Genomic DNA, 121,138 nt, shown 5'->3' with positions numbered 1-121,138 from the left:
GCCACTCAGGAGGTTTGAGGCAACAAAAGGCTTTTCATTAGTGAACTATAGACATGGGACAACTGGAAATGAAGAGGTCTAGCTGTGGCGCAGAGTTCACAGGAGACAATCCAGACAGACACCATCAGCACCACACACTACTGACAAACACACTATTCTTGTTTTTCCACTTGTCCTCAAAAAGGTTGTGTCCAACTACACTTGTTCTTTTTTGAAAGGAAAATAAAGATAAAAAACTTTTCGAGCCTTTCTGACAGCAGTCATCTCTAACAGTCTATAATTTGACTTCCTGCTTTCTTTTCTGTCACTTTTCTATTCTTATATCCACCTTATCTTTTCACCTTTCACCCTTTGCCATCACCCCTTCTACCTTTGCCTCTTTTCACTCTCTAAATATGACATCTTCTTGCTTTCCATTTCCACTCAAGACAGCTGCCCCCAACATGTTAATGTTACCATCTAGTCTGACAAATCAGACATCATTATAAATGCCAAAAGCTGTTTTACATTACAGCCAGATGCTTCAACCAGATGGTTAAAGCCTGAACAATACAACTTCTTCATCCACACACAGCAGTCATCTGCTCTTTTTCCTTCAATCGATGTGTCTCTATTACTGTTACTAAATGTTGCCTGCCCTCCATCTCTACATCTCTCTCCTTTCATCTCCTGTGTTTCTTATCTCCTCTTTCGCCCTTATTATAGCCTTTCCACCAGCCTTCCTTCTCCGTGAATCTTAGCTTGTTAAGTGCTGGTTACTAGGGCAGAAGATGTAAGGATATATATGCACTGATGGCAACTGGCAGGCTTTTTTACAGGTATTCTCACTCTCTGCTATACATGTATGCAGTCATACACAAAATATTCGGATAAATGCTGCACAAAGATATAAAATGTAACATTTCTCCCTTAAAATGTAGACAAATGACTAGCTGTCTGTTATATATTTGTTATGTTATATGGTTTGTATTTGCATTCTCCCAAATGTTTCTAACAGTGTTGAAACCCTGAGAAATCTGTAATTTTATTCAAGGTAATGGTGCGTTTAATTTAGTCTCCTGTCACTATAACTTCCAGGAAGGAAGCAGAGAGTGAGAAAGGAAAATAGCGAACAAGACCAAATGTGATGTAGGCTTAGGCCAATGAAGGCTTAATACCAGACCGGACCAGTAATACTGAATTTACCACTAGCTGTCGCATGTGGCCGGTCCCAAGAGGTACATAATGTCAGTGTGAGCTTCAGTTGTTTTATTATAAGTTTTCTTCTTCTTCTCAAGTTTAACATCAAAATGATAATTAAAATAAGACTTCAGCTGAGTGAAACTGAAGAACAGATTACAGAAGCGACAGTTCAAGTAGTCAAGTACATGAATCTTGCAAATCAATAACTTTTTAACAAAACGTTTCTGCAGATGCTTCACAATAAAAGCCTCATTAAGAAATCAAATGAGTCATGTAGATTCAGATTAGATTAGATTTAGATTTTCACTGATAATAGTGGTTGTTCAACAATGAAGACAAACATGCTGGTTACACATTTAGTTTGTTTTGACTGAGAGACTGTAGCGGCAGAAATTACAAACTGTGTCATACAAAGATTCAACTAGGTACCATACACTTCCTGTACTCGTCTTGTGTTTTCTTGAACGTTGCTCACATCAAGCCACTCATTTACTTAACAATCTTTCTTTTCACATGATGAACAATGGAGAAATCACAAACCATCTTGTTATAAATCTTTGTGAACACACAGTATTTGCACAAAAGTCATAGAAACAGATGCTCAATTACCACACAGAACATGTAAAACCCACCAAAGCACACAACAGATGCAGAATTACAGAGCTTCCAGCCAAATATTTTTTCCTTGCACCAAACCGGAGCCAAGAGCATGACACATTTTTGAAACAGAAAATGTGTGTGTATACCTGTCTGTGCAAATGAAGATGACTTAAGACGTAATGGTTTTTGGTCAGTCATCACTTCCTATGTGCGTCTGTGCTCAGGTGTGTGAGAAAGTTTGAAAAATTGTTGTGTGGAAACTCATAAACACACTGTGCTCTCATCCTTTCCTGCTACATACTCCCTCCACCTGCAGTGTCAGAACCAGACAAACCTTTATCACTTTCTCATCAGACGAATTCTGTAACATGAATCCCTACTAGTCACAGGTTCGATTTCACAGATAGTTGCGATACTCAGCCTGATAATCATTCGACTAGATTATACACAGAGGACTGAAAATAAGAGGCTTGGAAGCAGTTGGCCCTCGCTATTTTGGACTTCAGACGACATTTTTTTTACTTTTAATGTCTGAAAGCTCACCATCTGCTCTGTGTTCTCTGCATCCACAGCTCCAAATCTGAACAGACAAAAACTGTGTAAATCCATTTTCTTAGATGAGTGACTTTAGCTGCAGCATAACACTTATCCTCCTCTGTGTGTGTGTGTGTGTGTGTGTGTGTGTGTGTGTGTGTGTGTGTGTGTGTGAGATATGACTGACCTGAGAGTAGTAATTAGTCATAGTGGTTGTTTCAATGTCTTTCTTTCCCAGTATTTCCATTTTGACTGGAGCTGAGGGGAACTTGGTTGAGAAGTAGTCCAAGAAGTCAGGTAGGTAGCCAGCTTCCCCGTGGATAATCCCCATGACGTAGTGTGCTGCCTAGAAGACAATTGAAATAAAAATCAAATATTGGAATTAAAGAGGGACAGTTCACCTTAAAATCCAAAGTACATATTTTTCTGCTTACCTGTGGTTCTATTTGTTAATCTAGTTTTTTTTAGAATTCAAAAGAAGCAATTATAGAATCTGATCAAAATCTATGTTGTACCTGGGATGAGTCCTCCCTGAAAGCCAAGGTGACAAACTCCTGGGCAAATCTCTGCTTCTGGCCCGCGGAGAGAGACGAAAGCTGGGACGCGTAGGCGTGGGCCACCAGGGCCCCTCCGTTCGGCTGGTTCTCTATGTGGATGTAAGGGGCAAACTCTAGGCCCGCCATGCCAGGGTAGCTGCAATGCTGGTGTTTGATCGAAGGGGATTGTTGGATGGAGTTGTGGATAGAGGTGTTAAAGAGAGGTTTGGAGGCAATGGTAGGGGAAGAAGGCATGAGGTGTGCAGTTTTGTTGTTAGGCGGTGGGTAAACTGGTAGAGGGGACTTAAATGGAGACAGGGAGGAGTTGTGAAGGGGATTGGAGGGTGGAGAAGATGGAGGAAGGAGAAGGAGGCCAGCACATATAGTTTGGCAGGAGCGATGGTACATCTTCACTCGTTTGTGCTTCTCGCCCTCTTTGTGTTTCTTCTTCTTTTTCTTCTTCACTTTTTTGATTTGCAGCTCCTCCAAGCTGATCTTAGCTTTCTCTTTTTCATCTGGACGGAGTGACAGGGAAAGAGAGAGAAAGACAGAGAGCAAGAGGGGGAAGCGTCTTATTACTCAGAAGGAAGACATGTTTCATGGGACAAGATGTGCATAAAAGAGCCCCGCTAAAGTATGAGAAAAAATCGAATTTTGATGCTTGAAGCTAGCAGGGAGACACATCATTCATGTGAGCTTTGGAAGAAAGAAAAATCTATTCAAGTCTGCTGTCTGATGTGTGATGGATCAACAAACCAATCCTCAGCCTTTTTTCATTTCCCTGCTGTAAGAAGACACTTTTCACTTTACAGTGAATCAGCTACTCTCGCAAAAACGAAAGCTCAGAAAAACCCCCTAGTGATGTACGGTGACGAGAAAAATGCAGGGAAAAACACTTGATAGTCTGTCAAATTAGTAAAAAGGGTAGAGGAATATATCCAATAAGTTTTTCACCCAGATTGTTTATTTTAATCATCAAAACAATCTGATACCTGATTAATTTCCTATTTAAAAAACAATAAAACTGAAAACTAATCAGTGCTAACTAATTTAAGTGTAGACGGATGACTCATCTGCGTTTCCCAGATGGTGTGCATCTCCCGGGGTGCAAACATAAAATAAATTGAAGGGGCCTGAATTGGAATCCCTTGAGAGAAGCAGATATGACTAAGCCAGGAAACAAGCTCTCGAGTAGCATATCTGAACATAGATAATACTGTACATGGTAGACTTTCTCTTGAGAGCCTGAGGCGGGACAAAGTGGCACATGCAAATTTATGCACAGTGGTACTGTATGTATTTGTGTCTGAGTGTGGGCCTGTGTGTTTGTGCGTGTGTGTCTGAGCAGTTCACATCTATCCGCGAATGTGTTGCTGGCTGCTTCATTCCTTCCCAGCAGATGTGCCTGAAACTGGACACGTATGTACGTTCACTGTGCATGTGTGAGTTACTCTGATAAGAGGGTTGTCATCTCAGCATAATTCTAATACCAGCTGCCATCACATTCACACACATGTAAACCGTCAAACTCTCAGTCCAGTATGTACCCCACACGTTCAACAAGAGATAAGGCGGGAATGAGACAGAATGACAAACAGCGGAGTGAGAGAGAGCGTAACATAATGTGTGTGTGAGAGCAACAGCAAGAAGGTATTTGCAGTACAATACCCAAGCTACTAATCCAAAAGCTCTTTAACCAGCAAGCCACCCCTCCCCTAATTCTCTCTGCACACAGACACACATGTTTACTCACAACCCCTAACCTTCATCAATCCATGGAAGAGCAGCGATGCGGAGCAAATATGTCAAGTGTGACATATTTCTGTGTCAGATATTGTAATGGTGATATGAAATGTAATACACATACCTAAGGAGGTAATTTCTCTGTGTCATGCTTTTGCAAACTGCAAATAGAAATATTCAACTTTTTTTTTTTATATTAAAAGATAATTTCAAACTTAAAATATTCTGTTCTGGATTAAAAAGCACCACTAATGTGCAAATACAGATTCAGACAAAATACAAATAATCACTTAGTGTGTATTTCAAATATTTGTGAGTGTTTGGTGTGCCTGCAGCTTCATAATCATTTCCAGCAATGGCTCCTTCCTCCACGGTTTACTGTGGCCAGGCTCAAGTTTGCTGTCAAAACCACACATTTTATTATCCGTTCATGTGCTCCATTTGACTACAAGACAAAATTAACCCAAGGACAAAAAAAGTTAAGCACTCCTTTAAACTTCAGGAGCACTCTAAGTATTACTTATATGACTCATTGCATGGTTGGAATATAGTTGTAATTTAAAAAAAGAAAAAGACAAAAAAATGAAAAAAGCGAATGTCTTTCAAAAAAAAATCTCTTTCATTCTTTATATATTTTCTTTATTTATATTTTGGAGGGAAAGCAACAAATCCTGACAGTTGTAAACCAGCCTTTTTTTTTTTGGCATTCTTACTTTAGAAGTGATTCAAATGACCAATAGATTAACAAAATGTTTTGTGGATTGATTAAAGAATTAAAATTAAAATTTCGCAATTTATCCATCTTGCTTGGAGAAATAAATTAAGTTTGTCAAGATGATGATACCAGAACTTTCAACTTTACAAGTATTCAAAAACTATACTTGATACTTTGTGATTATCAAAGCAAAATGATGCTCCTTTTAGCGCTCCTTAATGAAATTTGCAGGGGCATCGGCATAAAATTTCGTAATACTACTTAAATTATCATGCAACGCAACACTTACATTTTTTTTCCATATGAACTCTACCCTTTGGTTTCCAAGTCAAGTTCCTTACTGCTGCCCCTAACTGACAAATTGACTCATTATTTCTGCTCTGATCAGGAGCCATATGACCTGCTGTAGCACCCCTTGCAGTTAATCCATAGCATATCACTCACTGTCAGCTTCTCTAAAAAAAAAAAAAAAAAGGAAGAAGAAATTTTTTAACACAAAGATTTGCTCCATCACGGTTCTTCTTATTGAAAAACTGTCCAAAAATATGGATGTTATTCCTATGACATTTCAAGACCTCAACCTCTTTTTTTTACACACAAACACACACACTCATAAAGGAGGAGCCGGGTTAGACGGTCACGATCAGTTTAAGGTTAGATAAGTTCCCAGTCAAATAATAAACACACATACACACACACCAGGACACACATACACACACACACACACACACACACACACACACAAACAAATAGCATCAGTGGTAGTAAAGCAGCCTTACTGTCAGACTAGCTGTTTGCTGCTTATTGATTTCCTATAAATGCTTCCTCTGGCTGGCCCTCTCTCTCTCTCTGTCGCCCTTTTCAATTGTAAACTTATCACTCTCTCATTGATTAAATTTCTAACTTCCCCCTCTGTCACTCCCAACATTTGCAAACTTAACACTCGCTGATTAAATACTATTACCGACAACCTACTCTCTAGTGGGCTGAGCCTCCTCCTCATTTCTCTCTCTGCTCAGATTCAGTTAGCACCCTGTGTCCCGGCGTGTCTCTATTATCGTAAACACACATGAGTAAATACCAGACTCTCCTAGCACTGCAGACTGGAGACTCTTTATCAGCCTGTCCCTCTCTCTCTCTCTCTCTCTCTCTCTCTCTCTTTTCACCTTTACAACTCTTGCTAACGCTACACTCATGCTAAGAAGATGAACCAACATGACGGAGGCATCCATTCCACACACAGCAAAAAGATTAAAAGGTTGAGCTAAATTATCCATCTGTGATTTTCAGCTGCAGCCGCTGGCTATGGTATGTGGCCAAAGCCTCGCTGAGACCTTCAAATGTCACAGTGTGGTCGTGGCATACCAGCACGGAGACACTGCGCGTCTGACCACAGCTTTAGGGCAAATCAATCAGAATAAAAGTCTGTCTAAAAAAGGTCGCGTCAAGAGCACAGAAAGAGACGGACATTACGTCACTGCACTCTGCAAATAATTCAGTCAAAAGGTTAACAATGAAACTCGCCCTCGCATTCATGAAGTGAACACAGACTGATACAGCTCTGGGCCATCAGCAGTTTTATGTGTATTTATTTGTGTTGGTGTAAAAGTTGGCAGTTCTCGAAGGTAAAGTGTACTGCTTTGCCTTTTTTGTATGTTTGTGACGGAATTCAGGGTTTAAAATTCTTGTATTTATTCTAGTTACTATTTAACTTACAATGGAGTTTACTATTCTAAATGTACCATTATGTTATACAGTACTGTTATGTTAAATTGTAAATATCCTGCCTATACATCCTGCATGTTTGTCACAATCCTTTAATACAGTTGAAGAGGTTCATTGCCAAAAATATCCATTTAAGCCTCATATCGTTTTTTAAGATGATATTGATCTCTTAGTCATACAGCAGAAATATAAAAGACTACCATTCTTAAGGCTGTGAGTAAGAGTCGTTTTAAGAATGTGTTGTTTATCTTCTTGATGATTATACATATTTATCCATTTAGTATATTTAATGCCAGAAAAATGTGAAAAAAAGCCTGTTGCAATTTCTCAGACCCAAAGGTGATGTCATAGAGAAAGAGAGAGAGAAACTAGACACATGGCAAAGCTACTTTGCCCTGGCTCGTCTCTCAGCTTCTCCTGTTACGATCCAAGCTACTTCAGGTCAGACTAAAAAAACCCTAAGAACAAAATGTACATGTGAGGAGCAACTAAGTGCAAAGGTCAACCTAATGCCAGGGAGCAGCCACAACCACTGTGGCATGGTGCTATATAGAACCTTTTGTGATTACTCCACAGTATAAGCATTTATTCACCACCTACTGGGGTGCGACTGAGTGTGTCTCCTGCTTATATGTTACAAACATAATGATGACTTTCTGTACAGCACCAGCTGAAAGTGGTGCCAAATGCTGGGGAAGTTCCAATGTGGACTAATATCTGGTTTCTGAGAGATGTGACTCACTTGCATTCTACTGAACACATTTTATTATTTAGTACTGTATTCATGGCATTGTTTTCTTTCTTTTACTGTCATAAAACAAAACAAGAAGCACATTGGCCTTTCATGAGTCGAGTTTCGTGGTTACTGTACCTTGTCCTTGTAACAGTGCATTACATGAACCTGACGGAAAGGACTGAACACCCCTCTGCACAAACAACCAACTGTCACAATTCCACTTTTAGTTTAAAGATGTGAGACGCGGATATAAAAACATTTTACAGATGATATTTTTTCTAATGGCAGAAAAGGGAAAATACTCAAGATTATTGTGAATGAAACTTAAGACTTAAGACAGTCAGGAATTTATTTGCTTCACTGCTTCTCATGACTGTGTGTGGAACACTTCTTTGAACAACTTGTTTTGAGCCTTTGAGCTATACTGGCCACAGACTAGTTCTGTTTGGCTACAGCCATGTCTCCGTCCCTCCCCTGGAAACAATGCCACCTAAGCGTTACATGGTTATTAGGCCCTTATATTTTGCTTAGGCTCCACTAAACATTTACAACACTCCTCTTGATCCGACTGAAATTTCATTCAAATTGGACCATATCAAATCTCATATGATATGCAACACATGAGCAATTCAATAGAGGAAGTCAGTGATATATAATCAAGAGCTTTGGAAACAACAAGTCAGTGAACTTTAGATTCCTTTGTCAAGCTGCTGTTTCTAAGATCAAGACTAAATAATCAAATTAAACTTTCATGTCTGTTTTGTGGCAAAAAGCCAAATATCTACTGGTTTTAGCTTTTCACATGTAAGAATGTGCATTTTATAAATGTAAGTTTCATCTTAATGGAGATTGGTTTGGGCTGTTTTGTTAGGCAAAAAAGTGACTCAATAATACATTCACACTTTAATGAATCACTTAGTCTGCATGTATGAGTGTGTGTTTCCACCAACCTTTAATTGGCGGCTTGACGTCGCCGTTCTCTCTCTTAATCTCATTCACCACTTTGTGCTTCTTTTTCTCCTTTTCCCTCTCTCTGTCTTTGACCTTCTTCTTCTCCCTCTCCTCTCTCTCTTTTGCCTTGTCCTTGTTGGAGTGCTCTGTGGAAGCAGAGAGGAGGGTTTTAAGTCTTGACGGTACAGAACACATTATTATGAGCACTCGGATTTACTCACACACACATTTCTCTCTCACACACACACACACACACACACACATTTTTTTTCCAACGCCTTAACTGAACTCTTGCCAAGTGCTTCACCCTAACAGTCACCCTTAACTTTTCTTTTATCTTTTTCGTCCTCCTCCTACAAAATGTAGGGTTTCTACTTCTCTGCTGCGGCAGTTTCATCTCTCCACCAAACCTCTACCCTTATCGCTCATGTTTCCTCAGCAAAGTAATTACCTTCGATTCCTTAGGCTGCACCAGCCGCTCTGCAACTTCGATCATAACCCGAAAGCTACATCTCATCATGATATAACTCATATTTCTTCGCCCAAACCCAGCATCTACTAGCTTCAACATGATCTCAAAACTCCTAAAATCCTCCACCGAGTTAGTATTTAATTTCCTCTTCCAGCACCTCTTCTTCTGACAGAACCACATATGTTTTCAGGTAATATTACAGATCGAGGAATTGGAGCACACTCATTGAAACTGCTCTGGATGAGAGGAACAGTTTAACATGTAAATAGTACAACCATTACACACACCTCTGTAGTTGTGAGGAGTGTGTTTAGAAAGGCAAAGCATGTCTAAGTGCGGATGGGTGTAAATTAGCATCCCTCACCTTCAGACGAGCTTATGGAGAACTGAAACTGCCAAAGTTAAAAAATAAAAGAATAAATAAATGGCAAGATAGATACATTATATACTGTTGAAAGCACCGAAAATATTACTAAAAATAAATGTGGGCATTAATCAATTTATAAAATGTGACATAAATTGAGTTTTCTGTTTGAACTTTGTGTAGCCTATATTCCCGAAATGTAATTACTTTCCCAATTTAATTTTCTATTTGATTTATTCATTTTCAAGTTGTTTTTCCTTAAGATTTTGTGAGACAATACAGAAATAAATACATAAAATGATCAGAAAATACATACATTCAGGAATTACTACAAAAGGTACATAAAAAAAGAAAGATTAGATTCTTTCTTTATTTTTGATTTTGGTAGTTTCCGTCCTCCGTAAGAGCTAAGAAAACCTCACCTTTCTTAAAATAATTTCGTTTTATCAAACCTTTTATACCACTCCTCCTTTGATTCTTTATTTCCTTTCATAAAGAAATAAGAAGAAAAAAAAACAAAACACATGACCTCCTTTATTTTTTTCACTTTTCGTTTGCAGATTCTTTCTTTTCCTTCGCAAGGAACTTTTTTTCTTTGAACTCAGTCAGATCCGTCTTTAAAAGGAAGCGGTGTTTTCAAACTGTTCACTCTCCTGTGGACGTGGGGAGTGGGAAAGTGAACACAGTGGGGTTTGACTCACTGTTTGTGGGATCAAAGAAGAAAAATGCTTTGAAAGTAAAAAAGGCTTAAAGGAGCAGGAGGAGAATTAGAGGTACATCGATACACTCCTTTTTAATGATTGTTTTAAATAAATACTATGGCATCTTTCAAGTTCAGTGGGTCGTTGTTCTTTGTTACTCAACATGCAGGTAGTCGTACCCCTTATAGCCTGTGGTTAATAGGAGGAATGCCAAGAATGTTAACAAACCATTTTAAGACAATGAATGCTGTAAAATTATCTGACACTGTAAGAAAGCCCCAGCACATTTCAAAACATCAATTTAGCTCCACAGGAAGCTGCCTACAAAGGGAGGTCTCACTCATACCTACTGCCAGATGTATAAAAACAAGTCAGACCATGCCAGAGCAATAACATTTGAAAAACTTTAAGTTTACAGGCAACGAGAGATAAACTGGCTCGGGTGGCTGACAGGGCCTTTAACACACTGGAAAGTTTGAGAGAAGGGGCTTCCTCTTCAAATGAAGAGAGGGTCATCAAGTTCAAGCAGGCTCATAACTCAAATGCTGAACAATGTTTATCAGGAACACAGCACAAAACCTTAGGTGTAAATAAATAAGAAATTAATTAGATCCATCAAACTGAAACTTCTTATCCGCTTTTTTTTCTTGTTTTGTTTTCGGACTGTCTTGCAGCAGACAGTTTTGAAGGCGAACGCGGCAGGTGGTTCTCACTGTTTGGATGATCACAGGAGATACAGCGCTTTGAAAGATAGAAAGCCAGAAGCAGCTGTTTGTAACTATTGCTACACTGATACCCACGATCTAACTGTATGGAGTTGGAGAGCAGAATCATGAATTCAGAGAGTCAATGGGGTATCCCCATTGACGTTTTTTTGTCAAATGTAAATTACAGGGTTCTTCCATTACCTGTCCTTAAAATGAACTTTAATGTACAACTTTTAACTTGTATTAACCTGCAGCAGTGTTTAATATTGTAGCTCGCCCAGGTATGAATGTGTGTTAGCACTGCTTTTAGATTTGCTGCTGGACCAGGATCGGGCTCCAACAATTGATCAGCTTCATAATTATAATAAATTATAATTTATTTTCTAGATGAATCGATTAAATGTATGGTCTATAAACTGTCATAAAATAGTGGAAAATGTCTGTCCCAGTTTCTCTAAGTCCAAGGTCATGTCTTTAAATGTCTTGTTTACTTCTATTTAATGTTCATTTTTGCATCAAGAGAATCTGATATTTTATTTCCGACGATTTTTTCTTCCTGTATCTGGACATCTTTCTATTATGATTTCTTTAAACCTAAGAAACTGAAACGTCCAGTTGCCTACGATATAGCACTTAGAATTACCATGACCTGGATGATTGAGAACATTAATCAACATTAAACTGAAGCTGATAAGGAATGAAAAATGGAGCTGGCCACACATGAGCACATGATATTTTCTGGATCAGCATTGCTGGACCGTAAAAGTACAAGTAAACCTGCCCTCCAGGAAAATCCTGTCCCATCCAGATGGTCAGTCTAACCCTGCTGCTGTGGCAAATCCATGCGTCACCATTCAAGCACATCTCAAAATAATTTAGCAATAATCTTCAGACAGTCATTCATTATATTTAATTGCTATTGAACGTGCAGAGTTTAGTGTCTTGTAATTTTGGGGACTGAACAAATGACCCAGCCGACAGTAACTTAATTGGGTGCTGATTGCAGTTAAGCTTCATTTTGTCTCCCCTCGCTGTACGTGGCCACACACGAGTCGTCCTAGGCATGGTTAGAGATTCAGTCAGCACAGTGTATTTACACACATACACACACACACAAAAAAACCTAATTACTGCAAAATCAGACATTTACATGATTCACAACAAGCAGACTTCCCCAATAACACAGGTTTACATGACTGAAATAATCAGGAAAAGATGGATTTCATTGGTGCTCGCTGGTTTGCCTTCAAGAAAGATCCAATAACTTGTAATGTGAGTTATAAACACAGAAGGTTTGAAAGCAGAAATCAGAAAACCCACCACTACCCATATTACTCTTTTTCAAAAACAGGTTGTTTCGCTCCAGCATTAATCTGTGACTGTATTTCATCATTTTTACCCAGTTGGGATTTGTCTGATTTAACCTAAATGTGAGAATAATCTTCAGGCAAACTGCATTTGGTTAGAGTTATCATATCAGACTGCGTGTAAATGCACTGGGTGTCAACAACAGGTCACACCGCTGAATACTACAGCTGGTCTCCATGAGGATTAACTGACCTTTGAGTTAAACAACGATTTGTTTGCACTAGATCAGCCTGACCGATGCAGCTTAGTTTCCTCCTGTTTGCTGCTCTTAGTCAGAATCATGTCTCTTATTTAAATACCAAATGTAACCAGGAGTCACTGCTCCCTGGCACTTGTCTTCAGTTCTCTCTCCAACAGCAAACCCACCACTAATAACATTACTGTGATGATGTGTTACTCTTTTGATCCCTGTAAGAAGATTCTTCCCTTCCAGGAAGGTCAGGGTGCAGTCGGCCTCAGAGCGGCGCTCCTGAAGCTGGCAAAACTCGCTCTTTGGCTTGAGGACTCAGGCCCTGTCCTCATGCTCACACAAATTTCTCAAAACAAAGCTTTTTCCTTATTTTTTTGCCTTTCATCCTCACGTAAACAGCATTGTAGGACAATGCTTTCCAGGGTGAAGATATTAAGATACTCTGTTTTTAAGTGTTTATGTCTTGACAGGCAGAAGTTTTTGGGAAACGATGACACAAACACCCAGGTTCACCAGAGGTCTTATCAGTGATTGCAGCAACATTGGAAAATACGAACCCAGTGTATGTGATATGATGCTGTGTAGAGTATTTGAGTTTGTACATTGCCTGAATGGATGTAATACAGTCTATATTTAGAAAGACATAAGAATAAAAATAGTGTTATCTGGGAGGATTCTACGAAGAGCAGTCCCATTTTTCCTGTCTTATCATGTTTGTCCTGTTTTCAAGAAAAATTACCTGTTGGCTCAGTAGCAGCTAGACTTGGGCCGATTATATTGTGCGATATTTTTCACAATATTGCATACTGAACAGCTGTAACTGCATCTTAGGGCTTATGTTTTGAAAAGAAAATGCATGTGGTGCTGTTTCTATAATTAAATTTGCATGCACACAGCGCTTCAACGTACATACATGGAGGACTAAGAAAACCACTAGCTGGAGAACATGGTGAGCCTAGCAAATTGAATTAGGCTATGTTTCGTCTCTGCTGTAGGCAGATGTTGACTAAACAGGGCAACACCGCAGGTTTGCTGTCTCACATCACACAGAGCACTTCTCTTGGCTGGAGTGGCCAAGCGAGTAAGCAACATTAATACCATCTATCAAGATATTTGTGTGGGACAATATGTTCGTCCCACACAAAAGTGAATTTTGGATATCGCTGAAGCCCATAACTAGCCCTGGTACCTGTGACAGATAACAGAAACTACAAGTAAAATTAAGTAAGTAGTAAGAGTAAGTAAAAGTAATAACTTTCATAATATTTTTCACAACTAAGTAACCAACCACAGTGTAGACAATCTGCTTCCTATTCACACTGCTACACACATGCTCAGTGTATGTCAATGGTCATGTGAGATGAAACGGTGCGAAAATGCTCATCTGACCAGGTATCTTTTTAAGAAATACCAGTGTACAAGAGAACTATACCTCAATCTCCCATCCTCACTTTGACCAACGGACTGTCAAACCACCGAACAGGCACTACACTCAGCAGATATTCGAAAAATATGGTTCAAAATGTGTTATTTCAGTGCCATCTTAAGAGCGCGCCGACTGCAGCTGTGTCATAGAGTCGAGGGAGAAGGCTGACACACTATTACCAGTTTTTACAGGAAGGTGCAGCTCAGAACGGAGCATTTTAATCCCTGAAACGTTTTGCTGAGGATTAATGTTTTCCAGCAACACTCTGCTTCGCTTTCATACCCTACCTCGTCTACAAGTTTGAAGCTACTCAAAATAATTACAGTCCTCTACAGCTGGCCACTGACCAGCTCACTACAGCAAGAAGAAGTAAAATGCTTTGCTCAAGAGTACCTCAGTGAGATTGTTGAAGGAGTATTATTATTTATGGCTGCATTTAAATTTTCCCTCTCAGGTCCAGAGATGAAAATGTTGTAGCCAGAATAAGAAGCACTGCAGTGTTTGCATGGCTGCATACAGCATTAAGATTAACATATAAAACTGTACCCCCTACACTACTTATAAAACTACACTAATTGACTTAATGATTGCTCAGTGTTCATTATGGAGTAATCCCTCTTTTGTGTTCTGATCCATGTAATCACAAACACCAGCCTCTATCTCTTCTGAAATAAAGCATGTGAAAACATTCACCACAGCTTGTTTACAAGACTGTGTTTCTGTGAGGGCTACAGGCCGACACTACGTCTCGTCCTGGTATTCACACTGACTGCAGTGGCTGTTCAGAGCATGTCATGACCTCTTAAACTACCCAACTGGAAAGGGGTGACATCATACACTGACATGCACACTTGCATGTGTCCACTCAGTCCTCGCACTGGTGTCTAAACACTCGCACTCAAATAACATTTACACGCACTGGAACACACAAATGCAGGCATGAGGGGATTTTGAGACGCTCTGATGTGACAATGACAAAACACCAAGAAAAAATTCTGTGGATTCTGCACTGTTACCCTATCAGTCCCTGCCAAGGTACAAATAAATCTATAAAAAAATAAAAACAATAATGGGAATTCCTAGAACATATTTGTTATTTTATGAATCAATTAGCTGATATCAATTTTGTCTATGAGGGAAAATTGCAATAATACTGAGCAACATGAATGTTGATCATATACAGCATTCAAAATGTTAAGGCTTATTATAACAAAATTCTATTTCAAGTGTATATCAAGTTTCAGACATGTCAAAACAAATATTTTGTAAAATTGAATACGGATACGGATAACAACAATTATATTTATTGTATAATACCATATACCAACTGTGAAAATCTCATCCAATCTGTTGATGGTGTTATTGTTATAAAGTGATTTTTAATCAAACCATTGATAAATGTCATTGTCTATTGTTATTTATTCTGGCCTTAAAGGGTACATTACAGCAAACTGACATCAATTGCTCATAATTTATTTGACCGACTCTTCTTCTCCAGTAAAATTACTCTGGATTTTCCCCTCCATTATGCAACACCTGTAGTCACACTCAAAACTAAATATATTAACTAAATATGTTCTAAAACATATACCCCATATCCCATAAACTGGGAAAACATGATGAAATTTGCAGATATATTACATATTGTAAAACATCATGTAGAAAACATACTTATGGGCAGTAAGCATTTTCCCATTAAGTAGCAAGTGCCTGGAATACCATATCTACAGAACTGATGAATATCACATCTCTTAACTCTTTCTCCAAATCTATAAAACAGTGGTTATTAGAAAATTAAATATGTTGTCATAAATGGGATAATGTGGTTATGCCTTTGTCTTGACTAATGTCCTGTGTCCACGTGCTTTTGTCTGCACTTACGCTGTTCTGTCTGCGCTAATGTGCTTGGTGCTTTTGTCTGTGTTCAAATGCGTATGTGTTTTAACGTGCTGAAGTGCTGATGTGCTTTGTTTGTGCTTATATGCTATGTGATAAATTGCTCTCATATGTGTGTTATGTTTTCATATGCCTTCCAGGGACAGCTGTCATGGTCTGGAGTAGTGGTTGTCTTATTTTACTTGATTGTGCTTATGTGTTGTGTTTCATGTCTGATGTGTTTTTTAATACCATCATCCTGCCAGGGACTGCAGTTTAAAAGTAGCCTATATGGCTAAATCTGGCACATTTATATGATAGACTTGGGTGCTGCTGTTAATGAATGTGCATTGTCCCTTCTCTAGATAAAAAGTTAAAAAAAAAAAAAATATATATATATATATATATATATATATATATATATATATATATATATATAGCGTCATTAATGTATAGCTACTTGTCACTAGGGTGCAAGTATTTATATTATGTCAATGCAATAATAAGGTTTCCGTCGCAAAACAGGTGAACTGAGTGGTGGAATGAATGCATCGTGCTCTGCTTATACAACTGTAGAATATGGAGTAACAACAAGCTGTGGAGCTGTGAGTCTGTTTCCCATACAGCCCGAGGTTACAGAGGGGGGCGTGGTGCTCCACCAAAACAACACTTACCCTATAATGGCGGGCGGCTGTCATATTGTTATGACAGCAGCGTGTAGTTTTATATACACGAATCCCTCCAAACAAATAAATAATATTTAACGCGAGTTGTTGTTACAGAAGACCTAACAATTCATATTAATCTTTACGCGGATGAGGAGGAGATTGCAGCGCGTTTACAACATCTCCAACCGTCTCCACTGTGCGACTGCTTAACGTAAATAAAACACGTTTATTCTGTAAATACGACGTAAGTGCGTAACAATTCCGCAGCAGCACGAGAGCAGCTGGCTACGATGTAACGACCAGGTCGCGCGACCGCTGCCCCGGAGCGCCGCTGTGGAGCTGGGGGGTTCACGAGCGGGTGAACAACACGAGCGACGAAAGCTGGCAGCCATAGCCCGCAGGAACATCGGCCGACCATGGGCTTCACGGCCACTCAACTCGGATGTAAACACATTTTCACAACGTTCAGTTGTAAATATGTCGAGTGGTCTGCGGGCTCCTGTGCGACGTTCAGCGGCGCCGCTCGGTCCGAAAACGGGACCGTCCAGACAAATTAGGAGGCGGACAACTGCACACCTCGGGCCACATGTAACGTTACACGTCCCGAGTGGCTGAACCAAGTCACTGTAAAAAAGGACAGAACTCCAGCCTACTTTTAATAAACACGAGTAAAACTTCACTAAATCGCTCCATGTAGAATTTAACCAGATGAAAATACACATTTTGATGGCCTACCTTTGGGCAGCAACATGACCTCCCCGTTTTCTCTCTTCGCCGCAGAAGAGTTATTAAAGCTGCTGATATCGTTGTTGTTATTGTTGCTAACAGCACTCCCGGGTCCGGACGAGGTCACCGACAGTTTATGTTTCTTTTTCTCCTCTCCGCCTCCTTTCCCCTTCTCCCGCTGTTTATCTTTATTCGGTTTCTTGGGTCTGGAGCAGGAAGGCGCTTTGTGGAGGAAGAAGTCGCTCTGTTTGAAGACTTTGTGTGTGTTTGTCGGTGGTTGGGCTCCACCGGTAGCAGGCACCGGAGGGTTGCTGCCGCTCGTCTTGGCCGGGCTGAGGCTCCACAGAGCCGCGCTGCTGCCATAACTCTGCTGCTTCGTCGGCTGCTGGAGTTTCTCTTTGCCGCTAACGTTGCCTCCCACTCCCCCTTCCCTGCTGAGTTTCTTGGGTTTAACGCTCCTCTCCTCGGCTCGGACCTTCTTGGGCGGCGGCGGCGGGTTGAAATCCCGGGAAGACTGAGAGCGGTTGTCGGGAGCTCCCTTCGCCTCGCTCGGCCTGACGAGCGGGCTTTTGACGGAGGCGACCGCCGGGGCTACCGTAGAAGCAGCAGCAGCGGCGGCAGCTCCGGTGAGGTGAGCGGAGCCCAGCGAGTCAGCCATCTTGAGGCTTCTCCCTCTATTTACTCTCTTTCCCCAACGGCCGCCGCTGCTGTTTTTTTGCGCGACGTGCAGGCAGGCAGTGAAGGGGCGGGGCAGTGATGTGATTGACAGGCAGGCCGGAGGGGGCGGGCTCAATGCTTGATTGACAGGCAGCGAGGGACAAGCTAGAGGCGGGGCTTAGCTTCTGTGTACTGTTCATGCATCATTATGTGAAAATAATAATAAAGAGCAAAGTTACTGACAAACCATCCACTAGTCACTTATTAATACCATCCAGTACAGATGCTGCCCTGAAGATCTAGTGCGCAGGATTTAGAGGCAGAAATGGAAGATAAATATGTTTCCTTTAGTGTATAGCCACCTAAAACTAAGACATTGTGAAAGAAGCGGGTGTAAAACGGTGGAGAAATTCTTTCTGGGACGAGAGGTGTTCAGTTGGTTAGAGTCTGCATCTTCCCCGCTAGATGCCACTAAATCATTCACACTGGTCCTTCTTTCATAATGCAACTAAATATTATTTTTAATATCTATGAATGTGTAATAACATTCTCAAACTCAACATACGAAACAGATTAATTGAGTTTATGACTTTGTGTCTGAGTATTTACCTAGGCATGTCAATTAATCATAGTCATCTGCATGTCTACTCTAGGACTGAATTAAAAACATAAAACTTAGGATAAAACCTGTAAAAAAAAAAAAGCACATCATTTATTTATTTATTTATTTAGTAATGTATAACAAATCTTTGTGATTTGCCAACATCATTTTTCGAATTTGAGCTGATGACACCCACAGTAATAGTGGTTTCTATCCTATTACAAAATACTGAAGAAATTAGGCAGTTTTACATCTGAGACTTGACACCCGTGCTGTGCAGTCCAAAGAGTGCCTGCAGGGCTTCAGATGAGGCTGCAAATGGTCTTGAAGTGCATTAACCTCACATGGTGAGAGGTGGTGTACAGGGGTGGACATCACACATTAGTTCTCGTCCTCCCCACTGCTGTTTTCCTCCAGGGTGTCCAGTCTAAAGGGACATCCACTTTCACCTGTTTCTTTGATCTGCTCTGGCATTTCTCCCTCCAGAACACGACACCTAAGCAACAGCACGCTGCCCTCAACTGATTGATAGAACGTGTGGAGAAAGGAGGTGATGTGTGTAAGTGTGTTTGTTCAAATGTAAACGTTCTCATCAAAGGGAATAAACTTGCCCTCTCTCGTCTAATCTCCACAACTAGATGAGTTTATCACTCACTGAACACATCATTATAGAGTGCCGTGGATCCTCCGGCGCTGTTTACACTTTGATTTATTGAGATGAAAACATTTTCTTCACTCAGGCTGATTGGCGGGGCTCACAGTGCGAGACCTGTCAGCCTGTGACAGCCAAGCGTGAATACTAAACATGATTAGTGGCTGCACGAGGCGGGTTGTAAAGTTACAACTGGCCATAAACACTGCGAGAAGATTATCGCATGATGCAAGGCAGAAGCACAAATCTGAAGTTTGTGTGTGGCCTACTGTGGAGGATCGAAACTGCCAAAACCAAAAATACATAAATAAATTTATTTATGTATTAATATACATATATAAATTTATGTATTAATATACATATATGTATTTATTTATGTATTAATATACATATATGTATTTATTTATGTATTAATATACATATATGTATTTTCTTCCCATTGCATCTTCCCTAAATTCATTTATTTCCTCTTTTTTTTTCATTCTTGTTTCTTGTAAATTCTTGCCCATTTCTGCTTCATGCAGTTGAACAGGCTGTTATTAAAAGCGTGGTATGAGTCAACTTTTTCCCCTGTTGGTTGATCGACACCAAAATGCGCAGACCAACTATTGCTCCCACACCGGTGGCATCGACGAGAGCCTCAGGACTACAAGAAAAAAAACCATAAATAAATATGCTTAAAATTTAAGAAGTAAAATGGAAAAATGTGACAGTAAAATAAAGGAATTGACACAAATGTAAATGAATGCAGAAGAAAATTAAAACATCAATTTATATTGTTTTTTCACATCTCTTTTTAACGACTCATTGATGTATTTATTGATTGATTTTGGCACTTTCGTTGCTCCATACAAACAGCCCACCATGAGGCGAGCGTGAGCAAGCCAAGTTCTTCCAGCTGCTACTGTATGTGACTAACGTGCCTAAAAATAATCAGGTCGAATACATTATGCCGCACATACTCCAGGCCTTTAAAACAGCGCCGACACAGTTTTCACTTTCTTCAGACGGCAGCACTGCCTGCTGCTACCGCTCACATACACTGAACACTGATTGGCTGTATTTATAAGCCATTACGTAACATGTTTAACTGCTCCATGGGAAAACTGAGGTGACCCAGTTAAGATAGCAACCTGGCTTAATTTATACAACAGAGAGAGAGGGAGTGTGTGTGAAATTATCAGGTGGGAAAGTCAGAAAAGGCAAGGAGTAACATAAAGACGAGGCAGCGCTGACGGCCTGTGTGATGAATGTACTGGATCCTGCCTTATGATGCAATATATGTATTTTTAGTGACAGTTATTTATATTCATTATTTTTTTTTATACGAGTATTATAAAGCAGACTTGCAGAGTATTTTGGGCCTTCTGTTTTTAGCCCTCGCTGCAGCGGCCCAGGGCCTGGTTGAGAGGATGAAACCTCTTCCTTCTTTGACCGATATAAAAGTTGACTGTCGCCTCTTGCCTCATTCACCACTTCTTGTAACAACGTTTAGTCCTGTAACCCTGAAATAATTTAAAAAGATCTACTTGCTGACAACATTTTCCTAAAAGAAATCCATGGAAATTTTAATGTGCTATTCCATCAAGGCTCCAAGTGACCTTTCCTCCCTCTTAGGATAATCTAACAATCAGAGCATGAGATTTCTGCAACAGGTGCTTATATCGGTTACTTTTACAGATATATCATACTGTGATGAGCTGTATAATTAATCTGAAATGAGCTTTGGCTACATGTGAGCAGAAGCAAATAATCACAGTATGTCTTCCCACCTGCTGCGCCTGTGTGTGTGTGGTGAATACAAATGTGAAACCCTCAAGGTCTCCGTGTAAGGCAGCGAGTGCCTGTGTTTATACCACCTGCTGCGATTAATTAATTGCCATATTAGTGCGTGTGTGTGCGTACATTCGTCTCAGGCAGATCTTCCAGGTGTGAGAGGGGATCTCCTGCTGTCTCACACAATTACACGCACGCACGCACACACACACACACACACACACAGGATGACTGACATGATTGGATTATATGTGCAGAGCTGGTAGGAGACCCAATTAAATTATTGTATTTTTTGAGACAAGTCAAAGTGATTTATTAACCACTTAACTGCTCCGTAGCGCAAGTTAAAGCATCAAACACAACCCGCACACACTGTTTCTCATGACATCATCTTAAAGGAATAAAAACAACGAGTCGCGTCTTTACTTAATGTTCATTTTTACTGATTGATTTCTGCAACATACAAACATTTTGGGCTGTGTGTGTGTGTGTGTGTGTGTGTCTGTGTGTGTGTGTTTACGGTCGGTGACGAGGGGGAGGCGCTGAACGAGAGGCCCACAGGAGGCAATGAGCAAGCAGCAGCGAATCACATCGCTTACGCTCACGCCGCTAATGATGATTGGAGGAGAAAGAGGGGGGAGGGAGGCAGGGGGAGGGCGGGCTCTCACTTAAAGGCACAGGTGGGCTCGTTTTCTGAGATCGAGGCTTGTGTGCACGTGAAGGGGGGATAGGCAAGTAGATGTGCTGGAGAAAGAGAAAGAAAATTGACAACAAAGTTTAAAGGACTGCTTCTGAACACGTCCAAGAGTCCGAATTTTGCTGCTCTAAACCGTCGACAAGTTCAAGATGCTTCGCTGAAGTGATCCGCTCTGCTGTCAGACAGACGTGTTGAGAAGGAAAGGCTTTTTTTAAAAAAAGGCAGAGGCGAGGGAAGGAGGGTGGCAGGGAGGGAGGGGGATAAAAGAGAGAAAAACAGCAGGGGAAGTACGGAGGAAGCAAGAGAAGAGAAAAATAATGAGATGCTCCTTGTCCAGAGCAGGAGATCCATCTCTGCTGCATGTTTTACATTACAAGGAGCGAGCTGAGAGACGGGAAGAAATCTAAAAGTGTAAAGAAGAATGGATGAAAAGAGGAGAGAGAAGTGGGGGAGCAGTGGACTTGTGACGCAACAAACAACCGCGTATACAAAAATAACTTTAAAATACCATTTACAAAAAAAAAAAAATTATTATTATCATCATCATTAATATTATTATTACAATCTTATTTCGAAGCCCGTTGTAGCTATCTGCAAGGGGGGGGGGACTTGGTTTGATCGATCCGTTTCCTCTGCTGATCAATTAAAACAAAACAAAAAGCGAAAAATCTTTTTAAGCATATAATTCCAACATAAAAATAAAAACCCTGAAATATTTGCCCGAAGCAAAAACAAAAGGGCAGCAGAATAATTTACAGTTTGTAGGGGAAACATGGTGAAGGGGGAGGAATCATCATCGTCATCATCATCATCATCATCACATCATGCACTGACTTTCTTACATCTTCTGTTAATAAGAATATTTAAGAGATAACAAAAAGAAAAAAATCTGAAATACTATATACCTAAACTGCCCTGTACAGTTCTTTATCTTTATAAAACAATGCATATACTGTATAGTTATGGCTAATGGAGGAGGAGTTAGCAGAGAACGATACAAATCAGGAGAAAAACAGTAGTCCTGGGTCCCTAGCTGCTGTGGTCTTATTGGATCTTTGTCTCACACAAACAGAGGCAGGTGATTGCTAAACACGGCCGTCAGATGAGAAACAATGCAAGTCTGAACTGCAGAGAGAGGGGGGGTGTTGTAATCTGTGAAATCCTGTAAGAGTTTCAGAGTTTCAGGTGATGCGTAACACTGAGGTTCATTGTGAGTAAATCGACTTGCATGGTCGGTCATCTCAGGGCCTCAGAAGGAGGAGAATGACAACAGAAAACAACAACAGAAAAAAATACAAAAGAAATCAGAAATAAACAGTGGATTTGAGTCCCAAGTAAAAATCAAGAGAAGCCAAATACACACAGAGAGAACGAGAGAGAGAGAGAAAGAAATGAACTGAAGAGAGAAGCCAGATTATGGAGGACTGTCATTGGCTGTCTTCTCTGAGAGGCAGACTAAGGCAGACTCATGGTCCCAGCAGTGAGAGCCACCAGAGTCACAGAGATGATCAGTTTGGTCATTACTGACAGACTGATGTGTTTTCAGGTCATTTAACCCATCTGGCTTTAAACATTGTATGATATAGGTGTCAGACAAAATGTCTGCTTTTATTCTCTTTGCTTTTACTGCGAATCACTTGAGAGGGGAACATCGCTCTTTGGGCAAATCACAGACAACTGTGCAAAGTCACAATAGCTTATCTTTCGGGATTGTGTTTTAAGCGGCTTTGTCTCCGAACCAAAAAGGTCAAAAAGTGAATGATTTTAACTATCTTTGCATTCAGCTTTACTTTCAATCGCCACACTAAGATGTCAGGATGACTATTTAATGTCCACGGCCACAGAATGACCCGATATTCATATGAATACTTTGCCATTTTGGGAAATAAGCGTGTTTGTTTTCTTGCTGAGAGTTTTGTCGGAAAATTGATACCACTCTGTACAGCAAATGTGATGATACTGCGTGCAGTGCATTTAGCTTAGCTTAGCATAAAGACTGGAACCAGAGGGAAACAGCTTGCCCAGCTAATAAAGTCCACCTTCCCACATCTCTACAACTGGCTAATTAGCAATTTACATCTCATTTGTTTGATCGGTCCATAAACAGAAGTGTACAAAAAAAAATTAAAAAATATGCGTGGAGATATGTGCCAATCTATTTCTGGAGGTAGTAACTGCACCCCCTCAAGAAATAGTCCAGCAGTCCGATGTCAAACCAAAACTTGCCGTAGTTACTCTTTCAGTAGTTGTGCAGTTTAAATAAATACGATCAAACTAGCATTAGATGTGCTCTGGAGCAATTCTGTTACCAGTCTGTTTCAAGTCCTTATGCTGAACTAAGATAAAGCCTTGGTCACACTGCGTGACTTTCAAAGTTTGTCAGATCGCTTCAGAATAACTCACAAGTCTGGTCTGGTCTCGCAACCACATTTAAATGATGAGATATGATTTTTTTTCTTCCATAACATATGTCAACAGAAACGAGCGGTTGTTTGATGATGTCTTGCTGGGAAAATACAAGGAAGAGAAAGAAAAGAATATGGACTCCTTTGTCTCTCCTTCTTAACTCCCCTATCCCAGCTCATGTGTGATTTCACTGGTCCCGACACAACAAGATATTTAGCCTGACTGATATTCTTTAGGACGCGGTCGAGGCATCGGCAAGCTCTCGGATCACATCTTTGAACAGTTAAAACACAGCGATGGGGAGCCAATTTGCCTCAGCGCTACAATCTTGTAGTATGAACCTGGCATTAGCGGCTTCTGGCTCTAGCTACATATTTATGGCACAGACATTGAAGTGATATTAACCTTCTCATCTAACTGTCAGCAAGAAAGTTGATAAGCTCATCTCCAAAAAAGTCAAACAATATGCTCTCTATCGTCTACAGAGCAGGACTCTCCCTGACCACTGCAATGACCAAACTATACAAACCTATGACTCTGGTGAACAGGGAGATCAGCGTAGAAACACGGAGCACTAGAGCTGACGATACTGCAGCTAACAGTCAGCTCGAGTCCTTCTGTTACTACATTGATCCTTTGTAATGTAGCACCAGCACATAGAAAGAGGAAAAGAGAGAGAGAGAGTGACAGAGAAACAGAGAGAGAGAGCACCCTGGCAACCTGTACATACCCAACAGAAAAGGTTGCATCATGGGTAACAGATTATCTAGCTTTGAAGATTGTTGTTCATTCAGTAGGAGGAAGCGGGAAACCTTCTGGGAGTTGAGTTAAACCTCAGGAAGCAGCTTCCCACAGTAGCTTTTTTTTTTTTTGATTAAAGATAATTCCTGATTTGTGACGAAAAACTTTATCATTTGGTTTAAAAGAAAACTTCCTGTTAATTTAACACTTTTTTTATTAACATGTACACCTACATCCCTCTTTGTTTAATCTTAGAATGGACAAATATCCATGATGTGTCTACAGCTCTGAGAGAAAAACTCTCAAGTCACTAACAAGAGGAGAAAAAACAGGAATTATCCTTTAACCATGAACAGGAAAACAACCACACTGATCCCGGGTCAGCGTCTAGAGAAGTCAAAACCTCCGACATCAGCAAGCTGAGCAGGAAAAATGTGGGCTTTGTTCTAAAATGGACAAGCCACTTGACGGGCGAGTGTTCGTCTGCTTTTGCACAGTGGCACTTTGAACGAAGGACTGAGGAGCAGGAGGAGGAGGAGGATGAGGAGGGGCTCAGTCTGGAGAAGGTGTTGGCACAGAATTACACAGAAGGTGTTTCTATGTAAAATTGTGCTGTTGTCAGTCTGTGTAGCATCTATCAACTTGTGTGTGGTTTTTTTTTTTGTTTTGTTTTTGGACCAGTCAGGTGAAATCGGTAGAGTCCATCTCCTGGCATCACTGTTGGTGGAATGGCAGACGGACCATTCCATTATGTCCACTCCAGGGGGGGTTCCCGGGGGCCTTTGGGCTGAATGCAGCGGTTACCGAACCCTGGCAGAAGAGGAGGAAAAAGAAGCTCTTAGCTGCTTTGGTTTAAAACACAGCGAGAAATGTCTTCCACCTGGAAGAAGACCTGCTTTCAATTCTTGCCCGTTTCGAAACCATCCAACATTTTCTGCTCATGTAGCCCAAAGCTAGGTTTCCAATCAGCAAAAGCACTGCCACACACTTCACAAAAATGATGACATTAATAGAAACCGTGTTTGTCAGCAAAGTTTTTTGCAAACACCCCCCAAAAAAAAGAAAGAACGAAAGAAAAATCATTACTCATGTGAATAGTATTTGTTGTCTGGTTGAAGCCGGACAGACAACCTCCAGCCACAGAAACATGTTTGAGAGTGAGGACGGCAGCAGACTTACCCACCCAGGTCTGCCTTGCTGTCTGTTGCCGTGGTGCCAGCAGATGCAGGGTCAGCTGGAGATGTCTTCTTAACGCACTCTGACACATCTACACACAGGCAAACACACACAAAGATTAATGGGGTGGAAGCGTCGTGTGGATATCAGTGGTGTTGTATAACGGTTTCAGTGATGTAAGACCTTTGTAAACTGCAGTAGGTTTACTCAAGGGAGTTAAAAATTGTAATTATTACCAGAAATGTATAATTGGTATTTCACTTCAATCTAGTTTATACTAATAATACCAAATACTAAGGCTGGGCAATATATTATTATTGTATCGTTATCATGATATCAGACTGTATGATCTTTACAACATGTTATGGCTTAAGTGTCGTCTTTTCCCAGTTTTAAAGGCTGCACTGCAGTAAAGTCATGTCATTTTCTGAACTAACCAGTCCTAGCAAATATGAAGTGATTCTCGAATTCAGATTTAAAACACAGACATATATATTGTGTCTAATAAATGCAAGATCAAATATTTATATTTGTCCCAGAATATGCTGCAATTTAATGATACATACGGTATAAAGACTGTTGCCATATTGTACAGTACAGTTCTGTCATACAACACTGTGAATATATAATATAAATATTGCATTGACACAATAATTGTATTAGAACAGATACAGTGCACATTTGTATGCCCAATGAGCTGAAATTGGGCTAAACTCACAACTGAGCTTCCATTAGTAAGACTGTAAACTTCTGCGCCTGAAGGCCTTTTTATACTCTGACCGTTTGTCTTTTTGTGCGAAAACAGCCGAATTACATTAAAAGTTTTGCCCTCTGGAGTATTGTTTATGATACGTGGGCTTCTAGTCGTCAGACTTGTGTGCGTAGTTTCAGTTTTTTCGTTTAGGCAATTGAGAAAAACTATAACGCATGTAGCCCCCAGGCTATACCAGCCTCATGACACCTACATGTAAGAGGAATATACACATTAATATGTGTGAACTCTTGCCAAGAAACTTTCACTTGCATGTTCATCGTTCATGACATTTAAAGGCCGTCTATCAGCAGGAACTTAAATAAAACCCCAGCCTTTTCACTCCTTGTAAAGCTCCTGTTGAGTTATATTCATAACAAGCGAAAAAAATCATTAAAGAATTCAGGCTAAACAGCTATTCCCCTTCGATTCTCTGTCACACACACACACACACACACACACACACACACACACACACACACACACACAGAAACTGCTGAAGCATTAAATTGGCAGAAACCATCATCACTCAGCACGGATCAGCACACGCTCACATTTTTCATTTCACCTCTCCACAGACACGTTTTTATCTATTTTCTCCCCTTTCTCCCTCTGTCTGTATCTCTTTCTTTCTCGTTATTACTCGCTCTCCAAGCTGCCCTTTTGACAAATGCTGTCAGTCTTATCGTGCGCGGGCTAATTTGTAAAACACTGAAGGTCTGTTTCCTGCTCTGCTCTGCTGACTAACGACTGTGAGGAGCCATAAACACAGACACACGGGGAAATTTAAAAAAACAAACAGAGACTCCTCTGCAGGCTGATAAACAGAAACAGGCCGTCAGGATGTGTGTGTGTTCATACCTTTATGTGAACCACTCCACTCAGCTGAGGCCGGCGATTTCACCTCCAGAGGGTCTGACGGAGAGAGAGAGTGGGCAAAAGTGAGCTGACGAAAGAAGCGACGACTGATTGTAAATCAAGAAAATCCTTCAGACATTCAGCACAAATCCACTCACATTCACACACTTACAAACTCATTATCCTTCACAATATCCCTCCATTTTTCTTCCTCAGGCACTCACCTTCATCAAACTACCCTTTCCCTCCGTACCTCAGCCTCACAGTGGAGACACTCGGGGCAAAAGGTGCACTAAGGCCTTCTGCTCACCTCACGAGTGAGAGCTAGATCCTTCTTTGATCATGAGCAGCAGATGCTGACAATGAAAAACCTCAAGACACCACTCTCACTTCCTGCTGTGTCGCCGCGCCCTTAATACATTTCACGATCTGTGTGCATCAGTTTCTAAACCACTACAAGAGCAAAAACCAATCCAGTGTCCCAATTCCACACTACACACCAACTGTGAAACTATGAAATGATGCAATTCATGCAACGTTGGATGTCAAACAACGACTTTAGACTCTCACTTTCACCGACAACACAGGAAAAACACTAGAGCTTCAACTAACGGTTGTTTTCATTGTCGAGTAATCTGTCGAATAGTTTCACAGTTAATCAATTCATTTCTTAATCTGTGTAAGATGTCATAACATTTTGAAAAATGCCTGAAGAGCCTTATCATTAATGTCAAAGAATAGCAACAAATCCAAGTGACGTCTTCCAACTGCTTGTTCTTTGCAACCAACAGTCCAAAACTCACAACTCTTTATTCATTATCATAAAAAACAAAGAAAAGCAGCAAATCCTAAAGGCAGGAACACACCAGCCCAACCGTTGGACGTCTGAAGCGTTTGGAGAGGCTCGGACGAGGTCGGGAACTAATATGTTTGGTGTGTTCGGCTCTGTCGGAAGCTTTCAGAGCCGCGCGGACGTTGTCGGATCCGACTGTGCATGCGAAGTCTGAGGAGGAGGGCCGTCGGACGTCTGAGCCATTGGATCCTCTGATTGGTTGTGTGCGAGCTGAATGGCCGTTCTGATTGGCGGTGTGCTGGCGAATCAGCGCGGTGTGTGGGAGGGACGGAATACTGTGTGCGCTGTGTGTTTTTCTATGCACTCCGTTCCGTCATTCCCCGTTTTCATGTTTTGCAGTAGTGGCACCAGACTAGTTGTTACGTCCGTTCAGGACGAATTGATTTGTGTAAGTTTGGTAATGCCTCGCTGCATGTTTAGTATGCAGCTGTTTTTTTATCGGAAATAGTTAAGTTTCGTTTTGATCGAAAGTAAAGAGAGTTGCGTGCATAAGGTTCTCGTTTACAACTCACAACACAAGCGCCACCCGCTTATTGCATCTCGCGCAAGCGCAGAACGTACACGCTACTGTGGCGTAGGCAGCACGTCGAAGCGGTGTGTTCAATGCCACTTTTCTGCCGAACGGGTCAGACAAGAGGCAACGGAGTGGTCGGAGAGTGGTCGGATAAGGCAGTTGGACGTCTGGGCGGTGTGTGGGGGCCTTTACATTTACGAGGTTGAAACAGCAAATATTAACATTGCCGCAGCTTGAAAAATTTGTTTCTGAGGTTTTTTTTTTTTTTTGCTGCGAGCAGCTCAGTTCCCTGGCTGTGGGATCCATCATCTGTGGCTCTTTTTTCCAGAGGTTTCTTCCTTTTTTTTTCTTTGCCCGAACAGCGGGTCATAGGACAGAGGATGTCATTTAATGTACAGACTGTTAAGCCCGCTGTGGCAATGTGATTTGTGATTTTGTGCTTTATACATAAAGCTGATGTGACTTGTGACTTCTGTGAATTGTGGGAGAATAGTGTCCATCAATAAAACACTGAAATGGAGCTGTTGCTTTGGGCTTGCATAATGGTTGTTTTTATTTTATTTTGTGGATTCTATGTGTGTAGTATGGTGTGGGACACGGCTTGTGGCTGACCCTCCTTTTTTTCAAAGAGCACTGCATCTCTGATATACTGTCAACGGTGCCCCCTAGTGTTGTAGCGCTGATAAAGCCTCTCCTGACAGAACACCGAACGTGCTTTTCCTCTTCATAGCGTGTGCTCTAATTTAGTCTATTTTAAAGCACTCCTCCTCTTATATCAGGGCGCTGCACAGGAAGAAAGGGAAGCGGCAGAAGGCGGCAGGGTGGCCAAGTTGTTTCAGAGACCATCCTGTGAAAAGAGGCCCGATACCTGCAATATGCAAGTCCATCTGTCTGTTTGAAGTGAGGATGAGAGACTGAGGCCCTACCTGTTCATACAATGTAAGGTACCAGATAAAATGGGAGCAGAAAATCCTATTCCTCCCTTTTCAGCTCATATCAGAGACTGTGAGTGTAGCAAACAGCTGCTGCTGTTGGTCTCAATCACACAACTACCCGTTACCCATCGCTCATATTCACTGATCCATCCACCTTCTTGACCAGCCATAAAAAACACACCAGAGGATGTATCCCGGAGGTGATCCAGCAACTGGAAACACACCTGTGAATCTTGACCAATGCAAACGCACCTGTGGCCAGTATGAAGGACTCGGGGGTTCTCGCAGGGAGGGGGGGAGGGGAGTCATCGCTGTCCCAGCAGTCTGGGTTAAAAAGGTCAGAGGTCAGATGAGAAGCAACGTTAACAACTGGAGAGATATCTGACTGTAGTCTGTCGTCTACAATGACTTTATATTAGGATGCATCCAGGTAAAGAGCACATCATTAACTGGATTAGCCAATGCATGGTGGTACTAATTGGAGTACTTACTTAATGTCTTTTATACATCTATTAGTAGTAAATAATTAAAGAGTATGTTGTATTCTCATGTCTTCATTCTAAAAATATACAGGGTTCGTACACGTTTTTCAAGGTCAAATTCAAGCACTTTTCAAGCACTTTTAAGGATCATTTTTAAGATTTTCCAGCACCTTATTGCTGGGGTAAAATACGTATCTAAAAGGAGTATATATACACTTATGTAGTATATACACTTATGTAGTATATATACTTTATCACAATTATGTAAATTGTATTATGCTGTAAATATCTAAAATTATATTTCATAATAGCAAAAACTTCAGAAATTAATTATCAAGTCTAATCCCAATTTTGTGAGAGACACAGAGTTATAATGTCAAGCACTTTCAAGCACTTAAACTAAAATCCAAGCACTTTTCAGACCTTGAAAACACAACATTGAAATTCAAGCACTTTCCAGGATTTCAAGCACCCGTACAAACCCTGAATATATTAACCAGTATCTATTTACTTGTTTCTTTGTTGCATTCTTCTTATTACTACTATTGTTGTTATTTTTGTGGTTAAACAATTTTAGGACAGTCATATACTATGATATTTAGCCTCTTTTTATCCCTTAATAATGTTCTGAATATATCCCAAGCTAAGGTGAGTATTCATTGCTATGGCAGCCCTTTGAGTCTGAATTTTACAAGCACTCATCTATAAGGCACCTTTTAATTGATTGTGCGCGGAGACGCAGACACAGTATGTGTTTTCACAGTGGACAAAGTTCATTGCACGCTCGTAACCACATGTACTTAAAATATTGGGCATGGTGTCTGTAACCGACGCTAATGCTGATGCCACAAATCGCAGTGGTTTACGTCGGTTGGTTTCAGGACTATTTCTGACATGTTATCGCTGTGAGAGGAAATCGCCATAAATAGTCATTCACTTTGGGCAGCATTGCCTCACACGCTCCCCAAGCAGTGCTAATACAAATTTGGCGTTGTTTTCTGGAGTTTGGAGATAAATGGCAGGCTGTCATTACAGTTAAGTTGCAGCTTAAAATCAGTGACATGCTCTGGAGTTGTCGTGATTATATTTCCTTGCGTTCTCTTGATCTTACCCTCTTCAAACTGAGCATTATCTAAATAATCTCAGACTATGATTATGCAACGGGAATATGAGGAAATGGACTAATTCACCTGAAAGGATTCAATGACTGCTTTCATTTATCTCTGCCCGACACAGCACTGACATCAGAATCTTGACGGCGCCTGATCTCCCTGATAAAAAGCTACTTATCGTCCAACTAAAAAAAATATGTCTCTTTTTAATTCAAGGACAATATCCAAGAAGTCGTTCTGTATGAAGAACCTTATTATAGAGCAGTCTCCTTAGATTTTTGTTTTGGTTTGTTTGTTTTGCATATGTCTTTAATATAAACTATTAGCCTTGTTTGACAGAGATACACTATTGATTGACCCTAATTGATTTTATAATCTCCTTTCAGTCATTCTAGCTGTGATGGTTGTATCAAATTCGGTGATATAAATACTACAGAATACTTAAATTCAGCTGCCTGTTTATTAGCTACACCTCGCTACAACTAAGTCTACAACTAATCCCACCATTCACAAGGTTATAATGGTCAGTTTATGGTGCTTTACACAGAGCAGTGTTTGTGTTATGTTACCGCCATTCAGTGATATAAATGAGGTCACACAGCACCCCAAACAGCAGCCTAAAGTGATAATTAATGTTGAATAAATACCTCTTAAAAGGTTTCAATAAAAACGGAACATTATGGTCTTCGTGAACATACAATTTATTGCAGGACTGTTGTATTAGAATGCACTAGCTTGGTGAAGTGTACCTAATAAACTGGCAACAGATTGTATATCATCAATGTTTGACTTGGCTTCATCTTACCATCACTGTGTCTAGCTTATTACCGTTGATCTTTTTCTATTACTCAAAATTGTTTTCACATGTCAGTTTTTTTATACAAGACTATGGACTATTCACCTTTTCTTTTAGTGACTTTAATTCATGGTGTCTTGTTTGCCAGTCTATGTGTGCCGCCAGTTGTGTCTTAGAAGAGTGATAAATGAAGAACTTGAACTTGTTTTATGGTTTTCACTGAACTGCCAGCTCATATTTCTAAAGATTTAGACATTTTCTTCCGCTCTGGCTGCCCCCTTTTTAATAAAACCATTTTTAACTCCATGACTAAAGAAGACTGCTGGGAATTAATCATTTGAAGCTGAGAGTACTTCCTGCTGCATTTAAGACTGCCCAAGGAAAAGCCCATAAATCAGCCCAGATTAGTGTAAAATTAGTCCTAATGAAGGCCAGAGTTAGACCATGGCTCATCTAGCTTTGCACCATTTTTAGGAGGACATTAGGTGATTGTACGGGAGGTTAATGTCACCGTAAGCGATGAGAGCAGGAGCCAATGAGGACGACTTGACTGCCTTTCCTCATTTAAATTGAGTGCTGTTAACAGTGCAATTACAAACTCTAGCTTCAAAGACAAAGATAACAGAATAAGATCATCACTTAGTGCTGCTGCTACCAACAGAGGGAATCAGTAACTGTTGAAATAGAGTTCACCTTCTTTTATTAGAATTTTATTGAATACTGAATATTAAAATATGAATTACACTGACGGCTAACTCTATCCTTTAAATGACAATTTCAGTGTCTATTTGATTGTTGTGTTTATTTTGTATTCTTACCTTCTCATTATCAAATTTGCAGATTTCAGCTTCAAATTTTACTTGCAATCTTTGTATATTTAAAATGTTTTACATACCCTTTCCATGCATTGGTTACCCATTCTAACTCTTTTTATTGCTTAAACCTATATGAAATGTACAATAAATATAAAGTTTGACTGATTCGTCGGAGAGAAAAAAAAGCAGCCACCAGCTTCCTCGTAACCAACCAAAGAAGCAGCAATTTGCTCAGTGAAAGTTGTCAACAAGCAGTCGTTAGATTCTTGCAACCAATCAAACAGCAGCCATCAGCGTTTTATATCTGATCACAAAGCGCTACCGCAGCCCAAATTAATAACAATGAGCCAGAAAGCCAAGCAGACCATAAACAGTCCACTTCAGGACTGTGAGGCAAATATCTCTGCATTTAGTTTTAAATATTGGAAATACGTGAGGAGTGCATGATGCATGATACCTGACATCCGAATGGCACCAAAACATTTGGATTTATTTGGGTTATATAGCAGAAGCATGTTTTGTTAATGTGAAACAGTTTTTCAACTGTAAAGGAGTTTTTCTCATTATCAGGTTCATGATTTTATTTTGGGTGACTACCAGAACAGGTTGAGATGTTATAATGCTAAAACAACACAACAGTTATCTCTGCCTTCAGCACTGTATTCCCCCTCTGTCTGAAGTGCTCTGGTTTAGCTCTGGTCTCTTTTGATTGATGTTATGCACCCTCACAGGTAATTTCCAAATATTCAATAAAAATGCAGTTCAGTCTTATTTAAATCAAGCTTTGAACCCATTCAAGATCAAACCATTCCAAACCAACGTCCACGCCAAACCATTCCACATTCCATGTCAGCGCCAATCAGAGCAAGAATCAGATTTCAGAATCTCATGATTTTGAAATCAACGCGGAAAAAGGAGCGATCTCGGTCCCCAGAAGAATCAAACCACATCTAAATCGCTGCAGTCATGACAGTGAGGCCATACCGATGCACAGACAGTGTGACACTGCTCTCTTCAACCCAACGTGCACACAGAGTTGGTGAATGTGTATTTATCAGCAACATGCAGTGTGGATCCTTCACCATCCATCATGCACACATAGTTCTCTGCACACACACACATAAAAACACACAAAAATATATTTTGCTCTCCCTCCCAGTTCGTGAATTCACTCACTTATACAAACACACACAAGCTGTAAGAAAAAAAGAGTGGAGTTGTTTTGACAGATGTTTGCCTGTTAACATTTGCAGCATTCCTCGCAAACCAACCAATTAGTCATACAGCCATGCTTCAAATGAGACTGGAGCTATCTCACTCTGTCTGGTTTCTTCTTGTTCTTCCTTTCTTTCTTTGTGTCCTGTTTTTCCCTCTCTCTGCCTCTGTCTTTACAGCAGTAAAAACAGTACAGCACAGTGTGTGTGTGTGTGTGTGTGTGTGTTGGTGGGTGGGTGACGGATACAATATGTCATTAGCATGTGGTCTGACTGTCCTAGACCTGTCTCCTTTCTGACCCTGAAAATGACTCGACTGACTCGACCCTGAGCAAATATGTGATTAGATCATAAAGACAGGCTGTCAGAGTTAGTCTCTGCGTTTACATGCGTTTCAGTGAGAAGAAATTAAATTTCCCATGAAAACTGCTGGCAGACTGCTGTTTGATTCTGTATATTTGTGTTTTTCCTATAAAAACAGGCAGCTAGGAAGGGAATGTTGCAAATACTGACTGGCAAGTTAGGGCAACAACTATTGATTATCTTTTCGGATTAGTTGATTAGTTGTTTGCATCATAAAATGTCAGAATTTTTTTTCATTTCATTAAACAAAAAACAACCTCCAACTGCTTAGTCAATTCTCAAAATAGTTGGCAATTATTTAAATAGTTGATTAGTTAGTTGATCATTAGTTGATCCATTGATTAATCCTTGCAGATTTAATCAAGTTTCAACCAAATCTGTGGATAAAGTTAGTTTCTGTGTGTACAAGAAAACATTCCACTCCAGTGCCATCATAAAAAGTGTTTCATTGGATGCAAAAGCATTTCGTCTAAGTGTCCAATCAATCATCCACATTTTTTCCAGGACATAACAAACTGTAAAATACTTACAAAACAACCTTTTGTCATTGTTAGGCCAGATACTGGCATATAGCAAATGATCATGTGTGATAAAAAGCTTGAAAATCTGTTTTGATTTCATGGGAACTTTAACTCCTCAGAAATGAACTGAATGGACCCTGAGTGTTTAATCGAGTCATTTAAGTAACGTCTGACCTGACTCCTTATCTCATCCAGATGTCTATTTATCCGACTTCCTTAATTGTTGTTAATTGCTTGTGTCAGGAGAGCAGCCAGTTAGTTAAAAGGAATTAGATTCACTCACTAAATAAAAGCAGCTGATTGACATACTTGCTGTGTTTGCAGAGGGTGACGGAGAGCTCCGCCCTGCGATCGACATGGGCAACACCTTCCTGACCGGCTGCTGGTCTCCATGCTGAGGGGATGCAGTTACCATGGCCGTCGCCGTGGAAACATTAGTGCGACAACCCTCCCTTCCTCCGGACATCTCTCCGTCCCCCTCCTCGTCCGAGTTGTCGGAGTGCAGGGGGTTTGTGAAACTCAGGGCAGTCCTAACGGGAGTGGACGATGAGGAGGACGAGGAGGAGGAGAGGTGGGAGGAGGAGGAGGAGGAAGGTGCGACACGCTCTGAGGAGGAAGAGGAGGAGGAGGTTTTGGGGAACTGTTTATCTGGGCTGTTGCAGGCCTGAGCCCACGCTGCGTGACCAGCCTTCATCTCCGCTTTCTCCCCTCCCAGTGTCTCTCCCTTCTCGCTCTTCACAGGGAGGTGGTTCGGTCTGGTGAGAACTCCGCCTCCGTCTGCTGGACTCTCCCCACATCCGCCTGCTCCTCCTCCTCCTTCAGTGCCCGAGTCCTCTGACAGCGAGGAGCTAGATGTCAGCAGGGATTGGCCAGCTCTGGCTTTGAAGGCGTGGCTTCTTTGCAGCACTCCTGCGCTATTGGCTGAACTGCTGCTGACTGCGCCTGCTACTCCCATGGAGGTGGAAGTGTCAAAACTACGAGGTCCTTCCTGTAGCGGCACCTTTTTTATCTCAATGCTCAGCTTCCTCTCGATCCGAGGAACACCAGAACATTCAACAGAAGGGGAGAGGGGCGACGACGGAGTCTGGCTTTGGCCTGATTCTGACTTTGTCGACGTTGAAGACAATTTGTTGTTGTAGTTCTCGTTGAGATCCAGGTTTGACACCTGAGTCTGCTGTTTTTGACTTTGTAGATCTTGGTCTTTATGCTCTGAGGGACTCGTCTGCTTGTTTGGACTGGGTTCTGACTTGTTCTGATGCTTGTCCGCGTCTTTATTCTGACAGGAAAAGGCAAAGAAAATATAAAGAGTCAAACAGGAGAAATCATCCATCTGTTTCTTTAAAACATATAAACGCTAAAATTAATAGAATTTAGCCTCATACAAAACATTTTCACACAATATTTTCAGTCTTTGTTCACAAATAAAGGGGAAAAAAAATATTTGAATGGTGTCCCTGACAGAAGATTTATGTTACTCACCTGCGCCTGTGTATTCGCCATTACATGTATGACAGGTCTGGGGTGGTAGCGGTCGTTGTCCTGCCGTACGTTGGTGACGGTGGGGAAGGCTGAAGGGGGAGACGGGGTCAGAATGGGAGGTACAGGGTGAGGCTCTGGGGGCTGAAGTATCTCCTCCTTTACATCACCTTCTGCCTGGGAACTAAAGACAGACAGAGACAGAGAGAGAGAAAGTGAGGTCAGCTAACAGCAAGAAGGAGCCATCTTGATATCACACATTGAGAGACGGAATCTTTAATGTTCTTTAATAAGACATCTCTGTCCCAGAGAGACCAAAATGTTACAGAGACGCTATAATTAAAATACCAAACTCAAAGCCAGATACATACAGTGAGAGACTGACTGTTAGGGAATCTTCTCATTCACACGCGAACATATCTGGCTTCTACGCTATAATACGAGTTGCTTGAAGTACAAAACTATTCACATTAAATAAAAAAGGAGTGCCTTTAAAGTTTGGTTTAATGATGAAAAGGCAAGAATTGCATCACATCGGGCAGACAACTTCCAGACATTAGGACATCCATGTTTAAATTATTCTCTGTCTTAGAAGTAAGAACTGATGAGAGTGAGATGATGAAACTGACTTATACTAAATTTATACCGTACTTGGGCAAAACTAAAAGGGAGTCTCTGTTCATGTTGTGTAGCTCAGAATTTTACCACTAGGTGGCAGAATTTTAAAGAGATCTAATGATACGCTGATAGTATGAGACAAATTACATGCGCTCAGAAGTAACTGTCTGACAGCTGCGGCCCATAGTTTGCGGATTTTGAGGTGGACATGATGTGTTGATGTTAAACTGAAAACAGAATGAATCACCACTGAGTACACGACGAATTTCCCAAGGTGATATTTAAGTATCATACTCCTTTCTCTTCTACTGTATCTATTCTTTCCTGTGCGGCCGCTTACATACATGGTCCATAGCAAAAAGGAAGTGTATCAAAAAAAAAAGACATATTCAATTCTCCTTTTATACAAGACCTCATCTTACCGCCACTGACTTCTACTGTACCGTTACTATTTTGCCCCAATGTAGAGAACTGTGTGCTAGTAATGTGCGTCTTATTAAGGCACTTATAGATAAACACAGCGTAGGTGTGTGAATAATATACAGGATGCTGAGGTTGTGGCAAAGCGAGGCCACACAGCAATGGAAAGTATAACTATTATGATTTTGTTCCACCCTACAGAATATATAATTTACATATGCATACAAATATATACACAGCAAGAACAGTGAAAGGATGTGGTGACATGCTAAATGAAGAGCACATGACTGAAGCAAGAGCTGACATAGGACCGCACATGATGCTGTGAGGACACAAAGAGAAGCTGCAGGCTAGAGGAACAGGGGATTTCCTTCTCTTCATCAACTTCTGAGTTGCAGTCGAACAATAAAAGGCTTCCTCGTAACGCCTCAGCGTTGCGATCATCGGCTGACGATGTAAAATTGTCTCTTCTGGGTAAGATAATGGTCATATTTGCCTCCACGAACACCATTATTCCTATGGAGCTTCCTTTAATGAAAACATAAATTATCTTTTTGAGATTTTTCTCCTTCTATATTATCTTCGTTGCCTGAGCGAGCATAAAAAATACTGTTTTTAATAATTACACGGATGACGATTCCCACTGGTGGCGACTGTCTCCCTCTAAGATGAGATAAATGATCCCTGAGGGGGAGCAGAGCTATTACAGGAAAACAAATAAGTAGAAGCAACGGGATGGATGAAATCGAGGACATCCGTGAAAAATGGGAGTATGAATCGAAATATTATGTGGGTTTACATCAAATGGATAAAAGAAGCAGTCGAGCTTTGGTTTACATCAAAATAAATCTGTTTATCTGTAGAAAAATTAGGAAACTTCAGTGAATGTTGTGCGGATGATCCGTAAAATCAGGTTTTCTACATATGTGCATCAGACAAACATCATTTACATTCAACCTTCTTTTAATTTTACTACAAAACGTCAGCAACCCTGCAACACAACCGCTGTACCAAGAACTGGATCTTCATAGTCGATCTTCGTTTATAACTACCTTTTCCTTGTTTTCCATCTAGTTGAATAATGTTAGTGTGGCTTTCACCTCTTCAACAAGGTAACCCGCCTCGTTAGAATCATGTTGACGTTTTGGAACGGATTCCCTTGACTTGTAATGCGTGAACAGATGTTCTAAAAAAATAAATAAATGTTTTAGTCACATCTATTTTAGAGCTGTAAATGTTTTATTTATTGCTTCGCCGGAGGTGAAATTTTTTCTTTCTGCAGTTTCTGCTGTAGTTGTAGGCAGATGTTTTTGTTTATTAATGTGTTTGTAAACAACTTTAACAAGTCCTGTGGGCTCCAGTAGTGGAGGCTGCTGTATAAACACTAAAGGAATATCAATATAGAGAACAACCGTTGAAATAATAATAACAATGTCATTATAGGAAACATTTTGCATCTTGAAAAATACTATACATTGATGAACACTACCTGTCTATGAATATATCAGTCATAGGGATGCAACTGACAGTAACTGACAGTGCTGATTAACTGCAGATTCATCAGTTATTTTTTTCAATTTGCTTCTTTTGTCCAACCAACAGTCCAAAAACCAAAAAATCGCTATCCTAAATGACACAAAATACAACAAATTCTTACATTTAAGAAGCTGGAAGCAGCAAAAGTTGGACGTTTTTGCTTGAAAAACCAAAATGGTTTTAACAAATTTTCTTTCAATCACGAACATCAGCTAATCACTGCAGCTCTACTATAGATAAAGATAGATGGATGTATAAACAAAGTTACCCAATATTTCTGCTGTTTCAGATTTATTCTGAAATCCGTGAAAAGCTTCTGCAGAATCTCTGCAACTACTCTGAGACTCTTCAACAAGCTTCAAAAGGCATCATGCACAGCTAACCATGCGCTGCGAATTCTTCCACGTTTGCCCTGAGGCATAAAAACACTATAATCATCCATACTGCTTTGGCATTCTGGGGACAGCGTAAAGAGCTAACCTCGGCCGCACAAACATCATGTACATACACACACGAATGCACACAGATGCACGTTCCTCACAAGAACTTGAGATTTATGCGCCAACACCACCCACACTCGCATGCATGCACAAACACAGACGCACAGCGAGAGCACTGTGCCCTCCGCACGTCTGTACTCCAGAGGGAAGATGCTGCATTTTTAATCAGAGTGTTGGTTCACAGCGGCGGGATGTGCCAGAAAGTGATAAAGCTTGAAGAGGCACTTCCTGTTTCAGGTTGTTCAGAGGAGAGATGCATACAGGCGATCAGGAAAAGTCGCTAACCACACACACACACACAGAGACACACACTCAGACCACAGAGATTTAGATCACCGATTAAAAACAAATGTGTGTGTCAGCGTCCCGGATTAGACGATCATCAATTTGACTGTTTGCAAGTGATAAGAACTAGCGACCTGAAATGCTAACAAGCAAAGGAGACATGTGCCACTTCCAAGTCCTGAGGTGACTCTTTTGGAGAGTTTAATCTCCTCAGCACAGAATCCCTCAAAATAAACTGTGAAATAGGAATTTATGAATAAGAGGAATAATCAAACATCAGTAAAAGACATTTGGTAGGATTACAGAGGTTATGGACATCTACTGCATTGGGTTAGTATAGAATGACTTATTGTTAGCACAACCTGTCACAGACAATTGTAAGGATACTGTAATTTTAGTAGTTTTCATTGTGATGTTTGAATGGTTCCTTTTTCAAACATTTCCAACATGTTATTATTGTTGAATTTCTTGTTAAGTGTTGCAAGCGTGGTTTTCTTTTTTGCGTGTATTTATTTCACTCATGTTCCATAATACATGTTGGTTGATTAAGATGGGAGCGCTCTAACTTCCATGATTTTTTTGTTTTAGAAGAATAAAATCAACCTTGGTTTTTCTACATCAGGATGGATTTGCCTGAATTGGTGCCGTAGAAGAAGACAGGCCTTGATATCCTTGATTAGCATATGTTGGAGGGTAGAGAAAGGTGTGTCTGTACCAGAATTTGTGCCAACATGACCCTAGATCTTCTTATCAGATAACGAAGAAATAGTGTTTAAAACCTTAGTGTGAGAAATAAAAACATTTTCCTACAAAAAAAGGGGATGAAATGTGAAGAAATATCAGTTTATATGAGCTAACCAGCTAGCCGCAGCCCTTCTTGTCTCATAATAAGTTTACCCAGATGATTTGCTGCCTCGTATTTGTTTGAGGTATGAATTCAACAGATGGCCACTTCTCACATACTGCACCTTTAACCCAACATGTCATGGATTATAGATCTCAGTGGGCCTGAATATCAACATCAAAACAAAGTGTTTAATTCAAGGTAAAATAAATAATTCGATTCGATAAACAAATAACTACACAAGACTAAAAATCTAACGATTAAATGCCACTTTTTGGTGCTACTGATGGATATGAGTCTTCCAGGGCGTGGCTGTGAATACCGGTGTATGTACGGTATTTAAAAGCCATGACTCAGTATGTGGGACCTTGATGACAGCCTCAGAGTTCCTGCAGTATTTTTCTCTTTCTAACGCAAACACACACACACACATTTGACAAAAATTTCCCATACACACACTGGCACTCCTGAAGTGACCCAGGGGGAGTGTGGCCGGCAGAATGTGGACTATGTTGGTAAAAATAGCTTCCACCATCGCTAGAATACTCTCAAGCTTAAACTAGACCTCGACATTTTTACATCAGGAAACTGAGGGATGACACAAAGAGAGAGAGACACATACCGAGTGTAAGATTTAGGAGTCAAGCAGACAGAGAAGCACACATATTCCTGACAGCCGCGCTCTGTGCCACTTGCAGGAAAGCTTCCTATTCTGGCATTTGATCAAATTTGGATGTTTTACTTAAGAGGAGGAAAGAAACTTTTCAGTAAACAGATCATTTGCAGCTACATCCCAAAATTAGGCACTCTGAAAAATGTTTGCTTTCCCATCAAACCAGCTGGTGCAGTCGTCAATTTAAGCACAGCAAGAAGAGCATGATAATTTGAGCAGTGAGAGAACAAAACAAAGGTCACGCTGGATTTTCTTTCCGGTGATAAGAATATGAAGATGGGTTCAGAGTGAAGAATTAAAATGTTCAAATTAAATCACACGGATTAGCACAGAGCAAATGATTTACACAGACGCACAGAATGCTGTTAAACGGGATGTTATTAGACAATGCTTCTAGCAACAGGTAATTAAGTGAAACAGTCTCCTGGCAACAAGACGTCCTCTGTGACATTAAAGCAACAGCTACGAGGCAACTCTCCGCGCCTCTATGTTGTTGGCTTGTTTAAAAAGTTGTATGTATCGCCGCGCTAACAGCCTTCTGTGGATAAATCAGAAGACGAGGGACTGAAGACAAACTGGCTGGGAGAAAGTGGAACACAACCCCTGCTGGGCAGCAAACTCAAAAATGAGAGGAGAGGGAGCAGAGGGAAGAAGATGAGGGTTGAGAACAGAATGAAAAATTGCCCAAGACGAGGAAAAGCGAGGGTGTACTTACAGTATGCACATGACAAATACAGTGCCGTGTGTGCTGTTTGAAACCAAACGCCTGCAAGTGCGAAAAAGCCGGTATTTGTTCTCAAAGAAGGCGGAGATGAAAGATATAGCTGTTCTACTTAAACTCGCCCTAGGGTTGTGGCACATGCAACACGGCGTAGTGTTGCAGAGTACTGGTAAGTGTTGCAAAATGATCTATAAATACAGCCCCTCCTCAGGCCATGACAGTTGTTAACAGCCAAACAGAAGTTAACTTCAGCAAAGTGGAGGCCGGGCGCATCTGTGGGCCGACGGGGAGCTAATGTGTCAGAGCGCTGCAGTTTGTTCGAGGTGAAAGCGACGCCTGCTGCTCCTGTTTGGTCAGTTTAATATGTTTTCATTGTGCGCTTCACACAAACTGTTGTGCTGGGATTTCAAAAAAATAAATAATAATTCTGGCGTCCCTCCTACAAAACACAACACCCACTGTGTTCAGTGATGGGCCACTTCACACCTACTGCTCACTTCTGCGTGAGCATGTTCATTCATCCATGTGGAGGTTGGCTTTTTTTAAATTTTTTTTTTAAATCCAGCCACATTCACATTGCGAGCATTTGGCGAACCTTAATTAAAGCGGCTGTGAACAGATGATAAAATAAATAAATAAAAAAATCTGAAAAAGGTCCAAGTATCCAAACACAAAACATGTCTTACCTGCGTATGCGGGGAGGTTTTGGAGGTGGTGTGTCCCATCTCTCATCATCTGACTGGTGGCCTGCTTTATCTGGACTTCTCTCATCCTGCACAGTTAACACACACAAACCACACAAGAAAAACAAGTTGTTGTTTTTTTATTTAGTGAGAAATGTTCTATTACAAAACTTGATTCTACATATTCCAGAAGGTGTTTCCATCATTAAAGTTACATTTAATATAATTCACAGGAGAATAAATGATACTGTACAACAAATAACAAAATGCAGGGAAACAACTAGAAACAAGAGTGAATTTGATGTGAAATGTCTAAATAATAAATATAATAGGCTTTGCCAATTTCTAATTTTTTAGTTTTAAATCATTATCTTTGTTAAGTTATATCTGCTTAGAAATAGGAATTCCACGGGGCTCCGTTGAACTTCTGTGCTGTGCTGGAAGTATGTTAGCGGACTCCATATTAGCTTCTGTTGCTCACTGTCAGCAGATGAGACCCTGAGAAGAGGTACTAGTATTGCACAAAACAATACTTACTACTTAATTCGATGGTTTTTTTCCTGTCATTTTAAGGATTTTTAATTTAGCCAGCTCCTACTCAGCCATAGAACCACGTCCATTAAGCACAGATATCTTAAACGAAGACACCTCTGCTGGAGTGAGTTTACTGCTACTTTCAGCCAGACAGCTTTTCAAATGTGATTTTTTTTTCATATACTGCCTGCACAGAAATCACACCTTATGCATCTCTATTTAAATCACTTCTCTGTACATATTTAGTTCGGCTAGATTGTTTCATGAGACTGCATTACACTCAAGCCGATTTCAGCACTCCTCCTAACAGCAGCTTTTATAATTACTGTAGAAATGTAAAACACCTTGCTCCTTTCTAACTACCCTCCACTTACTCTCTTCTCTCCTACATGTTTCTGTAACAGAGGTAGAAAGTTGCTATAAAATTGCCTCACTGAAGGATCAAAACCATTTCTGAAAGGAGCTCTCCTCCTCCCGACTACTGTCTCCGTCTTCCTCTCAGCTCATGTCTTCCTGCTCCTCTCCTCTCTTCCCCCGTGACTCATTAACTTGACTCCCTCTCAACTCTGATAACGAGAAGATGACGGGACGAATTCAGTCGCCATAAACTCAATGACGGGGGGGGGGGGGGGGGGGGGGGCGGCAAATCAGGTCACTTCGGCCCTGAACTTCAGCGCATTAGATGTTCACACAGCGAAGCCACAGGTTTTTCCAATTTCGTCTCGTTTGGGCTGCATACGTGTGTTCATGTGTGCTGCGAGAATCAGCTGAGTAGAAATACTTCCTGCTCACAATGGCGCCTGCGTGCGAGCAGAAAAACGTGTGTGGGATGTGTGCATGTGTAGGCTTATTGTTCGTCCTGCCATTGAGAGCACCTATGTGGGTGTTTTAGTCACTAACAATGGCTGACTGGACATGAGTCAATGTGTGTATGGACTGAGTCAGTACAGCACACTGATAATGTTTCGCTGACAAGTGTGTCAGTATGAGTGCAGCGCACTCTTGGACTTGTAACTTTAGCAGATAATCAGTAGCAACAAACTTGTGCTGGAGTTGTTGTCTTCCTCCGTGAACGCCACGCCTACGCTTAACAAATGATTAATGGCACAGAGTTTCTTAAAGTGGCGTAAAGTAAAGTAACGTACAGTTGACTAGAGTGTTCCCATTCAGATACTGGATATTAGGGGTTCGCGTTAACAGTTTAGAAAGTGTGTCAGTCTTTTCCAGTATAAACATGGTTGCGTGTGTTCGAGTGACCGCCTCTTGCAAGGGTCTCCCTTTCCCAACGGATGTCTATTCTGAGCCTCAAAGTACATTATGGGAGAGGGGGTGATGTCACCAGAGCTTCCTCAGCAGGAAGTCAACTCCTGGATCGCTGCCAAAGCACTCTCTCATCGTCTCTCTGTGTCCTCTGTGTCTTTAGGTCTTGTCAGTGTTGCACACTGTCTCATTGATCCCTGTTTTTTTCTGACATTATTTCTTTTTGTCTTCACATATCCACATAACAGCTGTGGGGAGTAAGTTCTAGGTCTGTACGGAATAGTTTGAAGCTTCATCAATAACGTTGACATTCGAATTGTAAATCAACATTCAAATCAAATGCTGCACAGCTGTTTCTGTTCAAACCTGGTATTTCTTCAGAGTTACAGATACAGATTAGGCTACACTGATGTTATTAATATTATACAATGTGTAGAATTAGATTCCAGTTGTGGCTGGGAAGGGGTGCTTCTCGCTCGGGCTGCGTGATATGGTAAAAAAAAATCTTATTGTGGTTATGTTGCAGATACTGTGATTTCGATATGATTCACGGTTAGTGTGAAAAATCCTTTTTGCATCATGATTTTAATTTCCCACTGAAACCATAATGGTTTGACATTTGCAGACAGTCCTAGCAACTTTCTGAAACTATATTTTCCAGTTGGAGCGCATTATAAAAGTTCCTTTTTTAAATCAAGTAACATTTCCAGTAGAAACTGATTTATTTGTTTCCTAAGTAACCAGGTATTGGAAACAAATGCTTCACTGTGCTATTTTATTTGTTCTTCAGGATTAAAAAGTGATGATTTTACTGACATTTTGCTCAGAGTAGCTCCTCTAAGACTGCTACATAATTGATTGATTCTCCAATTATGTCTTAATCCTGACACAAAAATAATGATGTGGAATGCAAAAATAACATAAATCATTACATGTGTTCGCCCAGGGAAGCACAGTACTCACTTTTTTTTCCTTAAACTTTTTGGTTTGGTTGAACTTCTAGTTCATTGGAAGGAGGAACAGAGACAATTAAGGACGCCTCATGGTGCGTTTGTTGGTGTGTGAGTGTTTGGGGGCAATGGAGGACAGCGTGGAGTAAATAAGAATGAGGACAGCGGTGACTGACAGAGTAAAGCCTTTTTTCTAGCCCTCTTAAATAGGTCTAACTGTGTGCAGTCCTCTGAGACGACCCTGTAGACAAGAGATCTCCCTCTTTTTGGCTCAATCTCTGTAACTGTCGGTGTAAAGAGCAGCGTTCTCTGAAGGCCTCTCTTCCCCTCTCCTCTATTCCTACCAACTCCCTCCCCTGTGACTAATTATTTGGTTTTTTTCCCCACTGTGTTACTCAGCGACATCCTGTCTTTCTTTAACACCAGACTGCATGCGTAATGTGTATATGTGTGTGTGTGTGTGTGTGTGTGTGTGTGAGCGACATACCATGCCATCATGTATCTGCGCGTTAGTGGGGCTCTCCAGTAGCTGTAGTTGTTTCTCAAAGAGCTGAGCGATTGCTTTATGAACCAACTCATACTGCTCCTACAGAGAGGGACACAAAGACAGGGAGGTGAGAAAAGCAAAATACTCTCATTTCTTTACTCAAAAACATCCATTTACAATCTGTTGGAAGAAAATAAAAGAACCGTGACCAATGCACACTAATTTGTACTCTTTGCCTTCCCGGTAAGGCAGCAAATGTGTTGCACCACATTTTCAGAAACGACATTACAGTTACTCGCTTCCAGCAGAAATCTGAAGTGAGACGTTAAATTCTAACCTGTGTCCGTTTGGATCAAGGCTCTGTTATAGTTTATTTAACGCCCTGAATGCCAAGATATGTGTATGGGAAAGAACACAGTGAATAAGGTGCAAAATGACGCAGCACGCCGGGTGCCTTAGAATGCTTTCGTTATATTGAATCTATGCCACTTAAAGAAACATCTTTTGTTGTCATATCCAGCTGTGAATCCTCTGCACAGCTGGATACTCCACAAAGAACTCCACAAAAACCATGCAAGCACACACCCATCACAAAACTGTGGCAAAAAAACCTCAACCACGGGAATGTGTCAACCTCTGCTAAACAGGTTGCGATTCATTTTCAAACCAGGTGTGTGGAAAGAAAGAGAGAAGAGAATGAGGAGGCTGCGCAGGAGACAAAACGCTGCTGCGACAGAATAACTCTCAACAAATTCTGAATTAAAACCTTACAGGGTTACCTTTTTTCCCAAGCAACCTCACCTGCTCATTCACAGCCAAAAAGCAGGTAAATCACTAAGGGCTGCTTTCACACCTGACTTGATTGGTTTGGGTACACTACATCATTTGGACCAAATCAACCTGAACTACAGGTGTCACAACGGTACACAGGATAGTCCAAAACACCCTGAATGTTTTTAAAAGCTGTGAATGACTGAAATGTTAGATGACTTGTTCTGCACAATGCAGCTACTTGCAAAAATGCCTTCCATGCGTTTGCATGAAATGTCCCTCCAGCTATGGTCATTGCTTAAACCTACTTACTTAATTTCCCAAACCAGATCTGCAACCTCTGGGGGAGGAACGTATTGCTCTTTTTTTCTTTTTCTTACCATTTTGAAAAAAAAACAAACAGTTGAGACACTTCCAGCTTGTGAAAGTCTTTTCATCCGACAACCAGACAAATGTATATCTATGTTGACCTCAGCTCCGAAGTTCCTTGTGATGACTGATTAGCAATTTTCCTATCATCTGTATATTAGTCCAGAAGCTTTGTTTTAAATGTTCTATTTCAGTAAGCTTAAATAGACCTAAGAGTAGTGGGCAGTGCAGATGTTAAAATTAAAACTGAAAACAAACCTTGGTCTGAACGGCAGAGTGTCGTTGCGTCCTCATCTCTTGGATCAACCGAAAAACATTAAAATCTTCTGGTATTTTCTTTAAAAGCAACAAAACACAACACAGGTGTTAACTCTCAGTTAAATCTTGACATTCAGTGTATAAAAAGTGTGCGTATTAGCACAGGTGCGTTTCAGGCATGTGTGGGAGTGTGTGTGTTCACATACCCCAGCTTTGAGGAGGTTCCATGTGTAGTCGATAGCACAGATAGCACCCGTCCTCCCACAGCCTGCACTGTACGGTCACAGTCACACAGATTCGATTCAACAGGAGCACGCACGTTTAAAACAAGCACATTTCATCACAAACAAAAAACACACACCTCACGAGTAACAATTCTTGAGAGGGCGAACATTCGTTCACCTCCTCCAGACAGGATGGAGACAGTAGCTGCACATACGCTGAGATTATGTGGCATCACGTCTGACGCATCAAATCATAAAACTTTGTCTCATGCTGTCTCAGAGCCTCTGCTGCTCTAACAAGCACAGTTCCCCCGCACACATACAGCACAGTGCACACAACCCACACAAGGCATCCTTACAGATGCAGAGACGCAGCTTTAAGTCCTGCTGTGTAACAGAGGAACCAGGAAATGTCCTCCGGCTGCTCATTATACTTGATTACACACACATGGAGACAGCGTGTGTGTGTGTTGTTTGTATACCCACGCATGTGTACAGCAGAGGAACTGAATCTAAAGCCTCATGAATCAGTGCGTTGTTTGTTTTTTTTGGTTAACTACTTCTGAATTTTAAGCCTTATTTCTTCGAGGAAAGGGTGCAGTCATCTCTGAGACAAATGCGTTTTAGATTGTCAGCCTGTGGCAATCTTATCTAACCACTACAGCTGTAATAACGTGTGTTATGTATACAGAGTGCTACAGGAATCCTAAAACCGAGAATTGAGTAGAATTTTTGCACTTCTGGTTCAGTGTTTTTTAAGTCAGTTGTTTTTTTAAACTGCTTTCAATTAGAAGTCTGAAATAAGGTGTGTGGTTAACACAGAATACAGAGGTTGTAAGGGACATCAAACTACATCGCTACAATAAATACAGAGACTCATCTACTCACTTTACTTGCAACTACTGTAACTCATCCCCTTTGAATTGCAGATTTATCAATTTAGAGTTAAGTGTGTATGGTATGCGTGGGACATGTCACAATTATCTTAATATACATCAAATTATTCTTAAAACTTTCAAATGAAAACTACAATTGCACTCAAACTAACGACAATTAATTTAACCGTTCATTTTGTGAGGAAACAAATATTTGTATTGCACCACAGCGAGGACAAAAAGAATCAATCAGGAAATCTTAAATAAATAATCATAAATCTTTAGGTCTTGCTGCACAAATAAAGAATGAATACATGTTGGTAACCTCGTCTCACTGCTAGTTTTTACTTTGGAATCTGTAGGATTTACACACATTGTTTGTTTTTCATTGCGATCTGCTTTAAAATCTTTATGTGTACTATCCCAATTTTACAGTATTGTGTAGTAGTAACCTTTGTCGTCATCCGACCATAGTGTAGTTCTTTTGTAGCCAACCATTAGCTTTTTCTTCTGGTGATCGAATTTACACTCAAAAAATCATTACACTGGTGTTCATTTGTCAACATTGTCATAAACTTTTGCTTGCTGCAGAGATTATTTTCAGTAAGAATCCAAATTCAATAGAAAAATCCCATTTCCTTTTTGTGGCGATGCTAACTTTTGGTTTGACCTACAAAAATGTGTCACTTCTGCAGTACTCTGTTATACTGAGGCTCTGTCTTAGTCTGTTAATGTCTGATTGGTGGTGGTGGTGGTGTTAAAGAAAAAATGTTCATGCTACAGACGTGGCAGGCTCACATGACCATGTCTTAAGTGGTTAATTATCCTGTTTTATCATTTTTCTTGTCAAGTGAAACGAGGAAATGCCATATAAAAGACATCTACAGTTTATAGAAGATGGATTTAAAACAAAAACAAAAAATCGAGTTTATACCAAGAATAGTTATGCATGTATATGTTTAGCCACTGCTGCAACATTTCCCTGTGGTGTTGAAACTTGATTTCAAAACACACAAACCCATGCTGGCCACCTGTTGCACATTCTTACTGCCTCCTCACAGAAAACCACTGGCAGTTACATGTCTCTTTCGAGAGCTAACTAAAAAAGATCTGATTCATATGCATGAACTGTCTATACGCTCTCATGACCTCATCTTCTTGTCTTCAACCTTTTTTTAAGTGTTGCCTTGGTTACTGTATGTGCATACGCAGGCGGTTTTGTATTGGTATCTGTGCAAAGTCTCTACACTGTACCTACCTGCAGTGCACACATATGGGGACGTCGTCATTCTCTTGGTACTCTCTCATTAGTCCGATCATATCCAGTATGGAGTCAAACGATGAGGGCACGTCGTGATCCGGCCAGTTCATGTAATGGAACTGTGTTATCCTCCGAGTTTCCTGCAGGGAGACACATGGTGGAAAAGCCATTGCATGAGATCTATCGATATCGGAAAAATACCGCTACTAATTTTGCATTGTTGATTTGTGATGCATAGATAATCGTATTAAGACAAACATATGAACACTGCTTTTCTCGTTAAAATAAATAGGAGAACTTACATTCTCGTACTCCACTGTCAAAGCCCTGATAAAGTAGTCCGTTCTGGCCTGCTCGGATTCCTAGAAAACAAGACACAGGCAGAACATTTACACTATCCTTGACTAAAACGGTCATTAGAACAGAATGTGAGAAACGCAGGAGTCCGAAAAACAAGACCCCCCCTACACACACACACACGCACACACACACACACACACACACACACACACACACACACTCCTTACGCACACACACTCCTTACACACACACAGCTGTGGTATTAGAGATTTGTCTACTTACACAGGAGATTCTGAAAGGGCCAAAACTCATGGGATCCTCCCCAAGCAGCGGGAAATACCGCTCACACTTTTTCTACGCAGAGAAGAAGAGGAGTTAGCTTTGGCTGAGAACAAAATACCAGACAAATACCACAGCTTCCTGCACACAGACACACACACACATAGACACACACATACACACTTTCTGGCTTAAAATTTTGACAACAGGTTCCTTTAGTTTCAAATAGCAAAAAAATTTCTGGTTTAAATAATCAATTGCGTAGGTGGAACCCCAGATTATGTTGAAAAGCCTCATGAAGCTGCTAGCATGGCTGAGGACTCTTTGCATTGTTGTCGCATAACCACTGTCCACTGTCTGCACAGACAGAGTTTGAGAACAAGCGAAGGTCACATCACCTTTCTGGGCATGAACTACACATCCAACGTTTATCTATTCCATTTTTTTAGTCATGCAAGTCATGAAAGGCGCAGTTTGTTAAATAGATTAAATTATCATTTAGTTTTGTGTGGACTACATCTAAAAACCTTGAAAACATTATTTTAACATAAAATTGGAAACAAATTATTTACTTCTACTCTTTTAGTTGACAGACCTAAAGAGATAAAGCCACACGAGCAGGCCGATGGGCCTGAGAACAAGCTGGAGCCTTGGTGGGGATAATACAACACAGATGTGTGAACATACACACATGTACACTGGCACGCATTCACTGCAACGGACACACACATTTATAATAGGGGATTAAATATCTTGGCCTTACCCTTCCCATCTCAAACTCTCGACAAGCCATTACAATAACCTGCAAAGACACAAACAGGAAGGATTACAATCAATATTTACACTCACGGCTAAATCCAAAATTCTAAATAGATTAATTCCTATATGTTCTATTTATGTAACACTTCAGTTACCAAAGTGAGGTCTGGAGACTCAGCAGACTACCAAAAACCTGAGCTGAGAATAGCTCAGATAATTTGTGCTAACACATTTCAGTCTTGCATCGATACCTCACATCATTCTCTGAGATCCTACAGGAGTAATAATCAAATCCGCAACCCCCAGCTTTTCAGAGTGCTAGTTAAACCTAATCGCAGCTCCGACTCTCCCCCTCTCTCATATCTGTCCATCTGGTTCAAGCATAAGCACTCCCCATCTGCCTTGTAATTCATCAAAACCATGTTAAATATTTATTACAATTACGTTAATTATTGCCTCCACTTTCGTACAAAAAAACACGCAATAAGTACCAGCTCTCTGTTAATATTCAGTAAACATCCAAGTTGACACAAAGGGAAGCTGCAGTCTATCTCTTTTACTCCCCTCCCTCTATCCATCAATCTCTCCTTACTTTACAACATCCAACGAGCTGTTGGTACTCACAGCTACGTTGTACTCCCAGTTCATCCTCCAGAAGTCCATGACAGTGTTCGGCAGTGGGCCCTGAGTTGCAATATAGGCCTCCGGGCCATCCATACCCTGAAAAAAGAGATTGGGTAGAAAGAAAGATAAAGCAATATTACAATTCCACATCCAAATATATGTTCTGTAAAGGCACTTCCAAGGTTATCTCGAGGTTTCAACAAATTCAATTTTCAGACGTTTTAACCATTTTTAGAGTGTTTTAAGACTTATTTAAAATTAACACTGGCAAAGTACATGACAGAAAACTAGACTTTTGTCGAACACCAACACAAAGAGTGTCATTTACTTATGAGATGAGGTTTCTCTTAATGAAATCTAACATTCCGAATTTGATAAATGTCGCAAATACATAAAGATGTTGTACGAGGGTCACTTATCAAAGCAAATGTAATCAAACCACATAATGTCAGTGAACAAAACGAAGGGAATTTCAGCGGCTTTCTACCTTAATGAAGTTAGCATTGACGTAGTCTGTGTCCTGATTGGTCGTTTTTAAAGCCAGCTTCACCCTGGTGTGATCAACTGGGGAGAAACAAGGGAGAGTTAAATATTTACTTTGATGCATTCGAAATATTTTCATATTTTCAAATATAAATGGAGGAAGACAAAAGGAACAGAGTGGATGGAAAGACAATGAGAGGGCAAGCGAGGACAAACTACGGGGAAATGGCATGTAAAGAGGTTAATGGACACACAGCTGTATCCTCCTCCTGTAGTACGTGTGTGTGTGTGTGTGTGTGTGTGTATGTGCACATCTGTTACGGATGAAAAGGTTCCTCCTTTGCCTTATCAGCAGCTCATTCACTAAAAGCCTTAATGAATGAATGAATGCATGGGTGGACGGAAGAGAAAAAGAGGATAAAGGTATAAAAAAACAAGTAGGACAGATGTTGGGTCATGGAAGCTCCCCTGGAGGTCATTAAGTGCAGCGAGAGTGTGTGTGTGTGTATATGTGAGACAGAAACCATTACATGTCCTTTCACAATGTACTGGGTACCTGTATTTGTTCTAAGTGTGTGTGTGCATACTTTATGTCCATCTCTACCAAACATCCTCCTTTTTTAAGCTCCTCTTTTTCCATTTTTCTTCATATAACCCTGTTGTCTAAAGGAATTCTGGGTATAACTGAGTATGTGCAATGATGACGACGGTGCAGCCCTCACTAAAGTTACTGGATACAGCTGTGTTTGGCTGATCAAAATGTCTGCTATGAGGAAACAGTGCACCTGTGCAATGTGACTGTACATGTGTGCGTGCCAGAAGGACTTACATGGCAGTATATCTTTATATCTGTTCTTCTTGACATTCTCCTCCCTCTCTCCTACGTTGGTGGGGTAGATCTTCTCCGTCCGGTATTTCGTTGATAACCGCCGTAACCTCTGGAATAAACAACAAGACAGCAGAAGGTTTTATAAATATAAATGGAACTACTACCAGGGTAAAAGCAACATGGGTACCATTCATTATGGTTTTTTTTAAAAAATTTCAGCAGCTGGACACAGGACAGATAATCATAATCAACCTTGTTATCATCAAATTTTTTCAAAAGGGACTTGCGTACACACAGATAACAGTGATGTCAACTCTTGTGTCAGGGCCCACATTACCCATGCTCGGAAATTCACACCACTATGCCCTACCCGCTGACTGTTCCTCTGTGCGTGACAGTGCAAGAAGTTAAGATTGGCTAAATCTAATAGCAGCTGACACTGATGAACACACATTCAGTTAATGGGAAGGGAACAATTACGTCTCGTCTTGTTTGATAGCAGGCTAACGTTAACTCAGTTAGCAGTCCTCAGACACTTTGGCCCAGAAAGGAAGTACTTTTACACACACTACTAAAAAATGTACCAGGAAACAGAAACATTCCCATCAAATGTTAGAGTGAGCTCTGTTTGACATCAGTTACAGGACTCAATGACTGTTATCTAAACGTGAGAGTTTAAGGAGTGATTTCTAGAGTTCAGCAACTCCTTTTCCTTTAGATTTTTGTTTGTGTTCATATTGTGTTTATGGAAGAATTTGAACAGTTGTTTGTGTGCTTGAGATTTCTGTTGCATTTGCTTTCAGTTGGGTTCATATTATTCAATGGAAATCATTGGTTTCATTTCAACTTCACAAGCATCTGTCAGCTACAGCCACTGATCACAGCTTTGTCGTCAAATACCGTTTACAGTATATACAACTGAATGTTACCTTTATGATTTAAAAAAGGCTGTGCAGCAGAACACCTGCGTCTTCTAAATCGTAGGACCCTGGCCATGACATTTTTTGTAATGGAAAAACGTACTTTTGCTTAGAGACCAGTGTCAGGAAAAATTGATAAATGTTGGAAAGTATGACTGAGTTTATCCACTCATATAAACCAGATTTCAAGTAAACGAGCATCAGTAAGAACCCCTGGTTCTCTGCTACACACTCCTATAGGCTTCTTGTGTGTTTGGTTTTAAAAACAAAAATGTGAGATGTAAAATCGACAAATAAAAGACACTGATTGGTGTCAGAGTAGGAGGGCAACTACAAAAAAAATTCAGGGGCTTTCTGAAACTTCCTGTGAATTTCATCCTTTTCGTTCTCGACTTGACTGTGGCCTTGAGAGTCACAGCGAAACTTTTGAGGAAACTTCAAAAGCACAGTCAGACTTTTGTACCATAAAAAAACTCCTGCTGCTCGACTCTGATAGCACTCACATGATATCGCTCTCGAGGGCCTCTTTTTTTTTTTATTCTCTCAGTTGGTTCAATCACTTTCCTCTCTCTTACCGAGACTGTGAGGAAATTAGGCATCACTCCACTTTTTCTGCCTCTCCTCACTCACTCCCCCCTTTCTCTCTCTCTCTCTCTCTCTGACTCTGAGAAAGTCAGCGTGGGCGTTCGGGCTGCTGGAGCCTCGTTTGAAAAATGGTCCCACCTCTTCTCTCTGGCACTGACTGCAGGCTTTCCTCGTGCTGCTGTGACAAGGACACATACTGTACATCCTGATTTCCTGGGACGCTCAAACCTCCAGACTTTTCTTCCTGTACCTGTTCCTCTTTTCACTCTTGTCATAACATAACTTCTGCGCTACTGTGGCGACATTTACAACGACCGAAAGGTTTCTATTTGATGCAGGCCTCCGGTAGTTTAACAAACCGATGAGCTGCCAGCTGTACACTACTGAATAGACAACGGACGCGCACACATAAACAGTTTAGACTAGCTCACAGATGCACCCTAAAAGACATAATGGTTTTTTTCACCTTTCATTTTGCATCACTGATCTTTGTAAACCACAACGAGACAGAAACCGGGGGAGAGGAAACAAGGGAGAAAAAAAGGAGGTACATGCAGAGACTGTGGGCGGCAACACAGCTGTGCTTGTGTGTGTTCATTTGTGTCTGTCTGTGTGTGCGTGTGGTAATAGCATTAGAGCTCCTCTGGCCTCATGTGAATTACATTTCCAACAGAGGTCTGCTTCTGTGCTGGGCCCGAGCCCAGGAAGACAAACACACATACACACAAACACAAACACATATGCACACACACAATGAGCAGAGGAGGCAGGGAATAGTGATTTGTGATGGTTTGCGATTCCCCCAACCCACAAAACACATTATGTGGAGACAAACATGCACACAACTGTGCCCTCTAACACTGTAATGAGGATACGTTTTGTCTATCCGTATCCCATTTCAGCTCATTTACAGCAAACTGGGGAAGTAAGGACTTTCAGATTCTTCCAATAAAGCCTATGCATTTTGTAGCACCTAATCAATTATTTGTTTCGTCCCTCTATCACTGGTTTGAAGCTACAAAAGATAGACCATGTCAGCTGCCTGTTAGGGAAAGATTTAACATTTTTTCAAGAGCACAGCTTGTATAATTATCAGGTTAATTTGCAAGAGATTAGCTGCAGAAAAAAAACTATAAAAAATAAGTCTCGCTCGAAGACAATTCCCCTCTGTCTCAATTCAAACGCATTGCAGAGGTAAAGGTGTAATTTGTATTAATAAACAAATATTTCCTTTCTTGACATTTTGTGTGTTTATTTTGTTTACTTATATACTAAGTAGCAAACTTGTCACTTTAACATCTCACAGCTCAGTATATTTTACCTATTTTACACATTGACTCTTTAAACAAAACCATTTTGCTCATATAAAATTCATAACAGTCCAAATGAACAACAGATGTGGAGTACAATGGCTGATCAAAAACAAGAATTGTGAAAATCTTGGTGTGTTTTATACTTGCATATGTACCTCAGCAAAAATGCATATTAATTAGCTGACAACAGATTAGTGTCAATAAATGCAGCAGTACAACCCCCGGCTTAGAGTAAAGTTTAAAAGCTACGCTGTCGTTCTATTTTCAAATGATCGATTTCCATCCAAGTGAGCTGTGTGCAAACATTTTAAGCATTCCATTTCAAGCACTGGCTACTTAAATGGGGATTGGGTGTATGTTTCCCTCACTGAGGCTGAATTTAGGTCGTGAGGTCTGTCATACTCTGCAATAGTAGAAATGTGGATGTAACATTTCTGAGAGGCTGCGGTGAACAGATGTTTTACAGACAGCAGTTTAAAATGTCCATAAACACTCCTGACCTACCATTTATAGTCGCATTCAATCACTCAACAGGCTGATAAAAATACAACACAAGCTGTTATTGTATTCAAAATTCCAGTTTTTATAGTTTGACACCTCGTTACAAATACGAAAAATCTTGGATGGAGACCGAGCTACTGTCTGTGTCGCCCCTTTTTCGCTTTACTTTCCATTGTTCCAGAGACAGACCCTGTTTCTAATTACTCTTACTTCCCCTGTTACGTAAAACACACAAAGACACACACGCACAAAGAAGCATACAAGCATGTGTCTGCACTCTCACAAACGCCGGGTTGAGCCTGGAGGATGCAAAAGCAAGAAAGCAGAGGGAGAGAGTCCTCGCCTGCTCTACTAAACAAACCATCGGGAGCGGTGCAGTGTAAAGAGAAAACAAGAAAAAAGAGGAGGAAGACAGGAGATGTGGGTGTTTGGAGAAAGAGGGGAAAAAAGCAAAAGGGGAGGTGAACAGGGGGGAGAGGGAGAGAAAAGGGGGGAGTTCAGGAAAGAGGGAGAGCCAAGGCTTTTAAGAGGCTCTTGGTAACTAAGCTAATGGGTTCTTTTATTCCTTGTTTCTGTCGTTCATTCACACGCTCCTTTTACACACTCTGTCGCTTCGCACTAGCTTCTGTCCTTAATGGAGGTGGAAAGAGGGCAAAGAAAAGCAAACATGCTTGTTTCTATCACCGCTCGAGTGTATATTCCTCTATTCAATTCTTAATTGGTACACAACAGTCAGTGGTGTATCAATATCTAAGTGGATGAATCATTTTCATGCTAATTCAGCGTTTAAGTCACATTTTCCAAGCAAAACTGATAATATTCTGTGATTTATTGATACGTAACTTTGATATTTTTTCTTCATCATGTGTGACAATAAACTGACTATCTTTGAATTTGAGATAGTTTGTTGCATATAACAAGCTATTTAAATACATAACCTTAAGCACCAGAAGATTGACAGGGATTATTATAAATATTTTCAGCCAATTAAATTGCACTACAATGAAAAAAGTGGTTTCTTTCAGTCCCTGAAACATTTTAACAACTAATCAGGTCATCTGTTTTGTCATCCCTTTCATTTGTACCTTTCGAAGTATGTTACACGAAGAAGTTCAGGTACAGAACACCACAGGAAACACTCCTCTTCACAGGAAAGGGAAGTGACTACAACACTAGAAAACTCTCTGAAGGTTTTCTTTGGGTTTTCACACATTTGAAGACAAGAACTCACTGAAACCACCTACGCAGCACTGTTGTGGTCACGTCTGCAAAATGTGTCAAGCACAGGATGGGAATCGAGACGAGAACCGGTTCCAAGCGGTCCGATTCTTCAAAATCGCGTTTCTCTAAACTTATCAATACATTCTATCAATGGCAACGTATTTTTCTGTCAGTAGCGCATGACATTAAACTAGAACCTTACGATAAGAACGAGCCATGGTAGAGAGGAAGAAACAGTCCAAAGCCTAATTTCTTGAAGAAAGATGACCACAGTGGTAGTTGTAATGGTTGTAAAATGATACTTTCAAGTGCGGGTGCAAACACCAGCAGCATGCTAAAACATCTGTCTCCAAAACACGGGCTAACATTTCAGGAATGCCATGTATTTGATACTCAACGCGAACAACTGTTAGTTGATGATGCTCACTTGAACTTCTGTCAAAGGGTCAACTAGTTTCAACTTTTCGGACAGATTTAGTTGGAGTGTTTTCATGCACCAAACTTGGACATCGACCCACACTGGTTTTTATTGATTTAACTGGGTTTTATCTATTGTTGATGTTTTACAAATGCCACTTTACAGTTCCACACTCTAGTGCTTTTAACTGTCTTTTGCCCTCAGAATCGCATGCACAAATAATTACTGCTCCCACTCCTTCCATTCTCTTTCAACCTCTGTATTCCCTTCGGTTTCTTACTTCCTATCAGTCAGGAGAGTAAAACAGCATGACTGAGCTGGCCAGTTTCCTGTGAACGCTCGACTTCCACTGCCACACACACACACACACACACACACACACACACACACACACAGGGCGTTGCCCCCAAAAAGCCCAGTGCCGACTTCACAGACCCCCTTCAGGGTGCGACCGAGTCATGTGCGCTCCCAGACACATTTCTTCACAATGACTTGACTTGGCCTAAAATGTCTCGAGGATGCCAGGGCAGTTACTGGGCAGAGGGAGAGAGAGACAGATGGAGAGACAATGAAAAAGATTAGAAAGGGAGAAGAAAAGAGATTAAAAATGCCAGCAGAGGTAGAAAAAGCTCCGGAGAGGTAGATGTGGGTAGAGAGAGATGTAGTTGTTAGTGGGTCTAACCTACTTTCTGTCTCCTGGCTGAATAAGTCAGCATCGCTGTACTTCCCTGGCACGCTAAATAATTCACACACAAACACACACACATAGAGAGAGAAACACATTCTCTGTCTTGAACTCAACAGTGAGAAGTGATTGGCAATAAATATGCTCTTCCTGCAGAAGTGGTGGGGGAATAAAGGTTAACGTGTGTGTGGCCAGGAAGTGTGATGGGTGTCGAGAGCTAGTGGCAGAGAGGCTGTGCTGACGGTCACCTTCCATGCAGACACACACAAGCTAAAATAGGTCACCTAGTACAATGCTCTCAGAAAAAATCCATGTCCCGCGTTGTGAGCATGCGGGGAGAAAAGATGCGCTGCTACAGCGCAGCGACTAAAAGGGTCTGGGGGAGTGTGTTGCTTTGCCTCTGATTTTCGATTCAATAAGCCTGATTGATGTTCTCGCCGCCTTCATTTCTCTCTGTGTGGCATTCGAGTCCCAAATCAGAAAAAAAAAAGCTGCAAAGTCATATTTTCTTCTAGCACCAAGCATTTTGAATGCATTATTGATTAATTGAATGAAGAACTGTGAAGCTGTGAATGGAAGAGCTTATGATATAAACAGCAGAATAAAATTCTTTTTTTTAAAAAGTTTGTTTAATGTACTTATTCGCCTTCTTCGAAAGATTTGAATGAGGACATTGATACCGCTTTCATGTCTATGCCCATAATATTTTGGTGAAGCCAACTTGCCGATCGGCTTAGTTTAGCATAAAGACTAAACCAACAGAGACTACAGGAAGTTGGCAGGAAACAGTCTGGCAGTTGACCAACCGGACAACTAGGATTGACGTTTTTATGCTTCCTTTTGTAAAAATCAAACAAACGAGATTTGCTCAGCAGCTTCTGGCATTAGCTTCATATTTACTGTACACAAATGTAGGGCCGGGTGTCCAACTGTGACATATTTATTGCACCAACCAAACTGCCTCGATACCATTTAGTATCTAAAAATGTCTCGGTGTTACCAAGTTTCAATACTTAAGGACTAAATCTCATCAGTGTCAGTGAGCCAATAAGCATGCAGTATGTTTGCTGTGCCAAGATCTAATAGTGCTCATGATTGGCTGTTTTCGAAGCATGCAGGAAAAAAACACTAGATCACACCCAAGTCGTTCAGGAACTCTTATCAAAGTTATAGCATAAATATTGACATTTTTTTTTAGCGATGCCCAACCCTTACAGACATGATCTCCACATTTAACCCTCTACAAGAGCACAAATAAGCATAATTGACAAAATGACATACTTTTTCATTGATTGTTTCGCTGAGAAAAAATATCGGCATTTTTCGGGAAATGCATCAGCATGTCAGGTGTATCCTGTTAATGAAGCTAGCTAATGAAGCATGGTCGCTAAGGAAATTATGTGAAACCACACCCTGACTGCTAGCATGAGTCAGGGGTCCTGACTGGTGTGTGTGCATGTGTGTGTCACCTCCTCATTAGCTCAAGATCCTGACAAAGATAATGTCCGACCATCAGCATCAGTCGCCCGGCTGTATACGCTAATGCAAACATGTACACACTCATGCATTGTGCAGTCATTTCCACTTTATGGCTACTGGCTAATATAGGTCAGTGGAGCACTGATAGCATGAGTGGCATGAACACTCACTCACTACACACATGTAGGGGTGTACCAGCGCATCATTCACTGGCACAAAGCAGAATGTGCTTTCCTGTTACCAGCCATCAGGCCTCTCTTTGTCTGTCTGTCACTCTTTCATTGTCTGTCCTCAAACCATCTGAAACACTTATTCTGTTACGCAAGTCACACATGCAAGCAGTTCAAAGCAGAACGTGATGTTAAAAATAGGAATCCCCGAAAGAAACTAAAACGACCTAATAATGAACAATGACGCACCAGAATCCTAGAGAGATTGTAGTAGATCATGTGTTTGTGGCTTGCACACGCATCTATTTGTGTATATGGTGGCCGATGCGGTCACACTGACCCCAGGAAACACCTGGCCTGGGCTGAGAGCACCCGCTTCAACCAGCCGCTTTAAACCACCGTCACTTCTGGGTTCCCACTTCCTTTGTCACCCAAAAAAATAAAAAAATAATTCAGCCTTGCATGTACACTAAACAGAGCCATACCGTATGCTGACACACAAAGAAGAAGCTACTCATGCAGCTTCCTTTAACAGTGAGTCAGTGATTGCCCTTTTACAGCAGACAAAACAAAGCGGACAGAGAAAAATAAAAGCAGGAGAGAGGATGTAGCGGGGAAAGAGTTTGGGGGATAGTAAGAGAAGACAGATGAGCGTTGAGTCGAACTCTGAGATGTGGACAAAAATAGACCATTACCAGAGGACCGCTTTCAGCCTTATATCTGCATTTCCTCTACTGTTTCATAATGTAAATCTGAGTTGAAACTTCTGACCTGCACGCCACATTTTTAGATGAGAAACTGGCAAATATTTAGTTGATGATATTTGACTTTTTTCAGAAGGCATTATATTAAGAAAACAAAACAGTATATTACATTGTATGATATCTAAAATGCATGACACAATTACATAAATAGACCCTAAAAACGCAGTGGTCTGTCTAAAGCAGTGGTGTCAAAGTGATCCAGTAAAGGGCCGTGTGGCTGCAGGCCACTGGTCTAAAGGGACCAGGCAGTCAGAAAAGAAGAGCTTGTGAAGACTAAAAGACTGTCCCACAAAATGTGCGAGAACGAAACAAGGTACGAAGACACAATTACAGTATATTGAGCCATTTGTTGTTTAACTTTCACTCAGGGTATGACACCTTCGTAGTTAAGGTTTCCTTGAGGCACTGAACCTCAGTGGTGCTATTCTGCAGCTGACCACAATGTGACTCTCCCTGTGAAGACCGAAATGACATCATTTTCACAGCATGACTTCGCCTCTTTCGTGTCTATCATTTGCGTCACTGAAATAAGCTTCAAATAATAAACACCCTCTTGAATTTACTGCATAAGCTGAAAAAAATCTATGTTCATCGTCAATAGGGAAATTGTTACCAAAAGCAGTGAGAGTCGGGCGCATTTCTGGAGCCCAGAGCCCAGGGCTGAAGAACTTCGACATGTTTAAATTTCAGTTAAAATTGTTGACTTCGCTGCAGTACTAAGCAAACATAGTTAACATTTACTGGTATTTGCCTGGTGGTAATTTCCCGCTCTGGATGGAGGCCTGCTGCAGGAAACAGATGTGGACAATAACGGCATATAATTCCAATCACCGGGGACAGGAGCTCAGTGTGTGTTTAGCAGTAGTGTGCGTCTGAAAACTAATAACTTCCCTGCTCAGATATTCAGAGCTTGTATGTAGGGTCAAACCGGTGACCTATGTGGTGTTATACACTCTTACTCGACCCCTAGTATGACATTTTTGTGTTTGTTTACTAATATAATAATTGAACACACTACAGGTGTCCACCTCAAGGACACTTCAGCGGGGTGGATGCTGTGTGTGTGTGTTTGTGTTGATGCAAGCGTTAGCCGCCAAGGCCAAGATAGCTCCTCCATGTAGCCTTTCGTCTCATCTAAGTCATGTATTACACACACAGGGGCATTACTGCACAATTTCCTGAGTGTTTGAACGTGTGGTCTCCTTATCTTGATCAATAAAGTTATTCAGCCTTGTTGGTATGTCAACTAGCTTTCATCATTTCAAGTCTATACACACACACCCACACACGGACACACACACACACACACATAGTAACTTCAGAGCGGAAATATTATGTTGCTTCTCTTCTGAGAAACACCCAGCTTAGGGGCAGGAGGCTGCTTTCTGGGTTAAGCCGTGGGAGGGGGGCGGGTGAAAAAGAAGGAGGCCTGTGACACCAAAAGAAATTGGGAAGTCTCGTTATAGTAACATGAGACGGGCGCACAGTGGTTGCCACACACACACTCGCAAAAAACAGCAGCCGACCCCTGCCGTGTACCCCCCCCTGCACCCACGAACACAAACAAGCTAATAAAAGCACACAGCCGCACAAACACACATCAGGCCTCTCGTTTTTCTTTGGCCAGTGATGGAAGATGGCGGACAAGGAAACCATTGAAGCAGATCTGTCATCTGCCATCATCTACCATCTATCAACTCGACGAGTGGTACTGCTGGTACCTACTGCTGCATGTTTAAATCAAAAGCATTCAGCCTCTGAAACACATGTTGGTGGTTATCATGAAATAGTGATCGGAAGTACCATGTGTTTGTGAGTGAGCACTTGCCAAAATTATTCCTTAAAAATGTGTCTACAGAAAATTGGGGCGCCCACCAGCTCAGTTGGTAGAGCAGGACAGAGGCCTTATAATAATAACAATAATGATAATAATAATACATTTTATTTGTTTGATGGCGCTTTTCCAGTCATCCAAGGTCACCTTACATAGGATAAACGCATAAAATAACAACACCACAGAATATTAAAACCAATACTACAGCGGCACAGGAGTCAGGAGAGTAATGGAGCCAGTAGGAGCAACCTCTGTTAAGCTGTTACATGAGCAGATACAGGCGACAGGCTGCACACCTCCAACTTCTCTGGTAAAGTGACCACCTCCCACTCCCCCTCATTAACATTAACACGTTCTCTACTAAGTAAGTGATGCCAGATTTTGGGGCTGATAGTGATATTTTGCAGTAAAGAAATTCAGATTTTGACATATCAGGAAGGATATGAATTACATTTAGCCTGTTTTACTTCATTTTGTTCTGTAAAAAGCAGTTTTCATATCTGCAATTATCGGATAATAATATCTGTTAACTCATTTTGTATATCGGTCAGACTATATTAACAGTGTTTGGATTAAATCCGAAACATTGCCAAATAGGCTGTTTTTCCTTTTTGCTTTGACCACAAATCAATCGTCTTGTCGGTCAGCTCTTCATTATTGGAATATAAAGCGTCCTTCATAGCGTCCGTCGTCCAAAAAGGTTTTGATTTTTTAAAGAAAAAACAGGCAAAATGGCAGTTGGGGCAGGTAATGTAATCATGTTTGCCCAACACTGTGTAACATCAGTAATACCAACTACCACAGCAAGGCTAACAGCCAGTATGTGTCACTAGTTTGGTCCAGTGACAACACAAAAAAGGACAGACTGTACGAATCACTCCCCTCTGTTGATGCTCAAATGATTAAGTGCATCATTTTCTTAGATACATTTCCTGAAACCTAAAGCCCTAGACTTCAGAGCCTGCCAAATAAGTGGTCTGGGCTGAGCTTCTCCGAGCCCCTCAAGCTTTTCTCCAACACACTGACTGACTGATGGTGAGTTGTAAAAAAAAAATAAAAATGTAATGAGAGATAACATGAAGTGCTCACTTCCACACTGATCACCAGAGAGGGAATCTTTAATCGTTTTTCAAAACAAATTTTAACAATGTGGCATCACTGGCTGTTCAGATAATACACCTCGCTCTGTGTACATCAGTATACTCTGTCTTAAAACTTGGACTGTCCTTTCATCATTTTTACAATTATGCACATAATTTATCTGGTCACAATTTCCCCGCCCTTAAGTCATTGTGACTGTCTCAGCCGAATTAATCTGAGACAGCTCAAAACAATTTCTGACAAGTCCAACCTCCTCTTATAAACACACTATGTGCCAGCACTAGCCTGTCATGCTGTGAGGCAGAAATGGGGTCCCTGCATCCGTGACCAGTGAGGTGTTTGTGTGTGTGTGTGTGTGTGTGTGTGTGTGTGTGTGTGTGTGTGTGTGTGTGTGTGTGTGTGTGTGTGTGCTTGTAATACGTGGGGCATAAAGGCTTCCAGATCATGCGCTGCAGGCTCGGATGTGTGTGTGCAGGCACTGACAACATGCACACATAGACACACAAAAAACTCAGAAAGGAGAAGGGGAAGCCCCCTGGTGTCAGTGGAAATTGTTACTACAAACAAACACAAACTCACAAGAACACAAATATGCACACACACACACACACACACACACACACACACACACACACACACACAAGCATGTTGGCCATTGTCACATCTCATTTTCTTGCCTCCCCGTGAGTGTTTTATGTCTGCCCGACAGGACACATGTTTCGAGAAGCGTATGTTTGCACTTTTTCGCTCTCTTTGATGTGCAGTTCGGGAGTAATCTGCTTGCAAAGGTGGGGCAGGAGCTCGCTCACACAGACACACATATCACACACAGACACACACATCACACACACACACACACACACACACACACACACACACACACACACACACACACACACACACACACACACACACACACACACACACACACACACAGAAGCTGATCTCCCATGTCTAAACCCTGTCTAGACTACAATGCTGAGCCCGGTGTTCCCAAAAGCAGGTAGGGAAAACGGTTTGAAGGTTGGTGTGATGACACAGGTAATGTAACTGATCACACGGATCTTTCTTCTTGTTTCCAGCCGTGTGGCATATTTCCTGTCTTCACACCGTGCTTTTTTTACACCTCCCCTAATTTCTAGCTCAAAATACTTTGTAGCTAAATTTTGCTGAACCTGTGAAATGATTTTTACACCTCTATAAAACACACCTTAAGTGTCTTGTCCTATCTCATACATGGTCCGAAATATATCCAGGCATCTGTTCGTATACAGACGTCTGTTAATTTGCCATATTGGGGCTCCTGGCATGTTAACAGACGCCGAAATTGCAATGTGGTTGAAGAAATCTGTTCCCAGTTCCAACAAGTTAGATTGTGCATAAGTTAAATTCACATGTGTATAACACTATGAGGCATTTTGGGTTTAGGTCTTCTGTAATAGCATGTTTCTACCAAGCTGTACAGCACAGTAGCTACAGAAGGTTTCTTGTTACGCAGAGGTCATAAGATCAATCCCCGAAGCTTGTATGTCTATCAACAGCTGTGTGTTCAATCAACCTGACCTTGAGCTAAACTCAACACCTTGCTCAATTTACACCGAGTACAACTGTCATCCAAATACTACCAAAGTATAAGCTTTGTATGTAAAAATGTACAAGTCCTAATCAAATGAAGAAGGTGAGTCAGCCCAAAGGCTAAGTGTCTCCCTACAAACTCTGCACTCTTCGCTCTCTTTGCCCAAATGAAAGTCTTTGTCGAACACAGACACTGTCTCTGCCCACAGGAAGTGACACATCACATCTGAAGTGCCAAATACTGTCACGGTCCAAGACAGCAGGCAGTCAGTGCTCCGCCCATAAACTGCAATGCCAGATTTGTGAGTCAGCAGATTAACTTTGGATAGGTCTGGTCAAAATCCCCCCAAAAAATGATGACAGCAAGTATTTGCACCTCGTCCAGTTATTTTGAATATAATTGTCAAGATCAGACAATTCAATTATGGCAGGAAATGACACCCACGCTGAGCTTCTACCTCTAGCTCAACTTGACGAACTTCATGCGCGCAAATTCACACTGTCACACTGTAGAATCGAATATGAAAGAAGCTATCCCTTCAGCTGATTTCTTTTCTAACAGTAGACAGTGGCTTGCTGGGTGGTTTGTAGTCAGTTATGATGCAGGACTCTACAAATGTCACTGTGGGGTCTTAAACGTGCTTTTTTTTGGTCAATATGTCAATCCATATTATAGTGTTCACACAACTTTTCAAAGGAAAAAATGTCATCACTTTCATTGTACCTATACGAACAATTTCCTGATCTTGAAATCTATATTATTACTTACCAGAGTTCTTTGATGCCCACACCAATCAAAGTAAATTGTCACTTTATTTTACAAGCTGTCCTTATCTAACTTTGATTGTATGTTTTGATTTTGATGATTTAATTCTTGCTCATTTTGAGAAAAAAAAAACAATATGGCGACAGGATTGTTGTAGTTGATATATTTAAATGTTTTTTGTTAACATCACACCACATTTAGTTGAGAATCATGCATTTCTGGTATATATATTCTAGTTTGGTCTTATACCATTTCTTTTTATCTATCATTGAGAACAGACACTTAGATGATCAAATTTTACCCAAATGTTTTGTCTTCTTTGATATCTTCTCTGGATGTGTTCATAATGTCGCCTCTGTAACTGGCTATTTGTTAAAAAACCCTGACTCTCTTACATAAGCACTCTAATAGCTGGTTTGGAAAGTCGTGGGTTGACAGAGCCAGTTGATAACCACCCTTGTGAAACAAGTAAGATTGCCATTGTTTGTTTTTTTGTGGAACCAGTGACTGCACAGATGCCCCAATTTTGCAGATCCTGCGTCATATGGCAGACCCAAGGAAACAACAGGACATATTTTACCTTTCATCCCAATTGCATCCATCTGAATTAAGCTATTAACACACCAGATTGATCATACTGTGCACATTTCACTGATGATCTTCAGAGTTCTCACTGCTGTTTGGATCTACCAAGATGCAAAGCTGTTAAATTCAACTCTTAAACATACTCTTTCATATATGAAGGCGGTGAGTCAAGAAACAAATTACAGGCATATACTGGCTAAAAATCTGTGTGTTGTAGGAGTATATAGCAGCATGTAATCTAGCTCTCAGATTACTATAGCACCGAGATTATAATAAAAAATGCTCCCAATTTACACGTTTAACTCCAGACTGGGGGACTGTTTGGTCTGTCTCCTTGCAGTTCATGGAAGACCGTGATGTACTCACTCCATATGCACCAGCTTGTGCCATGTAATTGGATCAGTTGTAGTTGTGTTTCCATACGAATGGCGCTAAATGAAATGATCAATGCCTTTTACTTATTCTGACAGCTAAAAGAGTCACAGAATTTTGTTTCTGAAGGGTCCAGACCTGACAAGAACAAGACATTTCTCACATGTGGTATTATTTCAGATGCTCCCGTTCCATCAAAAAGCTGAAAAGTAGAACTAAACAAAGCATATAATCGCTGACTCGTTGCCCTGCCAGAGCACTGTAATTATGCTTATGAAACACATTCTATATATAAACAACAATAGGCAGTTAAAGTGGGGGTTATGTCAGGGTGTCCTGGTGACTCAGAGCGCAAAGGAGCACACCCCATGCGTTTGTGGTTTGACTCCAGCAATTGAAAGCTTCATGAGAGGAACCGGTGTGACTGAAGACCAGCAGCAACCAGCTGAAGCATTTACTTATGTTAGCTGTGGCTGATGAGTCTTAATTGTGCTCGGTTGGTACACTGGCACACAGCCCACCTGTGCTCAATCTGAACAAGTTTTCTGGTCTGCAAGCTGGTGTGTCTGCTGAATAATTTAGATGAAAGTCTTAATTCGCTGTCTGGATGTTGCCAGCAAATTTAGCTTGACGCCTCATTTACATGAATGCCACAAAGCAGATATTCAGCAAGTCTGCGTGATTATTTTGAGTAACCGGGTTTAAGAAATTAAACGCAAGAACTGACACTTATGTGAGCTGGTTAATAGTCAAGTTACTGTTTGGAGAGAGGCATGATTGCCAAAAGGCTAACAGGAAATGTATTCCACAGTAGAGACAAGTTAGTGTCTTTCATGCCAATTAAGTTAATTTGACACATGAAGAATCAAGTATTCATGCACAATGAGCAAGAAGTAGAGTCCTGTAAGTTTGAAGAGGGGACACACTTTGAGACCAGCTCGCCTACAGATCCTCCCAATGAGAAGCAGCAGTGGACAGTGGTTGTAGTAGGCAGTTTAACAAGGCGTGGACATGTGTAAAGTTATGAATGAGAAGTGTGGTGGTGCTAAAAGAAGAACCTATATTTAGTCTACTCTACATAGAGAATCTAAGGTTAGGAGGAACAGAAGCTCTTAAATATATATTTTTTTAAATGCAGAGATAATACTTAACAGTAAGTCTGACACTTTTTTTCTGATCACATGCATTATGAAATGAATGGCCTATTAATATGACAAAAACAGACTCGTCCTGGCTCCTTTGGCTCTCTCATCCATAAAGCACTTCCTAAATGCCTCTAACACAGCCCAACGCCCCTTGTAGACTGGATTTTGCGCAATATCCGCTGCCTCCTTGTTTTCTGAAACACACACTCGAAGGACAGGACAGGCCAGGTCGTCAACACACAAGTGGACACATACACAGAGTTGTCCTTAATTGAGAATTTGTTATTCCATCGAGGGAGGCCTTTCAAATTGTGAAGCTTTTATCCAAAGTATGCCCAGGAGTTGATAAAGCTGCAGCTTTAAAGCCAGGACAAAATGTTATGAAATGGGCCAGAAAGAATGTTGCAAGCTCCAGCAAGCAGCTTGCATGAAGTAGGGAAGTAAGGAGACAGAAGTGTGTGTGTGTGTGTGTGTGTATGTGTGTGTTTGTAACTGTGGGCAAAAGGAGAAAAAGTTAACCGCTCTGATGCCGATTAGCCTCTGTACAATTAGACAAAACACTTAACTTCACTGAAACATAATGTGAATCATAAAGGAAACCCGAACCAAGCTTCTGCTGCTACAACAAGTCAAACCCTAACAAACGCCCATTTCCTCCGGATCATTTAAGTGGCTTCACTCATACATTACATTAAATTAAACTTACAAATGAAATGTGTATGTATACTCCAGTTGGCGCTGCATTTCTCAGTGCATCTTAATCACAGCTATTAAACTAAAATGACCACATAATGACACAAGCGTTATTAAAGAAGTGCCATTCCTGCTGTGGCTATTTCAGCTATTTCACAAGCCTGGGACACGTCCTATTTTGAGTCCAGAGTTGCAACACAATAACATCCAGTGATGCAGTGTGGGCAAACCTAAGACTACAGGGCGGCGGTAATCATATGGGAAACAAAATACGTTGCTTTGACAAAAAAATGTCTTCCTTTTTTTTCTACAACTCCCTTTCATGGAAGAGTCAAAATGCTGTAAAACCGGTCACCCGTTTATTAGGCACACATAACATTGTTTAAACTGTTTAGATTCCACTTAATGATAATTATGAATGCTGTAGTTTGTGGTCCTGTTGAATGTCACTGCATCATGCTGTCTCTCTAATTAAAGACAAGCCGCTAAATAACTTGGCCGATCCCAGATATATTGGTATCAACGTATATGTTCTCCCATATCAACGTTAATGGTAGCTTTATTTTTTAGAGATTATTATGCAGGAAAACGTTGCCTGGGGCGTCGTTACCTGGGGCGTCGTTACCTGGTGTAATTTTCGACAGTAAAGTTTATTGTGAAATTGTTGAATATCCTGCCTCTGCCACATATCTTCGTCATGACTGATCGCAGTGCGTAACGTTCGAGATATTGATCAGAATTTCTTACTCCCTAATATCGATCAGTATGGGTTAGGCTTTATCTGTATTATTTTGTCCACCCTATTAATATCAATAGGGTTGAAAAATCCTGAGTTTTGTTAGAAAACTGTTATTCGTAAATAAAGGTAATAAAGTTTAACTGTCTTTAGGTGGATTTAACATCCACTACAGAATACATCCTCCCCTAGACTTTTAGTAAATAAGTAACTACAGTCATCCTATAAATATTTCATTGAGATTTCTAACAATAGACTATAACAACACCATGCAAATCACATGAAATATTACACACAATTAAGCTAATTCCCATTGGTGGGTATCCACAGCTTACTGAGTATCAGAGAGGACAATGAATCATAGCACTGTATCCTCACAATCAGGCATGGTTACCAGACAGTGAGCCACCATAACACTGCACTTTAGCCCAGCCTTTACCTACAAGCTAAGCTATCCCAGCAGCGCCATGTAAGAAAAAAAAATAGCCGAAGGCTGGAAAAGTGACGTGAATGTGTCTTGTTTTATTGTTGTGTCATCTTAATTTTAAAGAAGCAGGAGCACGGTGGTGTTTCTGCTGGTTTGGGAGACAATGCTAGGCCGCCATGTAAAGCCTGGAAATGGGAGGAAAAGGAAGAGGGCAGTGTGGCCGCCCCTGCCTCACCTCCTGGGGGATACAGGGAAGCAAGAGACGGGTAGGGAAGGAGGGAAGGAGGGGGGTGGGAATATGGAGGGTCAGTACGGAGGGAAAGGTGGACATTACGAAGGGGAAGAGACAGATGTGAGGCAAAGGAGGCTAGGTAAATGTCTGACCCACCATAAAGTCGCTGCCGAAGTTGTCCTCTCCCCTCTCCTCGTCCCCCTCGCTCATGGCCTTCACCCCCTGGATAAACTTTCTCAGGATGCCGGCTTGGTCCATCTTCCAGTCCTCTAGTAACGTATCCCGTTGTCTTTTCCTTATTAAAAAAAAAACAAAAACAACAACCTCCCAAAGTAGCAAGGAGGGTAGAAAAATTTAGAAATAAAACCCCCCAAAAAGGGACACACGGGAAAGGGAAGAGGGGGGAATAAATAAAAAAATAAATAAGCTTCACGGATCCTCCCAGAGAGTCATCGTCGGTTCACAACACCTTCTTTTTTTTATTATCGCCCCATGTTGTTTCTCCCTTTCCTTCTTTCTTCTGGGCTGTTTTCACAACGATAACGGTTAGTCCCAAAGAAAAGCAGCGGCGGCCGGGTTTTTCTGCGCTACAAACAAGTTCACCACCGGGGCGGAACATAGACTGTAAACACTTGGTTCTGTAAGAAAATAAAAATAAAGACAAAAGACAAAAAAAGCCTAGTCTGGTCAGTCTATCTACCCCTCCCTGTCTACCTCGGTTGCCACATTCACACACTGCTGCTCGTTATTCGCTACTGGGGAACATCCGGACTGGGCTAAGCCAAGGGACAGAACGGCCCTCCCCTTCCACGACATAGCTGCCTATGATTGGATGGCTGAAGCAAGATACTGGAATCTTATTGGATAACGCGCATGTCGCTCTGCCAAAGAGCCAGCTCTGATTGGATTGAATGTGTGTCCGTCGTTTTGACGCGGTCAGTCATCGCTGGTATCATCATGAATGACCAACTTGCTGTAAAAAGTAAAATAAATAAATAAAACTATGTAGTTTATGATTCTTTCACATTTATGGCTGTGGTTTAATTGTAAGTTGTTTATCAAACCATGTTATTACCAAAAAAGTATATTACCGTTTAATTAGATATTTCTATACTTTAATATTAACAGTAATCTCTTTCTACAGGTGTTTTTCTTACATTTTGTGATTTTAAGTGTATAGGTTGAGCATATGTATCGTCAGTCTTGTTGTTATTATATGTATATTTAATGTTTTTTACATAATCAACTGCACATAGCCCAAAAAACAGTATTCCATCTTTACTAATCCAATTAACTGATTTAGATTTATGAATAAAACGTGCATGTACCCTCCAGTTAGCGCTACATTCTGTCAGTGTATCAAGCATTAAACCAAAATGACCACTTAATGACACAAGTGGTAGGCTTTGATAATAAAAGCGCAATTCTGTTATCTTTTGTGAATGTGCATGGTTTCATAAATGGCGGGGATCACCTACCTCTCACTGGACTGGACTGCATCTTGCTGCATTGTTTGTCAGGAAATGAGTTTGAAATGTTGCATATGCTTCAGTGTGAGACATACAGCTGTATTTCCTCAAATATTTGAGTGAAATATGATACATGTTTATGGCTAAGATTCTAGATATTTTGGCATCATTCATACAAATGTACCAATCTTTTAGCATATCATTGTGGACAATAATTCAAAATGAATGCCTGTGAGTTTGAGTTGCGCTTGGGCTGAGTGGGCTTAATAATGGTGGTCCCTTTGAGCTAAATCACTGATGCACTCATATTTCTGTTATGTAAGAGGTCCAGGTGGCGTGCTTTGTCTAATTCCTCCAACTGTTTTCATGGTCGTGGCATACATACAATCCCTTGAGGAGGCCGGTGACCTTCTCTACTATCTACCAACGTGCGTGTCCACGGTGTGCACATATGAGGGGATACAGGAGAGAACAGGTTACAGTAATCTTCTCGATGGTTCAAAATCAGAGTGAATAGCTGTAATAATCCCATCATGTGGTCATAACGCCAGAGTTTAATCTAGATAGATAGATAGATAGATAGATAGAGAGAGAGAGAGAGAGAGAGAGAGAGAGAGAGAGAGAGAGAGAGAGAAGAGCTGTGAAACCCAGAGTGAAGAAGCATCTAACAGCCAACAGATTAATGGGTCAGATACATAATCTGGATTAGGACGCAACCAGGAATAGAAACAAACAAATTCACTGTGAAACGTCCCCACTCGACACATTCTGCATCCATGCTAGAAACAGCATTAGAGCTTCTAGCAGGACTGGCTGGAATAAACGAGTGTTACACCATTTTTGTTAAATAATGCTCTTTTCCAGCACCCAGTTCATTTAAATTTAATGTAGCAGACAATCTGGTGTGACGGAGATAGAGGGGTAAAGGAAATGGAGGGAAAGAACAAATGGTAAATTGGTATGCTGGAGCGAGTTGGCGGGGGACTCAATAGACACTTATGCATGATTAACTGTCTTCTGATAAGCACACACACGGAGAGAAAGGGGAATCGAGTGACTTTGTTTTCCTTTCGTTCTACCAGAGACAACAAACAAGCCCGTCCATTCAGCGTCAGGCGGAGGGAGAAGGAGCAGGGACGCTGTCAACGGGCCAACAAGCGCTCACACACACACACACAAACTGCTTTTTGTTGCTCCAGTCTTTAAACTTATTTGCTTGTTATCCTCAGTAAATATTAAATGTTATCTCTGCTTTCCTTCCCCCCCTTCTCTCTCTGCTTTTGGTCCTCGCCTTTATGTAGTAGACATGAGAGACACAGTTGATTTTCATGTCTGATAACGGAGCCCTGCATATGTCATTGTTTTTCTCCTCTCCTCTCCTCTCCTCTCCTCTCCTCTCCTCTCCTCTCTTTCAAAATAAAGTGCAACATGCGGTCTGTCAACAAGCCCTTTAACTGTGTCCTGAATGGGATGTAGGCTTGTTTGTGTGCAGCACATTAGGGCTGCAACTCACTTTAACCACGATGTCCATATCATCCATTCATCTGTTTATTTTCTCGACTAACAGAGACATTATTTGGACTATTAAATGTCCTTAAAATGGTCATCACAATTTCAGTCCAAGTTGACATCTAGCACATCCTCTTATTGTCAACATGTGTTATCTCTTATCATTCATCTTTATTGTTAAGAATTTTTTACGCCACTCATTTTTTCATTGTTTGTTTTATCGCCTCTATCCATATGTTTTAATCCCATTTCCTTGAAATTACCCCCAAAATAACACAATAATTACCTAAAAATGTTTGGAAATTTACCCCAACACTATTTAATTATGATATTCTGCCTTTTTTTTATTTTCCAAAAAGCAGTGAAGCTTAAATACATTTCCATTAAACTAGTAAGTGAGTTGTTGCAGCACGTTGAGGGAATAATCTTGATAATAAAGTCATAATTTCTAAGAAATGTAAAATATTTTCTTGGTTATTACCACTAACTTATTGAGAACATTTCCAGACCTGTAAAATGATGTGTTATGAACTTCTACATGGAGATCGTGTGAGGTTTAAGTGTTTATTATTCAAGTTTGATACACAGAAGTTATGCATTTTCAGTTGCTTGTTCTGTCTCCTGTAATAAAACACACATCTAGCTAGTTCATTTATTCACATGGCTGAGCATCGCATTTAATGTGACCCTTTACGTTAGTGTTGCATAAGAGAATTAGATGAAATTCAACATGTAATTAAAATACTTAAGGTCAGTTCAGACAGATCATGGACATGATGTTAATATTTTCCGCTTTAATTAACTGATTACCACAATAACGAGCTCCTGTTGGCTGTGCGGCGGCCGTGCCTGTGCAGAGGGGTGTAATCATGTGGCTGAATCATTATGCGTGTCTGTGTTTGTGGTGGAGGTTTGTTTCTTTTCTTCCACAGTTCAGTGGAAACAGGTCAAGCAGACTGAAGAGATGAACACACACCAAAGAGTAGTCCACTTCAGTCTGTGTATTTGTGTGTGTGTGTGTGTGTGTGTGTGTGTGTGTGTGTGTGTGTGTGTGTGTGTGTGTGTGTGTGTGTGTGTGTGTTATGGCTGTATGGGGAATAATATTTTGAGAGCGGCCTTTCCACCCCCATCTTTCCGTCACTTCCTTTTCTCAGCGCTGGTTCTGGTTTCTCTGTACTGTATCTGACCCTGACCTTTGACCTCTCTGTGGAGAAGACAGGGAGGTCCACTGAACACCACAGGGATCAGTTACACATCTTATTAATATTCCCCTTTTCACCATAACAACCCGCCCCGTCCGTCCTCTACTGTCCCCCCTATTGTCCTCTTTGCCTCCGCTCCTGCCTGCCCTGCTCTCTGTCTCCCTCCCTGACTCCCTCACTTTTCTCCTTCCCCTTTTATCTCCCTCTCCTCTTCTCTCCAACCTTCAGCTCACTCTCTTTTCTCTTTCTGTCCCTCTCTTTCTGGAATGTGCTGCTCAGAAGCAGCTGAGTGGAGGAATGTTGCTGTAACAAGCCCATACACAACCCCAAGGGAGGGAGGCTCCCTACACACACACACACACACACACACACACACACATACACACACACACACACACTCGATGCATACACACTATCATTCTACTCATGACGTTGTTTGCTGACTTTCCTCCTCACTGCTAAACTCCCTCCTTCCTCTCCTTCATGTTCTGACTCTCACACGTGTGCGCCTGCAGTGGAGGGGAGAGCATGAAGCTGCATGTTTGAGAACATAGCAGGATGAGTCCACGCACACACACACACACACACACACGCACACACAGATAGAACATGAGCCTGCCTGTTGCAGTAATGAAGCAGGGTGAAAATGTCTGCCCTCAGGCTAGAGGAATGACTAAGTGGTATGTTACACAACCCCGCCATGCCTCCCTCGGTTATAAGCTTCAGAATTCAGTCATTAACTCAGAGGAAGAGGAGAATAAAGGAGTGGTATAACCAATCTGTGTGACATTAGCGTCCCATCATGCTCTGTGACATGTGACAACCCCCATCCTGAGACCAGTAAAGGGTCATTGATCAGGTATCTACCTAATTGGACTCCTATGGGAGATTTGCGAGACCCTAATGAGAGAGATGAGTCTCCCACCACCACCTTCAAAACACCTAATAAGGGAATATCTTTAGAAAGAATGGCATTCCTCCCTCCAGCAGGCTTGGTGAAGTACTGTTGTGTCTTCTTACAACAATTTTTGTGGTGTGTTCCTTTAATGTGTCACCTGTACTGTATGTATCTAGAACTAGATGAGAAATATCACCGGGCGATGTTTCAGTCTGGAGCTCAGGAAGAGTTGACGTCAACTCAGGTGGTGGAAAGCAACTGAGCACAATTACCAAAGCCCTGTATTTAAAGGGTAACTTAAAGTAAAACGTGATACAAAAGCCTCTTGTGGCTCCAGAGGAGGCTGCAGGTCCGACAAACTGCCTCCAGCTATGTTCTTCAGTGGCTAAGTTGCACTGTCAGCAATGTAGGTGCCAGGTTCTGAAAAGCGGTCCACTCCTCTAACACTGTTGGATCAGAGATATAGCCTTTGTTTTCAACACATCCTATCCCTAACCCTTCCTTTTCAAAACCTAGCAACTACAGTAGATTACCAACAATGCAATCCAGCCACTGAGTGACATCCCTGGAGGCAATTTATCAGATACCTGCAGCTTCCTCTGGAGCCACAAAAGGCTTTATACTACTATACGTTTTTCACATATGCAGTCGTACTCCCAGAGACCTGTAAACACACATTAATGTGTAGAGTTGGCAGAGTTGAATGCAGTTTTGAAGCATATTTCCATTTTCTGCAACTTTAAACTACTCCACCACAAGTTAGAAGCAAATATTGTATTTTTTACTACATTTATTTAAGTGACTTTAAAGATTAAGATTAGTAATAGAAAAAGGCATCAACAAATAATGAAGATGTAATAATTCAGATTAAGATAAAACATTATTGATCCTGGGGGGAAAACAAAAGCTAACCCAGCATATAAACTATAAAGCATTCAAACCATCTATCAGCTTCAACCTGAAAGTGACAAACACATTAATGCACTTATAATTATAGTCATAATTATAATCATTCTGAAATGTGCCAATTTGCATAATAACAACGTTTACTTTTGTGCACACGTAAAAAATATATATACACCCCAGAGTATTTCTACCTTATGGTTTGCTGCTTACTTAAAGCCTCTACAAGGAACTTTCAATTGTGTTGATTCTGGCGCCCCCTGTGGTCAAAAGTTGAACAAAGAAAACTATGTTCGAGCCCTGAAGCATACCACCAGACTAAAGAGCAGCTTCTTTCCTCAGGCCGTTAGACAAAAAAATAGTTTTAATTTTATGACTTTGTCAAACTGGATAAGTCAGAATCTGATATGGTGACAGGCCTTAAGAACGACTATAATAACTATTTAGAAACAGGCAGTCTTCTCACTGATGGTTTCATGTAGGTCATATAAACGCATCAGTGTTAAACTGAGACTCTTTTGTAACCAGCTGAAAGTTACATGTAGTAAGTTTAAGTACAGGATCTGAATATGTCCTCCACCTCTGATCAGGTCTAACATCCAATTAACTACATTACTGAAAGTAAATGTACATCTTTTTCAGAAAATGAATGTAGTGAAGTAGAACTATACACAATCATATACAAACATCTCAAAAATTGCAGGTGTGTAAATAGCAACACACCAACATCATCTACCAACCTTAGTCAGCATCATTTGTTAAATGGTGTGTCTTCTTTCTTGTTTTTTTTTTCATTTTTTCTTTAGACAGCCCTTCATTTCATAATGTTAGCAAAACATACAAGCAAAAGAGTCGACATAACTGGAGTTACATTAACTGTATCAGAGAAGCTCAGCCTTATCATGCCGTGATATGATATAGAGTGTATGCGCGTCTAAAGTGGACTGAGTGGTGAGGTGGGTGATGTGGCACTGCTCGGCCTTCCTGTGTGTGACTTCTTGAGTGCAGCAACACCCTTGCTAACCCTTCCCTCAACAGATTCCAGCCAGCCTGTCTCTGTCTTCACCAATGTCACACACACACACACACACACACACACACACACACACACACACTGGCAGGCAGCCAGACATTGGCGGTTGGACGCTCTGTCAGATTTAGACACATAATTACTGTCCTAGCTTGTGAGAGCCGTGTATGTGTGTGACTCTGTGTCCGTCTATTTAGGCGCTCTATATGTGTGTGTTTTACATGGAGTGTGTTTATGTCAGTGACACTGCTGCAGTTTCCCTGCGTGCATATTGACGCATTACAGCAAATGGAAAACAGGATCTGATGCACAGCCTGAGGAGACTGTTCACAACCTCCAGAGTGACAAAACTTTTCACTACACAGGAGCAGTTTTTTAAAAGTATTCAATCATTCAACACACATTCATTCAAGAGTGCCTCTTTCTAAAATTAGGACTTCAGGCAGACCATCATAGTCACTGTGGAGTGACTGATTATCCACTGGCGCCACCAAGTGGGCAACATTTGCAAGTCCCAATGCAAACGTGACTAATCAGTCAGGTCAGTGAGTCAATTGTTGTATTTGAATGTCCTAAAATATAGCTTGCACCAAGAAATGTTCACATTGCTGTTCTTTGCTGCTGATTTTGCAAATTGAATACAAGCAAATTTAACACAAAACCTAACACCAAAAATAAGCAACAGCCTCCACCATTTGCAGGGAAAGTGTGATTGTTCCTAGGATAATATCAGCATACCATACAAATGTAATACATAAGATGAGCTGAGACATGATTGGTTGAACTTAAATCATGAACTCTTGTGAAATCTCTGTTTTTACAACGTTAAAGAAATATGCAGCATTGAAACAACAAGGCAGGTTAACTTAACATTAAAGGGTAAAGTTGGATGCATTATCTATGGCCAGCACTACTAACATTGTTTCTATTCTTTCGTATTTTATCACTGGGTTGACTGACATGCACTGGCGCTTTCTACAGCCGATGTGACAGGCTTCCGTTCAGCTGGTATGGTGTTGGGACACCAGCTGTGTGTGTTGATGTACCAGTGTGCAAAAAGTGTCCCCACAACTTTTTAACATGGATCAGTGGCCCTAGCTTGATCCCATTTAAGGGTCAAGCTTACTTGTATTTAAAGGGTTTTTTTAAAGGTGTTTTTGGTTTAAATAATGCCTAAAAACACTGAACACATATCAGCAAACTGCCTACGGATCTTTGTACTTTGTGAAACACTTGTACCTCAACTATTTCAGCTAAGTAAAGAAAAGTCGGACTGAAAACATGAGGTAAGGTAAGAAAGGTCTTAACAACCCTTGTTTATGACAGTAACACAAGTGAACTTTTCTGAACTCCCTCGCTGGGGAACTGCCTAAAACTGCAGGAGAACAGGAGAGGGGAGGGGAGGGAACTGATTTAAACCTCGTTCAAACAGGAGACGTCCATGACCTCCTGCCATCACATCTGTCCAAGCCTGTGGCAAACGGATGCACCCTGCCAGACACGGTCCCGGCTGATGAAACCAGAATGTAGGGAACGTAATAGTAAGCCTGCAAAAACAAATCCATAATTTAAAAATTAAAGAGTTAGAATGTCTCTCTCCCTGACAACCCCCACTGCTTTTCTTTCTCCCTTTTTCCACTATATATCACATCAGTACCCAAGCAGCAGCAAAATGGCCTCAACCCACCTCCACGCAACACCCATGAAAGGTGTTGCCAAGCAGCATGTCAAGAAGTTGAGCCTCAGCCTCTGGGCATGGCTTTGAGGAATGTCCGTACGTCTGACCCCAGCTTAAAATATGACCAGGTCGAGCTCCAGCAGCTCCAGCGGGCTGCCACAAATTTCCTGACAAACCATGAACTCGACATAAAGCACAAGAAATGATTTGAGCATTTATGACATCAAACTTGTTCAAATCGTCGCCTTTGAACTTTGTCACATCAGCACCAAACATCACTGTGAACGCCAGCATATTTTATAACCCACTGGCTAATGTTGGCGTTTAACCACTACATGTATCAGATGGTAACGTTTGCAAGGAAGCTGTAGAATGCTAATGTTAGCGGTTGTATTAAGTATTAAGTATTTTGATGGTGACTGTTAATTTTTCATGCTATTTCACAGTCTGTTTTGTAAATTATTTTGTGCATTTGAAGATTAAAAAAAACAGGCCAAAAGTAAAATGTAATGAGATTTAAGTGATAAAGCACTCTAGCGGCTCAAATAATTACGACTGTCGACTGTCAGGAGCCAAAGAGGAAGAAGTGTAATGTTGTAAAAGAGCCGCAAAGAGGGTGGGGAGGTGGAGATCTATACCGACACACATACTGCACATCTTTTAGTGTATAGGAAAAGTCTCAATTACTTTTTTTCATGGGTACAAGCAGCGTTATTAAAGTAGGAAGAGAGCTTTTTTTTGGCATCATTTTTCCTCCATACAAACAGAGGCGGAGTCTCGGCAATAAGAACGGTCTGTTTCCTCCTCCTCTCTGCTCTCACGACCAAAAACATCTGTCAAGGGTCAGTCTCTGGTCCTTTTCCCCCATGAAGATGGAGAAGAGGAACTGTGAAGAAGTGGTGGTGCCACATGTTTATAAGGCCGAGTTCCCATGAACTGGAACATGATCAGTGATCACATGTGCGGTTGGTATTTATATTTGCTTTGCATTTTAGCATCTTTATCAGTCTAGTGATGATGAATTGAATGTACCTACATTGTAATAATGCTACTTCTGTGTGGTTAAAAGAAACAAACAGTGTCCATCTCAGAGAAATAAATGTCATCAGCTAAAATTCAACTCTAACGTATAGCACACATTTGAGTGCACACACCCCAATTAGTCCTGCGCTTGTAATGAAATGCACTTTTGTTACTTTGCACCACCTTTGATCTTAATAAAGACTCAAGTTTCCGAGCCCTGGACGCATGAGCAGCAAGGAGGTGGAACTTTACAGGATGTTATTTCAGCTGGCAGATTTGTTGTATGCATATTTGACGATCATGACATTATGCATTGTGTACTTTACAGTGTAAAACGATGGCAACAGTTACATTTTGTCTTGGTAGTGGCCGAGAGAGCAACATTTGACCATATGAGGACGCACATAAAGAGTCACATGTCCCTGAATTCATGGAGGACCCAGTTTGCTCGAAAAAAAAAAAAAATTCTTCACCTCAATCCAAGAAAATAAGTAACCAGTGAAATGATGCCTCCTACTGAGTCCAACTGGATGAGATTGGATAAAAATGTGTCATCTGGAAAATGAATCTGGAAAGCGAGTCTGGTAGAAATGAAGCAGTAGTGGAATAATAATAATGTTCATTTTCTGTATAAAAACGTGGGTTATATTGATTGTTTAGCAATGAATATAAGTGCATTCATACAATCAGTCAGAAGCGGTTGTTCAGAAATTCAAAGCTCCAGTTTGAGAGCGCCCAGAGCATCCTCTATATGGAGGATATGACGTGACCTAAATACTGTACGTTTCCCTCGTAACATAAAGGTTTCACTGCCTCTCTCCCTCCGATTTGTGTCTCTCCATAGCTACTGGGTTTTGATGGTCTTGATTATGTGTCTAACTTTTTAATATTTCATGAAAAAAGAGGCTCAGGTGGGCAAATACTCCCTCTCCTGTGTAGCTGAATGTTCATTCTTGACATTGGAAACAGCTGATCAGCAGCCTTGGTCAGTTGATGGAGTTCCTTATATTCCTTTGTCCCTTTTGCCTCTAGGACATAGAAGAGTTTGGGAGGCACTACAACACTGCTGATTTTCTACAGTACACTGGGAGACATACAAAACCAGTTGACTGAACCAACGTGTGATGTACTCAGCAATGTGTATCACTGGCAGGCCGAGGTAAGACAGAAAAAGACTGAACATGTGTACAGTCTTGGTATTTTGCTGTAATTGACTGTTTACGTTAAAAGTGCGATAAGTAAGAATCTTGTCAAACAGTCACGTAACTGCACGGCACTAGTTGGTGATGGAGGTATAAGACAATATATTGTTCATTGGATGTTTTTTTTGTAACAATCACAGAAAGTTGACCCCTCTGTTTCAGGTTGGAGTTGGAAACAGGTCAGTGTATGAAAAGGTAAAATACACCCGAGACCAAATAAAAAACATTTCTTTCCCTCAGTGGTGCTTTACTAAAGGCCCTGAAAACTTATTTTCTCAACCAGATTCTTACTATAAGTCACCATTAGTCCTGTAACAACACAAACACTTCTGCCAAACACTCAGAGATCCTCAGTTACGGTATCCATAACACAGAGACCCTGATCTATAACATGATACACAATATATAACTCAGTATTTTGACATCATAAGCACCTTACACATGCTACGACTGGCCTACAAAATCTAATATCACACTATTGTTGACCAAATGCCTCTTTATCAATATTGCAACAACATTGTAGGGATGTCTCTTCCACAAAAATATGGGCACATTCAGATTTTGTTGATAAATAATCATCAGCCATGCGGATATAAGGGTTAAAAACAAGTATTAGAACAGATAGAAAAGTCTGCAAAGTTCAAAAGATGATATCACTTTACTGAAGTACAACATTCAAAGGTGTAATTTGTAAGAAAAGTCGATTCTTTTAGTCTCATTCCCAACAAGCTTTGGGAATGGCGGCCCATCCGTCCTTTAATTTGTTCTACTTCATTTTTTGACGAGTTAAAAAATCAACTTTTCTTACAAATTGCACCTTTAAAAACCAGGACAGGAGAACACGATGTAACATAATCCAGTATCTAAGAAGATATGTAGTCTCATATCACTATAATAATATCAGTATATTCCCCAGTCGTATATATACCAGCGGTGAGTGAGACATTTTTCTATTTTATTTTATCAGTGTTAAACTGTTGTACGTAGTGGTCAGTATATCGGTGTGTGTTTTTTTTCGTAAGTACAATGACGTGTTGGTGGAATGTCATTCACTGTCAAATACGAACTTAATGCGTTTAAAGAAAACCGACCAACAACAATGTTTTCCTTGTGCTTTCAGATTTCCTCTACTTTCAGAGGAGAGGAAATGGTTCCAGTGGTGTTCGTCAGAAAGAACAACCACAACCAAAAAGAGGAAGAAAAACAGGAAAGACGAGGAAGAAGTAGTAGAAGTCGGAGAAGTCTTACAAGTAAAAGGCGGTAAAAGCGCGGAGGGTGAGGAAGGAGAAGTAGCGCTGTTATGGTCGAGGCCAAGAAAAACCAGCAGAATGTGTGTGTGGGGAGAGGGACACCACGTTTTCATCGTCGAGAATCTTGTTTTGCCAAGAGAGAGAGAGACCAGGACGACCCTGCACCATATTGTTCTGACATTTTTGGGAGAAAGTCTTTTAATTTGGCGTGATCGAAAAATTTAAGTGGCTATCGACTGCTTTCCGCGCTTTTACACCAAGCGCAGATTCCTAGCGCAGTGGCTGTAGCGATGGCAATGTCCGTCTGTCAGTCAGCGAATATGGAGAGAAATCAGGGGGTTTATTTTTGTATCTAGTTCCAGTATCAGGTGTTTGATTTGACCAATATTTTTTATGTTAATGATAAAATACATGCAAAACTAATGACTTTCCAATCAAACTCCAAATGTTAGCATGCTAACACAGCAAACTTAAAATGGTGATCATGCTAACCGTTACCTTGCAAACATCGGACATGGTGACTTTGTCACTGTGAGCATGTAAAGGCCCTGACACGCCAGGCCGACTTCAGCTCATTGGACATTATCCATGAGTGTCTCTAGTCGGTGAGTGTCTCTAGACAGTGAGTGTCTCTAGTCGGTGTGTCCCCCACCATTTCACTGGACTAGACAGCTTTTGTCGGTAGCTTTTTGTTTGACTGAGCGTGTAGAAATCCCTCTGATTTACTTGTTCAGGTAGGCTGATCGGTGCAGGACCACAAGCCTTCATCCTCTGTCTGTACTATCAAATTTCAAAGTGGTTGGGAAGACGAAGAAACACTTCCAGTCCCGTCGAGACTCTCTGCACAGACGGGACGTTTCTCTTGTTTTTCCAGCTCAGCTCCGCCCTCCCCGCGCCGAGACCGTGAAGCCATAAATGTGATGAAAAGCTTTTACCTCGCCCCTTCAGTGCCTAATACAGTATCAGAATGATGATGGGGCCCTCGTGCTTCAACAAAATGAATAACACTGCCATGGCCAATACACCGCCTTGTGACTGGAAACCCCTGGTGTGTTCAGAGGCCGTTTCCGAGCAGTCGCCGTTTGGTTTCCACTGATCACACTTCGGCTAATGTAATACAGGCAGGGCAGGATCCTCTGGCCGACTGCAGTTATTGTAAACAGCAGTAAACCATCTTGCCTGTGTGGGTGAAAGACGGAGATAGTGTGTCTATTACTGCCCGTAAGTGAGGAGATTTATCTTGACCAGAGCATCTCTGTATGTGCGTACTTCCTCCACACTTGTCACATTCGAAGAGTTTCTCAGATTCCTACTCAAAGCAGCTGTACTGTTATTATATTGTACCACACTACCTGCTCAGTACCAAACAGCTGATACAGAGAAAAATAGAGATTAGCTACTGCACACTGTGGAGCATTTCGCAGCTCAGGAGTTGGTGGAGACCAAAAACAGAGCTAAAAAAAAAAAGAATATTTGTCTTAAAGCAACAGTTCACCCAAGAATGAAAATTCAGTCATTGCCGTCATCTGTCATCTGCTGCTACAATCTCACTTAGCTTCTTGTCGCTAATGTTAGCTAATGTTAGCAAAGTCGAGGTCGATATTAGATATTAGAGTCAATTTGCTGTTTTCATGGCTTTATACTGTATTATCCTACTATTTTGGCATCAGTTGCTTCTGTTTAGCTAAAGGTGTCTCCAGAATCAATGTATAATCAATATTACCTCATAGATATTCAATATCCTTATTTTTTGCAGATTTGCAGGCTCAACTGTCTTGCCGGGATGATCATGTGGCACATTTGTCTGCTTCTGTGGTCTCGAACACAACTGAATGTACTGATCTTTGTAGTGAACTGTTGTATGGACGCTTTATTTCTATCGCTCTGAATGTGTTATTTTCTTTTACTGGTATTTGATTTTATTGTGGCTTTAGTGTACACTTCGCAGTCTTGAACACTATTCAGGCAAGTTCGTAAATAAATAAACACAGCAAACCAAATTAATTCTGAATCGCACATATCAAGTTTCTTTTAATGGGTGTGACAAGTCCTCAGCATCTTTGTGGGGGAAAAAAAATGTGCTTTTAAAATGTTTAAAGCAAATGGTTAAATACACGTGTAAACAATAAATTAAATAAATAGAATTCTGGACAAGATCCAATCATTCAGTGTAAAAAATAAGAATAAACTTTTTCAGTAGAACGTTCACAACTCAGATTTCAAACGTCTCAAACGAGCACACAACCAGAAAGCTTTAACAAGCGAGAGTTAAGACGAAAAAAAGCAAACGTGTGCTGTGGTTACAGTAATAGAGGCCTTGTGTGTATTTGTTCTTTTTTGCATGTGCTTTGAATCACTCTGTTTTAGTTCAAGTAGAAAATAATTAAATACACGTTAAAAAAAAAACATGTTTTCTGGAGGAGAACAGCGTTTTGTGCGACTCCCACCAGGTCAAGATCAGAGATCCATGTTTGTCCCTCGGGCCCTGAGCGTCCTGGTTTTTAGTCTCATGGCTCTATTGTAAATAATCACAAAGACACTCTGGTGGAGGGATGAAACACACACATACATACACACACACACCCCCACACACATACACACACACACACACACACACACACCACTACAGCCGCCAGTTCGGTCTGTGTATATGAAGAATGTAGAAGTATTTGAAGTATATACAGAGGCAAAGATTTGAGCGAGCCAGGAGAGGTCCTCTTCTGTCAGCTGTAAGTTACTGCGCACCACCGCCGCTAATGTAACAGTTTCATTAGCTTGTGGACGTTCCTCCATCAGTCTGCTGCTGCTGTGTCCTCGTGACTTCACTCTGGAGATGATGGACAGTTTCAGGTCTCTGAATCAGAAAAAGGATATTTTTTTTTATGAAACTGTGAAAATAACTTACACATATGATTGAAAAGGAATGTAAGTGAGTCGGTTTGGCAGCTGGTTAGCTCTATCAAAAGTAACGAAATCCGCCGAACAACATCTCCTAAGCTCACTAACTCACAAAATAAATATTGTTTGTTTAATCTGTGCTGGACAGAGTCAGCCCACTGTTTCCCACAGTTTATAGTCTTTATGCTATACAGAAAAAAATAGTATTCTGTCGATTCTGTCTTATTTCCCAGAATGTCAACCTTGTTGCTGCGCTAGCGCCAATGTTTGTAAAGATTTACAAGACACAGTTTACAGACATGAATATACTAGAAATACTGTATATAAAAAAACCCTCTTTGATGCGTCTTTGATACGACTTCTAACTTGCCACTTGTGAAGCAGGAATTAGATTGGAGATAATGGATACATCTTGAAAAAAACTATAAGCAAAAGAGTAAATCGTCATCATCAGTCATAAATCAATCATCATCCAGTTGATGAAGCTAACATGACTGACCAAAGTGCTACTTCTTACCTACGCCATCGGCTACATCGTCAGCCAGGGGGTCCGAGTTTATCACATACTTGCTGCCAAATATCTGCACCAACTGGTCGAAGAACTTGCATTCCTGTTTGTCTCCTCTGGAAACAGGAAACAGAATATCAGAGCTTGTTTTTAGAGAGATGACATGCTGTGATAATAGAGCTGTGGATGTTAGGACCTACAGCCCGATCATTCCCTTAACGTAAACAGAGGTATTTACTTTCTGCCCTCGAGGAAGTGTCGGAAGTTGGCCCTCAGCCTCTTTATCCTGGTCTGACACTGTTCAGGAGTGCGCAGGTAGCCCTGGTTGGCCATGACCTCAGAGATCTGGATGTAGATGTGTCTGTTCTTGGTGCAGCTCTTTAAGTTCTCCTGGATCTCCTCGCTCCCCCATATGGCCAAGAGAGCCTCTGTCTCCCCGTCGCCCCAGGTCTGCTTAGTGCTGTCAGCCGCCCACTGCGTACCTGAAGCAACTAATGGAGTGGACATTTTAGATTAGGTCATATGATTGCATAATTCCAATAGTCACTTCTCATTTAAAAAAAGAAAATAGCCAAGATTTGTAAATTTAAGTGTGAAGTTTCACCTTTGTTTTGAGCACTAGGCACTAGTGTGTAGTCATCTGGCTCATCAACCGACGTGTCCGAGGCAGGTTTGTCCGCTTTCAGCTCCTTCCTGAAGATTTCATCCATCTCGCTGTAGAATTTAAAATCCTCCCTGAATTCAAAGGAGAAGAAATAACAAGTTACCTCCACACAGGTATCCACACGTGCAGCCTGTAATTAGCTGGAAATACTAATCCCATTTAAATAATTTTTCACAGTAATAAAAGGTCAACACTACTGAAAGTCTTTTTGACAAAAATGGCCTCATGATGATAAATTAGAAATGCCATTTAGAAGAAAAAAAAAGAGTCATAGCTCCATCACTGACTTTTCATGGAGGAAGCCGTATTTAAGGCGCTTGATGCGGGAGTAGCACTGCTCCGTGGTCCTAATGAACCCTTGGTCATTCATCTTCTCAGAGATGTACTCAAACACGTGGCGGTTCTTCAGGCAGCCCCTCAGGTTGAGCTGGACGCTGTCCTCCCCCCAGATCCCCAGCAGGGTGCGAGTCTCCTGGTCCGACCAGGGCATCTTCCTGCTCATTTCGGCCAGGAGGTGGCTGGCTGACGGTTGCTCGTCTGCGCGGAGGAACAACAAACGTATTATTGGGTTGTAAATCTTAGGAATTTACTTGATATCAGCACAACAACAACTGCATACAATTATATCAATACACTCAAACCTACACATGTCAGGATCATTGCCCATGAGAGGTTGCACGGTGGCGTCTGCAGCACTAATGTCCACATCAGGGTACACAGAATTGTCACCGAGCACCGGAGCCAGGAGGTCGAAGTATCTGTACGCCGCGGCCCGCCCTCCGCTTCTGGAAAATGTAAATCAAAGGCATGTTGGGAAATGTGTCTGCTGAGGGTGGAAAGTTTCAACATTTGCAAATTAATTACTCAACCATGTTATTCACCTCCGGTTGTTGCAGTAACGCCTGTAAGTCTTCTTCAATCTTTTGATCCGGTTGTGGCACTGCTCCGCCGTCCTCAGGTATCCAATGGAGGCCATCTTCTCCGATATCTCGGCGAATATGTGGCTGTTGCGGATGCAGGTTTTCAGGCTGTGCTGCACGTCGTCTGCCGCCCACACCTCAACGAGAGCCACCGTCTCCAGCTCCGTCCATGCTGTGTTCACGCCCTCTGCACCTACTTCAGATGGATGAATACGCTGTAAAGACTGCTGAATGTATTTCTTTTACCGCTGTGTGAATGGATAAAAAAAAAAAAAAAAAAAGGCCGTACCTGGATCTGGGTCTGCTTGTTCGTCTTTTTCATCATACTCATCAACAGAAACTGCCTCATGTCCAAGTATTTGTTCCAGCTGCTTGTAGAATCTATAATCTACTCTTCTCCCACATCTAGAGGGCGTGAAAAGTCGTAGATTAAAACATCACCATCACCCAAACAAATAACAGACAGACTGATACCAAGCCTGATCTCACTTCTTCTTGTCGTAGCACTGTCGAAAGTTGTTCCTCAGCGACTTGACCTTCCAGCGGCACTGCTCCGAGGTTTTCGAGTAGCCGAGGTCTTGCATTCTCTCTGAAATCTCTGCGTAAACGTGTCCGTTGTGGACGAAACCCCTCAGCGCCCTCTGGACGTCTTCGTCGCCCCAGATCTCGATGAGCGCAAAGGTCTCCTCATCTGACCATGAGCTCGGTCCCGTTTTTTCTGTCGACATGCCGACTTCTCCGTCTAACAGCAGACACACAACACCTGTCACTGTCAATATTGGTTTTGGTTTGAATGCAAAATTTCACCACTTAATGCCAAAATTGTCCAGGATTAATCCACCACTTGTTCCATCTTGACAGGGAATGCTTTCTTAGTTTTTGCTGCTCATTAAACTAATTTCAAACACTGCCTGTCAATGTCAACAATGTAAAACCGCATGACTGTAACTACAATCGGTAAACTGAGGTGACGTTTACCTGTTTCAGGCACTGATTCACCATTGGAGTCTTCCGATATCTCGATGGAGTCCGTCACCACAGTGGAGGATGTTGACGGCTGCTTGTCCAGGATTTGTTCCAGCAGGTCGTAGAATTTAAAGTCCACTCTGTCAGTCCCGGAGGAGCTACAGACAGTAAAGGCATCTGTCTTATCACACACACCCTGCCAACAGCACAGTATACAAACTGAATATTCATGAGCGGCTTCTACCTCATGTTTTCCTGACACTGCCGATAGCTGGCTTTCAGCCGTTTGATCCTGGTGTGGCACTGATCGGGGCTGCGGGAGAAGCCGTTGGCGCTGAGCTTTTCTGATATTTCTGTGAAAATGTGACCGTTGTGTGGGTAACGCCTCATACCATGCTGGACCTAAACGCAGCAGAAATGCTTAGTAAAAATAAACAGTGTATATTTGAATTGTCTTTAAACAATCAGACTGACGATGACATCATTCCTACATTTGAAATATTCCTGATCTGAACATGTCGATGGAGGTTCTCAGTCATCCATCATGGTAATTCTAAGTGCTGTATAGTAGGCAACTGGACACGTTTCAGTTCTTGAAGATGTTTCACCTCTCATCCAAGAGGATTCTTCAGTTCTGACTAACTGAAGGGTAGTCGCTGGCTTTTAAACCCTGTGTGGGAGTGTCCTTACAGAGTCATTAAGGGACACGTGTGAGCTCTGGGTTTCAGAGTGTGTGTCGCTGATCCAATCGGCCTTCGTGTGGGTTGTTAGGGCCATGTGAGCCCAGATGTGAATGGTCGTTTGGCTGTCTGGGGAAGGAACTCAGAACAGCATTGACTCCCACAGAGTTCAAAAGCCTGCAACTCCTGTCTAGTTAGTTAGAATTGAAGAAGCCTCTTGGATTGGCATTTTGGATAACATAAATACACAAAGTTATAAATATGTTTATACATTTTAAATGTTACATATCATATCTTTAAAGGCCTTCACCTGCGGGTCTCCCCAGATCTCCAGGAGGATGATGGTCTCTTTGTCCGACCAGGGGACTTTCTTCCTCTCCTCCTGAACGCCCACAGCAGACTCTGAAGAGATACAAATAGAGAAGAGAACACTTCAATAAATAGATGATGCCATAATCAGCGCGGTATAGCTGACAAATGATCATTTTACTGTGGATGATATTAGATTTGATTTTTTTTTTTCGGTGTAAGAAGACTACATGCAACTGCTTTTGACAGGCACATTTTTGGGTGCTATAGCGCCTCCTTGAGAGTAAAAGCACAGGTCCACATTTCACATTTCTTTATTAGCTGCATCCAAGGCTCCTAAATCAAAACACCAGTGGTTTAAACCCACTGAATCACTGTCTAAAACCAGCCATTTCATTAAGGGCTCCAACTATATCTTTTGTTTGTTCTATATATTTCCATTTGATGTTTAGACAATGATTAGGTGTCAGGGTACCCATGTCCTGATGGGAGAAGGAGGTGCAGTCGTTGTCTTCAGGCTCTCCTGGTGGTTCATCCAGCTGTGACACTGAAGGGAAGTCCTTCACCAGAATTCTTCCCAGTTCATTGTAAAACTTGCACTCAACTTGCTCCAGTCCCTTCATGCTAGTAAGAAGACAGCAGACAAACACTGTAAATACACACCATCCTGAACTCTCCCATTAACCTTTTTCCTCGCTGTAAGCGTACGTACTTGTTCTCGTAGCATTGCCTGAAACTCGATTTCACCCTTTTCAGCCTCGTTTGGCACTGCTCTGGTGTTCGGGAGAAGCCCTGGGCGGCCATCTTGCTGGATATGCTGGAGAAAACGTGTCCGGTTCTGTGCACGCCTCTTAGCTCATGATTCATCTTGTCTTCTCCCCACGTGTTGATGAGGGCCAGCGTCTCAAAGTCTGTCCATGGAACACTTTTAGTGCCTTAAATGAAAATATGAAGACATTGTTTGGTTTATTTGGATGTACGACACCAATTTCTAAAACACCTCAATTGCAGAACACTACAAGACATTGTACCGGTTTCTAGTCGGCTCGTTTGGCCAACAAACTGCAAGTCCTCGTCTCCGTCTCGGGACTCGTCCTCATCGATGATCTCTTCAACATCATAGGTGATGTCAGGAAGGACTGAGGAAGCCGAGGAGCCGAGTACTCGCTGCAGCTGCTCGAAGAACTTACACTCCATCCTGGAGTTCCCTCTGGTGTCAGACGGGGAAAAGGAAACAGGTATTTTGTTTCAATTCCTTTATTTCCCTACAGCTATGACATCATCAGTCTGACGGAAATACTAGTTATCAGACAGATTGCAGATTTAGACAGAAAGACGAGCAGAAAGGACATCATTTGATACCCACCTGATATTCTGGCGGAAGCATTTCTTCAGTCGTTTGATCCTGGTCTGGCACTGTTCCACTGTTCTCATGTAGCCTCTCTCTGCCATCTTCTGTGCGATCTGCGTGAATATGTGACGGTTCTTCAAGCAGCCCTTCAAAGCCCGCTGCACCGAGTCCTTCCCCCATATGTCGAGCAGATTGAGTGTCTCCTCGTCCGACCAGGGAACTTTTGTGTCCGTTACAGCTGGGAAAGAGCGTTCCTGAGAGTCTGAAATAAACCGGAAGAGTTATTAAAGAGTTATTCAAAGCTTTGACTGATACACCCAAGTATCAAGTGATCTGCAAGTGAACTGTACAAACCTGTATATTCTCCCCATATCGAGATTAGAGGAGATTCACCTGAATTCTCACCGTCCGCCGATGAATCCCTACAAAGGTGAAAAAACTCCCAATGAATAAAACAGATATGCTCACACACCTTTTACGTAGCAAAATCACATTTTTCTATTACTGTTTGTTACTGTTAACTGTGTCCGCCATGTTTCCACAGCAGCCCCAGAATAGAAACACCAATGACTGACTCTAGAGAGGGTAGAAGCCACCACATGGGGAAGGTGAGATGATGGGTTTTGTACTAAATATTAAATCCTACACACCTTCCCTTTTATTTTAACTTGATGATGGGTCAAATGACAAGTTAAGGGAGCACTTATGTCATCAATCAACAGTTCATCTTGAAGGGACGTGAATGTGGGTACGAATTTCATGACAGTCCATCAAACAGCTATCAAGACATTTCAGTCAGAACCAGAGATGTTAGCCTCACGGTAGCTCCAGAGTTAACCCAACACATCAGGTTTAATTGCCCAGGAACGATGAACGTCTGTACAAAAGTTTGTGCAAATCCATCAAGACTGAGGTGGTGAACCGAAAGACTGACAGTAACATCTCAAAGACCTCGCTGCTAATATGGATAAAAAGCAAATGGACCATTAGTGATAGATTTCTGGAGATCTTACAAGAAAGCTGTGGCCTCCGCAGGCTGTTTAGAGGGAACGTCCACACCTCCGCTCAGCTTCCTCTTCCTGAGAACCCGCCCTCCAATCACACTTTGGCTGTTGTCATCAGCTGTTGAATCTGTGTCCGCAGTCTCATTAGATGCAGTGAGGTCTATGGTTTCATCACATGGCCGTGCACTAATTGCACTTGGTGCTTTCCTCTCCTGAGAAATGTTCCCACTTCTAACCTGCAGCTGCCAAGAGTCCCTAGCCTCCTTCGGTCTTTGTCTCGCTGTCTCTGAACTCATCCTACTTGTGTTGAAGGAGACGTCGAGGCGTTCACCTGCAGGTGAGCAGGAGGTGGTGTTCATGACGGGTTTGGTGCCAGGAGGTAGAGACAGGGAGGAGAGGATGCAGTCATCCATTGGTAATAATCGAGGATCTACAGATGAGAAAAAAGATGTTTAATTAGACACTGGCTTATCTAGTTAATTAGTACTTAAATTAAGTGAACTGTAAAGACAAAAAAGTGTCTCTCTCTTTGAAACGTTGTACCAGAAAAAGCTTTTTTATTCACCTGTTCTGTGTGATGAAATAACTTACTTATATATAACCTGTTTCTAAAGTTATATATATATATATATATATATATATATATATATATATATATATATATATATATATATTACCTATTTATTTATTTATTTATGTATTCATAAGAAAGATTAATGGAGAAGAGATGGGATTAGGTCAATGTTCCCACTCCTTTTCTTTTGCTTGTTTGTTTATGAAAAAAGAAGAAATAAAGATTTCAATCAACTAATCAATCTTTCATTTGAAAAAATGGGAATTCAAGGGGAAAAGACAAAACACAAAGGCTATACATACCTAAATATTTGCCTGTATGCTAGTGTACCTTTCTCCTCAAAGTGTCCGAGGTTTCTGTGGTGTTCAAGTACGGCCTTCATGTCCTCCGGGGGGAAAAATGATTGTAAACAGTCGTCCAGGAATGACGGAGCGTCTCCGAGCAAAGCTGCCAACTATGAAGAGAGATCAGGTTACTGGCTTTAGTGAGTGAATTCAAATGACAAGTAAGCCAATTTGATGAGGGGTCGTGCTCATGACTCTTTGTTACTGCCATTAAATATGAGCGGCGAGTGGTCAGGCTCACTGACCCCCAAGCGTGAAACTACAGCTGCACATGAAAATGAAATCTTTCTGTCCTCATGAACATTTTTCATTTTTATACTACATGATAATCTGATTTGGTTTTTATGCCACAGCTTGGTGCAGAAAAGAGGGGGAAGAGGAGGCAGCCCACTGGGACACTGGGACTGTGTTGCACCTGTGCCCAGTTAACCCTCCTCCATATCTGCCCCTGGGTCAGTAGCACAGACAGATGAGCCCCTGCACTGAGCCTATGGTCCAAAGTCAGCCAGGAAAAAGTGAATCATTTTGGAATAACGCCACAGCTATCTCCCGGCAATACACTTGTCTGTGTTGCATTTGGTGTACGCTGATGGTGAGATACAAGGCAGATGCAAAACAAGTAGTTCAGACCTCCCACAGGGCCTGTTAACCTCCCCAGGAGGCAGTTTCAGTTCACATCAACACTACAGTGGGTAGGTAACAAAATAAGGAAAGAACAGTGGCCAGAATATGACCTGTTACATAAGCATGGCTGTGAGCAGCAGTGTGGCTGTCATTTGAGAATGCCTTGAGAGCAACAGCAGCAGCAGAGAAAGCTCACAGGGTCACCGATATGAGTTGTGGGTTTAAATAAACACAACTTAATTCAGGCCCATTCAGCCGACAGCTTATCAGAGATGTTGATGACCTTTAAACACATAAACAGGTATTATGTAAAAAGATGAAGAAAAGAAGAGGAGGAAGAAGAATAAGCAGAGGAAGAAGGGACAAGGAGGACGAGGAGGAAGAAGAAGACCAATAAGATGAAGATGAGGAAGAAGAATAAGAAGACAACGAGGAGGAGGAGGAGGAGGAGGAAGAAGAAGACCAAGAAGAAGAAAAAGAAGAGGACAGCTGAAACATTCCCTTCCTCTACTTATCTTTGAGTGGAAACAGCTGATCACTCATGCGAGTTAAATGTTCATTATGTCTGAACTTATCTTGAAAAGGGAAGGAGTAAAACACCTCAGTCGAGCATGAAAACGTTTATGTGAAATTTCCATCAATCTTTTCTCATGCGATACTTGCAATCAGTGTGTTGATGGAAACACATCTATTGTCAGACCAACGCATTCCGGCCTCCATGAGCCTGCTGAACGCCACAAGCCAGAGTTGTTCTCTACACTGTCAGTGCTGCTAAAGTTTCGACCTCTTCAGACTTCTTCCTTTTCTCTGTGCACCTTGGGAGCAGGTGATGCTGTGCCAGAAATCCCATCACTGCCAAGGCTAGAGTTCAAAGAAACATGGCACCTGTGTGAAGTCTGGAACTGGCAGCAGCTCCTCCAGCCTTGATATGAACTCCCACACCAGCATCTCAAGCGCTGCATCGTACTTTGAGCCAAAGTATACAGGGAAGATTTCCTGCAAATGGGAGAGAGAGGGAGAGACAGACAGACAGATTAAGAGATGTACCAGTATGTGTCTCAGATGTTGTGTTTGGCACAAACGCTTCAAAAACATTGAACTTCGGAAATGGTCCAACCGCCTGAGGATGTTTGTTACTGCGGCTGTAATTCTGTCACACCTGCATTCCATTAAACCACTATCTCTTTTGCGAAAGGTATAATGGTTAAGAGCGACAGGCCTGTTCAGTTGCAGTCATCCCTGTTAGAATTATAAATACACCAATTACTCAGAATAATGTTTTTGCACTTTGTCCTCTATTTGAACATCAGCCCCTGTGTCAGACAGAGAACACCCGACCAAAGTCAGATCATGAAAACTGGCTTCACCCGGAGAGATAATCAGATCAGGGAAGTCTTTTCGGACGAACACTGAAATGTCCTGAGCCCTTCTGTACTGATGCTACAATATATGATAGAGTTTATGTTGCAGGCAAGTCAGTCTGAGCACTGATGGATTTAAACAGATATAAAAATGTAATGGCATTAGAGTGCCTCCACATGATATTCGAGTGACCTCTTGTGATCGGATCTCACTTCCCCGCTTTATAAATGAATAAACATGTACATCACTCAAACAAATGGGGCTTTTTACACAAAGAAAGAAGTAACTTATTGTATAAGATTTATTGCCGAAAACACAAGAAGGTGCAAGTAATTGGGAATGTGGCCTAGACATCACTTCACAAAGTTTATTAAGTTTCTCCGAACTCAGCAACTTACAAAATTGCATGATTTTTAAAGGGAGTCTGGTCCGGTGTAAAATTTGGCGTATACCGTCAATGAAATGTTTTTCTTCATTCAAAGATGCTGTGTAATTGCTCAGATCAGTTGAAACAGTGGATTCAACCAACTGCTACGAATATTAGCAGGTTAGATGCACTTCAGACATGGAGTGGCCGACGGGCTGGTATGATATAACGATGCTTGTCAGACATGGAAAGAAACAACTTTATGTGCTGCAATTACTGCCGAGTTTACAAAAAGGCTCAAATGATTAAGAATATGCCATGGCCGTTTTGCAAAGTAATTCAAGTTTTTCCTTTTTCAACAGCTCAACAAAATTGCTGGATTTTTCTAAGGGAGTCTGGGGAATATTGCAGTCACTAGCTCAGATATAAAATCAGTTAAAACAGACTGTGCTTTCACAAACATCTGCTGCTTATCTAGGCAGGCAAGAGAGGCCAAACGCAGTATTTGCATTACAGTGAACCACATGGACATTAGACAGTGTGTAATCAGTTCCGTCTCTATTTGTGGTTTTGCAGAGGGAGGCACTTGAGTAGGTGGTCCTTAAATGTGGCCCATGACACAATCATGTGCACACTGCTAAAATAACTTTGTCACATGCGTCCTGGACAAACTCTGAATGTTGTTCAAGTGACCGGAGCTGAATGTGCCCTCATTGTGTCTAGGGTTCATTCATACCTGCGCTTAGAGCTGTGCACTCCTTACTTAATCCCTCAGTACACATGTTAATACCAAGTATATACAGTGCCTATGGTAGCATTCACCATATTTAGACAATTTTCATCCAAAACAACTTGTTTTCGTTGCATTATGAAATATTTTATGGACCCCACTGAGCTCAAAGGAAAGTAAATCAACACATTCAAAGAGTGAGAGCCATCTCACCTGGAAGAAGTATTTTCTTTCAGATGGATCCTCCAGTAAAGAATGCACCAACTCCACAAAGTTCACCTCAGATTCCTCCACCTGGTCGATGGTCACCTGTTACACACATACACAATGTGAACACACAATGCCAGAACAAGGGAAAGACAACCAGGCACTTAATCAACTGTGTACAACTGTGCATTCTTGACTGCAAACAACCCTCCAGAGAGAAACACGGTGATGAGGTTACTCACGTGGTGATCCTTGGCAGTGCTGACAGGGGCTTTAATTCTGTCCAGATGTGGCTGAATGGTCTGCATGTCCGCTGGGTGCTCGCCTCGACACATCTCCAGAACCAGCTGAACGTAAACACACGTGCAATCAATCACATCACACCGGATTTATTACATTACAGCCCTGGTAGTCGAACCTTTCTGTCCAACACTGGATTGTAAATTAAACGACCTGTTGTTACTCCGCACACCTGATTTACACTCAGATCATCAACCTAAAAACAGCGCTGAAAATGTAACACTGGATTCACAGTGGTTATCGTCTACTCGTAAGCTACAAAAGATTGTTTATTGATTGCCTCTTTAACTTAAACTCAGAAAATAAGCAGAAGCGCGACCCCGAGCAGCAATTATTACTCACCCGGGCCCTGAGTCCCAGGATGAGCTGAGCCCTCTGACTGTAGCTCATCAGCTCTGGGACCAGCTCTGTCACCATGGTAACAAACTCCTCCAGCATCCCATAGTGGTCCACGAGTCCCTGCTGCACTACTTGCCACACTGCAGCGGATAAGAGCTGCAAGGGCGGGGCCAGGAGGCGCAGATAGCGGACTGGAAGATCATTACCTGACGACAAAAAAAATGTTTTATTATTTCATGTACGTGACAATTAAAATAGTTTTTTTTTTTTTTTTTCTTATCCATCCTGGTATGTAGAGAGAATTACTGAAGATCAGCAGGCAACTTTATTTCAAATCACAAACAATCTGATAGAAGAACAAGAGCAGGAGTTAACAACTGAAGGCAGGTAACATGAAACACCTGCACACATCATCATGTATCCTCGTATAGGGTAAGTCTTTTCCCTTTAGAGTCTGGGAATATGATATATATTTACATATTTGCTATTGATTAGACAGCACAATTTATAGCAATCCTTTGAATATCTCTGGTTGACTTTGACCTTTGAAGGCAATTAATGCAAATCAATACGCAGGACTGCAAATACTGGATTTCAGTGTAGTTTTTGTGATGACAAGCTTTTGTCAGCAAAAGGCAGACAAACATAAACCAGACATGATCCCCTGGTTAATTCAAAGTATGCATGAACCATTTTTTCACACTGCTCAACCATAAAACTCCATCTGCTGAGTAGAGGAAGACTGCATTATGAGCTCAAACGTCAGACAGTTTCTCATTCAGTTTTACAGAAACACACCAGGGTTTTTCCAGGGCTCCAGGCTGTGACTATTTTGGTCACACATGCAACCAAAACTCTCTAAAGTGTGACTCAACATTTGCATTGGTCGCACTGCTGCGCCTGATGTTCACCAGCCCTGATAACAAAATGTAGTAATGTTTTTTAACATATACCAATTGAGTGTGTATGTGTGTACAGTAACCTTTAAACCAATGTCAGCCTATTGACATATTTTCCGTAGATTAAATTGTAACCTTTAACATTAAGGAAGGCTTTTTACAACTGGCTATTAAGATTTGAGGTTGATTAGCTTTGTTTTCTAACATTAATTTCTTAACAGTTGAGATAATTTCAATTTGTTATTGCATGTGCTGTCATCTTAAAGACGCAATATGCATTAAAAACAATAAAAAATCAACTAAAATCATAAACACTATGTGAAGAAGTAAATGTTGATGTAATGTCAAAGACATGAATGTATTTGGTTGCAGAGATATCTATTGAAATGTGCATGCTAACCAGCCAGCCACAGCTATGATAGTCCAAAAGTAAACAACACCAACGCTCCCCCGGCACTCTGAGCTCCCTGTCTGAACAAAGTTAGCCAAAAGGATCGCTCTTCAGCTGCACGGTCAACTGAGCTTACTAACTACCAGCAGCTACAGTTCACGGCTATGTTTGGAGTATAATAATTTGGCAAACAACATATAGCAAATAATAACATTGATCTGAGCCTTTAATCCTATTTACAATCATTGAAATGACGTATTAAGGAGTTTAAAATGTATCATTGTGGGTACCTAAGCTGCTTGCTGGGGCACGTACATGAAAAAGTAAGGTGCACTGGTGCAACCAGTTTAACAATCCAGTGTGGTTTTCCAGTCAGTTAGAAGGGTTAGGCACAGCAGCTGAGCTATTTTGGGACTGGAATGATGTAAAGTCAGCGCGGAGAGCACCAAAGTCCTCCGTGGACTTACTTAGCATGTGTTACCGTGAAGCTTTTGGGGTGTTTATCATCTGCTTTTCAAACTTTTTGCATGCACATGTGGTAATATCATTGGTCCAAAATGATATGAAGCGGCAGTATGTTTTAAAATAAGCCTTCCACTAACCCATGAACTCTGTACAATATCACAATATATGATTATACAGCAAAATATGAGTCTAACAGAGGAGTTTAACCAGACTAACATGTGATGATGAGCTTAAGGATTTTGAAAGTTGACATGTGGATCTGATTTAAAATGTGTCTTGTTTATCCTTTTTTTCATTCATTGTGCAGCAATTAGCCCGGATTATCATTGTTCCCACTATTAATCTCTAGATGTTCTGCTGTGTGCGTGTGTGTGCGCGTGTGCGTGTGTGTGGGCTCAGTCTGAAAGGCTTCTCCATCATAGTACTGACATGAGGAAAAGACAGGCTGGTTTGTGGTTTGGAACAAATGCTCCCAAATTGGCTCACTTCAGCGGGCTCTTAACCCAAACACTTTACCTACATGATCCATCAGCGCTCTCGACGAGCTCGCCCCGCGACCCAACAACATCAACCTGACACGGCACCGGCTAAACTTGATTTGTGGAGACAAAGTGCCGGGCTGAGATGAACAACGACGGTGCTGCTGCTCTCAGGTGCACTGACAGCCAGCAGCATCCGCCAAACTCACAACAAACTCGCATTTACAACCGAGCAGCCTATTGAATCTGTGACAGTGTGGCTACACAGCAAAAGCTTGCAGGTGAAAACACATAAAATAATCCTCTGATCGATACTGATTTTTTTTTTCTTCTTTTCATTAGAGCACACGCACCTCGACTGCTTCCGCTTTCAGTCCCGTATTTTATTTCCATTTAGCAGCTGACAGACAGAGAGAGAGAAAAAAGCACCGTCCAGATGTCTCCCCCCTCGGGCTGTAGCGACCAGGGAACCGATCGAGAGAGCCGAATAAATAAAATACCGCTATTTTCTGATTAATAAAGCGTCCATCGGCGATCGCCTGCCCTCACGATGCGAGCGCGGTGCTGAAGGAGGCATGAACCGGCTCCTGTTTTTTTTTTGTTTTTTTTAATTCTCGCATCGGGAGCAGAGACAGAACAAAGGTTTCTGGTCCCATCCGCCTCAGTCCAGATCACGTCAAGCCCTCTTTCCTGGTTGGCTGACGAAGACCGGATCAACCGGACAGTTCCGGTTTCACGACACCAGATGGCGCTACTGTCCATTCATTTAGCAGGCTGACTGTGGATTTCTACACTGTAGAGACAGACATTAAAATATTTTGCTGCATTACATTAATCTAACTCAAGTGCAACTACATAAGCAATTAAATTACTTTTTATATTCTATTTGTCAATAAAGTAAAAAAAAAAAAAAAGAAGTAATATTATTGGATTTATGGTTGCAAATTCATCAATGTTGCTGCTGGAGGAGATAGAGCCTTCAACTAGGTTTTATATTGCTGTTGTTTTAAAGAGGACATTATGAAAATGTCCTCTGCCTCATGCTGATGGAAAGTTGGGACATTACGTAAAACATTTCTAGAGCTGCACAGCGAAACAGCGCAGTGGCATTCACCGTCAACTTCAGGGGATAGGGACTTGTTTTAAAATGTAAAAAACAAAAACAAATAATGGCTAAATAAATCTATCACCGTAATCCAAGTCTCTGCAAACTCCAATTGATTTGAAATGATGGTATTTTTACACTCGTCCAGTTGCTCATATCTAAGCGACTATACAGTGAAGATTTCAGATTTTAAAAAGGTGTAAAAAATAATCTGTGTCTCAGAATTTTTTGGGATCTCAGAGACTTGGATTACATTGGAAAAGCTAAACACAGCTAAAAAAAAATGTGTTTTTCACTTTCAGTTGTTTTCTTTTTACTTGTTAAAACAAGTCCCCATCTACTTTTGTTTGTTTTAAAGGAGCCGTCAGGAATCATTGTGCTAATTTGACTACAGTGGATGTTTTTACTGTAATTTCTCACCCATCTCTGTGTGGATATACATTTAAACATACATATGGGTTGTTAGGTATGACAAAAATGTAAGTAACTACTTGCCAGGACGCCCAGTGCTCTCCATGCTCTTCAGCTCAGCCAAGCGAGCTAAATTATGGAGAGCATCAAACACACCAGAAGGGTTTTCTAAACAAATAGTTTTTGTAGGATGTAAAACTTGCATTATTTCACTAGAACATTAAGCCTTAAAACATTTTTGGAGGGACTTATTCAGCCGTTTGCAATAACATAAAACATACAAGTCCCTCAACGCTGCTGCTAACTTCACAACAAGCTTAAACGGTTAACGTTAGCAAAGCTAAGCTAGCTCGCCGCTGCCCTCCTGAAGTGGTACATCCGTCTATACCGGGGGCTCGTAACTGTAAGAAAATACGTGGCTGGCAACCTGCGTGTTATTTCGAGATTTTTCATGGATGCGAGAGGCGGGAAGGAGGGTTTGGACGGTGAGAGCCGGTACTACCCGGACACTGGTACTGGTAGGCACGAAAAGATCCCACTTGTCCTGAACGCAGCCTGGATGGCGTGCTGGACGGGGGCGTGATCAGAGCGCACAGATCCGCCTGCCCGCGGGCCGCATTCGGTACTACTGAGTTAATTCTTTTTATAGACATATATACGTCATATATGCACTCCTGTGTGAGTGATCCCTGTATGCTGTGGCCCGGTGCGAGAGTGAGCATACCAAGTGCCACTTTCAAATCTTGCTAGCTCTCTTGCTAGCTCTCCAGGATTGTAAGACCCTAGCTTTGAGTGTTTTACGTCTTCTGAGTCCAATCACGCGTCCAGCGCGAGGGCTCCGCGAGCTGCCGCGACGCACACCCGGTTTTCTAGCGCGCGCAGCGTAGTTTCAACATGGACTCGGCGCAGAGGAGAGTCGCCGCGCAGGTCCGCCTGCACAAACATCTGTACGACTCATCGATGAGAGAGCACAAGGACAGCGAGATGATCGCGAACTCGTGGAGGGAGATAGCCGACAATCTGGGAGAGGAGGAGGCGTTTTGTCGGAGGCTGTGGAAAAACATCAGGGACCGCTACGTGAAAGCCAAAAAAAGGAGCCACATGAAGTGCAGCGTCCTGGGTGGTGTGGCCCCTCCGATCCTGCTGGAGCTGGGATGGCTGGCCCAGTTCACCAGACATCGAGACACGGACCGTTTCGACTATGAGGTGTGTGACAGTCATTAAAGTGCACAGATACGGTGTTTACTCGTATAAGTTACTGTAGCTGGACAGCCTATAAGTTACTCTCTTTAACTTCCCTTCTCTCTTTATACCTACAATGTTTCGTGTGTCCTTGTAGCACACGTGTTCTATTTTACTTATTGTCGTGACATGGCCAGCAACCAAACTGCAGAGTAACTAGGTGACAACTCTTTCCATGTCGTGATGTGTAAAACGAAGTAAACAAGAATGACCGGAAGTGGTAACAAAGATCCATCACAACACGATTTCCGTTTGTTTATGTTTGGTGTGTTTGTCTTGGATCCACAGCAGTTACTTTATAATTACATAGCAGAGTGTATTTTTAACAACAGTTTTCTTTATCCAATTCAAGGATGACGGAGCGGTACGCACTAAAGTCCCCAGGGCCTCACAGGAAATCTCCAACCAGTCCAACCAGGACGAACCAAAGCCCTCACAAGGTTTGTAGAGAGGTTATATTACACATTTAGTGACGATAATTGGTTCGTAGTTGTTCTTCGTGGCTGCAGCAGGGTTGTTAGACAAGACCCCCCTCAAGCGTACAGCGCCCCCTGTTGGTCTGGAAGATTCATAATTGTGTCATAACTACCAGCTTATGCTTTTGAGAGTCAAAAGTTAGTTAGTCCTGTATTATATAAATAAATAAATACATTATACAACACGCACTGCTCAACAAGCTACTAATGACTAATTGCCGCCCTACAACATGTAGTTTTTATAACCCATGGCCCCAGCTCTCGAGCAGGGTGTAGCTGAATGTGTTGAAAAAATGCAACGTGACTGTCAAAGAAGCTCCTGTGTGATGAAGATATTGTTGTGCACCCTTGATACTACGTTTTCAGACTCTTTGTTGTGCAATTCATAACTTTATTCTTATTCGTTTGACTGCTCTTCCGTTAGATGTTCGTGTCCCTCGATCATCCCTACACCTCGTGGTTCCTCCGCTGCGGCTGATGTCGGCCTGTATGTGGCAGGTGGCCAAGGAGCGAAACGTGGACCACTATGACAAACTGGCAGACTTCGTCGCCATGGTGACGGACAGCGTCCCAGAGCTTTTGAACTATAAACAGAAGATTCAGCTCATCCTGGGGCTAAGAGCTCGGGTAAGTGAATGTGGGCACAGCTATTTGTTTTTATGTTTTTGCGATATTTTATCCGTGGAGAGACAGCATAAAGAGTTCACTTTGTCTTCTTCAGCTCATTCTTGAAGACTTAAAGAGGAATGACAAGGTGGACTATGAGACCATCCAGGATCACCTCGACAATTTCCAAGAGTGGACAACAAAAGACATGCATAAAGAGGTGGGCAATGTTACTGTCAGGGTGTCTTCTATCTATCTGGCTATCTGCCAGAGGAAGAGATCATTTTGATATGCATATTAAATGTTGTCACTTTTATATTACCGTCAGATGTAGTTGCAGAAATTCTTAAACTGTTTTTTTTCAAATATGAGAAACATTTGTATGGAATACTGAAGATAAGTGCATGTAAATAATCTTCTCCTGGGCTTCATGACAGGATCAAGATGGAGAGGTGGAGTTTTCAAAGTCAGCCTTTATGGAGCTTGTTCAGACGCTGCTGACGAACGAATCTGAGAAAAATAAATATTTCAAGGTGAGTTTTACCCCAACACAAGGGTTGCCGTTTATATACGCATTTACCTTGTATGTCTGTCTTGGAACTGATTTATATGTTTATTATTTTTCCTGTCAAAGGAGGTCTTCTCAGTACAGTATGGAGCCCGCTTTGATACATCGCTGCAGATCCTGGTGTGGGAATTCTTCAGCCGACTGGAAGAGTTCCTCCCAGTACCAAGCTTTTCACAGGTATACAGCATCCACTTGATCCCCAAATGCTGGCTGATGAATTATTTCTAGGTAAATAGCTACTGCTGTTTTTTACTATCTATTGTAATGGCTGCTATCACAGAACAGGGGCTGAAAGGACTTTTTCTTCAGCATCACTGCATTAAAGGTAGACCAGCGTAGTAAAGAATGATTGTGAAAGAAGCAGCCAGAGTTTAGAGTCTTTGCAAATTTATCGTCTTGTGTTTGAATTCTGCCTGCTTTTCCAGGTCTCCTCCATGTTTGACATTTCATCCCTTGACCAAGAGTTTGAGCAGTTCGCCTACGACCCTGAAGACTTGAAGAGGATTTTCCAGCACCAACAGGAGCGGCACAAGCTGGCTAAAAGTGAGATTCTTTTCAGATGTATTTCTCACTCAAACACTTTTGTTCACTAATACAATTTGGTTTTGCCAATCTCTGCTCACCATCTTATATCCAACTTGTAATAAATTGTATTCCTGCTTGACAACCAGCCCCACTTTACTGCCTTTAACATAGAATATCACCTCTAACATGAATCTTCTCTGTTTCCTCAGGTGAATTCACCTTAATGTCGGACACCATCCTCTCCGCGCTTGCGTCTAAACAGACTTTGGTGACATCTGAAGATTTCGCTGATCAGAAAATCATCCAGATAAAGTTAGGACAGAAGACTATGAAGCAAGAAGACAGCTGTAGCGGTGAAAACACTTGTGAGGATGATGAAGAGACCGACGACAGTTCGACTGAAGCGAATCTAAACTCTCGGCTGAACGAGTACGGGCTGTCACCTCTCACGTCCTCTTCATGTTACGATGATGCTGATGCTGCAGGTGATGATGGTGAGCATCCCTTATATTTCACACAATATCTGAAAATCTGAAAAAATCCAATATTCTCAATCTAATGCGAGCGTGTAAACTTGAGGGGTACATTCAGACCAAAAAAAAATTAATTGGAAGACCTGCATTTTTTGCAGCACTGTAGGATTTGGTCTGAATATAACCTAAAGGTGAGCTAGTTACTCTGCATCTGGTTTGCTCGGGCAGGATTCAGGCATGCACTTGTTCTCTGAAGTCGTGCTGGGACCAAATCTTCGCTTGTCACAAAGGTTCTGTTGAGCGCATTCACTTATTCTTACTTACATTGTTTCCTGTTTGCAGAAACAGTTGGTGAAACCGCCTTCCAGCCCCACAGGCGCTCGCGAAGCTCAGTGGAAGGAGCGAAGGAACATCTGGATCTGAGTCGAAACAAGGAACATCTGGATCTGAGTCGAAACAAGGAGGCATCAGAAAAGAGCGTGAACCAGTCGTTGTCAGGAGGCAGAGCCGACGTCACCGTGAAGACGGAGCTGGAAAGTGAAAAGACTTCTGCGTCCCGTTCCTCCCTCCCGAATAACCATCACGATGCTCACTCCTCTGTGCGGCTGTTCAAGTGCACTCAGTGCCAGAGGCCATTTAAACGGCGAAATGACCTGAAGCGGCATTACCGTGTTCACTCTAGCGTTAAAATCATGCCCTTCACTTGCAAAGTTTGTGATAAGAAATTCAGTTCTCGGACTATAGTCAAAAATCATATGCGAAGTCACAGCGGAGAGAGGCCGTATGCCTGCACGTACTGCGACAAGAGGTTCATGACGAGTTCTGTCCTGAGGTCCCACGAGCGCATTCACACCGGTGAGCGCCCATATGTATGTTCTTTTTGCAACAAGACATTCATACAGTCGTATACATACACTGTGCACCTCAGGGTGCATAAGAAAGAGAAACCATACCTGTGCAGCACATGTGGTATGTCCTATCCAAGCTCAGGGGCCTTGCTGGTGCATTCAAGGACTCACACAGGGGAGCGGCCTTATCAGTGTGACGTCTGCGGAAATCGTTTCACCACATGCGAAAGAATGAGAAGACACCGGAGGTTCCACACTGGAGAGAGGCCGTATTCTTGCTCCGAGTGTGCCAAATCGTTCCACTGTGGCTCAGGACTGAAGAAACACATTCGGACACACACGGGGGAGAAACCGTTCAAGTGTTTAACATGCCACAAGACGTTTGCTGAGAAATCCAACATGAAAATACATCTCCGAGTCCACAAAAAATAGTGATTGCTGTTCTTGGTTTGGCACGTAAATGATGAATCACAGACTTGTATTCACAGGTCAGCCAGAGTACTGACAAAGTCCACCTTTTGGGTAGTGTTTAGGATTGTTCATCTCTTCAGGTCTCCAATAAGACTTGCCTTTTTTTGACAAACTCTAGTGGTAAACTTTTGTTTAAAAATTCTGTATAATTAATGCATTAGCACATTGTTTTCTAATAGTTTTGTTGTATTTTTCCGCGAAAGTTAAAGGACTGCATATGGTGTGATATATGGTGTATAAACATAATAATCATTGTTTAGTTGTCATCATTGACGGTCTTCCATCCTATGTTAATTGGCTTCTTGAGAAAAAACAAGTTTCGGTTGCTCCTCGCTTCTGCTTTAAATGAGAAGGGAGGTACGGTCCATTAAACATGTGGGGTTTTCTTAATTGTGTGTCTAATTATTATTATTATTATTATTATTATTAACAGACTTGAGTGCTTGTGATATCTGCAGATAATGTTCAGTTTTAATGACTTTTATCCTCAGTTAGATCACAGTACACACGTTTTCCTGGTTGGCTGATGGAGACTGAAACAACCCAGCAATTCAGATTTTACAACACTAGATGGCACAGTTGGCCATCTATGTTGTAAAGGTGTGACCAGTTTAAGCAGTGGTTTGTGTGTACAGACATCTATACTGTGGTGAAAGTAGAATTCAGATATTTTACGTAAGTAAATTGAGAATATTGTAATTTCATACTCTATGACAAGTGAGCAAATGTTCTGGATTAGAGTAAAATTACATAAACAGCTAAACACTCAACATACCAAGTACTTGTTCTACAGAATGACCCAATTTCAAAAGCAAATTATGAAAATTCATTAAAATATTTAAGTTAAATATGCATACTAGGTCGTAGAAAGTACTATCTGTTTTTTTCTTTCTTTCTTTCTTTTATGAGTTTTACTAAAAAAGTGGTTATTGGTGGAAACAACTCAACACCATCTCAGCCCCCCTTCGACCTGCACCTCTGTTCTCTTCCCCCTCCACAGCAGGGTCAATCAACAGTCATCTTGAAACTGCATTCCCTTCTATTCTTTAACTTGTCACTCATTCGGTCGGTGTGTATACACACATAAATGCATGTAAAAATATAAAAGTTGTGTGTGACAAAATGTAAGCAAGCATTACCTCATTTTCCATCCTTTTCAAGACAAGAAAACAAGCTGAGTTGACCTCTTACTTTGAAAACTGGGAACCGGAAGTGCTAGTTAACGAGTAATTTCTTTCCCCCTTTAAACGCAAACTAATGGCTCTGGACTCCATTATCTTCAGAGCATTTGGGAGTTATATGGGCAGTTTTATGATTAAAACGTACAAGTTGACTGCCAAGCTCTCAACTCCACTACACGCTAAATAAACTGGCTCTAACAGTTAGCTAAGCTAAGCAAAGCTAACTGACGCGCTCTCGAAACGGCAACAAGTCCTGCAGGTCTGTATTAACACTGGCTAATGTTATACGTGCAACTACGTTTCTGAGAGCGAGAATATTTTGCATTTTGTAACGTGAAACAGTTCTTGGTAATTCTACTTGGCCTCAGTAAAGTCGAAATGTACGGCGAAATTAATATTCTTCATTGCTATAAGTTTAAATTGTAGCTGCGCGGGTTGTCGCACTAAAGCGCCCCCTGCTGCCCAGGAAGATACAGGAATGGAAACCAGCCTGCAACTACTGTATTTTGATCATCATTAAAGTCAATAATGCAGTAAAAACACTGATTCAGTCCTCTCAGATATGGGGATTTGCTGCTTTTTCAGTTTTATATCACTGCAAATCAACTACCGTGGCTTTTAGCTGCAGGGCAGCTAAAACAAGCAATGTGAAAGCTATTGAAAATTACATTGGTTGTACGTCCTGACTTTCTGACGTTTAATAGAGTTATTGGTTAATTGGTTAATTGAGAAAGTAATGGTCTCAATAATAGTCTATGAAAATAAACATCAGTTGCAGCCCTACAGCATGTAATTTACTGTAGTTAATACAGTAAATTACATGCTTTAATGTGTCAGAAACGTTACAGAGATGCTGCTGCGTGATGACTAAATTGTTGTGCACTCTATATAGTTTTGTCAAATAAGTATTATTTTGTTTTAGTGCTTGCATATACTGTTATTGTAGAGCCACAATGGTGACAGAGATTGTCCCGGAGCTTCTGAACTACAAAGAGAAGACTCAGCTGATCCTGGGACTGAGAGCTCGGGTGAGTGAATGTGATCACGAAGACTACTTGGATGGTTTTTGTCTAGTTGGTCTTATTTTGAAATTTGACTTAGTTGACTTAAACGCTATCGAGGATCATCTCAACAGTTTCCAAGAGAGGACAACAAACAGCCTTCATGAAGAGGTGGGCATTGTTCAGTCTGTCTGGCTGTCTGCAAGAGAAAGAGATAATTTCCTTGTCCTTATTACATAACGGAAACAATGAAGCTATTGAGCTATTTTTAAAATAAAAGAGACATTTGAAAAGCAAACTGAGGATTTAGGCTTTTAAAGAAACTTCTCCTGGGCTTTTCATGATAGGATCAAGAGGGAGAGGTGGAGTTTTGAAATCAGCCTTTATGAAGCTCGTTCAAACATTACTGACGGACGAATCTGAGAGAAAAAATATTTCAGGGTGAGTTTTACGCCAACATTTTTTTTTTTTTTTTTTTTTAAATCTACCTTGTGTGTTTGTCTGTAAAAGTATTAGTTTATTTGGTGATATATATTTTTCCTGTCAAAGGAGGTCTTCTCACTGCAGTATGGAGCCCATTATGATACATTGCTGCAGATCCTGGTGTGGGAATTCTTCAGCCAACTGGAAGAGTTCCTCCCAGTACCAAGTTTTTAACAGGTATGCAGCATCCACTTGACCCCCAAATACTGGCTTAGGAATTATTTCTAGGTAATGTGTGTTTAAAATCCACCTACTCTTCTTTTCCAGGTTTCCTCCATGTTTGACCTCTTGACCATAAGCTTGAGTAGTTTGTCTTCAACCCTGAAGATCTGAAGTGGATATTCCAGCACCAATGGGAGCGGCATAAGATGACGAAAGGTAAAAATCTGTTAGCATTTGGCATATTATTTTGCCCAGTTACAGTCAAAGCACACTGCAACTTGAAAACTTTGTAATTGATGTTCATATTGAAATGCGCTTTTGCCAATTGTGCTCAGCTGAACTGGGAATGCGGTTAAAAAGTGTTCTGTTGCAAAGTTAAACAATAAGTGGGTGAAAATCCATGTTATGGGGGAAAGAAATACAATAAGTGAAGACTTTTAAATTGAATTTGACCTCTAAAATTAATCTTATTTGTTTCTCAGGTGAATTTACCTACACCTCGGACACTATCCTCTCTGCGCTTGCATCTAAACAGACTTTGATGGGATCTAAAGATCATCAAAAAATCAGTCAGATATAATCAGAACAGAAGCCTTTAAGCAAGAAGACGGCTGCAGCAGAGAATACATTTGTGAGGATGACGAAGACACCGACGACAGTTCTATCGAAACTAATCCGAACTCTCGGCTGCACAATTACGGGCTGCCACCTATCACTTCTTCTCCACACTCTGAAGAAGCTGGTGCTGCAGGTGGCAAAGATGAAGTGTTTGTATTGCTGGTAATTTTGAATTAATAATTTATTGTGTACGAATATCTTCAACTTGTTCTGTGTTTAAAGCTTGGTTACACGGCTTCTCATTCACTCAGGCATGCGCTTAGCTGCGAAGTCAAACCGGAACAATATCTTCACTCGGCACGTCGATTCTGTTGAGTGAATTCCTCACTTAATCCCTTCTTTCTCCTGTTGGCAGAAACAGCTGGTGGATCCGTCTTCCAGCCACCCAGATGCTCGCAAAAGCTCAGTGGGATGAATGAAGGAACATCTGGATCTTGCTAGAAACAAGGAGGCTTCAGAAAAGAGAACCAGCTCTCTTCAATTAAGCGAGAAACGCCAAAAGACCCAATGAAAACACCTGGCTGGACTGCGGCAAGGCTTTCGCATCTCGCTCCTCCCTGAAAAACCATCACGTTGTTCACTCCTCTGTGCGGCCATTTAAGTGCTATCAGTGCGACAAGTCCTACAAAAGTCAAAAAGACCTGAATCAGCATTTCCTTATTCACTCTAAACCCAAAGTCCCATCTTTTGCGTGCAACCTTTGTGACAAGAGATTTAGTTTTCAGGCTTTTGCTTACAGTTCATCTGCGACGTCACAGCGGAGAGAGGCCGTTTGCCCGCTCGTTCTGCGAGAAGAGGCTCCTGACACATGCAGTTTTGAAGTCTCCCGTACGTATTCACACCAGCAAGCGCCAGTATGCCTGTACCTTTTTGCGACAAGACATTCACACAGTTATACTCGCGCACTGCGCACCTCAGGATGCACATGAAAGAGAAACCTTACCTGTGCAGCACATGTGGAATGTCCTTTTGCAGCTCCGGTGCCCTGCTGGTGCATTCACAGACCCACACAGAGGAGCGGCCTTATCAGTGCGATTCCTGTGATAAGGGTTTCGCCACGGCCGTATACAGTTGATCATACATCGTGGATTCCACACAGGAGAGAGGCCGTACTCATGCTTTGAATGTGACAAATCAGTCCACTGTGGCTCCGGACTTAGGAAACACATGAGGACACACACAGGTGAGAAACCTCGCAAGTGTTTGACATGTCACAAGACGCTTTCTCAGAAATCCTACACGAAGATACGTCTCCGAGTCCACAACAATGCCTAACATACTGTTTTTAAAGACATGTTGTTGGCATGTGTGCTGTATTGGTCTATGTGTAAGTTAAAATAAATCTATCATGATAAATTGTGCAATATGAAAAGTCTCAACGTGAATGTTTGGTTAAGGTTCCTTAAATTTAAGGATAAGGTCCCTCTATCATCCAGAGGTTAAATATCAGTGTTTGTATTGAAATATTAGGATGATGATCAGAAGACATCTTGTTTGTTTTACATTATAACAGTGGCAGTAAATTATTTGTACTGTGATGCAACACAAATAGGCTATTATTCATGTTCTTTATGTCCCATATGTTAAAGAGTTCTACTGTGAGTTCAGCATACCTTTTACGTGTTACTGTCTTACAGAAAGACTGAAATAATACATGTTTACACTTTGATTTGAGTTTTTTGAGCTGAAGTTCAATTTTGGAACTGGCAACTAGGACTTCCGTTAAACGTCTCACGCCTTCAGAATAAAAGGAGGGCAATTCGACTATCGTTTTGAAAAAAAAACAACAACATTCAAATAGTGGTCACTTATCAAATCGCAGCACACATTACCATATGGTAAAGAGAGCTGGTACGGGCCAGGATAATATTTTAAACAAGTGATTCATACCTAATTAAAATGTTGTTAAGAGGGCACTTTTATTTTGAAGACTGGAGTCCGAAAGTGTCACTGTTGTTGCTGTCCATGGTTCTTTTGGAGCAGCTAGCTAGGCTACACTTTCCTAAAACAATGTCTGCACTTGAAAAAGTATAACATGTCATTTACCAACGCATTAGTACTGTCCTACAATAAAACTAACTATTAGGAGGGAACTCCAAACGCTGCAAATAACGTTAGCTACATACAGCTGCAATAGTTAAGTTAGCTTATCAAAGCTAACTGTCAGCGCTGCTAGCATGGCCAGATATCGAGGTCTGTATTTGACTCTATGTGCTGTCTCTAATATGACATTAATGTGAATAGCTTTATAACTTTACTTAGTAAATAGCTGGTATATTTAACTATTTCTGCTACAGGCTCTCATAATGTTAGCTAGCACCTCAGCAGGCTGTTCCCAACCAACCAGCCTGTACTGTTGGTCATTTAAAGCCTACTTACAGGTTATATAGTGATTGATATTGTATATTCTCGTGATGCTAGTTCATTGTTTAATGCCAAAGTGTGTATTGCAGATATTAGATAAAAAAAATGTGCTGTTGTAACTGAAGTCTTTTTTTAACCTCTCCTTGCTTGCATCTCCTGACAGATCCTTACCTCCCCATGTCATCCGTACACCTCATGGTCCCTCCACTGAGGCTGATGTCAGCCTGTATGTGGCAGGTGGTCCAGGAGCGAAATGTGGACCAGTACGGCAAACTGGTTGAATTCATCACATTAGTGGCAGAGATGGTCCCAGAGCTGATGAACTACAAGCAGAGGGCTCAGCTCATCCTGGGGCTGAGAGCTCGGGTGAGTAAGAAACAAAAACAAACAAACATGGCGCAAAGGGGCATCGGTTAGTACTGAACATAATTCAAATGTTTTTGTTTTTCAGATGATTTTGGAAGTTCTTCGTAAGGTGGATCCTGTTGACTCGGATGCGATCCAGGAACAAATCAGCCTTTTCCAGAAAAGTTCGATAATGTGCAAAGGGGAAGAGGTAGGAGATGTTTGAATAACATGTGTTTGTTATAGTCAGATAGATATGCAAAGTTGATATACCACAGGATTTGGTTTAGTTCTGAAAATGAAACCTCCTCATGGCAGGATCAAGATGGAGAGGTGGAGACATCGAGGTCCGCATTTGTGGAGCTGGTCGAGACATTACTCAGTGACAAAAATGAGAAGGATACATTTCTCAAGGTGAGCTCTGTTCCATTTTTCAGTAAGTAGCCATCTTTATTGAAACTATTTCTTATCTGCTTCACGTGTCTAATGTAGTTTCTTTTCTAAAGATGTAGCACCATATATTAATTCTATTTTCCTGTCTAAGGAGGTATTCCCTGAGCTGTATGGAACCCGTTACGATACAGTGTTGCAGATCCTGGTGTGGGAGTTCTTCCTCCGACTGGAAGAGCTCTTCCCTGTACCAAGTTTCTTAAAAGTGAGTTGCACTGAGTTATGTATTGTCACATTGGGCCAACTCATGCACTATTTAACAGTTATTTAAATTGAACCAATAGTATTATTTGTTGATTTAAAGTAAAAGTGTTAAAGCAGTTTGTGAAAAAAGACTGGGGATTTATCTTGTACGGGTCCACACAGTACTGCGTAACACTATTTTCGAAGAATGATGTTGAACTTATTGTACGTTGCTCTTTTCCACCCTTCCAGATTTCCACCATGGTTGACCTGACATCCTTTGACTTCCAGTTTGAGGAGTTTGTCCCTGATCGTGACGACCTGAAGAAGATTCTGCATCATCAAAAGTATCGACAAAAGCTGACTCAAAGTAAAGGCCTGTTTACAAATCTTAGAATTTAGTAGCTGCGCAATAATTGAGATTAGATATTTCTTAATATTTATTCACAGCAATCAGCACCACACCTTACATTAAATTTCGACCTCTAACATAATCTTTTCCCATTTTAGGTGAATACTCCTTCATGTCAGAAACTATCCTCTCCACACTTGCATCTAGGCACACGTCAGTGGCATCAGAAGATCATGTCGATCACGATAGAGATGGAAACGTTGGTAACAGCAGCGATGAAGAGACTGACAACAGTTCTGTTGAACCTACTCCATCAAGCCCGCAGCGGGAAGAGAGCAGGCTGTTGCCGCTCACCTCATCCTCATTTTATGAAGAAGGTGGCGTGGCGGGTGAAACTGGTGAGCATCATTCATTTACGAGATATCTCTCACATTACGTTCAGTGAAAACTGCGTAGATTTTGCTGAGGAGCTATTCAAAAGCATTATCATGTAGAATTTATATTTTGTGTGATTTGATGCCCCCCCTACTGTTCCTGTCGTGAATACAAATCCCAGGTTTCTTTAAAAATTTCTCAGATGTGATATTACTTTACGTGCTAACTTCAAACAATCATGCCAGTGACTCATACCCTCAAAGCACCTGTTGTTCTCCACCAGGTGTTTACGAGACACAAGTGACGCTCTCGGACGAAATCTTGGACGAGCCTGCAGCGGACGGCACCACGGTCCAGGAGAGTCGCAGCACTGGAGTGTTAAAGCCGAACTTGCGTTCCGGCACAGCTGAAAACCTGACCTGTCCCGGGTGTGGCAAGAGTTTTAGAAAACCAATGATGTTAAGACACCATCAGAAATCTGAACACCCGACAACCGAGCAGGTTTACCAGTGCGACAAATGCGACAAGACTTTCCAGACAAAGCGTCGCCTGGAGCAGCACCACCAAGCCCACGCTACAGTGAAGCCGTACACTTGCTCCTATTGCGGCAAAGGGCTTCCGTGTCCGAAGGTGCTGAAAACTCACATGCGAGTTCACACCGGGGAGCGTCGATACGGCTGTAAGATCTGCGGTAAGAAATTCGACCAGGCGAGCACGCTGACGCACCACATGAGATTGCACAAAGGGGACAAACCGTTCCTGTGCAGCGAGTGTGGAAAAGCCTTCCCCAGCTCGAGCGCTTTTCTCATCCACACACGGATGCACACAGGTGAAAGGCCGTATCAATGCAAGGAGTGCGGGAAGAGATACGTCACGCTGCATAGACTTAAAGTCCATCAAGGACTTCACACACTTGAGCGTCCGTATACCTGCGACCAGTGTGGGAAGTCTTTCCGTTACCCCTCAGAGTTTGGGAGACACAAAGTAATTCACGCCGGAGAAAAGACTTTTAAGTGTGTCATCTGTGACAAAAGGTTTAGCTTGGCAGGCAACCTGAAGTCACATATGCAAATTCACGCAAAGACGAGAGCAGCGAAAAAATCTTCACAGTGATGTTTTCGGTGTTGTGTGCTCTGTTTGCATCCGGTGAGTTATATAATACGTGTAATGTTTGTGAAAGGCCTGATCTTCAGATTGTGTGCAGCATCACCACAGTCGCATCACCTGAAGATCTGCAGACCGAAGACCCTGCAACGATTTGTTTTACTCACTTCACACTGATTGGACACTGGGATCGTACATCGGGAAGCCAATTATACTCAATAACTTTGAACTTTGAACATTGCTTTGAACATTAAATAATTGTATTAGTATTTAAGTGAAAATACTGTGTCTCAATTATGATCATTCCACTGTTATCGTACTTACCTCTCAGTCAATGCTTAAATTGAATATTGTCTCAGAGGTCCGTCCACATACCTACATCTAATAAACACATTGGGTTTTTCGATTATCATCAGCATTTCTTTTTGTGCCACAAACTGCAGGAATCACCTAAATGAAGGGACGGAAAATGTTTAGAGTCCCAAAAACGAAACCTTTTTGAGATAGCTGCAGCAGCGATATGGCCAGAGCGCTGGATTTTTAATACGTCGGTGGATAGATTGGCACAACAACAGGTAAGGAAGAAATTCCTGTATTCAGGTGCTGTATCACTGCTTACATTGGCTGTCCATTTTTCTGATGAAATTTGTTTTCAGGCCCTATGATGCCCCTTAGTGTCATAAATAAAGTTAAGATAAAGTAAGAGGCTTAAGTATAGTGTGTGTGTGTGTGTGTGTGTGTGTGTGTGTATTATGTAGCACGGATGACTTTGAATACCTGTGTTTCTTTGGTGCACAGCCACTGTGTGACAATAAAACACGTCAGAAGGTGTATTTTGAGATCTACATCTTTGTTACATCAGTGCGATTCTCCATGTCTGACACCATCCTCTCCACACTTACACATGTAAGCAAACCCTCAGCGGCATGTCGACATAAAGTTAATGGTGTGAAAGGTAAGAGCAAACCCAGGAGAGAAAAAACCACTGCAGAGAAATAAAGAACAGCGGACGCTGAAGGGAGGAAACAACTGCACTGTAGAAGACAGCTGCGAGGACGATGATGGAGAGAGTGACGACACTTCCAATAAAACTGCACCATCCGTTTCTCGGCTGCAGGAGAAGGTGCTGTCACCGCTCACTTAATGCTCTGCTCTGAAGAAGCTGGGGTGGCACGTGAGAGCGGAGATCGTCTCTCCTGTTGTACATGACATCCATCCCAGCCACTTAAAAATCATAACAGGCTATGAAAACAGCCTCTTTCTTTTATTTTTTGGGTATTTGTATTTTGTCACACAGTCTGACAGATGTCACCTTTAACTGCATCTTCTGCAGTCACAACTTTAGATGTCTCAGATGTCTCCTGTCCGCCACCAGAGGGAGCCACGTACCTATCATTTTCCCGCCGAACACGGACAAAAACGCACCGGTGAAGGGACCTGCAAGAAAACCACTTGCTTGAACTTCCCTGATGGCATCCCTCCCAGGAAACAGAGCTCAATAATTCATAACAGACACTCATAAATTTCAATGAGTTTCTAATTAGGAGGAGCCCGGAGTAATTGTCTCTGAGGCGGTTCTAACAGGAGGAGGATCACGCTGACAGATTGACAGAGTCCTTGTGGCAGATTGCTGCAAATCACCTAATTATGAGTAAAAGTCAAACTTTGGGGCTTTTAATGATGATTATTTTGGCTTTATTGGATAATTTCACGATGAGCGGAGAAAGGAGCGCGAGCGAGGACGATGCGTGACAAATGTCCCACTCATGAATATGACATTTTCATCTGTGCTTGATCTCTATCCTTGAGTTTTTTTCCCCCAACACGTCAGGTTTGCAGTTCTGGTCTCTTGCGAAGTCTATAAAAAGATGTGTAACCTGTAAAATGTCTGGTTGAAGGTGCCATATGCAAGAAATTGCCACTTGTTAAACTCACACTCCAAACAAATAGGGGGCAGCGCATCACCAGAGTAACCACTGTTAGCTCAGTTAGCTGTGTAGCTAGTGGATTCAACAGTGACTTGCTGTCCCACCCTGAGTGTTATTATGAGACAGGGCGGGACGAGGCTAGCTGGTTAGCATGCTCACTTCAATAGATGTCTCCGCAACGCCAGGCACAGACGTCTTCGGTACAACATCAAAATTCTTAGATATTGCACCTTTAAAGTATAAATGATTGCTTGCGTATTCCCAGATATACTACATTCTAGAGTCATTTTGTGAAATTAATGTGTAATGAGTAAATATATATCTTCAAAATAAAGCAGTGCAAGAGAAAGACTTGTGTTCCTTAGAGGTTGTAGTTTTTTGGAAAGTGCAAACAGGGCCGTCTGCAGCCAACACTGAAGACACTGAGGCCATGTCCTCTGTGTTTCTTCTGGGGATTTGGGGTTTTTACAGCTTTTAGAGTGGCCACAAAAAATGTGAAAAATGTGAAAGGCCCCTCTCTAGAGTCAGTGTTTGGCGTATCCGCTGTGGGATAATGTAGAAACACGCCAGTTCAACATGGCCGACTCCACCTAAAGAGGACCTGCCATCTCTGCAGATATATACATATATATATATATATATATATATATATATATATATACACACATATACATATATATATATGTATATATATATATATATATATATATATATATATATATATATATATATATATATATATATATATATATATATATATAATGTAATTCCTGCCTATAGATCCCCCTAAATCCCCCCTTAATCGCACACACACTGGACCTTTAGACGGTTGTTGTAGTTAGCTTACGTAGCTGGGAAGTTGCTGGTTCCCTGGGTCGACTGTAAAATCCTTCACATCTGAGTATGCATCTCACGTTAGAGGAAGAAGTTTGACATTTTGGGAATAAGGCTCATCCGCTCTCTTGCCTAGAGTTAGATGAGATTGATACCATTCCAGCAAAACAGCGTACAATCTTGCACACACTCTCACAAGATGCATCTTTGTGACGGAGACGTCGACCTTTTTAAATAAATCTGTTGATGCGGAGGTGAAACGTGCGCGCGAGAATGTACTGTTGTGATAAGAGTGCAATCTTTAAGGGGATTTGATTCCCTGCACCACAACAAAACAGATAAAACAGAGAGCGTGCGTGTTGCCTTTGACTCAAGGTTTATTCCACTGTCGTTTCTTTGTCTGTTCCAGAAGCTGGGAGGTTAGCTTAGCTTAGCACAAAAGCTGGAGGTGGCAGGGAAACAGATCCTTCTGTCTGATTATGAACGTCAAAGAGATGTTTTCACACTTTTTGTCATATGAAACAATGGAAATGCAACATGTTGATTGTTGAGCTTTAGATGTGATGCTAAGCTAACTCTCTCCAGTCTTTTTATGCCAATCTAAGTGAACCATCTTTCTGTCAAGAAAGAATTTCCCCAAATTCCCGGACTGTTCCCTCAAAGATGCCGGGAATAAGATAACCTAAAGACGGCTTGTTTTCACGCAGACACCTCAGACACACTGATATTAGCCTGCCCGGCACGCTCGACTGAATTACTGCCAACACCTCCGGGAGATGAATAACATCCAAGTGCAGTAAAGCAGGCAGTGTAATAACAGTAATCACTTAGTGGAGTTCATTTACAGCAGTAAAATAAAGGTCACTGACACCCCCCACGCGGGACGTCTCATGGATATTAGGCTCTATTTACTGATGGAGGATAATTCAGTGAGCTAACCCTTCAGGACGGCGGCTGGTGGCTGCGGAGGGACATCCAGAGGTATTTTGTATGTGTGCGAGCACATGAGCTTTGGCTTGGCAGGAGACACCGGACAGGTGGATGCTCAGCCAGCCAAAGTCCCATTACTTGCTCAGGGGGCAGGCAATGTGTGTGTGTGTGTGTGTGTGTGTGTGTCTCGGAGTGTGTGCGCGTGCTTGCATGTGGTAATTACTTTTTCTCTGTGTGTGTGCATGTTTGTGTGTATGTGTGTGTGTGCAGACAGGGGTGATTAGAGATGGGTGGCGGGTGGAGGGCTTGTCAGAAGTTATCTTCCCATCTCATCTCATCATAGGCAGTCTGGCGGATTCCCTCGATGGCTCAACAGCCCGACGCTGCGGTGCTGCTGTCAATCGGGCCGTCAACGCCTGCAGAAATCGATGCCAATCTCCCTCCGTTTCTATTTTTATCCGAGGCTCAGCACCCAGGCCTTTGATAAGGATGCTGCCTCCTTTTGGCTCTCCTCTTTGCCTCGGATGAGCAGCCCCCCTCCCCCCACCCCAATCTTCCAACCTCGTCCTCCTCCCCTGCTGATGAGAGGTGATAACAGACAGACGAGATGGAGCTAAAAGCACAGACCTGCCTGACACTGTGAAAGAGGCTTTCACGGTGGAGAAAATGATGATTGTTAGCGCTATTACAAGTCGCGAGAGCCATGCAGGTTGTAATATTATTAGTCCAAGACATGATTGCATTTAAATTGTCACTTTTATCAGCACTAGGACTATTGGTACTTCTGCCACAACTACCAATAATACACTACAACGTCTACCTTCACTCAAGTCTTTCATTGACAAAAATGCAGCGAGACCAACAATTGAGAATGTTCTGGGCTGCCACATCTGTCACAGATGTGGAGGTGTTGATGGTGTTAGAAGTATTCACAGTTGAAAATCAACATTCTCAGGAAAAACTGGGCGAACGCCGTTGATGATGATCATCAATGTGATTGACAGCTCCGCCGCAGAGACTAAACACAGGCAAATTAAGTGTAACATCCTGTAATTGAGAAGCGTAATTAGTACTATCTTCTGAGTTTATTGTATGTTTTTACTTGATTCTACAAAATCGCTGCCAACTGCAACCTGAGGATTCATGTGTGGAGTACACACATACTGTATGTATACAGGTGAGGTGAGTGACACAATCTCTGTCAGGGTGACCATGTTACTGTTCCGAGGACTTTTATGGGTCGCTGAAGGGTTCAATGATTATGAGAATTATCTGAGGTCGGATGAACAAGGCTGGCAACTTCCCTTAAAAACCACAGGTTCATCGCGTGTCTGCGACTTTCGGTAATTCGATTACTTGTAAATTTGTTGGGGAATTTGCATCGTTCAAGTAGAATATGACCCGAGTTCCGACTCGTGATCTTTTAAAAGGGATCTCTAGTATGCTAACGAGTAGTTTCCTGATAAAATGTTTGTTTTATAACATTACCGCACACTGACTTCCCCGGGGCCGAGTCATATTCCAGGACAGAAACACTGTTTAGTTTTGGGTCTCGAACGCTCCACAGTGTGCTGCGTTTTAGAGGCAGTGTCTGAAAAAGCCCCACTTGAAAGTGTTCATGTTTTAGTGTTACGCAACGTTGAGTCAAAGAAGCGTTTAATCTGGCTTTTTTGAAACAAGGAACACTGATATCTCTCCCACATGATCTTAATTATTTACAAGAATTTGATACAAACGATTCTCCCTCTTTAATAGGACAACTTAATCATCACTGGTGCACATAATTAGTTTAATGGAGATGCAGCATTATAACCACTAATACAGTCTGCATGGGCCTCCTGTAAGTCTCCGATTGGTGGCCGATCAATCTACCACAGTCGCCCTGATCTAACTGGGCTGAAATGAGCACATTAATTATTGTTTCTGAGTTCATGAGGGATGAAAAGGACCTGATTTTTTAAGATTTTCTAAGTAGGAAAAAACACCACTGGACAATAGAGTTGTCCAGAATACGCTGGTAGAAGTTGAGGTGGTTACTGAAGATAGTACCGAAGTTTCTGAAAGAGTGGACTATAAGCAGCTGTGCAAACAAACGCTGTGATCCGGCCCTGTGTGACTCACGGCCTTTGTAGTTACCGGATCTCGACCGCGGCGAGATGGAGATTTCGGGCCCACACTGTTCTCCAGCACTGAATATCTTTCCACCAAAGTTCGAGAGACTTTGAAGCTCTCGCGGAGACACTTTATGTTGGCTTTCCCCTTTCATTTATCGCCCATCTGTACTTACTGGAACATAAAATACCCCAGCGGCGTACCCAAGTGTGAGCGGCTCAGAGCTCTGATTGAGCTCAGCACAGGACGAAATGTGCTTATCACCACCTGACGACTGTTTCTCCTCTGCATCTCCCTGCTCCGCTCGCTCGCTTCGTACCCTGTGTGTTTTCTAGACAGGATGGGATGTCCTCTCCTCCGCGGACTCGACGGTGCTTTGTCACAGCTCGGCGTACCAAGATGAACCCCCTCCCCCCGCCACCTCGTGAGCTCGACGTCAAATGCCGCACATTAATAATCGCCATTTCCCTGCGACGTCTGCCTCGACGGCAATCACGAGGCGACGAGAGTGACGCTGCGCTGGGAGTTGTCGGAAAACGTGTCGGCGATTAATCGCGTCTGACACGATGGCAGCGGCGAGGAGTGAAGGATGTGCTGTTTTTTTTTGTTTGTTCTTTTTAAATGGATGCCTTGAATTTCAGGTCATTTCTTTTTAGGAAAACGTGGAGGACATTGCTGCTTTGATGATGTTTTCTTTTCAAGTTTTCCTCGCCTTGATAATTTGATCATGTTGCGATCCTTTTCGTGGCTTTGAGCAGAACCCAAA

At 41.6% G+C, this 121,138-nt stretch overlaps 5 protein-coding genes across 18 annotated transcripts in view; 2 read left to right on the top strand and 3 right to left on the bottom strand.

Annotated features, from left to right (window-relative positions):
• LOC115595621 (lysine-specific demethylase RSBN1L-like) overlaps positions 1-17,958 on the bottom strand; it is a 40,301-nt gene extending 22,343 nt beyond the window's left edge. The window contains exons 1-4 of the mRNA XM_030440297.1: positions 17,229-17,958; positions 8,722-8,868; positions 2,832-3,367; positions 2,504-2,662 (exon numbers count right to left, since the gene is read on the bottom strand). Coding sequence (XP_030296157.1) covers positions 2,504-2,662; positions 2,832-3,367; positions 8,722-8,868; positions 17,229-17,877 — 1,491 coding nt within the window. The 5' untranslated portion in view covers positions 17,878-17,958. The remainder of the gene's footprint in view (positions 1-2,503; positions 2,663-2,831; positions 3,368-8,721; positions 8,869-17,228) is intronic.
• Positions 17,959-21,326: 3,368 nt separating this feature from the next.
• Positions 21,327-71,431, bottom strand: ptpn12 (protein tyrosine phosphatase non-receptor type 12). Of its 4 annotated transcripts, none has more exons than XM_030439845.1 (18): positions 70,837-71,431; positions 53,159-53,267; positions 52,334-52,410; positions 51,847-51,942; positions 51,227-51,265; positions 50,467-50,538; positions 50,187-50,246; positions 49,882-50,024; positions 47,731-47,797; positions 47,525-47,602; positions 46,127-46,225; positions 42,899-42,984; positions 36,619-36,799; positions 35,449-36,415; positions 30,089-30,160; positions 27,538-27,591; positions 25,929-26,016; positions 21,327-25,559 (listed from the first exon to the last, which is right to left on the bottom strand). In XM_030439845.1, exons 1-18 carry the CDS (start codon positions 70,936-70,938, stop codon positions 25,550-25,552), a joined length of 2,400 nt encoding a protein of 799 aa, XP_030295705.1. In that variant the 5' UTR covers positions 70,939-71,431; the 3' UTR covers positions 21,327-25,549. The 4 variants fall into 4 exon arrangements, with proteins under 4 accessions (XP_030295705.1, XP_030295704.1, XP_030295707.1 ...); XM_030439844.1 differs by having other exon boundaries at positions 25,933-26,016; XM_030439847.1 differs by lacking the exon at positions 30,089-30,160.
• Positions 71,432-84,844: 13,413 nt separating this feature from the next.
• On the bottom strand, positions 84,845-111,982 carry LOC115595444 (uncharacterized). 5 transcript variants are annotated; one of them, XM_030439953.1, is made up of 24 exons: positions 111,931-111,982; positions 96,995-97,197; positions 96,595-96,699; positions 96,359-96,454; positions 94,572-94,682; positions 93,049-93,172; positions 92,154-92,574; positions 91,495-91,562; positions 91,156-91,402; positions 90,821-90,999; positions 90,502-90,724; positions 90,265-90,413; positions 89,791-89,882; positions 89,045-89,202; positions 88,813-88,958; positions 88,324-88,576; positions 88,124-88,239; positions 87,796-88,030; positions 87,560-87,699; positions 87,202-87,451; positions 86,855-86,985; positions 86,489-86,741; positions 86,260-86,366; positions 84,845-85,698 (listed from the first exon to the last, which is right to left on the bottom strand). In XM_030439953.1, exons 1-24 carry the CDS (start codon positions 111,941-111,943, stop codon positions 85,691-85,693), a joined length of 3,828 nt encoding a protein of 1,275 aa, XP_030295813.1. In that variant the 5' UTR covers positions 111,944-111,982; the 3' UTR covers positions 84,845-85,690. The 5 variants fall into 5 exon arrangements, with proteins under 5 accessions (XP_030295813.1, XP_030295815.1, XP_030295810.1 ...); XM_030439955.1 differs by lacking the exon at positions 111,931-111,982 and adding an exon at positions 101,169-101,306; XM_030439950.1 differs by lacking the exon at positions 111,931-111,982 and adding an exon at positions 100,826-101,088.
• Positions 101,375-106,340, top strand: LOC115595445 (zinc finger protein 157-like). Its single transcript, XM_030439956.1, has 9 exons — positions 101,375-101,947; positions 102,336-102,423; positions 102,884-103,086; positions 103,181-103,285; positions 103,503-103,598; positions 103,700-103,810; positions 104,059-104,176; positions 104,368-104,652; positions 104,974-106,340. The coding sequence occupies exons 1-9, from the start codon at positions 101,636-101,638 to the stop codon at positions 105,909-105,911; spliced, it is 2,256 nt and encodes a 751-aa protein (XP_030295816.1). The 5' UTR covers positions 101,375-101,635; the 3' UTR covers positions 105,912-106,340.
• LOC115595446 (zinc finger protein 485-like) lies at positions 107,121-115,280 on the top strand. Of its 7 annotated transcripts, XM_030439958.1 has the most exons (14): positions 107,121-107,390; positions 108,078-108,159; positions 108,480-108,573; positions 108,682-108,792; positions 108,883-108,993; positions 109,260-109,557; positions 109,751-110,578; positions 111,923-112,125; positions 112,211-112,315; positions 112,423-112,518; positions 112,649-112,759; positions 112,990-113,107; positions 113,248-113,487; positions 113,748-115,280. In XM_030439958.1, the coding sequence occupies exons 7-14, from the start codon at positions 110,563-110,565 to the stop codon at positions 114,575-114,577; spliced, it is 1,719 nt and encodes a 572-aa protein (XP_030295818.1). In that variant the 5' UTR covers positions 107,121-107,390; positions 108,078-108,159; positions 108,480-108,573; positions 108,682-108,792; positions 108,883-108,993; positions 109,260-109,557; positions 109,751-110,562; the 3' UTR covers positions 114,578-115,280. The 7 variants fall into 7 exon arrangements, with proteins under 7 accessions (XP_030295818.1, XP_030295820.1, XP_030295819.1 ...); XM_030439960.1 differs by lacking the exon at positions 107,121-107,390 and having other exon boundaries at positions 108,059-108,303; XM_030439959.1 differs by lacking the exon at positions 107,121-107,390 and having other exon boundaries at positions 108,061-108,159.
• The last annotated feature ends 5,858 nt before the right edge of the window (positions 115,281-121,138 follow it).

The sequence above is a fragment of the Sparus aurata genome, chromosome 14 (assembly GCF_900880675.1).
Source record: "Sparus aurata chromosome 14, fSpaAur1.1, whole genome shotgun sequence".
Taxonomy (NCBI): Eukaryota; Metazoa; Chordata; class Actinopteri; order Spariformes; family Sparidae; genus Sparus; species Sparus aurata.
This window is presented reverse-complemented; position numbering and strand designations above follow the sequence as displayed.

What these genes read in the sequence shown, in the direction of transcription:
- LOC115595444 (XM_030439950.1), bottom strand. Translation starts at nt 100,946, where the DNA reads ATGCAAGTTTTACATCCTACAAAAACTATTTGTTTAGAAAACCCTTCT. An exon ending in CAGTTCCAGACTTCACACAG is followed by an intron (nt 93,173 to 94,571) that starts GTGCCATGTTTC and finishes CTCTCTTCATAG; the next exon opens with TTGGCAGCTTTGCTCGGAGA. An exon ending in GATATGGGGAGAATATACAG is followed by an intron (nt 91,403 to 91,494) that starts GTTTGTACAGTT and finishes GGTTTATTTCAG; the next exon opens with ACTCTCAGGAACGCTCTTTC.
- ptpn12 (XM_030439844.1), bottom strand. Translation starts at nt 70,938, where the DNA reads ATGGACCAAGCCGGCATCCTGAGAAAGTTTATCCAGGGGGTGAAGGCC. An exon ending in TCAATGCTAACTTCATTAAG is followed by an intron (nt 51,943 to 52,333) that starts GTAGAAAGCCGC and finishes CTCTTTTTTCAG; the next exon opens with GGTATGGATGGCCCGGAGGC. An exon ending in TGACAGTGGAGTACGAGAAT is followed by an intron (nt 50,025 to 50,186) that starts GTAAGTTCTCCT and finishes GTCTCCCTGCAG; the next exon opens with GAAACTCGGAGGATAACACA.
- LOC115595446 (XM_030439958.1), top strand. An exon ending in TCCTGGGGCTGAGAGCTCGG is followed by an intron (nt 112,126 to 112,210) that starts GTGAGTAAGAAA and finishes TTTGTTTTTCAG; the next exon opens with ATGATTTTGGAAGTTCTTCG. An exon ending in TCGACAAAAGCTGACTCAAA is followed by an intron (nt 113,108 to 113,247) that starts GTAAAGGCCTGT and finishes TTCCCATTTTAG; the next exon opens with GTGAATACTCCTTCATGTCA.
- LOC115595445 (XM_030439956.1), top strand. Translation starts at nt 101,636, where the DNA reads ATGGACTCGGCGCAGAGGAGAGTCGCCGCGCAGGTCCGCCTGCACAAA. An exon ending in TCCTGGGGCTAAGAGCTCGG is followed by an intron (nt 103,087 to 103,180) that starts GTAAGTGAATGT and finishes TGTCTTCTTCAG; the next exon opens with CTCATTCTTGAAGACTTAAA. An exon ending in CAGTACCAAGCTTTTCACAG is followed by an intron (nt 103,811 to 104,058) that starts GTATACAGCATC and finishes CTGCTTTTCCAG; the next exon opens with GTCTCCTCCATGTTTGACAT.